This window comes from Magnolia sinica, chromosome 2 (assembly GCF_029962835.1).
Source record: "Magnolia sinica isolate HGM2019 chromosome 2, MsV1, whole genome shotgun sequence".
Lineage (NCBI taxonomy): Eukaryota > Viridiplantae > Streptophyta > Magnoliopsida > Magnoliales > Magnoliaceae > Magnolia > Magnolia sinica.
Window position 1 is genome coordinate 70374477 of NC_080574.1, and position 144179 is coordinate 70518655.

Sequence of the window (144179 nt, forward strand, 5' to 3'; positions counted from 1 at the left end):
TTCTCTTTCATCTCCTTGTCCATTAGTAACCTTCATAAATCCCTCTTCAGTAGTCGAATTTAGACTTTTTTGAGCTATTGGAGTGGTTACTTTATAAGTTTCCACATGGGAACGGAAATGGCTAATTTCGGGACCGTTCGATATCCCAAAAGCACGTTCGAAATCTTCAATAGTCATTTTGTAATTGGGATTGTTAATCTTCCTAAATCGCATGATCTAATGGAGGCACTCATACCCCCCTCATTCGATGTCGGATTGAGTTGATTTTTGGTCATCTAAAAGGTACTTTAGTGCTCTTTCATTCCTAACTAGAATCGTCGTATTCTGAGACCATTTCGGCTTCCGTAAGTGGGTTTGCAGTCATCGGTCCTGAATTTTTCCTTCATCTCCTTGTCCAATAATAACCTTCTTAACTCTCTCTTCAGTGGTAGGATTTAGACTATTTTGAGCTCATTGGAATGGTACCTTGACAAGCTTCCAAATGGGACCGGAATTGGCTAATTTCAAGACCGTTCGATATCCCAAAAGCATGTTGGAACTCTTCGATCACCATTTTGCAAATTAGATTGTTAATCTTTTTAAAGTACGTGATCCAACGTAGAAGCTCAAAACCCCCTCGTTGGATGTCAGATTGGGTCAATTTTTGGTCATCTGAAAGGTACTTTAGTGCTCTTTCATCACTGACTGTAATCGTCGTATTCTGAGACCATTTGGGCATCCGTAAGTTCGATCACAGTCGTCGGTCCTGAATATTTCCTTCATCTATCTGTCTAACAACAACCTTCATAACTCTCTCTTTAGTGGTCGAATTTAGACTATTTTGAGCTCATTGGAATAGTAATTGACAAGCTTCTAAATGGGACTAGAAATGGCTAATCTCAAGACCGTTCCATATCCCAAAATGACATTGGAACTCTTCGATCATGATTTTGCAATTTGAATAGTTAATCTTTCAAAATCGCGTGATCCAAGGGAGTCGCACATAGCTCCCTCGTTTGATGTTGGATTGGGTTATGTTTAGTCATCTAAAATGTACTTTAGTGCTCTTTAACTCCTGACCTGAATCGTCGTATTCCTAGACCGTTTGGGCATCCGTAAGTGGGATCGCAGTCGTTGCGCCTGAATTTTTTCTTCATCTCCTTGTCCAATAGTAGCCTTCATAACTCTCTCTTCAGTGGTCGAATTTAGACTATTTTGAGCTTATTGGAATGGTAACTTGACAAGCTTCCAATTGGGACTGAAAATGGCTTATTTCGAGATTATTCGATATCACAAAAGCACGTTGGAACTCTCGAACATCATTTTGCAATTTGGATTGTTAATCTTTCCAAATCGCGTGATCCAATTAAGACGCTCATAACTCCATCATTTGATGTAGGATTAGGTCAATTTTTGGTCATCTAAAAGGTACTTTTGTGCTCTTTCATTCCTGACTGGAATCGTCGTATTTCGAGATCATTTCGACATCCGTAAGTGGGATCGTAGTCATCAGTCCTGAATTTCTCTTTCATCTCTTTGTCCAGTAGTAACCTTCATAACTCTCTCATCAGTGGTCGAATTTAGACTATTTTGAGCTCATTGGAATCTAATTTAACAAGCTTCCAAATGGGACTAGAATTGGCTAATTTCGAGACCGTTCGATATCCCAAAAGCACGTTGGAACTCTACGATAGTCATTTTAGAATATGGATTGTTAATCTTTTCATATTGTTCGATCCAACGGAGACGCTCATTACTACCTCATTTGATGTCGGATTGGGTCGATTTTTAGTCATCTGAAAGGTACTTTAGTGTTCTTTCATTCCTAACTGGAACCGTCGTATTTCAAGATCATTTTGGCATCCGTAAGTAGGATTACAGTTGTCGGTCCTGAATTTCTCTTTCATCTCCTTGTCCATTAGTAACCTTCATAACTCCCTCTTCAGTAGTCGAATTTAGACTTTTTTAAGCTATTGGGGTGGTTACTTTATAATTTTTCAAATGGGAATGGAAATGTCTAATTTCGAGACCGTTCGATATCCCAAAAGCACGTTTGAAATCTTCGATAGTCATTTTGCAATTTGGATTGTTAATCTTCCTAAATTGTGTGATCTAACAGAGGCACTCATAACTCCCTTGTTCGATGTCGGATTGAGTTAATTTTTGGTCATCTAAAAGGTACTTTAGTGCTCTTTCATTCCTAACTAGAATCGTCATATTTCGAGACCATTTCAGCTTTCGTAAGTGGGTCCGCAGTCGTCGGTCCTGAATTTCTCCTTCATCTCCTTGTCCAATAGTAACCTTCTTAACTCTCTCTTCAATGGTAGGATTTAGACTATTTTGAGCTCATTGGAATGGTACCTTGACAAGCTTCCAAATGGGATCAAAATTGGCTAATTTCAAGACCGTTCGATATCCCAAAAGCACGTTGGAACTCTTCGATCACCATTTTGCAAATTGGATTGTTAATCTTTCCAAAGCACGTGATCCAACATAGAAGCTCATAACTCCCTCATTTGCTGTCGGATTGGGTCAATTTTTGGTCATCTGAAAGGTACTTTAGTGCTCTTTTATCACTGACTAGAATCGTCGTATTCCGAGACCATTTGGGCATCCGTAAGTTCGATCACAGTCGTCGGTCCTAAATATTTCCTTCATCTCTCTGTCTAATAGCAACCTCCATAACTCTCTCTTCAGTGGTCGAATTTAGACTATTTTGAGCTCATTGGAATAGTAACTGACAAGCTTCCAAATGGGACTGGAAATGGCTAATCTTAAGACCGTTCCTTATCCCAAAAAGACATTGGAACTCTTTGATCGTGATTTTGCATTTTAAATTGTTAATCTTTCAAAATCATGTGATCCAAGGGAGACTCACATAGCTCCCTCGTTTGATGTTGGATTGGGTCGATTTTTGGTCATCTAAAAGGTACTTTAGTGCTCTTTCACTCCTGACTGGAATCCTCGCATTCCGAGACCATTTCGGCATCTGTAAGTGGGATCGCATGCATCGCTCCTAAATTTTTTTCTTCATCTCCTTGTCCAATAGTAACCTTCCTAACTCTCTCTTCAGTGGTTAAATTTAGACTATTTTGAGCTAATTGGAATGTTAACTAGACCTGTTTCCAAATGGGACCGAAAATGGCTAATTTCAAGACCATTCGATATCCTAAAAGCACGTTGGAACTCTTCGATAGCCATTTTGCAATTTGGATTGTTAATATTTCCAAAGCACGCGATCCAACGGAGACGCTCATAACTCCCTCGTTTGATGTCCGATTGGGTTGATTTTTGGTCATCTGAAAGGTACTTTAGTGCTCTTTCAATCTTGACTAGAATTGTCATATTCCTAGACCATTTGGGCATCCGTAAGTAGGATCGCAGTCGTCGCTCCTAAATTTTTTCTTCATCTCCTTGTCCAATAGTAACCTTCATAACTCTCTCATCAGTGGTCGTATTTAGACTATTTTGAGCTCATTGGAATGGTAACTTGACAAGTTTCTAATTGGGACAAAAAATGGCTAATTTTGAGAGCGTTCGTTATACCAAAAGCACGTTGGAACTCTTCGATAGTCATTTTGCATTTTGGATTGTTGATCTTTCCAAATCACATGATCCAACGGATACGCTTATAACTCCCTCGTTTGATGTCGGATTGGGTCGATTTTTGGTCATCTAAAAGGTACTTTAGTGCTCTTTCACTCCTAACTGGAATTATCGTATTTCGAGGCCTTTTTGGAATTTGTAAGTGGGATCACAGTCGTCGGTCCTGAATTTTTCCTTCATCTCCTTGTCAAATAGTAACCTTCATAACTCTCTCTTCAGTGGTCAGATTTAGACTATTTTGAGCTCATTGGAATGGTAACTTGACCAGCTTCCAAATGGGGACAGAATTGGCAAATTTCGAGACCGTTCGATATCCCAGAAGCTTGTTGGAACTCTTCGACTGCCATTTTGCAATTTGGATTGTTAATCTTTCTGAAGCGCCCGATCCAATGGAGTCGCTCATAACTCCCTTGTTTGATGTCGGATAGGGTCAATTTTTGGTCATCTGAAAGGTACTTTAGTGCTCTTTCATTCCTGACTAGAATCGTCATATTCCGAGATCATTTCGGCATCCGTAAGTGGGATCATAGTCATCGGTCTTGAATTTCTCTTTCATCTCCTTGCTCAATAAAAACCTTCATAAATCTCTCATCAGTGGTCAAATTTAGACTATTTTGAGCTCATTGGAATGCTAATTTGACAAGCTTCTAAATGGGACTAGAATTCGCTATTTTCGTGACCATTCAATATCCGAAAAGCACGTTGGAATTCTTTGACCGTCATTTTGCAATTTGGATTGTTAATCTTTTTAATTTACGTGATCCAACAGAGATGCTCATAACTCCCATGCTTGATGTCAGATTGGGTCAATTTTTGGTCATCTGAAAGGTACTTTAGTGCTCTTTCATTCCTAACTGGAATCGTCATATTTCGAGATCATTTCGGCATTCGTAAGTGGGTCGTAGTCGTCGGTCTTAAATTTCTCTTTCATATCCTTGTCCAATAGTAACCTTCATAACTCTCTCTTCAGTGGTCAAATTTAGACGAGCTCATTGGAATGCTAATTTCACATGCTTCCAAATGAGACTAGAATTGGCTAATTTCGAGATCGTTCAATATCCCAAAAGCACGTTGGAACACTTGGATAGTCATTTTGTAATTTGGATTGTGAATCTTTCAAATCGCGCGATCCAACGGAGATGCCTATAACTCCCTCATTTGATGTCGGATTGGGTCAATTTCTAGTCATCTGAAGGGTACTTTAATGCTCTTTCATTCCTGACCAGAATCATCGTATTCCGAGATCATTTTAGCATCTGTAAGTGGGATCGCAGTCATCGGTCCTGAATTTCTCTTTCATCTCCTTATCCAATAGTAACCTTTATAAAACTCTCTTCAGATGACGAATTTACACTATTTTGAGCTCATTGGATTGGTTTCTTGATAAGTTTCCAAATGGGACCGAAAATAGATAATTTCAAGATGTTCGATATACGAAAAGCACGTTCGAACTCTTCAATAGTCATTTTGCAATTTGGATTGTTAATCTTCCTAAATCTCATAATCCAACGGAGATGCTCATAACTCCCTCGTTTGATGTCAGATTGGGTCAATTTTTGGTCATATGAAAGGTACTTTAGTGCTCTTTCATTCCTGACTGGAATCGTCGTATTCCGAGGTCATTTCGGCTTCCGTAAGTGGGATCGGAGTCGTCATTCATAAATTTTTCTTTCATCTCATTGTCCAATAGTAACCATCATAACTCTCTCTTCAGTGGTCAAATTTGGACTGAAAACGAAAGAAGGAGGAAAACCATACGAACGGTTTCCGTAAGAAAGCTAAACAGTCCGGGTGCAACCAACCTTCTCTTACACAGCTTGCCAATAACACTCTGGAAGACCCTCGCAAATATAAAAATGATCGGGAGGAGAACAAAAGAAAGGAAAAGGAGAAAAGGAAAGAGGAAGAAGAAAACGAGAGAGGGAGAGAGTGAGTTCGGCTCGAGGGCTACTGCGCGGGCTAACTCTACTGAATCGCTAATCGAGCTGTGAACTGATTCTTGGTCTAGCAACCTTGCTGGGCAAGAAAGAGAGAAAGAGAGAAAATGAAAGAAAGGAAAGAAAGAAGGGAGAAGAAGAAGGAAAGAAAGGAGAGTTGAGCCAATGTGACTCAGTGAGTCGACTCAACTAAGATATTTTGTCAACTTCGGGCTGCACTAATAGAGACTGGCAACTGAATAAGGTAAGTTATTCATCCATATAATGTCCAATCCAAGTCCTCTTAACATGGATTGGTAGTACAAACCAAATCTTAAATCTACATTTATAGTTTAACCCCAGTATTATGACGATCTAACCATGAGGATCACACTAATTATACTAGAATTGGGTACTACAACACATCCATTCAAGTCTAGAAATGTAGAGCATGATTAGATTCAAGAGGTGAGGGTTGTATCCTTTAAGCTTACATTAGTTTAATTTGTTATATTTATCCTGCCTTTTACATGCCTTCCTGTTATTTCATCTTACCTTTACATGCCTTCATGTTATTTTATCTTGCCTTTTACATGCCTTTATGTTACTCTGGATCTTCCCTGCAATTATATGTTTTACCATCACTTAGTTACCTTTGGCTTATAGTATGAAGTTGATTACAAGTGATCTTTCTGAATATTGTGGGGCCATGGATACAAGCCTTGTCCTTGCCTTATCAAATTTATTGAGTTGGCCATTGCCACTCTTCTTATTATTGAATCGGTTGTTGCTGCTATTCTATTTGTTAAGTTAGCCACTACTACTCTTCTTTTATTGAGTTGACCATTGTCACTCTCCTATTTGTTATGTTGGCCATTGCCACTCTTTGAGTTGACCATTGTCACTCTTCTCTTTATTATATTAGCCTTGTGTTATTTATCTTTAAGGCGTGGGCACGTGTCTTGGTATTCCAGAATCCTCATAATTCAGTTTGTATTCTCTATAAGTACAAGTGATGTGTAAGATGTATCACAACTAGTGATTTAAATATCCTCTAAGACCCATATCATAGCCCGTACCGCTCCGTAGGCCTTCGCGGTCCTCCTGGTCCAATTTCGGCGACCCGTGATCTATTATCGGCGTTTGCGTACAATCCTGAGTCGTGTCTCATATATCAGAGTCAGCTCGACTTAAAACTTGTATCCTTGTCTCGCGCGTCGAGGCGATACCTGGGCCAAAAGATGTAAGTCCGCATTTATTCCGAAGAAACACCGTGCGTTGTGAATTCTGAGAGAATCTCTACAACATGTAACATCAATCAATCAATCAAGTACCCACTCTATCTCAAGTACATCACTATAACGACCTTGGAATTTTCTGTACTAATCTTTCCTTAAGTAGTTGTTTTGGGGTAATTAGCGCTTTACTCGATTGCTTATGAAATCCACATCAATCACTTTAAATTATATCTGCATGGCTCTAAACGTGTAGATTAGTGAGCGCTACGTTACTCTGAAATCTAGGATCCATCGCTAAATCCAGTTGTTCTGGGGAATTTTTGGAAGATTTGGATCGGACCTGGACCGCGCGTCGAAAGTCCGATGGCGATGATCTTAGGCTGTTGCGGTCACTGAGTTGGGCTTGACCATCACCTCGAAAATCAAGTCCATGTGATGTTCTGGGTCGATTTGCTTGAGCTCGGAGTGAAGAGTGTGAGAACGGTTGGAATTTATTAAGCTTTTTATGAATCTGAGTCGTGTCGCTTGCGCGACGATTTTAAGCTATCTGACCGTTAGATTCTGACCCAATTTCACCCTCTGATCAGGATAGTTGGCCCAGGCATATCCTAGTGCTTGTGGACCTGATCGAGATTCCGTGACCGTTGAATTGAGTGTGGTCCGCCACGGCTGATCTGAAGAGCCGGTCGGTATGAAAACTCAGCTTAACCTAGATCCATGGTCAATGAGCTTAAGTTCGACCTTTCGTAGTTATAGGCCCACCAAAAGTGCTTCGTTGGATCGAGAAAGGCATGCTTTGGTTATAACCTAAGTATACCTTGACCCTGGGGTTATTTTCATCAAGAATAAGCCTATTTATAGTCCTTAAACCCTAGCTCTCTTTTCCATACGATTTTCTCTAACCCTAGCTTGGAAAGAGAGTGGAAAAGAGAGAGAAAGTGAGAAAGATAAGTTGGTAAATCATCTTGGATTCTTCTTTGTTCTTCTTCATCTTTGAACCTTCACTTTGAATCGTTCTTCTGACGGTTCTGAGTTCTTTTTGGGGTAAGTTAACCTAACCCTAACCTGTGTTAGAGCTTAGATTAGTTTTGGAGTTGTTGTATCTCATTTCTATCCTTGTTTTAGGGTATCCTATCACCGTTGACGAAGACAACTCGTCTAAATCAGTTCGGTGGTTCTTTCTTCGCTTAAGGTGCGGACTTTAAGTGTATAGGTTATGGTTTTCAAGGCTTTCAATCCCAGTTAGTGATTTATTCTTATTATGGATGAGATTTCACATGCTAAATGTTGTGTGTACATTGCTTTCCTGATATGCATGTGCTATATTGAGATTTGTGTATTCTATGTGTATTTATAAAGTACCGTATACGTATAAAATATGCACTTGTGTTTGCCATGATTATTTGTCATGTATGTATGCTAGATGCATGTATGACGACTCCTTGGTAAAAGGAATTGTCTAAGTGCATGTATTCTAACATACGCCATGTATGTTGTTCCATGTATGCTAAGTGTTTGTAGAAATGCATGAATGATCTAAGTGTAACTTATTACACTAATTGTGGGCGTTGAGAAGTGATTCTCAATACTCCTATTGATGCGCATGATTTCCTTTATGCAGTTACATTCCAAGTTATTTAAATTCAAGCATCTCCTATGCTTACATTTATGTTAAGTTGATATTCTTCAGATGAGTATGTACCATGATTTAAGTTGTTGTTCCTTTACTGTTTTACATTCCACATGAGTACCTGTAGTAGTGTAATGTGTTTGGGACTATGCCTTAGTCCAGGAAATCGGTAATTGACCCTATGTTCGTGGTTGAGATCGCTTTCGCCACGTAGGACGTATTAGACGAACCCGAGTCGTATTAGAGTTGGCGGCAGTGGTTTGGCCACGCGGAGTGTTTGCGCACTCTATGTCGTTCAATTCAACGTGCGCTCGTGCAAGTCGAGTTCGTCAAGTAACCCGATTGTCCGATGTATGTTCACCTTGTATTGGACGCTATTGTTTGAATCTAGGGTACCGAACTCACCAGTGAAATCCTATTAACTATGGTACTTGATCCGCTAAGACTCATGAGCCGGACATGGTGGTATGGGACACCGTGGTCGAGCTGTCGGCCTACGCTGGGGTGACGAGCCTCCCCGTAGTGACCAGTGAGCAACTAAACTCGTGAGCCGATTATGGTGGTATGGGACACTATATTCGTGCTGTCGGCCTACATTGATTGGTGACGAGCCCTTTGTAGTGACCTCGAGCATACCTGGATACCGCAATGAGGTGACGAGCCGCACTGTGGTAGGAAGGGCATGAAAGGCGTGCATTGATTGGTGACGAGCCCTTTGCTACGACCTCAAACATATGATCGTATGAGATGTCTAGGATTGACGACCCTAGTATGGATCACTGTTTGGATGGTGATATGAGGAAGGTGTCTTAGCTTCCCAATCCTGCTGTATGAAATGGACTAATAACAACTTGGTAATCATATCCATGCATCGCATTTGCATGTGCTTTGTAGATGTGGCGCACTTTGAGGCGATGTCATGCATAACGTAAGATGAAGACGCTGAGGGTGTACGCGTGAGGGCACGCATCATATTGCATACATCCTTGCATTAACAAGAGTACTTAGGATTTATTTAATTGTTCTGCTTTATCATTACTGTTTGATTGAACTGATAACATGTTAACCAGTGCCTTATTGTTCCACTGAGTTGATCACTCACTCCCACGTTTCTGGGTCGGTGTTAAACACCCACTAGACTCTGTCTTAGGCCCTGATGTTACAGATGTGGATGCGACGTCTGAGGCAGAGCGGGAGGTGGATGACGACGAGGCTGCCTTCTCCTATATGCAGTTTTCAGACGGGTTCTAGTGAGCCTCGGTCTGATGCGCGGGATCATTGGGATTATTTTTTTTGAACTGAAATGATGTAATTTGATACTTATAATTTTGTTAAATAACACTTTCATATGATCTGGCTTGTATATGTACTTCAGGGATTTACACTTGTACACATTTTACTATAAGTCTTCCGCTTGCTTTATTCACTTATCCCTGAATCATATCTACGTTTTGGCTTAATCTATTCCATGTTTTATGCACTAATACAGTCAACATACATCCTTCATTAAATATGTTGCATAAGTGATGTTTTGGAACTCGGGAGCTGAGTTATGCTCGACCCCTGAATTTCAGGGCGTTACAATCACATATACCCCATGCCACCTCACCCCCCTCATAAGTCAACTCTCTCTCACCCCACCCATACCTCCTTTATACAAATTTCAACCCAACCCATGCTTTCCCATATTCTCATCCCTTACAACAACCATTCCATCCATCATTTCTCTCTCTCTCATTTCTATCTTCTCTCTCCAACCCCAAGAGAAACACCCAAACGTCCAAGATCTCCAAGCCTTCCCAAAACAACAAGTGTGGCCCACTTTCCCACCCTCTCATCTCCCATCTCAACCATTCATTCTTCATCAACCTCCATCAAAATTGAAGGCAAGGAGCATAGGAGTCCAATGAGTTAAAGAAGGAGGCCAAATGTGGGTGATCTACCTTCGATTTCTATTTTAAGGGCCCACTTGTTGTGGGACCCACTTGATGTATGCACTGTATAAGAGAGGGCCCAATAGTGGCGAGGTCCCTCCCCTTCACATTTTTCTCTCTCCCTCTCTCTCTCTCTTTCTCTCTCTTCATTATGACGAAGTGGGCCCACCAAATATGTGATATACCTACTCCGTCCATCTGACAGTTTGGCCCATCGTACGCATGTGTTGATCCGCACCGTCCACTTTTAGGACGATGGGAATACCACCTGGACGCTGGCCTACTCAAGGCTTAGGTAAGATAATATATATACATATATATAATATATTAATATAATATCTGGTGGGCCCCACGTGGGACCCATATTTCATATGTATTATAATATATATATATTAATATAATATCTTGTGAGCCCCACGTGGGACCCACCTTTAATCCAGATATCATACAGATGGACGGTGCCATGTAGGATGTTTAATTGGATGTGGGGCCCTCCAGTGTATGTGTTTCATCTGCACCATCCATCTGGACGGTGCCATGTTTGGCCCCACCAGCACCATCCGTGTAGTGGCCCACCTTGATGATGTTTACCTCCCGTCCATCCATCTGTGGAGCACACTGTGATGTATGGGTCTTATCCACACTGTCCAGACCTTAGACGGTGGGACCCACCATGATGCATGTGTTGTATTTATACCATCCAACCATTTGAGAGATTGTTTTATGACATGAGTAAAGGAATGAGTTAGATCTGGAATTCTAGCAGACCCCACCATTTGAAATAGTGGGGACAGTGACATCCACCATTTAAAAAAAATCTTAAGCGCCATGGCAGTTCCAAACAAGCTGATATTTTTATTTTCACCTCATCAATTTTAACTGATGAATAGGTTGGATCTCAAAATACATCACAGCGGGTCCTATAAATGTTTTAATGGTGGGTGTGGCTGCTCCCATGGTTTTCTACCTTTGTATTTTAATGGTGAAAATCATTATCTCCACCCTTATTTGTGGTATGATCTAGATGATCTTTTGATATGATTTATTTGTCTGGATAGTGCTCTAAAATGATCTCTATAGATGGATGAATGGTGTAGCTGGAGTGGCCCATTTGATATGGCCTATTTGATATATTTGGGGCCCATTTAGTGACGATCAATGTGATGTACTTGGGGCCCATTTGATAAGGCCTGATGTGATATATGAGACCCTTGTTGTGGCCCATTGTGATGTATTTTCAGCCCATATGTCGTGGCCCATTGTGATATATTTCTGACCCACACAATTAGGCCCATTTGATAAGGCCTGATGTAATATATGAGACCCTTGTTGTGGCCCATTGTGATGTATTTTCAGCCCATATGTTGCGGCCCATTGTGATATATTTCTGACCCATACAATTAGGCCCATTGTGATGTGATGAGGCTCGATACGATGTATATGAAGCCCATGTGATTCGGCCCATTATGATGTATATGTGGCCCATGGTGATGTATATTAGGCCCTTAGGTGAGGCCATGGGCCCACTATATGTTTGACTCTATGTGGGCCACTCCTTGGGAGCAATGTTGGTTAAATGTCTACATTGATGGGCAATGATGGTTAAATATCCACATTGTGACCTTCCTTCAGGCCCTTTGTTAGGCCGATTCCGATTATCAAGGCTAATTTCGATTATCGAGGCCGATTCTGATTGTCAAAGCCGATTCTAATTGTCGAGGCTGATTACGATTATCGAGGTCGATTCGATTGTTGAGGCTAATTCTGATTATCGTGGCCAATTCTAATTATCGAGGCTGATTCCAATTATCGAGGTCGATTATCAAGGCCGATTCCAATTATCAAGGCAGATTCCAATTATCGATGCTGATTCCAATTGTCGAGGCTGATTCAGATTATTAAGGTCAATTCTAATTGTCGAGGCCGATTCCAATTATCGAGACCAATTTCGATTATCGAGGCCAATTCTGATTGTTAAGGTTGATTCCAATTATCGAGGCCGATTTCAATTATTGACGCCGATTCCGATTGTCAAGGCCAATTTCGATTTTCGAGGCCGATTCCGATTGTCGAGGCCGATTCCGATTATCGAGGCCAATTTCGATTGTCAGGTCGATTCCAATTATCGAGGCCGATTCTGATTATCAAGGTCAATTCTGATTATCGAGGCCGATTCTGATTATCAAGGCTGATTACAATTGTCAAGGTTAATTTCAATTGTCGAGGTCGATTCTGATTGTCGAGGCCAATTCCGATTATCAAGGCTGATTCTGATTGTCGAGGCCGATTCCGATTATCGAGGCTGATTTCGATTGTCGAGGCAAATTATCAATGCCGATTATGAGTATGTGACAGCATAGCATCATGATACATGCCCATATGCATCATCTGCATGTTTGTTATGAGATGTGATTGATCATTGCATATGTCATTGGGCATGTTGTTATGAGACTCCCTGATAGGCAGAGATTGTCTCACATAAGTACATGGTATGGACAGGATTGCTGAATGATTGGATTGTATAACTCATGCATCTTACATTGTGTATTGTGATTACTATACGCCCTAGCGACATCAGGGTTGTAGCCTCCACGGGCATACATGGATGGCTAGATGGGACACCAAAAATCTGTTACTAACATCGGGCCGCCATAGATGGCCCTGGTAAAAATTTCTAAACCCTTTTAGTACTAAAGGATGCTCCAACATCTAGACCGAGTGGATATATATGAGCGCATAAGGGCCGTATACCAGTAGGTCACGTCTCTCACTGTGTCATGGTCGGTTGGGAGGGGGTGTGACCTTACCTGCCTAAGTGAGGGGGCAATATCTAGGTTGAGTTTGACCAGCTTGAGGAATGGGTCCGCTATCGGTGAGCCAGGCCCGATATTAGCAGGCAGATAGTGAGGTCTCTTCCACTTACCCAGTTGTGCGCTCAGATAGGGGCGGCAAACTGGCGTAGAGTGCAATAGACCCCGGTGATGATCCCATAGATACACGGTACTGATATGTGGACTTATTGAGTAGGAGTTGCATACTCATTCACTCATTCATTCATTCATTTACTATCCACTCATGCTGGTGGTGCGCAACTATTTGTTATGTGTACCTTCGTAATGGCTAGGATTTCGGTTGGGACGCGTGACTAACCTAAGATTAGGAGTTTACCACATTGAGTCTGACTATCCAAATTTAGGTATGAGACTGGTTTAGATAAAAGTCCCTTTGGTGGACCCCGTAGCCTGCGATACTATGTACTATCGTCCCGACTTCACACTCTAACTTGGTCATTTCATTTGCATTGCATATTGCATTGCATCCTAAGCACATAGCATTTGGTTGACTGTGCTTCTGTATTGCATTACCTGATTAAGGTTGACTGTATTTGTGAACTCGATATTTGATATTTAACTTACTATGTCTCCGCATTGTATAGCTGACCTACATTGCTTCCTCAGTATATGACATTGGCTTATTATGTTTTTGCATCGCATAGCCTGAATAAGGCTGATGGTATTTATGAACTTGCCAGCATATTTCAATATTACTATGACATTGTATGATTCATGGAATGCCAGTATTTCTACTTACTCTGATATTATATGCTTGGCACATGCATCGCACACACTTACACCACCCTCTAAGCTTTCTATAAGCTTATGCATGATAGATGCGTACAGGTGATGTTAAGTTACAGCAGCATTGAGCTTGAAGTGTGCAGCGGTCTTCTGGAGCCTTGATTTTCGATATATGTATTTCCCTTTCAGCATTGTATTCAAATGTTTATATTAGTGGATATGTGATGATGATGTTGCCTTTGTGATTTGGGTATACTTGTGGTTATGCTTCTTATGAGTTAAATGTACATTAGAAAAATCCTCCTTGTAGGATCCTAGGATCGGAACCTGGCGCATGGACGCTGAGAGCCGAGAATGGGGGTACTACGGAGGCTATCGATACCAAATTAGATGATCAGAAATTTTGTGAGCCCGGTTTCTGAGTTTGGGGTGTGATATATCCTTTCATGGACGTAATGCGCTCTGGGTAGAGACCCTCTTGGTCATCACGTAATTCCATGGGCTTTTGGGTAGCGGTGCACAAATCGATGTGTGTAATTTGCAAATGCAGTTCACATCACTTCTGGAATTGAATGTCACAAATAGTCGCTCCATGATCAAGTCGTGTCACATAATTTACCTAGCTCATGTGTCGTGCGCCTTGAGGAGTTCACATAAATCCACGGTAGCGTTGGCCATGCTGGCGAATATCCATAGTTATGAGATGCAGGTCAAGCTGGGATTTCTATAAATTGTATTTCACATTATGATGATCACTACGTATGATGAGCGCCACACACTTTGCTAGGCATGCATCTCATGTAGGTTATTTGCGGATTTGATATCCTTGTAATAGTGGACTACAGGACATATCAGAACTCTTATATTACTTTTATGAATTTCTTGAATTATTGTTAATCTTAAAGGATAACCATTAATATGAGTAAGGCATTAACCCTCTCTCAACCGTACAGAATATGCAGGTGTCGTACAGATTGAAAATTTAGTGAACAATCTCCCTAAGGAAGATTATGTTGAAAGATAGGAAGACAGTTTTATGATTTAGTTTTATACTTCCGCTGCGAAATCTGACAATGTAATAAACTTCCATAGAGAAGGCATTTAATTATTTAATGAATTCTTTTACTCCAATGAAATAATCAATACAATTAATTTTATTCTTGTGAATGTTACCTTCAGGAATGTAAAGGGATGTGATCTAAATGAAAAAAAAATTTACGATGTGATTTTCAAAGCATCTAAGTTTTATATTATTAACACCCGGTTTCCTCGAGAACGAGTATAAACTCTGGCCGTGAAAATTCAAGATGTTACAATTATCTCCTGGGCATGGTAGGATGATGGAATCCCTTCCAATCAATGCAATGGATCTTCATGTGTGAACTATCTCACTGAAAGTTCATATTGTGCTTGAAAAGTTTATCTTCCATTGGATAGGATAAGACTCCAATTCCAGTTGTATTTCTTGAATCAAGTAAGGTAGCATCTTGATAACTACAAGTAGATCCTTGGCACCCTAGTTCTCACCTTTTAATTGATAGTTTAAGTCAACATTATTCACAATTACTCCAACTATTCCAAATTTTAGATTAGTTTCTGATTCTAGTTCTACTTCTAGTTATTTTTAGAATACGTACAAGTTTAGTCCCTGAATATTTAACCTCGGTCTTACTGAGTTATTGCTACATCGCGACCCTGCACTTGGGGTTTTAAACATTGAGCAAGAAGAGGGCTCTCATACCAACTATATCAAACCAAACATTATCTTTTAATTACTAGTCAATTACATTCCATAGTGTAATACTTTACTTTTCTTGTCAAGTAAATTACATTTCTTAGTGTAATACTTTACTTTCAACTTGCTGTTTACATTCTGTATTGTAATCCATAATGCTAATCAAGTATTTGAAAATTTTAGCTGTAATTTGAGTTTACGCTCTCATGCTGGATTTAGTATTTCACCTGGAAGGTGTTTTACGACCATTCTTCATGACCGACTGTAAGAATTCTTTCATCATTTTCTTTTATCTGTACTGAAAAGTCCTTTTGCATAGAAACCAAAGGTGTAACCCATTATCAGAGGACGAACCCTATCCTCTAAATATCGCCTAATCCTATTTACACATTAAGCGAGTGGTTGAATAGAGGACCGATCCCATCAGATCTCAGTCATATACTATGTGCCTGCCTATCTTGATGCTTGGGGTCATTATTGTTTTGTTTGAATTGAGCTTCAAATCCAATTCTAGCATGCTTACACTCATACAGCTAAAAATAGATCAATAACAACATCAGCACTGAATCATGTTGTCATGCCCCAAACCCAAAAAATCAAATTCACAGGAATCCCGATCACCGAATTCGGTACCGACAACCTCCGTAGTACCCCATTCTCGGCTCCTATCGTCCATACGCCAGATTTCGATCCTGGGATCCTACAAGGAGGATTTTTTTTCAATGTACATTTAACTCGTAATAAGCATAACCACAAGATTACCCAATTCACAAAGGCAACATCATCATCACATATCCACTAATATAATCATTTGAGTACAATGTTGAAAGGGAAATACATAAATCGAAAATCAAGTTCCAGAAGACCGTTGCACGCTCCAAGCTCAACACTACTACAACCTAACATCACCTGCCATCTATCATGCATAAGCTTATAGAAAGCTTAGAAGGTGGTGTAAGTGTGTGCACAAGGTAAGTGCCAAATTTTCAATACAATGCCATCATCATACAATATCGAAAATACTAGTAATCCATAAATCGTACAATATCGGAATAAGCAGAAATACTGACAAGATTATAAATCATATGATAATAGAGTAAGTGAAAATACGGACAAGTCCATGAGTCAATCAATATCAAAATATGCAATATAGAATAGCTATGCAAATGAGGAGTTATAAAGACCCAAATATCAGATGCCGAGGATGTGATGCAATATGCAATTCCTGATGAGTTCACGAATAGCGTCAACCATATCTAGACCATATAAATGCAGAAAAAAAGTAACCTAAAATGCCATATGCCGTGGATGTAATACCATATGCGGTGTGAATGGAATGACCATGCTGGAGTGTGAAGTCGGGATGATAGTACGTAATATCGCAGGCTATGGGGTCCATCATAAGGGACTTCTATCCAAACCAGTCCCATACCTAAATTTGGATAGTCAGACTCGATATGGTAAACTCCTGATCTTAAGTTAGTCGTGCGCCCCAACCGAAATCCTGACCATTGCGAAGGTACACGTAACAAATAGTTGCGCACCACCAGCCCGAGTGGATAGTGAATGAATGAATGAATGAGTATGCAACTCCTGCTCAATAAGTCCACATATCAGTACAGTTCATCTTTGGGATCATCACCGGGGTCTAGTACACTCTACACCATCTTGCCGCCCCATCAAGCGCACAACTGGGTAAGTGGAAGAGACCTCACTATCCGCCTGGCCAGTAGTCAGCCAATATCTATCCAACACGTCGATAGCGGACCCATTCACTAGCTGGTCAAACTCAGCCTAGCTATGCCTACTCCCTCATGCGGGTAAGGCTACACCCCCTCCCAACCGACCACGACACAGTGGGAGATGCGGCCTACAGGTATACGGCCCTCATGCGCTCATATATATCCACTCGATCTCGATGTTGAAGCACCCTCTGGTACCAAGAGGGTTTAGAGATTTTCACCCAGGGCTATCTATGGCAACCCGATGCTCGAATAAAAAATTTTCGGTGTCTCATCTGGCCATTCATGATATGCTTGTGGAGGCTACGGCCCTGATGTCGCTAGGGCGTACAGTAATCACAACACATAATGTCAAATGCATGAGTCATACAATCCAGTCATGCATCAATCCTGCACATATCGTGCACTCATGTAAGACAATCTCCGCCTATCAGGGAGTCTCATAACAACCTGCTCGATGACATATGCAATGGTCAACCACATCTCATAACAAACATGCAGATGATGCGTATGGGCATGTATCATGATGCTATGCTGTCACATACTCATAATCGGTATCAATAACCGGCATCGACAATCGACCCCGATAATGTGGACATTAAACCAACATTGCCCCTAAGGATGGCCTACATAGAGCCTAACATGTAGTGGACCCATGGCTTCACACAAGGGCCAAATATACAACACTATGGGCTCACTCAAGAGCTTAATATACATCATGATGGGCCTCTCACATGGGCCTAATATATATCACAATGGACTCTATCGCCTGGCCCTCAAATGCATCACAATGGACATCATCACATAGACCTCATATTCATCACATTAGGCCTTAAACACGAGTTAAATACACATCACAATGGGCCTCAAATACGGGCCGCATATACATCACATTAGGCCTCAAACACGAGCCGCATATACATCACACAGGCCGAATACACATCACAATGGGTTTCAATTATGGGTCGCATATACATCATATAGGTCTCGACAATTAGCCTCGATAATTGAAATCGGCCTCGACAAATCGAAATCCGCCTCGAACTTGCCCTCGATACTCAGAATCAGCCTATACAATCAGCCTCAACAAATCAGAATTGGTTTTGATACTCGGCCTCAACACTCAGAATGGGCCTATACAATCGGCATCGACAAATCAAAATCGACCTTGATACTCGACCTCGACACTCTTTATCGGCATATACAATCGGTCACGACAATCGGAATCAATCGATAATCAGAATCGGCAAATCGGTCACGTCAATCGGAATCGGCAAATCAGTCACAATAATCAGCCTCGATTGCTAATCGGTCAATTGGCCATGACAATCAGAATCAGCAATCGACCACGTCAATCGACAATCGACAATCAGTCACGACAATCGAAATTGATCGATAAGCAGAATCGGCAAATCGGTCACGTCAATCGGAATCGGCAATTGGTCATGATATTCAGAATCGGCAAATTGGTCACGTCAATCGGAATCGGCAATCGATCATGATAATCGGAATCAATCGATAATCAGAATCGACAAATCGGTCACAATAATCGGCCTCGATTGATATCGGTCAATCGACCACGACAATCAGAATCGGCAATCGGCCACATCAATCGACAATTGGCAATTGGTCACGATAATTGGCCTCGATCGATAATCGGTCAATCGGCCATGACAATCAGAATCGGCAATCGGCCACGTCAATCGACAATCGGCCACGATAATTGGCCTCGATTGATAGTCAGTCCATTGGCCATGATAATCGGCCTCGATTGATAGTCAATCCATCAGCCACGACAATCAGCACATAAACAAGGCGGGGTTCATAGATGAATAGACGATCAACCATAATATAAAGATCAGCCATCGGCCGTGGTTATATCAAATCCAATAACACGGAGCCATCCGTCTATGATGAATGAGGCCCACTAATTAGGGTTAACCCACAAGTGAATGATGAGAATGGGACTTTCAAGGCTTAAGGGAAGGTCACAATGTGGACATTCAACCATCATTGCCCATCAATGTGGTTATTTAACCAACATCGCTTCTAAGGAATGGCGCTCATAGGACGAATCAGGTAGGGGCTCATGGCCTAGCACAAAGGGCCTAATATACATCGTCATGGGCCTTAATTACATCAAATGGGCCGAATCGAATGGACCAAATCAAATGGGCCGATTCAAATAGGCCGAATTAAATGGGCCGAATTAAATGGGCCGGATTAATTGGGCCGATCAAATAGGTCGAATCAATTGGGCCGAATCAATTAGGCCGAATTAATTAGGCCTAATACACATCACTATGGACCTCTACCCATGGCTCCAAAGACATCACAATGGGCCTCAACCCATGGGCTCCAAATACATCATATTAGGCCTCACAAATATAACAAGTAGGCCACACTACTTGGGCCGCACCATTCATTCATCTATAGAGATCCTTTTAGAGCATTATCCAAATAATGAATCAGATCAAAAGATCATCTGGACCATACCACGAATAATAGTGGTGATAATGATTTCCACTGTTAAAATTTAGAGGGGCCCACCATCGCATTTACTTTCCATTCAGTCAGTTCATAAGGTCATAAAGACCTGAATTGAGAGGAAAAACAAATATCATATTGGTCAAAAATTTCTGTAACCCAAAAGGGGTTTCAATGGCAGACGTTCAACTCCACTGTTTCTGCAGTGTGGTCCACCTGATAATTGGATCTATCCTATTTTCAGTCTCAAGCCTTGAGACAAACTCACCAGTTAGATGGATGGTTAGGGTGCAACATAAGATTGTGGGGCCCACCATCCAACCATTTGGACGGTGTGGCTAAGACCCAAACATCACGGTGGCCCACAGAGATGGATTGACGGTAGGGATACAACACGTACATCATGGTGGGGTCGTGCTTGGCACGCCAGGTAGGTGGACGGTTGGGATACAACACGTGCATCATGGTGGGGTGTATGTGGCACCATCCAGGTGGACGGTGCAGATTAAACACAGCTGTGGTGGGTCCCACCAGTAAACCATCCAATCAGTTCGTCAGGTGGGTCCTACATGGGAGGGTGGCCCACCATTACATTTGTTTTTAAAATATAATATAATACATTATATAATACAAGATATTATATAAATACGTTTTTTTTTTAAAAAGGCAGAGGGTAGCCCAGAACCCACCGTTCAGATGAATCTGGATGGTGCAGATTCCATAACAAAGGTGGGTTCCACGTGGTGTGGCCCACCCATGATATACATATTTATATAATATTATTATTTATTATTATTATTATTATTTATTTTTTGATCTGCAGGTCAGCAGCATCCAGCGTCCACTGATGGACGGCTGGATAAAATACATACATCAAGATGGGCCGTGGATGCCACACGTGAACTGGGTCCATGTGATGGACGGCATGGATGGAATACAACATTAGTGGGGCCCACGTCCCATGGACGGACGGTGTGAATATAATAAATACATTAGTGGCCCCACTGCAGCAGTCTTGTTGCTAGATGCTGGGCTCGATTTGGATTTAACACATACCTCATGTGGTCCCACGGCTGTTAGACAACTGTCCAGTAGCGTCCACCAGATGGACGGTGTGGATTAAATCCACACATCATGGTGGGTCACACATACAGATACACCACGGTGGCCCTTGCATAGCACCATCCCGCAATGGATGGTGTAGATGTAAAACATAAATCTGGTGGGCTCCACCGTCCTAGCTGGACGGCTGGATGGGACTAGAAAATCAGGTCGGCCACATGGTCATCATAAAAAAAAAGAAGAGAGAGAGAGAGAGAAAGAGAGAGAAAGAGAGAGAGAGACAGATGGAGGGGAGGGACCCTGCCACTATGGGCCCTCCCTATATAATACATACATCAAGATGGGTCCCACATACGTGGACCCTCAAATCATAAAATTAATAATTAAAAGCACCCACCTTTGATCTCCTCGGACTCCTCCTTCCACCGATGCAATCTAAAGCTTCAGGGTTGGATTTTAATGGTTGAGATGGACTTTGGAGGGTGGGGATGAGAGATAGGAAGGTGGGCCACACCAAGGTTCTCCATGGAAGCCATGAACGTTGCAGTTGCTTGTTTTTAGAGAATGAGAGAGAGAATGAGAAAGAGAGGGGTGATGGGAGAGGGATGGAGTGACATGAGAGGTAAGGTGCTTGTTAACTTTTTGGGGTTGCTTTTGTACTCGGGCATGGGGAGAGTAATGGGTTGAGTGATGGGTGTACTTTTGACAAGTGAAGTGATTGATGTGATGGATTTGATAGATTCTCTTAGGATTTGCAACGCGCAGTGTTTTTCTCAAACTGAACGCTGGCCCACATCTCCTGGCCCGGGTGTCGCCTTAACGCATGAGACGCAGCATTGGAACCGCGACGACGGCGCGGTCGCAATGATACAAGTTTCGAATCGAGCCGACTCTGATGTGCAGGACTCGGCTTAGGGTCGCGCGAAAACATCGGATACAGGTCGAGGGTCGTCGAAATTCGATCGGGAGGACCGCGGAAGCCTATTAAACGGTACGGTCTAGAATACGGGCCTTACACATGTTTTGAGCATTTGCAAAGGCAAAACACAATCAAGAAAAGGTAGTTGTTTCTTTATAGTTGGTTACATGCGAAGGGGCCATGTGGACAAACAATTATCTTCATGCTTCATCCAGGAAGGCTATAAATAGCGAAGGAAATTTCGAAGAGCCATCAACCATCACAATGCTTTATCTATCTAGTTTTGCTCGTCATCCACATCATTCATCAGCTATGAGGTGTTTAGTTCCTAAGAGTAGTTCAGTCCGTCCCTGCACTCATGCCCGACTGACCTTAGTTGTAGTAAATAGCTATAATTTTCTTCCATTTGCACCTGCGTGTCGAATCAGAAGGAAGATCTTAACCTTAGGAACTGTCCCCCTACACTCATATGTTGGGCTGACCGTATTTATAATTCTCAGCATTCTTTTACCTCGCTCATCAACACGCTGCTCCACAAAGCACCATATTGCTCTGCTAGGTTGGTGATCCCATTGTAGTGGTAAGTCTAGCTTATTTTTGTGCTCATCTTCCATCTTTCTCTATTTAAATATACAATTACTGCACCTTCGAAAGTCCATAATGCCCAAGGAAAATAAGAACTCACTGGAGAAAGAGCCCCAACTTCCACAAATCACTGATATCTTATGTGACAATTGGCTGAATAGGTGGATGGTCGAACCACGACCAAGCGTCACTCTGTCTCAACGCCAGAAATTAGTGGTCATGGTTTGAATCAGACCTAACCAGTTCTAGCATGCTCATAAACCTCATACGTGTCCGGTGTAGTCGAGTTGGAGCACAACACATCCACATGTGAAAATATTAAACACGTGTATAGAAACTAAGCCTTTTTCAATAAGGTTGAAACAATGCTTAAACTAAGACAATTCAACAACTTATAAATTAAAATTTAGGTTAGAACTCATTTGTTGCCTGCATGTTATGTCAAATAAGGGAAATTGACAGTACTCACCTCGAAGTTTGGGCAAATTACCTCGAACACTACGACACTCCTTATATTCCCTAAAGGGTCTTCTGACATGATTTTAAAAATTACTTGGACCAAAATGCCCTTATCCTTGTTTTAGTAGTTGTACGGTTTTTCAGGGAAGAAGAAGTTACTTCGTATTTAGTGCCAAGAAAGTAATGTGTACGGAACCCTTTTTTGCGTGCAGGCAAGGACCAAGCTCGTGGGGCCCACATTAATGTATGTGTATAATCCATGCCGCCCATCCTTTTTGCCGTGTCATTTTAACGGTTAGGGACCAAATATCAGCCTGATCAAGAGCTCGTGTGGGCCACATAATAAAAAACAATGGGGACAATGGAACCCACTGTTGAAACTTTCTAGGCTCACTAACTATGATGTTTGTTAGAAGAGGACACTGCCCAAGTCAGGACTTTTTTAGGCCCACACCGAGCAGGCCGACAAGGTGGACGGAATGGATATCCCCATTGTGGGCCTTAAGCTATTATATCAATGGTTATCCTTTCATTTGGTAGTAAAGGACGTGAACATGTAACAACTGCTACCCATATAACATGTGAACCACGACCCATATAACATGATAACTACGACTCATGAAACTACGACCCATGACAACTACGACCCTTACCACATTACAACCATGACCCTTACCGCATTACAACCACGACCCGACTATGGGTCGTGGTTGCCATGAGGTAAGGGTCGTGGTTGTCATGAGGTAAGGTTCGTGGTTGTCATGCTACACGAGTCGAAATCTTCATTTTATAGGCCTTGACAAGGACCATCTAGTGGGGCCTACATTATTGTATGTGAATAATCCATGCCACCCATCCTTTTTGTCGTGTCATTTTAGGGCTAGGTGGATGGATTGGATCACCCCATGTTAGATTTTTTTGGGCCCATGATGAGCTGGCTGACAAGGTGGATCTATCGAATCACCCCACTGTGGGTCTTAAGCTATGATACCAATGGTTTAGTAGAAGATGAAGTGAACACGTGGATACCACGATCCATGCAACATGACAACCACGACCCATATAATATGACAACTACGACCCATGCAAACAATGGCCCATATAGGCTCACATTGATGTATGTGTATAATCTATGCCGCCCATCCTTTTTTGTTAGGTCATTTTAGGGGTAGCATCAAATATCAACCACGATCCTTTGTGGATAAAAACCACGATCCACTGTGCATGTGAACCATGACCCTTTATATGGATCATGGTTGTCATGTAGCATGGGTCGAGGTTGTCATATTATATGGGTTGTGGTTGTGAAGTTATATGGCTTGTGGTTGTCATGGGTCGTAGTTGCCAAGTTATATGGGTCGTGGTTGTCATGTTATATGGGTCGTGATTGTCATGGGTTGTAGTTGTCATGTTTTATGGGTCGTGGCTGTCAAGACCAACTAGCGAGGCCTACATTGATGTATGTGAATAATCTATGTCGCCCATCCTTTTTGTCATGTCATTTTAGGGCTAGGTTCCAAATATCAGCCTGATCCGGAGCTCGTACACCCCATCCTTTTTGTCATGTTATATGAGTCGTAGTTGTCATATTATAGGGGTCGTGGTTGTCATCCGGGTCGTGGTTGCCACGGGTCGTAGTTGTCATGTTATATGGGTCGTGGTTGTAATGTGGTAAGGGTCATGGTTGTCATGGATCGTGATTTTCATGGGTTGTAGTTGTCATGGATTATAGTTATCATGTTATCATGGTTGTCATGTTATATGGATTGTAGTTGTATTGTGGTAAGGGTTGTAGTTGTTATGGGTCGTGGTTGTCATCGGTCGTGGTTGTCATGTTATATGGGTCGTGGTTGTTGTGGGTCGTAGTTATCATGTTATATAGGTCGTAGTTCTCATGTGATGCTTGTTAGAAGTGGATAATGCCCGAGTCAGGACTTTTTGGGCCCGCAGCGAGCTAGCCGACAAAGTGGATGGATCAGATCACCCCGTTGTAGGCCTTAAGCTATGGTACCAATGGTTTGGTAGAAAATGAAGTGAACACATTGCAAACTGCGAACCATGCAATATGACAACCACGACCCATATAACATGGCAACTACGACCCAAATGGGCCCACATTGATGTATGTGAATAATCCATCACGCCCATCCTTTTTGTTGTGTCATTTTAGGGGTAGGGTCAAATATCAACCATAACCCTTTGTGGATGAAAACCAAGATCCATTGTGCATGTGAACCTTGACCCTTCAAATGGATTGTGTTTGTTATGTAGCAAGGGTTGAGGTTGTCATATTATATGGGTCGTGGTTGTCATGTTATATGGGTCGTAGTTGCCAGGTTATAGGTCGTGGTTGTAGGTCATAGTTGTCATGTTATATGGGTCGTGGTTGTCATGTTTTATGGTTCGTGGTTGTCACAGGTTGTAGTTATCACATTATATGAGTTGTGGTTGTCATGTAGGCCGTGGTTGATATAGGTCGTGGTTATCATGCCCCAAAAGGTTTTCAATTTCACTACTTTCTATGGTGTGGTCCACATGAGCCTTTGATATACCTCATTTTTTGGCTCATTCCTTAAAATGATTTTTCAAAATGAATGGACGGCATGGATAAAATATATACATCACAATGGGCCCAATAAGACCATTCATCTCTACATATATTGGGATGTGTAAGTCGAGTAACGTGACTTACTAAAATACCCTTTGGTCTCGAGAATCTGGACTCCTTGAAGACTCCTACAACTACACCTAAGTCGAGTAACTTTTAATCCACGATAAAAGCGGATTGGCTGGTGTACCACTGTAAATGTATGTGGTCTATCCACGCCGCCGTCCGTTTTTCCATCTTATTTTAGCGATTGAACCCAATATTTAATCATACCCAAAGATCAAGTGGACATCGCCATAGGAAACAGTTGGAATAATGATCTCCACCATTGAAACCTGTTTATATGATCACAAGGACATGGATGAAGGGAAAAAAATTAAATATAAGCTTGATCCAACACTTCTATAATGTGGTCCAGTTTATCTTTAGATTTGTCATATTTTTTGGTTCAAATCTGACAACGAGCTCGTAAAATGGATGGATGTTTGGATATAACAAATACATCATGGGACCCACAGAACTTGCTGACGTGAATACACCAGCCAATTCGCTTCCCAATCTCATCCTCTAGATGAGGGATTTCTTGTGGAAGCCTTCAGCAGGAAGTTCCTGCACTGGGAACCCAGGTGGGGTCCACTGTGATGTTTGTGAGAAATCCTCCCCTTCCATTTGTTTTGTGAGTTCATTTCAGGACACCATGCCAAAAATGATCCGTAACCAAACCTCAAGTGGGGCGTACTAAAGGAAAATATTATTAGGGAAATTCCTACCGTTGAAACATTTATAGGGCCCACCGTGATGTATTTTTGAGATCTGACCTACTAATAAGTTAACACGGAGATAGAAGAAGTGAAAATAAAAATATCAGCTTGATCAGAAACTACTGTGGCCCTAAGAAGTTTTGAACAATGGATGTCACTGTCACCACTATTTTCTATGGTGGGGTACACTTGAACTTTAGATCTATCTCATTCTCTTTTTAACGCCATAAAACGACCTCTACAAATGGTTGGACCATATGGATATAACACATGCATCATGGTGGGGTCCACAGAGCTTGGCGACGTCACTTCAGTAGCGATTTGGCTACTGCTGTGGTAGAGGATTGCGTAGTGAGTAACTCAGTACGGTAAGCATACTGAGTAAACTCCGTGGGCCCCTGCAGCATTCATGCATTGTATCCACTCTGTCCATCTCTTTTAACACATAATTTTAGGGCTTTATCTAAAAAATGAAGTATATCCAATCCTCAAATGGACCACACTACCGGAAACTATGTGAACTGAACACCTAGTGTTGAAAAATTCTTGGGGACAACAGAGGTTTTAGATCAAGCTGATATTTGTGTTTTCCCTTCATCCATGTCCTTCTGATCTTATGAACAAGTTGGATAACAAATAAACATCACTGGGGGCCTTAGAAAATTTTCAACGAATGAAATCAATACTTCCACTTTTTCCACTGGTATGGCCCACTTGAGCTTTATATATGCATCGATTTTGGATTGAACCCATAAAATGATCTGGAAAAACGAATGGATGGCGTGGATAAACCACATGCATTCATAGTGGGCCCAACTGAGTTTACTCAATACAATTAGAGCATATTGAGTAACTCAGTACACAATCCGATTTCTACTGCTATAGGTACGTGTTAAGATGGGCCACGCATAAGATATATAACTGCAGTAGGTACATGTTGTGCGGGACTTCTACAGGTACATGTAGGTACGTGTCAAGATGGGCCACACACCAGATATATAGCTGCAGTAGGTCCATGTCGTGCAGGACTTCTACAGGTACATGTCATGCGAGGATGAGCACTGACGCTCCTTGAGCTCTGAGTTCTACAAACGATTCAAAGTAGATCAAAGTTACATGGCCCCACAATAATTTATTTGTTATATCCGCACAATTCATTTAATTTTAGAGATCATTTTAGACCAATATCCAAAAAATGAATAATATCAAAAGATCATTTGTACCACACCACAAATAGCAGCATAGATAATGGTATTCATAGTTAAACAATTCATAGGGCCACCATAACGTTTATTTTCCATCAAATCTGTTCACAATGTCACAATAACTGGAATCAAGAGGAAAAACAAATTTCATATTAATCCAAAACTTCTGTGACCCCAAAAAGGGTTTGAATGGTAGATGTTCAATCGCAGTGTGGTCCACTTGATAGTTAGATCTATCTTATTTTTCATATCAAGCCTTAAGATGATCTCGCCAAATGGATGGATGGTTTGGATATAACATATACCTCATGATCAGACCCACCTAAATTACGTCAATACAGCGGCTATATAGCTGATGTGAGGTACACCAGTCCGCCTTCGTATCATGGAAATGGATCGGCTACTCCTGCTGCTACCAGCCCTCTGGCTGAAGGTCGGTGCTATGTGGGCCCACTATGATGTATGTGTTACATCTATTCCGTTTATCCATTTTTACATATTATTTTAGAGTTTTATACCAAAAATGAAAGGGATATAAATCTCAAGTGAACCACACCACAGGAAAACAATGGTGATTGGATAAACACTACTAATGACACTACAACCCACATAATAGGACAACTGCGACCCATATAACATGACAACTGCAATCCATACAACTACGACCCATATAGCAGGACAACCGCGACCCAAATAACAAGACAACTGCTACCGCGACCCATATAACAGGATAACTGTGACCCATATAACATGACAACTGCGATCCATATAACTACGACCCATATAACAGGACAACTGCAACCCAAATAACAGGACAACTGCGACCGTGACCCATATAAAAGGATAACTGTGACCCGTATAACATGACAACTGCGATCCATATAACTGCGACCCATATAATAGGACCACTGCGACCCAAATAACAAGACAACCGCGATCGCAACCCATATAACAGGATAATTGCAACCCATATAACAGGACAACTGCGATCCATACAACTGCGAACCATATAACAAGACAACTACGATCCATACAACTATGACCCAACCATACAACTGAGACCTATATAACAAGACAGCTAAGACCCATATAACATGAAAACTACGATCCATACAACTGCGGCCCATTTGGGTCGTGGTTTGCATGGGTCGTAGTTGCCATGTTATATGGGTCGTGGTTGTCGTGTTGCATGGTTCGTGGTTTGCAACGTGTTCACTTTGTTTGCTACCAAACCATTGGTACTATAGCTTAAGGCCCACAATGGGGTGATCCGATCCAACCACCTTGTCGGCCAGCTCGGCGTGAGACCAAAAAGTCCTAACTTAGGCAATGTCCATTTCTAATAAACATCACAGTGAGCCTAGAAACTTTCAATAGTCACCATTATTTTTTATTATGTGGGCTACACGAGCACTGGATCAAGCTGATATTTGGGCCCTAGCCCTAAAATGACATAGCAAGAAGGATGTGCGGCATGGATGAAACACATACATGGTGGTAGGTCATGGTTGTCATAAGGTATGGGTTGTGGTTGTCATGCAATTTGGGAGCAGGAAATGAGAACCACGATCCATATCACACGAAACCACGATCCATTTAACATAAGAACCACGACCCATATAACACGAGAACCACGAACCATATAATATGTGTTCCACCGTAGATTTTTATCCACGACCCTCACTTCATGGAAACCATGACCTATACCCTTCCGTACTAGTCTGACGTTTTTCAAATATGATATGACTATTGATAGACCACAGGAGTAGGAAATGCAGACTATATAGGTCGTGGTTCTCATGACATAAAGGTCGTAGTAGTCATGTTATATGGGTCTTGGTTGTCATATTATATGGGTCATGGTTGTAATGAGTCGTCACTGGGTGCCGTTGAAGAGAACTGTTATTTAACTCTATAGCTCAATGACAGAAATGGTACGCCCCTGTCATCATTGAGAAATCCCATGGGTCGTGGTTGTCATGGATCGTAGTTGTCATATGAGGTCATAGTTCTCATGTGATATGAGTTGTGATTGTAATGGATCGTCGTTTCCATGGGTCATGGTTGCCATTATATATGGGTCGTGGTTGTAATGTTAAATGAGTCGCAACCCTTTCCTCATGAAAACCATGACCCATATAACATGGCAACCACGACTCACACCTGGGTCGTGGTTGTAATGTGGCAACGGTCGTGATTGTAATGTAGTAAGGGTTGTAGTTCTCATGTTATATGGGTCGTGGTTGTCAGGGGTCGTAGTTGTCATGGGTCATAGTTATAATGTTATATGGGTCGCGATTGTTACATGTTCACTTCATTTATTGCCAAATGAAAGGATAGTCATTGGTACAAAATCCTGAGGCCAACAATACGGAGATCCGTTCCGTCCACCCTGTCGGCCAGCTCGGCGTGGGCCCAAAAAATCCTGACTTAGGCAATGTCCACTTCTAACAAACATCACTGTGAGCCTGTAAAGTTTGAACAGTGGGTTCTATTGTCACCATTAATTTTCTATTATGTGACCCATGCGAGCTTTGGATTAGGCTGATATTTGGGCCTTAGCCCTAAAATAACACGGTAAAAAGGATGGACGGCATGAATTATACACATACATCAATATGGGCCCCATGAGTTTAGTCCTTGCCCACGCGCAAAAAGGGTTTCGTACACATCACTTTACTAGCATTAAATAATTAGTAACTTCTTGGTCCCTAGAAAACCATGCAACTACTGTACCAAGGTCAGGGGCATTTTCGTTTGAAACAAACTCCGAAAGCTGTCAGACTTTTTAGAAAATATATGGAGTGTCATAGCAATCGAGGGAATTGACCCAGACTTCGAGGTGAGTACGGTCAATTTCCCGTCAAAAAACTATGATTTTTTTTATTTTTATTTTTATTTTTATTTTTATTTTTTAAAAAAGAAAACTAACATAATAAGAAAGCTCAGATCAGACAAATATATCACATTGCAATGCGTGTCACGTAATAAACGTCTGTGCATATATAACAAACACATTGTCTGAAAAGAAATGATGTGATCACAAGGAAAGAGAAATGACAAACAGAGCGTCACATGCAATGCGGGTCCTCGTCCTCGGGGAATCCAAGTGGTTAAGATATCTAAACCGACTCACCATAATATATTTTGATACACAAGTCCACTCTATATCTACGTTGGAGAGGATGTCATCAAACGGCCCAAGTCGTGCGACTTATAGTTCACGGCAAGCGTCGGCTACAACCATACGCGTGCGTGCAAAACACGTGTTAAAAGTAGTGGACTAAAGAGCTGCGGTGCATCGTGCAAATACCTAGGGCAAAGATTCCTTCTCAATCCTCCTCTCCACTGAACAACGGGTGCGCATCGTCTAAAGCGGTCGCTCAATACTTCGGGCCGCTTTGGGAGTGGAAATCACCAAAGGCTTAAAATTTATTTTCTTTTAGTAAAAAGAAAAAAAAAATCTTTTTCGGATTTTACTTTTTAAAGGAAAATGAAAAACAAACAATAAATAGGAGATACAAGCCCCCCATTTCTGCCCTCAGCCAATAATAACATAGCCCCTTTCTATCTCTCTGTCAGAATGGGGGCTCTCTTTTCTCCATCTTCTTCGACAGGAAAATGGCTAGGGTTTGTAACAGCCGTTTGGGTGCAAGCAATATCAGGCAACAACTACACCTTCTCAAACTACTCAGATGCGCTGAAATCCCTCATGGGTCTGACTCAGCTCCAGCTCAACAACCTATCCGTTGCCAAAGACATTGGCAAGGCCTTTGGCATCTTCGCCGGTCTTGCGTCGGACCGTCTCCCCACTCCTTTCATATTACTCATAGGTTCCATTGAAGGCTTTATAGGCTATGGAGTTCAATGGCTCATTGTCAGTCAGAAGATCAAGCCCCTCCCTTATTGGCAGGTAATAAACTTGAATTGTTTTTCTTCTTCTTCTTGATTGAGTTCATAAATGACAGGCAGAAACATGCACCCATTTTGATTTTGATTTTGATTTTGATTTTGATTTTGATTTTGATTTGGCAGATGTGCATCTTCTTGTGCATGGGAGGCAACAGTACCACCTGGATGAACACGGCCGTTCTCGTCACTTGCATCCGTAACTTCAGCAAGAACCGTGGCCCCGTCTCCGGTATTTTGAAGGGCTACGTCGGTCTCAGCACTGCAATCTTCACCGACGTTTGCTCTGCCCTCTTCTCTGACAGCCCTTCCTCTTTCCTCCTCATGCTCGCCGTCATCCCCTTCCTTGTCTGCCTCACCTCCATGATCTTCCTCCGCGAGGTGGACCCCGCGGCCAACGCGGCCGACGAAAAGGAAGAAGCTCGCTACTTCAGCATCTTCAATGCCGTTGCTGTGATCATAGCCGTCTACCTCTTGGTGTTCGATGTATCGGGAAAGCACGGACCGGCCGTGTCAAAGGCGTTTGCCATAGTCCTCCTCCTCATGTTGGCCGCCCCTCTGGGGGTGCCCATTTACATCTATCTCAAAATGAAATCAGTCAACAACTGCAATTCTGACATAGAAGGGATACAAGGGCAGATTTCCCAACCTTTGCTCATTCAAGAAAATCCAATCCAAGAAGAAGAAGAACAACAACAACAACAACAACAAGTGGTTATTGAAAGAGAAATCAAGAAGAAGAGGAGGCCCACCATAGGAGAAGATCACACGATTGTGGAGGCGTTGTGGACATTGGATTTCTGGATATTGTTCGTATCGTTTCTTTGTGGAGTGGGGACGGGTTTGGCAGTAATGAATAACATGGGACAGATGGGGCTTGCGCTGGGATACGTGGATGTTTCCATCTTCGTGTCTTTGATGAGTATCTGGGGATTTTTCGGGCGTATCGGATCGGGCTCCGTATCGGAGTACTTCATCAAGTAAGCTTCTTTTCTTTAAACCCTTTGTTTTTTTTTCCTCTCTTTTTATTCTTTTTCTCCCATGGGCCACCATAGCTGAGGATATCGCCGTTTTTTTTGACCCGTTTGCATCCCCTGCTTCCGCAACTATCCAACCCGAGCACATATCAAGGTACACGTGGCATACTATTATTACTTGAGAGTAGAAAACTCTTCCAAACCATCTGATTGGACTCTTGAGAATGTTAACAGCAGCGATAATGGGCAAATGCCTTCCATTTAATGTCTAGGATCGTCTTTATCAGCAGTGCTAATCTCGTACGTGTGCCAAGATTTAGGGGCTGTTTGGTTTTCTAATTACACGGTAATTCTACATAAATGGATAATAATTATTTACTTTTATGTTTTTGGCTTGATTTCTAAGCTGATATTGACAGCCACCTTTTATTTATTATAGCAATCTTCACGTCAGAGTAGAAAAACGTTAAATCCTGGGCCCACCATGATGTCCGTCTTATCCACACCGTACACTTAGCTTTTAGCTTTTGATTTTGCTCATTTTTGAGTTAATGCGTTAAAATGTCCTCTTAGAAAGGATGGATGGTACGAATGAGGCTACATATTTAAATCAATAACAACAGGGTTTTTATGGACCTGGTTTGCAAAACGTAATTCAAGGTGAATTTCGAAGGGGTGGAGTAAGTAATAATTACTTATTTCCATGCATTCACTACGGAAATTAAAAATCAAACAGCCCCTTGGTGTGTCGGTAGATATCATTGACATGGCTTGTTGGTTTGCGGGTCTCTCCGTCTATTTTCTTACCGTGCGGGCATGTCAGAATGGATACAGTAGTTCGATCCAAATTGATCAATTTTGACAAAATAAGCCAATAAGATCATACTACTAAGAACCTATATAACCATATTTTAAGTAGGTCAGCCATTTATTCAGCCACTTGCAAAAGTTTAAGTTTATAATAATGAGGTGATAATCAAGGGATATGTTTTTTTCTCCAAATATGGATTACTTTATGCCTTTCACAAAAAATAATTTTCAAAATGCTAATGCAAAAAAAAGAAAAAGAAAAAAAGAAACTCACAATCGCCACTAAAAGCAAATGTGAGAATGCATCTATTGAAAGAACTTGTTGATATTGAATAAAGAACAAATCCAGCATATGTGCGTAGACTTGAATTACGACTAAAGATTATGGCTAAGAGTTATCGCTTCTCTTAGGTTAAGCTGAGATAAAAAATAAATTGATAGATTTGATTGATTGTTGTTTTGAATTGGTTGGGTGTCTTGCTTTGTTGAGTTCTTCTGCTATTTATAGATTTCTACTGTAGCTTATTCTTTCAGATTATTTCTTATTCTTTCAGATTATTTCTCCGTTACTACAATTACAATAGTTGAAAAGTTATTCTAGATTCTTATCTTCTCTATATTCTTCTTTTAGTACGTTTCTCTTTACGACGGTTTCACTTTTGTCGGCCACGACTTTGTTGCCCTCGGTTGCCTTTTATATCTTAAATAACTCGACCACGTTTCTTGTGTATTGACTGCAATACTCCGTCCACCATCCACTGACGTGTAGAACTAAATTTACGCTAGTTGTAATCCCATAAAAAAGCGCTTTAAATATTTGAAGATATTTTTATCCACTTCCTATTCATCATGCAATGCCATATGTTGTCCTCATATTAGATTTCTCAGATAGCCAGAAATAGGGTACAACATTGTCCCCTACGTCGCTTTGTCTTTGGGAAAAATTTGACAATGACATTGTTCCGTTGCCCAATATCATAAATGTAATTGGTCATTAATCCATGTATTGTTTCCCCATTGATTCTACTCGACCAATGCCATATTAAGAGATATCTTTGTCCCGCTCTTTTAGTTATCCATGTGACACATCGCATAAAATCGTATCGTACGAGGAGTTATTATTACTTTTTCATTAATGCGCATATATCATGGCTGGTACACAGCCAACTTTTAAGTCGATGATTCTCCACTTTCACTCCTCTCTCGTATCAAATTCTTCCCAATTTCCTCTTCTCAATTCATTATGGTTGCATCTTCTTCCTTGTTGTTCTAACTTTCCACTTGGAATCCTTCATAAAAAATCTTGATGTCCTATCGTCTGGAGTTATTAATGATCTCCTATTTAACACTCCAACCGAACTAGACATTGCATTGTTGAAACTTGGTCCTACTTTTCATCAGCAATCACATATAAACAACTTCGTGAATTGAGCCCAGCTTTTCGAAGTGCCATGATGAAGTTTTTCTTGTCCAATCGAACAATCTTCTGGACCCCTCCAATGCATTCAAGTCTTCACGAGCATGGCCAAAATCGATGAATCGCTGGGTTGAATGATCTACTCGCTTTGAAGCACAACATCAAGATACATGGAAGAAAGTAAGAATTTATGAATGCATGAAAATTTATCTGCATGAATATCCAGCCAATTCCTACATTCTTATAGTAACATCAACTTTCTAGAGTCAATCGACTAATGTATTCTGTTGATGTAGAAATCTGGTCGATCCTTCCTTTACTCCTATTCATCGGAGCACCTGTGATTTATTATGAAACAAGAGAAGACATTGGGGGTGCCGGTGTTCACAACCCCAAGTGTAGGGTTACGATGTAGTAATAATCTCGATAAGACTAATGTTGAATCCACAGGGACTGAAACTTGTACGTTTCTGAAATTAACTAGAAAAAGATGTGAAACTAATTCTGAAGTATTTGAGAGAATAATTGTAAATAGAGTAATTAAAACTAAGAATTTAAAGGTGAGAACTAGGGTGCCAACGATCCACTTGTAGTGATCAGGGAGCCGTTTTGCTTGATTCAAGTAGCACAATTAGAATTGGAGTCTTGTCCTATCTAATTGGAAAATATATCAATAAAACTAAATCTGAATTTTCATTAACCTAATTCTCAATGAAGGAGAACTATGATAGTTGACAAGGATTCCATCACCAAACCATGCCTAGGAGACAATGGCAAACAACAATATTTATCAATCTCATAATCTCAAAGCAGGAGAATTGTGAAGATTAGGAAAGATTCCATCACCCTACCATGCCCAAGCGACGATGGTGAATAACAAGACTTACTAATTTCGCAATATCAATTAAGGAAAAGAAGATACTCAAAGCTATTGCAGATCTACTGTAATTTGAGTCACAATAAACTATTAAAAACTGAAAGTATTCATTAAAATATCAAATTAGAATCCATGGAATTCAACATAAATATGAATCAAAGTAATAGAAACATCCTATCATGCTACAAGCTTCACCTCTTAACTAAGAGGTTTAGCTAACCATAGACATGATTGGACCAAAGTCTCTTAAGAAAAACATGAAAATAACTAAGGAAGAAGAAGAAAAACTCTTTGTGATGGCTTCTCCACTCTTTTGCTCCACTCCTTAAATCCTAAAAGATGCTTAGGAACATCCTAGGGGGTCCTATTTATAGTTGTGGAACTCCAACTTTCGCACCTAGTTGGAAAACTCTAGAAATCGCCTCAAATTTACGCAATTTGCTAAAATAGAATTCACTCAACGCAATTTTTCAAAATAGACTTCACTCTGTGCAATTTCATAAAATGACCCAGAGTTTCAGAATATGCTTTTTCAGGACGATTTCAGAATTTCTTTTCTTCACTTCAAATCTTTGTTTTTCTTCATTCCTCACTTGATTTTCTTGGATCTTTGGCATATGAATTCTTCAATCTTGGTCTCCTAAGATCCATCCCTTGCCTTGGTGATTCTTGAGTATCAAATCCATGCTTTTAGCACCCTTTTCAATCCAAGCTCTTAAATTCACCTTGCAACACAAACATGAGTAAAATAGAACATTAAGCATTATCATGTTCATAAAACCAAGATATAAATGGGGGATAATATGTAATATTTGACCCTCAACAGCCGGTTAAGGCTGGGGACCCTACGATGCCTAAGTCATGATATGAACTTGCAAGAGTGGTAGAAGAATCGGGTGTTGTATGTGTACCTTTTACTGTAGGCGGAGTCCTTATTTATAGCCTTTTGGGTCGGTGTCATATATGGCAATGCCTCTCTATGGTGGATGTGTATTGTAGAAGAGATCTTCCTCCGGAGGTATCGTGATTGATTTCCATATATCCTGCAAATATCTCGATGGATAATCCCATCTTTATAGCGAATATCTCAAGAGATAATTCTATCTTTATATATTGCAAGTGTATTTCTATCCAGAGGTCGTGGTCGGTATCTGAGGCCGAGGTTGTTATCCGAGACCGACCTCCAAAGTTGGTAATTAATGTCGATGCCGGTTTCCGAGGTCGAGGTATTTATTCGAGGCTGACCTCTGAGGTCGATGTTGGTACCCGAGGGCGAGGTCGGGGTGATTTTTCAGCCCTCAAGCAATCCGTAGCCTTCAAGTTTGTTCATCTAGTCAGTCCATTTTTACCCATAACAGTAGCCCCTCTACTTCCGAGCATTCTTTAGGAGCTTAGGAAGTAAGTTAGTGTGGAATGATATCATGTGATGACTTACGCCGAAATGGTCAGGAGGTCGAGAGGTCGGACGAAGTACGGCTAAGATCGATAAATCGATTGTTTAGTGGTAGATCGCCTACAGTAGAATTAATAGGAGGGACTTTTCTTCCCTTCAACTGAGAGAAGTCTCAGTCATTTCCATAGTAGTAGGCTGAGCACTCAGTAGAAGGACTTTCTTCCCTTATACTAAGGGAAGTCATCATAGTCGATCGTAAGGTTGGTTGGTAGGGAATTGAAAGAAATTCTCCTCCCCTAACCTGGGGAGGTTCTTTTATAGTAAAATTCATAGTGGAAGACCTTCTTCCCTTGCATTAAGGGAAGCCCTCATAGTCAGTCGTGTAGTCTGAGTAGTGTTGCCAATTAGTGGTCCAACTTCTTCTATAAGGGTCAGATGATTGGTTAATGACTATTTTTTTCCTTGTACTAAAGAAAGTCCTCAGCATATAGTATAGTTCGAATAGTCGAGAAATCATTTAAAAGAATTTTCTTCCCCTAACCTGGGAAAGTTCTTTTATTGTAGAAGCCCATAAAGCAGTAGAAAACATAATAGTAAAACCATGAGCACATTTTTCCCTTTTGAAAAGGGAGGTCACTCTTAGTCGAGTAGGTCGATCAATTGACGCGCTCCTCAGTATCTGATGTCAAGGTATGCTGGCCTTGGTCTTAGTCATTCTCTTTCTTTCTTTTGGCATTAACGGTAAAGGGCTCCCCTTCTTCCCTTCGCTTCCTATCCTTAGTTGAATCATTACCTTCTCGAGTAGCTCTTCATGAATTAAAGAACTCTTTGGCATTAGAATATTTTTTTAGCTTGGTTAAGTAAGTCGGCGAGGGTAGTCGGAGGGTTCTTACTAATAGAGAAAATGAACTTTTCTCGTTTAAGGCCGGCCACCATAGCGGCCAAAGCTATTTGGTCGGAATAACTATCGACCTAGACAACTTTAGCATTGAAACAGATGACATAATCTTTTAACAACTCGTCCTCCCTCTAAGCGATCGTAAGGAGGTGTGTCGATGGATTTCTTCTATTTTTCCCACCGATGAACTGAGTGATGAAAGCTTTACTGAGCTATGTGAATGAGTTAATGGATCTCAGCTTCAGCTGCTTATACCACTTTTGTGCAGTCCCTGACAAAGTTAGGGAGAAGGGTGGACACATAACCAAGCTCGATGCATTGTGGAGCTCTATCCATGTCCTGAACGATTCCAAATGCTTGGTTGAGTCGCCAGACCCAGAGTAAGAGACGATTTGCGGTATTCGAAATTTCGGTGAGAGTTGGGCTCCCATAATGTCATCAGCAAACGGCGGCTCAGTCTCCTCTAGCATAGCCTCGACGAAGATCGGTATTTGGGCATGGTAGGCTTGGCGGATATTTCCGACCTGACCTCGCAGTTCCTTGAGTTTTGCCTTCTAGGTGCCCTCACTCTTAGCTACCGCCTTGAGAGCCTTTCCACACCTCTTTTTCTCTAACGCATGATGCAAGTTGGAGTCGATGGGTATGACAGTTCCTGAGATGTGGGAGGGCACATGGCTTGGCTGCTTAGGATGTTGCTTGGTTTTCTGCGAGTTGATTGGTGCTTGAGGTGGTGCAAAGACTTCACATGCTGCCCGTGCATCTATCCCCTAGTCGGGAGGTAGGTTTTGTCTCTCCAAAATCTGCATTATCCAGTTAATATTACTGGTCAATGCTTCGACTTAATGTTCTGGAGAGACGAGCGGACCTCCTCGATTTCGAAACCGCTGCGCAGGGCCTGCAGGCGTAGAATCATCCTGGAGTTGGGAAGGTAGATCTCCTTAGCTTGCGGACTGTTCCGTTGGTGCAGGAGCAGTTACAGCAATGGTGGCCAGAGCTCTCTTTCTACCTTTCGGCATTGTGGTTTTTTGGTAAATTAGGAATGACTTTGATGTCATTCTTATAGACGGCGCCAAACTGTTGATGCAGAAATTTGGTCAATCCTTCCTCAACTCCTATTTGCCAGAGCACGTGTGATTTATTATGAAACAAGAGAAGACATTGAGGCACCGGTTAAGGCCGAGGACCCTCCGATGCCTAAGTCATGATATGGACTTGCAGGAGTAGTAGAAGAATCAGGTGTTGTATGTGTACCTTTCACCATATGTATAGTCCTTATTTGTAGCCTTTTGGGGGTGGGGTCGTATATGGCAATGCCTCTCTATGGGGGATGCGTATTGCGGAATAGATCTTCTTCCAGACGTGTCGTGATTGATTTCCTTATATCCTGCGAATATCTCGGAGGATAATCCTATCTTTGTAGCGAATATCCCGGAAGATAATCATATCTTTATATATTGTAAGATAATCCTATCTTTATCTCGGAGGATAGGGACGCCCTTTACGGCCTTGGGAACGAAAAATGCCTGGAGGACATTAAGGGGGCATATCCTGAGCTCGACCTTTCTACTTTCAAAGTCAATCCTTTTGAACATTTCGAGGTGCTTCCCAAGGACTCACCTTCTGATCAGCCTCCTCCGACGTCGTGATTCTTTCTATAAATTTTTTGTAATCTCTGTCGTTATCAATGAAAGAGGTTTTTTTTTTTTTTTTTTTGTAATGGTTGTTTGCATGGATGTTCTAAGTAGACTAATCGGTTTTATTATTGTTGATGGGCATGTCAATGTTTTTAGGCTGCGCTGAGGCTAGCCCCTTAGCCCTTTATTTTACGAACTGTGTCACTTGGTCAAACACTTTCGCTTTTAGAAGCATCATTCTCTCCTATCACGGGTCGTGTTGTTCATGTAGTAGCTATAACTTGTGGTCTGAATTGTTCTAGCGGTGCGAGGTCGGGTGCAACAGTGGAGGCTTGAGCTTTCTTTTTCCCCATTGCCATTGTTGAGTTGTTATAGACAAAGTGAACGACTTTGAAGTCGTTTCCACAGACGATGCCAAACTGTTGATGCAGAAAAGTAGTTAGCCTTTACTGGACCTTCGAGTGCATGCACAATAAACAGACAAAGGAGACCTAGCTTGCACAATAAACAGACAAAGGATACCCTGGCTTAAGTAGGGGACCTACCGATGCCAAAGTCAGGCCAAGGAATCTGGGTCTCATCAAAGATTGGGTTTAAGGCTTGGAATTGTTCGTACCTTTCACCTTTCGAGGCACTCCTATTTAAAGGTGAGGAAGGGCAGTGGCGTAGGAGGGATCTCCCTATTTAACAGGGATGTATTATAGAGGGATTTGAATCCCGAGTATGTCGTAGGTATTCCCTGAGATCTTCGGCTGAGATCCTGGAGAGACCCGTGATGTGGTGGTCTTCCGAGATCTTTGGCTGAGATCTCGGGTAAGGTTGACTGGGGTCAAGTCGGAACTAACGAAGGTGCGTGGTAGAGGGCTGAGGTGGAGAGTTCGAGGTGGCTTTACATGCTTGCTTCCGAGAATGATTGCCGACCTGGATTTCCTAGTGAACTGTGGTCGGTCTTTCCTTTGGTATCGAGCGGATGATCGACCTGCCCTCACTCAAACATGTTCGAGGCCGAGGCCTTTTCCTTAGTGAAAATGTAAATGGAATCTGGGATGGCCATCCTCTTCGTCCTATTGCACGGGGTAAAAGCTATTATTGAGAAACGACCCGAGCGGCAGCTCAGAAATGTATGAGGCCATGGAAGAGCTCGATGTTTGATGGAAGCGAAGGCACTTTATTTTCTGACGGTCGAGCTCAAGGAGTAGACCGTTTCCTTACTGGTGTGTTGTTGATCTCTGGCTGTTAAGGAGCTCCTTCGTCATAACTGGTGTTGGCCGTTTGATCGAGCTCGCTTAGTCTTTCCTACCTGACCTATTATTAGCTAACCATTTTTCCCATAATAATCATGATTTTGCGAACTCTCCTCAAGCTGTTGCACTCTGGCCATGAACTCGGCCTTAACTGACAATTGTTCAATCATGGAATTTCTTCAATTGTACACCTCATAGTCGCACAAAAGGAAAATTATAGTCTTCGACAAGCCCTCGCTTAATTGAATCATGGTAGCAATATCATGTAAGATATTATTAGGATGGAGTCCAGCATTAATCCCGGTTGGTTTACCATTCTTGTCTCACCCTGTAAATTGTATAGGTCCAATCTCATCTCCATAGAAATAAGCCTCAACCGCATTAGACATAGCTAAGAACGGTTTATTATAAACCAAAACCAGTTCAACTCTGTCTTAATTTTAGAAAATCACGAATTGGTGTAATGACAATGAGATGCATAAGAATGAATGAATCCAATCTCGTTCAAGCAAAGCATTGTATTTTGATGAAGTATCGACCACAAAGAAAGTGGCTAGCACTTTCTTGGTTCCCATCATTAATTCAATTGATAAAATGTCTTATGTTTGTGTTATTCCTCTGACGAATTACTTATTATGACATAAGTCGGGATAAAGCCATCTTAAGTATTTTTCAGTTTAGACATCATTCTGGGTGGTAGAATGTTAACAGCAGCTCCATTGTCAACCGGAATTCGATTGGTCAGACATCCTTCCAAGTGAACGGAGATATACAATGGCTTCAAATGTTAGCTCATTGTAAGAGTCAGCCTTTCAATAACATATTTTTTTAGAAAGGGGCTTTGGTTCGACCGTCACAGTTGAGATACCTTTTTGGCTTCCTCCTTAGAGTCAAAAGATCCATGTTGTATAACTATTGGCGGGCCTAATTCTTCCACATCTCCTTCTGTTATGCTTGGTTGAGATGATTTAGCCTGGAAACATAATAGCATAGTTAACACCATATTATAATCCAATATAATCAATGGAAATGAGCCAAATTGTTTGACCGAATTCAGACACTACCTCCCAGGTGCTTTCAAATTTTGCTGAGTATCCACTTCATGTACGGCTTCATTCATGCTTCCTCCATTCAATTTAGAAGATTCTAATGGTCTTACCTTAATAAGCAACTCTTTAATTAGAAGATCATCTGAGAATTTTTTATCACTGTAGTATTCGGTCGATCATTCCATATTCATTCTTGCCTTATCATAATTAGGATTTTTGACTGAGTCAGCATTCACGCCAAAATTCAATCAATTCTTCCATACAAGTCAGTATATGTTCTTCTCATCTTTTATATCTTAAACAACTTGACCGTGCTTCTTGTACATAGATGACAACACTCCGTCCACCATCCACTAATTTGTAGAACTTAATTTAAGCTGGGTATAACGCAGCAAGCTCAAATATTTGAACATCTTTTATCCACTTCCTTATTCTTCACAGGATGCCACGTGTTAGTCTTATTTACTTTCTCATGATAGCCAAAAATAGGGTAGAACAGGGCCCTGTTGATATGATGGACTAATAAGTGTGGGTGAGTGCCGCATCACATGGTTTGAACGGGTACACACGGAGGTCCACTAGTAAACGGTCCATATCTCATATCCTTGTGCACATGCCCACTTGTGTGAAAGAGAGACGTAGGTCGGGCATCGTATACGGAGTATTTTTAATCTTTTCTATCGCGGTTACTTGAAGCGGAAGTTTGGTTTTTATCGGGGAATGCGCCCCAATGGGAGCAGCCATGCAATTTATCGTGTAATTTTTAGATTTTGACACCTTTCTCGTGATAATATCAATGAAAGTCATAAACTGTTAAAACATTTTATTATATATGTTGATGCAAAAAACTGGTGAGTCTTCCCCAACTTGTCACCTGCACAGGAATGAAACAAAGGAGACCCTGGCTAGAGCCGGGGACCCTCCGATGCTAAAGTCAAGAATCAGATAGTATAGGAAGGATTTTGAGAAGAGTTTTCTGCATACCTCCTTAGCTTGGAGTTCTCTGTATTTATAGGAATGAGAGGGTCCCATCGTGCAGGGATTCTTCCCCTGATATATTGGAGATTTGATTTCATCTGTTTTTTGGTCTCTATCCGATCCCGAGATCCTCGGGATCGGGGATCCTTTTACGGAATTCTTAGGACAACTTTTTTGTTCACGTCATCTTTTCCTTACTCGACCCAGTACTGACCGACTCTAATAATGAGTTAGTCTGGGCCAAATTTATGGATCAAGTATCTCGCCATCTGTCGGGCGAGATGGAGTCGATCCGTAATCGACATCCTCTCTTACTCCGACAGCCAACCTTATAACCGACCCAATTAGGTCGGTTTTACGGTTGGTCAAGTGGCTTCTAAACTTTATGCTTTAATCAGCCTTTTAGATGTTACTGCCTCGTCCTCCGAGTCAACTTCATGCATCTTATGTACTTTGCCTTTGGCTCGTGACTTTATAAGTCTCGGTCAGGATTTCTATTCCCTGCAATCTGAGCTAAGTCTCTCCTTGAGGCGTTTAGTTCTTTTGACTCGGTCAGGCTTATTGCCTCGGAATCTCGGGCCGTGTCAGTAGAGTTGGTCCATTCCATAACCGGGTTTCCGGACTTGTCGTATTTTTCCCCAACAGTAAGCCCCCTTACTCCTTGGGTCAACTGTGTTGACGCCAAGGAGTAAAGAGTTTCAGGTCGGCTTGGACCGGAGACCGATATTATGATGGAGCATATAATGTTCATGTATTGTCCTGAACATGCGTCGATTCGTTAGTCGAGGCCGCACGTGCAAGAAGCCGTCGGAGCATTTCTTCGGCTAATGAGCTTAAGACGTGTGGCGGGAGCGACGTCTCCGTCAGTCGGCGTGCGCCACGTGTCGAGCAGGGGAGTCGAAACGACCATCGATATGACTCCTTAAATGCCCTTGCCACGTGGCCAGGCTATATAAGGAGGAGCGGACGCTTCTCTCCCATTTTCGCGTGACTTCTTCCCTTCTCATTTTCACTTTCACCGCTCTCCCGCCTCCCATCGCTTTCATCTTTCCTCTTGGTTTTTCACATTTGCGTCCTTTCCACCATCTCCGGTGAGTTCTAGCTCTCTCCCTCCCTTTTGTTTTTAATTTTCATAATAATGCATAGTTCCTAGAGCCCCCGGGAGGGAGCTTCCGGTGATGAGGGCGAAGCGAGACATTTCTAAAATGTCTCGGAATCGCCCTCGTTGCTGGTGGATATGGTCGTTGGTACCAATGAGGCCTTTTAATATTCAGAAAGGGTAACTGGATCTTTAGCGGAGCGCCCTACTTCTATGGCCCCCTTGCGTGGAGAGGCATCATTGTCAACTGCCCCTGGCACACCTAATCCTCCTGGGGAGGAAATGGAAGAAGAGGATGAGGAGATTGAAAGGGTCAGTGAGTGGGTCCCCACACGGAGATCGGTAAGAACTGCTAAGTAAACAGCTGAAGGGAGAGAGGCAGGAGATGAGCAAAAGGGTCCGGTTCCCTCAGTTTTAACCGAGGCGGATCTGGATAGGATCATGGCCGGGTACCATGTCCCGGACTTGGTCGTCCTTCGCCTCCCCCTTCCGAGTGAGTTACCCGACCGTCCGCCTGCTGGGATGGTCGCAATCTTCCAGGTCGCTTTACAATGCGGCTTGCGTCTGCCTGTTCAAGGCATTGCTCGGGATTTGCTTTCCCTACTCTAGATTGCGCCTAGGCAGATAGTTCTGAATGGGTGGAGGAACTTATTCGGATGCTTGGTGTTGTGGGCTGAGACAAAGCAGCCCTCACTGACTATCGACTAGTTTCTCCATCTGTATCAAGTATGGCCAAATCTGCAGCAGCCCGGTTGGTACTTTTTGTGTGCTTGGCGGAACAAGGGTGGACCTTTGATAACCGACCATTCTACCTCCAACAAGCATATTGGAGAGATAGATAGTTCTGGGTGTGTGGCCACTGGGAGACTGCCGAACCAGAACTCTTTGAACCTCGCGTTCCTCGGGCGTTCTCCCAAGCAGGTGATTTGGCTTGCACTTTTTCCTTTATCTCCTTGCACTGTTGTGTCTTCTGAGTATAACTGAATGCATTTCGCAGATATCCCTGCTCGTAGGCCGAAACTCGGAGTCGGCACCCTAGCACGGATCAAGGATCTGAAGGCGTTGGATCTGGAGGAACGATCTTGGAAGACACTTCTCCAATAGGAGCGTCTTCTTCTCTCGGCTTTAGACTCGGCCGTAACAGGTAACTTGACTTCTTGATGTCTGGTTGCATTTTCTTTTGAATTTTACTTGACTCGTCTTGCTTTTCCTGATGCAGATATGGCTGAGGCAAGGCCTATTCTTCGTCCGGCTTCTAAGATGAAAGCCCCTCCACCGTCAGAGACTCGGTCCGAGACTCGTCCTCCAAAGAGGTCGAAGACGGTCTCGAAGGCTAAAGGGCAAGCCACACTGGCCGTCCCAACCGTGATCCTGACCTTAATAATCCCCAACTTGGAGGAAGAGGCGGGAGTGGTGGACGCGGTGGCTTCCGAGCCTTAGGCGGCTCCCAAGCCCCATGTGGCCCCTGAGCCTGGACTCGTTGCAAAGCGGGTCCCGGAACAGAGGGAGGAGTAGAGGGGGGAGCTCTCAGGAGGGGAGATGACTCAACAGGAGGCGTTCTTCCAACGGGCTGTGTCAAACATGGTCCCTTGGGCGCTTTCCCATGGGAGCGGGAAAGAGTTCGTCGTCCTCTTCGAAGCTCCCCGGAAGTAAACTCTCTCTCATGCTGCAAAGATTCTCCTCGAGGTAAGACTCGGACTCCTCACTCATCTTGTTGATCCCTTCGATTTTAATCTGACTTTGCCTCTTTCTTTTGCAGTTCGCCCCTTGTTTGCTCAAGGCTAGCGTGGATCTAGCCGAGGCTCAAAATCAAGCGGCGGATGCTGAAGCAGCTCAGAAACGGGCAGCGGAGGCGGAAGCACAACTTGTAGCTACTATGGCTCGGGTTGGCCTACTGTCTGGCGAATTAGGGCTCGCCCAGAAGGCCACCGAGGATGTCAAGGCTGAGTGTGCTCATGTGGCCTTGCTATTGAAAGAGGCCCAAGAGGAGAGTCAGCGAATTCGTCAGGCTCATGCCTCTTCAGAGGACAAGTTGGCTCGGCTTAAGGCTAAGACTCGGGCTGCCGTTGAGAAGGCTAAAGACGAGGCTAGGGATCAGGTCGTAAAGGCCTTTCTTGAGTCCCAAGAGTATCTGGAGGAGCGGGATCGCTTGTATCAGGGCGGTTACACTAAGTGTGTTGGACTGATGAAGGAAGCCTTCCTCGATCTTGATCTCTCGACATTTGACGAAAGTGCCTCTAGGTCCGAAGGTCTAGAAGCCGAGGTAGCTAGGTCTGCTGATGCTGTGGCTGGTATCGAGGTCGATTCTGAGGCTGCTCTTGAAGCAGCGTCAGAGGTTGCTCCGAGTGGCAGTAGCAGCTGAGTCTGATTCACCTCCTGTGTTAGCTCCTGATGAACCTTGAAGCTGGTTTGAAGATGTTAAGCACTTTAAGCACACCAAGCTTTAAACACTTCAAGCACACTAGACGAGCTCGAGAGCATCTGCAATCGAGAGAGGATATCGAGTGTCGTGGCCGACTCTTTTTGTCTTTTGTTATTCCATCAATGTAATTCCAAAGTAAAAGCTAATGTAATCCGATGTAATATGCACATTGATGAATGAATATACTCGGCTTTCTTATTCATTTGACTCAGCTTACATTTTTTTTTTAAATTCTTTGCTTGATTGGATCTGCCTAATTGCTCAACAACCAACTTAAGGATAATAGATCTATAGATGATTGGCATTCCAAGGATGAGGAAGTAATTGCCCGGTTAGATCTTCCAACCGATACGCTTCGGGTCGGATGGTGCTTAAGACTACGTAGGGTCCTTCCCAATTGGGTCCCAATGTGCCCACACCAACCTCCTTAGTGTTTAGGAACGTTTTTCGGAGGACCATGTCTCCCACTCGAAAGCGCCTAATTTTGACTCGGGCATTGTAGAACCGAACTACTTGGCGTTGCCGAACCATCATCCGTAGCCGAGCTTTTTCCTTATGTTCTTCCACGAGGTCGAGTCCGAGAGCTAGTAATTCTTCGTTGTCTTTATCATTAAACGAGCTAACTTGGGTTGAAGGCAATCCGATTTCTACTAGGGTGACGACTTCCGAGCCATAAGCAAGGGAGAAAGAAGTTTCTCTTGTGGCTGTTCGAGTGGTGGTTCGGTATGCCCAGAGTATTTTATGAAGCTCTTCGGCCCATGCTCCTTTAGCTCAGTTGAGTTTGGTTTGAAAATGTTGTTTAATGATCTTGTTGATTGCCTCGACCTGTCCGTTTGTCTGAGGATGATGAGAGGATGCATAAACGTTTCTGATCCCGAGATTACTGCACATTTCTCGGTATTGTCTATTGTCGAACTGCTTCTCATTATTGGTGATAATTGTTCGAGGTATCCCAAATCGACAGATAATGTTCTTCCAAACAAAATCTGTGATTTTCTATTCGGTTATCCTAGCCAATGGCTCAACCTCGACCCATTTTGTGGAATAGTCTACTGCAACAACTGCAAACTTGGTTTGTCCCTTCCTCAAAGGGAGTGGTCTGATGATGTCAATTCCCCATTGTGCGAATGGCCAAGGGTCGGTCATAGGAGTCAGTTCCTCAGGAGGCTGTCGAGGAATGGCGGCGAATCACTGGCACTTGTCGCAGCTTTGGACGGGCTTCTGAGCGTCATGTTGTATAGTCGGCCAGTAGTGCCCTTGACGCAATACCTTATATGCGAGTGATCATCCTCCTGAGTGATTTCCGTAAATCCCTTCGTGGATCTCTCGCAGCACATAGTCGGCTTCGTCGGGATTTAGGCATCGCAGCAGAGGAGCGAAGAATCCTTTCTTGTACAGTATCCCATTGAGTATAGTGTAACGAGAGGCTCGGATCTTCAATCGTTGGGCCTCGGCACGATCCTCGGGCAACTTTCCACTACCAAGATATTGGACGATCGGGTCAAGCCAAGTGGGTTCCGAATCGATTGAATGTACAGTCGAGCTAACCGGGTCATCGATACTCAGCTTAACAATGTACTCGATTGGAACGGACCTGGGTATGTCATTTTCGTCGGTAGAGGCAAGTTTCGCCAGTAGATCGGCCTTGGCATTTTCGGTTCGAGGGATCTGAGTCACAATACATAGTTGAAAACCATCGATCAACTCTTTGACTTTCTTCATGTACGCTTTCAGTTGCTCTTTTCGTGTTTGATACACACTGGTAACCTAATTGACCACTAACTGCGAGCCGCTAAATACGTTGAGATGAGTAACACCCAGACTGGCTGCGAGTCGGAGGCCGAGTAACAAGGCTTCATATTTTGTTGTATTGTTCGAGGCTTGGAATCCAAGTCTTAAGGCATATTGCATGTAGGTTTGATCGGGAGTTTCCAAGATGACTCTTGCCCCGCTTACCTTAAAGTTGGATGAGCCGTCGACATAAAGCTTCCAGGGGATTGGGTCAGGCGATGACTCTGGAGAAGCAATCGTCGATTGTTCGGTTCCAAGCTCGGTAAACGAATCGGCTTGTGGAGTGACTTCAGCGATGAAGTCGGCCACAACTTGTCCTTTTATCGCCATTCTCGGCTTATACTGAATGTTGAATTCACTAAGCTCGATTGCCCACTTCGTTAATTGATCGGATGCTTCTGGTTTCTTAAGGATCTGATGTAGTGGGAGATTGGTCATGACGATGATAGTATGAGCTTGAAAGTATGGCCGAAGTTATCGCGAGAAGACGACTAGGACTAGGGCCACCTTCTTCAGATGCGAATATCTCGTTTCTGCTGGCAATAATGCTTTGCTGACGTAATATACTGGCAATTGTTTTTCTTTATGCTCACGCATTAAAGCCGAGCTTACAGTTGCGTCGGAAACTGCCAAGTACAATAGTAAAGCTTCCACTGGCTCTAGTTTCGATAAGACAGGTGGAGATCTGAGGTATGACTTCAGCTGTTGGAACGCTGTTTCACATTCTTCCATCCATTTTATTGTTTGCCGACCCTTAAGTTGTTTGAAGAATGTGATACATTTATCGGTAGCTCGGGAGAGGAAGCGGTTGAGTGCGGCTACTCATCCAGTCAGTCTTTGTATATCCTTGATCGTTTTTGGGGATTCCATGTCGAGTAGTGCTTTGATTTTCTCTGGATTCGCCTCAATTCTTCGCTGGCTGACCAGAAATTCGAGAAATTTACTCGAGTCGACCCTAAAGGCACACTTGTTCGGGTTTAACTTCATCTGGTATTTGTGAAGAATGTGAAACATCTCCTCTAGGTTGGTAATATGATCAGCCGTGTGTATACTTTTGACGAGCATGTCATCAATGTATACTTCCATGGTTCGGCCAATCTGCCGAGCAAACATTTTATTTACCAACTGTTGATACATTGCTCCTGCATTCTTTAGACCAAATGACATCACATGGTAACAGTAAAGTCCTTTGTCGGTGACAAAGGTAGTCTTAGATTTATCTAATTGATGTATTACAATTTGATTGTACCCAGAATAGACATCCATAAAACTAAGAAGTTCGTGTCTTGTCATGCTATCCACCAGCTAATCGATCCTTGGGAGAAGGAAGTTATCCTTTGGGCAAGGATTGTTTAAGTCGGTATAATCAATACAGACTCGCCACTTTCCATTAGCTTTCTTCACGAGGACGACGTTGGCTACCCATTCCAGATAGTAGATCTCCTCGATAAATTTAGCCTTGAGGAGCTTGCTGACATCTTCTTCAATGATGGCGTACCTTTCAGGGTCGAGCGGACGTTACTTCTATCGGATCGGTCGGTAAGTCGGATCAATGTTGAGTTGGTGCTTCATCACTGAGGGATCGATTCTGGGCATATCTTTATGACTCTATGCAAATACATTAATGTATCGTCAGAATAGTGATATCAGATTGTCTTTTAGAGGCGACTGCAAAGACGAGCTGATCTGTATTATCTTAGACTCGTCTGTCCCGAACAAGGGTACTGGAATAAGATCTTCTACCGGCTGACCTCGCTCGTATGTCTCGGCCCGAGGGTCCAACGATTTAATCGTGGTTACCTCGGCCGGAGCTTTCACAGCAGTTGCGTAGCAGCGCCGTGAATCCTGTTGATCGCCTTTTACGACTCCTACTCCCGACTTAGTCGGGAATTGCATAGAGAGATGGTACGTTGATACCACTGCTTGGAGAAGGCTCAGAGAGGGTCAGCCGAGTATAGCATTGTAGACCGATGGTTGGTCGACTATCAAGAAGTCGATCATTACTGTTGCCTAGTGTGGAGAGTTACTAGTAGTGAGCGGCAATGAGATGACTCCCTCGGGGAGTGTTCGTCCACCAGAGAAACCGATCAAGGGGGTGTAAACCGGCCGTAACGCTGATTGTCCGACACCCATTTTATCAAACGCCTGAGTGAATAATACATCGGCAGATAACCCTGTATCAACGAGAATACGAAATACCTTGTGGTTTGCTATAGTGAGGGTGATGACCAATGCATCATCGTGCGAATGATAAATGCATCGAGCGTCTTCATCGGTGAACGATATGCAATATTTCTCCCTTTTCTTTTCTTTTGAAGGCCGAGTCAAGATTAGGATTTCGGACTCGGGCCGACAGATGCTCCTGACATGGTTTTTCCGAGCACTGTTTGAGTCGCCTCTGCCTCGGGGACCACCAACAGTGGTTCAGATTTCCTCCATGGGTCGGTTGTCACCCGGGCGTTCTTCCATTGTCCCGGTTCTCTCGATGTGCTCTCTGAGACGACCTTCTCGGATGAGCTATTCAATTTCTTCTTTCAAGTGATAGCAATCACTTGTATTATGCCTATGATCACGATGGTAATGACAGTACTCGTTTTTGCTCCGTCGGTTCGGATTGCTTCGGAGTCTATTTGGCCAATTGACGAATCCTTCACCCTTGATTTCCATCAACACTTGTTCTTGTGGCTTGTTGAGCGAGGTATATGTTGAAAACTTGCGGTCTGGCCTTTTACCCGACTTACGATTATCACGCGTTCGATCATCTTTACGCTTATTTCCACTGGCCGAGTCAACTTATTTCTTTGCTGACTCTTTGGTTGGGACTTTAGGGTTTTGAGTGGCTTCGCGCATGATCTGGGTTTCCTCGGCATCCGCGTACTTATCTGACCGGGCCATGAACTCAGCCAAAGTAGTAGGCAGGTTCTTGTCTAAGGATGCCAGAAACGGTTTATCTCTAACGCCTTGCATGATCGAGTTGAGTGCTGTTTCGTCTGAATGCTTCCGGACTTAGAGCGACTCGAAATTGAAGCGCTTGTTATAGTCTTTTAACAACTCTCCCTCTTTTTGCATTATGTTGTTCAGGTGCTCAGGTGGCTTCAGTTTTTTCTTTCCACCAATGAAATTGGTGAGGAAGGCATCACTGAGCTCTGTGAACGAGCTAAGGAACTTTGGTTTTAACTGCTTGAACTAAAGTCGGGCTATGTCGGCCAAAGTGAGGGAGAAGGCTCGACACATCATGGCATCCGAGGCATCGTGCAGTTCCATATACGTTTAGAAGAACTCGATGTGCTCGGTAGGATCGGTCTTGCTAGTGAAAGGAGTGATCTGCGGAAGACGGAATCGTTCTGGTGACCAAGCTTGCATTATCTCTTCTATGAATGAAGACGCTTTTACCTCGGGCCTTGTCTGATGTGTATCATGACCTTGCTTCATATTTGCAATTTCTTCCCGCACTTCTCTCCTGAAGTCCTGAAGGTCGGCTTTCCAGGGTTCGTCACTATCGGTCGTGCCCTCAACCGGAGGCCTGCTGCGCCTCCTCCGATCAAAGGCTGGCAGCAGGGTGGTCATGGAATGAGCGGGTGTAGGCTCGACCGGCTGAGGGACGGATCGCAGAGCGACAGGCTGAGGGTTAGCGAATTGTTGCAGAGCATTCGCCCGGCCACTATCACATTAGGGCGGAACTTGCTGGCGATGGATCTGCTACAATATCTGCTTCATGTAGTTCAGATCAGTCCTGAGCTCTTAGACTTCCCTATCTAGCTGACCGTTTCCTCTGTTTTGTTAGTTTTGCCTGGTTGAAACGGAGGATGTTGGACGGGGGGCAAGGTCTTATCGGTTGTCGGGTTGGTTCTGAGCTCCCTGGGCCCAGTTCGTACCCGATGGACTTTCAAGTGCTGGTGGTCCAATAACGACCGCAACAGGCTCGTTTTAAGCAGTTTTTCTGGTCCTTGCTATTGGAACTCGTTTGAAGCTACTGGATAGAGCCTGGAAAATGACTTTTCGTATCGTTTCCCTCAGATGACGCCAATCTGTTGATGCAAAAAACAGGTAAGTCTTCCCCGACCTGTCACCTACACAGGAATGAAACAAAGGAGACCCTGGCTAGAGCCGGGAACCCTCCGATGCTAAAGTCAGGAATCGAACAGTATAGGAAGGGTTTTGAGAAGAGTTTTCTGCGTACCTATTTAGCTTGGAGTTCTCCGTATTTATAGGAATGGGAGGGTCCCATCGTGAAGGGATTCTTCCCCTGATATCTTGGAGATTTGATTTCATCCGTTTTTGGTTTCTATCCGATCCCGAGATCCTTAGGATTGGGGATCCTTTTACGGAATTCTCGGGACAATGTTTTCGTTCATGCTGTCTTTTCCTTACTTGGCCCAGTTCTGACCGACTCTAATAACAAGTTAGTCTGGGCCGACTTTATGGATCAAGTATCTCGCCATCTGTCAGGCGAGATGTAGTCGATCCGTAATCGACATCCTCTCTTACTCCGATAGTCAATCTTATAACCGACCCAATTAGGTCGGTTTTATGGTCGGTCAAGTGGCTTCTAAACTTTAGGCTTTAATCAGCCTTTTAGATGTTGTTGCCTCATCCTCCGAATTAACTTCATGTATCTTATTTACTTTGCCTTTGGATCGTGACTTTATAAGTCTCGGTCGGGATTTCTATTCCCTGCAATCCGAGCTAAGTCTCTCTTTGAGGCATTTAGTTCTTTTGACTCGGTCAGGCTTATTGCTTCGGAATCCTGGGCCGTGTCAGTAGAGTTGGTCCATTCCATAATCGGGTCTTTGGACTTGTTGTATTTTTCTCCAACAATATATAATCTTAAAAATCAATTTATTTAAATTTATACATATATTTATTTCATAAAATTCAGTGATAAATTTATGATAAAACCGCCTCCGCAAATTTTCAAAATCTCAGCTATACTTATCTAATGAAATCCATCTAAAGGTCGGGTGCAGAGCTGGGCGAGGTTCAACCAGCAACCTTACCATCCGTAACCCTCAAGTCCTCCGTATACTCAACCCTATTCCAAAAGTTGCAGCCCCAGTTGCATATGTGAAATCCACTCACTCACCGTACATACAAAAATATCAGCCTCATAAATAACTTACTTAGATGGGCCACACCGATTGCATGCAAAATAATAGAAATTTGCGCCTGAAAAATTAAGTTCGCGCATTGTGGATGCGATGATCTTTCCGTCTTCTTCCCTTCATCACGATGAATAAATGGGCTTGATGAAAGATACGCACTCACCGTGTTGGCTCTACACACATGGCTGCCTATGGTGGGCGTCCCATCCCTAAATTGTGGATCTAGCTAACTTTTGGGCTGACCTCATGGCTCAGCATCATCGCGGAGCACATCGTAACAACACTGTGAGAGCCAAAGAGCGTAGTGGGGGTTTTAGGCGCTGATTTAAAGAGAGGTCCCCAATCTGGTAGGCGGGCACCGTGGCAGGTAAGTTGAATAAATGTGAGCCCAATCTGATCTAATTTTGGTGGCTGCAGTTCGTGTAGTCGGTGGATCCTAACTGTCGGGCCCACTGTGATGTATGTTCCATTTGGACAGCTCATTTTAGGGCATGATCCAAATCTTAGGTGGACCATACCACAGATAACAGTCGTGAATCCCCACCATTAAAAACTTCATGGTGACCACCGTAATGTTTATTTGTCATCCAACCTGTTAATAGGTCACAAAGACCTGGATGAAGATGCTATACAAATATCAGCTTGATAGAAATTTTTAATGGTCTATTACCACTGTTTCCTTTATTATGGTCCACCTGAGATTTGATTCTGCTTCACATTTTGGGATCATGCTCTTAAATGATTTTCCAGAACGGATGGACGGCCTGGATATAAGGGGCATACATCACGGTGGGCCCCACCTCCCGGATCCACCGAAGCCACGTGCAATTTTGGTTATTCCCACGCACCAGGATGGACGGGAAATTTCCAATCTCTTTCAAATTTCAATTTGTTGGATAATAATAGCCCTCTTTTTTCTAATTTTCTTTTTGAGAATGGTACTCTTAACTGAAACAAGTTAAATTCTTAAGAATCAATGGGACAGAGCGAAAACGACCTCACCTTTAAAAGTTGTCCAAAATTGTGAAAGGTAAAAGCTTAAAGAAAAAAAATAGAAGGGAAAGAACGTCCTGCAATAGGGTGCTGATATCCACCCACCGGGAGCCGATTAGGTTCGTGATGTAAGTACTATATATCCATGCCTTGGATCAATTTTGCCGGATCATTTTAGGCCATGAGCCGAAATGAAACAGATCCAAATCCCAGGTGGAACATACCATAGGAAATAGTGGTAATTGACCATTAATGCTTCTTATGGGCGACAATGTTTTGGATCAAGTTGATATTTTTTCCCCCTCTATTTACACTCATTTTTGGCACCCTAAAATTGTTCAATAGAAAACTACCAAGAGGTGACATTGTGTGTTTGGCATACATCGAAGTTGTACTCGCGCTTGAGGAGATCTTCTCTTTATATTCATTCAACGTTACGCATTGTGTTATTAATGTGACGGCGCAAACCCTTACATATGTCTTTAAGGAGATGAATCGTCGCATGCCACGTGGCTACAATTAATGTGCCAATTAATGAGGAAGCCGTGCCCATCACAATTATAAAAGACCCGCCAAGAGAACATATCTAATCACGTAGCTGACTATGATATTCTCAATGTGGTCATCTCTTACAATTCTTCCAAAATGGGATATCTTCCCATAGACGTTTGGTGAGCCAGCAACCTTAAAAAGGTTCTGAATATTTAGAGATCAACTGATGTCCAAGCCAATCAAGCTTTGGTTCAGACCCAAGTCGGGAGAGAGACACATCGGCTCGATCAGGATCCCCTCTATGTACATTAATCGGAATAAAAGAATGGGTGAAATCGAAGATCCCATTAAGGCATCATCGTCCAATCAAGATCAAGAGTTTGAGAGGTTAGGATGTAATGGGTCATGTCCATCTATTTCCTCCAACACTCCAAATCATCTTACAATGAATGGTGATAATGAAAGAGTTGGTTTGACAGGACCGTCCAACGCCTTGAAGTAGAATAGCAAGAGGTGTGCCACCAGATAAGTGGTCATGATCGATTTGAGATCTGGGATCGACCATTGTAGCCTAATTCCGAATCCATTTAGTGGGCTATGAAAATCTCTAGAGTAGGACCAACTACAAGAAGAAGATCTAATAAGCTAGCAAGTCTGGATCTACGTAGAGTCCTTTCTTTCCAATGCAAGCCGGCAGTTCTAGATTAATTAAAGAGATTCTCATATCCAGAATTGCGACGTGAGTGGGAAGGATCCAGAAGCAGTAAGGAAGCCCAGTGAGGGCTTTCATAGCCTCGACAAACTATAAAAGGAGCATACAAAGAAGAGCTTGAGGCCTAGCCTAGTTCTAGCATAGATAGTTACTGCATAGCGACTCCTGCTATAGTACCTTAGGAGTGGAGTAAATATCTCCAACCTTACATTGTAGGATCATGATTAATTAACTATCGATTTGGTTAATCATACCAATCCAGTCATATCATACTGACCACCTGCCTTGATTGTCTATTCCGATAGACATATCATGTTTTTATCTTTCCTTTTCATTTATTTCTTTAGTTAATTGTCACTCGGTTGATTGTAATGAGCCATGCGTTTAAATGTTAATAAAATCGGCATTGTTTAGCCTTTTTTATTTAACTGTAAATTCTTGTTCATTTGAGAAACATACAAACTTGAAGACTGGTGGAAGAAAAAGTCATTAAGTTTGTAGACTTTACATCTATTGTCCCAAGGCAGAAAGAACTCATTCAAAAGGACTAACCCCTACCCTTTCACAAATTGCCTAAATGGAGTGGCAAACTGGTGGTTGAGAGGATAACTGTATCATATGTATAGTCTTTAATCAGTCCATCCCGACGCGGAGGAACACCAACGATTCAATGAAACCTTTGAGTCGAGTGGACTCTGGCACGCCCTCACATCTTACCTACACACAAAAAATCAATCCAAGCCCTCGTTTACACGTGTGGCCTAGTTTGATTGAATTGGTAACATCGTCTTAGGTGAGGTTGGGTCACACCTAATCGGCTCCCCCGCCAAGGAAGAGGAGAGATTTGGGATAATTGGTGTAAAATGGCGTTTTTAGTTCCCCTGGAGAGTGACACAAGTAAACAAATGTGTTGTTGTGCTCCTAATCCGTTGTACACATGGCACGTTGATGATACTTTAAGACAATCCAATTACTGATTGCATCACTAAAATATCACCAATGGAATGATCTAAACCGTCCAAACGTTGACCATTTAAATCGACGGTTAAAAAAATATTAGCAAGTTGCTTGTTTGTGATTCTTACATTTGTGGTCCACTAATGCTTGAAATTTCCTCAATTTTAACCAAAAGTATATATTTCAACAGGCTTATTACAATTATTCTACCAAATATTATATATGTATTCTAATTTGGGATATTAAAGCCGATTTGGATATCACATGAGTTCATGTGAATATATTAAAGAATTTCAATACATCCCAATTTCTCACATTTATTCCTATCCAGAAAGAATATTTGGATTCCAGTGCATTTCCTTTACATACTATCAAACAAAGTGATGATTCCATTTACACTTGATTTGGGCGTAATTATGAAATGGATTTCATTTACTTTCATTTACAAGCTCCAAGAGAGCCCCATGCAATCCAAATAGCCACCAAACCCAAACAAGGGGTTATTAAAAATCACATTAGTCAATTGGGACATAAATTGTATAGATGCTAACCGGACTTTGTGGGGCCCACCATGATGTGTGTTTTATCCACACCGTCCATCCGTTTTTCATATCATTGTAGGGCATGATCCAAAAATAGATAGCTTCAAAGCTCAAGTGCACCACAACATAGGAGATGGTGGGGACAACGACACCGACTGTTGAAACCTTCTTAATGCCTACCATGATGTTTATTTTCCATCCAACATGTTCGTAAGGTCCCACAGACTTCGATGCAGGGAAAACACAAACATCAGCTCCATCCTCACTTTTTCCCATGGTGTGGTCCACTTGAGCTTTGGAACTACTTCATTTTTATTTTTTATTTTTTTTATTCTGACTCATGCCATAAATGTTGCCTCCTCTAGGCAATCTGCGTCTAGTGTCAGTTAACCCTTGTCGTAGAATTGGTGACAAGTAAATGGACAGTCCAAAAGGACATTTCTCAGTTGTACTGATTCAACAAGTGAAAATCAAATGGTCTTGAGAAGTCTATTAGTTCTGAAAGGCTAATAGCCCATTCGTTGGGCCAGACGAAAAAAAAAAAAAGGCCTTCACGTCGGGTATGTTGTAACGCCCTGAAATTCAGGGGTCGAGCATAACTCAGCTCCCGAGTTCCAAAACATCACTTATGCAATATATTTAATGATGGATGTATGTTGTCTGTATTAGTGCAGAAAACATGGAATAGATTAAGCCAAATAGCAAATATAATTCAGGGATAAGTGAAGAAAGCAAGCGGAAGACTTATAGAAATATATGTGTACAAGTGCAAATCCCTGAAGTACATATACATACCAGGTCGAAATATAAGTGTTGCTATCAAAATTACAAGTATTAGGTTACATCATTTAATTTTCCAAAAGAAATCCCAGCATCCCGCGCATCAGAACGAGGCTCACTAAAACCCGTTTGAAAACTGCATAAAAGAGAAAGCAGCCTCATCATCATCAATCTCGCGCTCTGCCTCAGAAGTCGCATCAACATCTGCAACATCAGCAACTAAGACAGAGTCTGGTGGGTGTTTAACACCGCCCCCAAAATGTGAGAATGAGTGATTAACTCAGTGGAACAATAAAGCACAGATTAACATGTTATCAGTTCAATCAAGCAGTAATGGTAAAGCAGAACAATTAAACATGTCCTAGGTACTTTTGTTAATGCAAGGATGTATGCAGAATGATGCGTGCCCTCACGCGTACACCCTCAGCGTCTTCATCTTACGTTACGCATGACACCACCTCAAACTGTGCCACGTCTACAAAGCACATGCAAATGCGGTGCATGAACATGATTACCAAGTTGATATTAATCCTTTTCATACAGCAGGATTGAGAAACTAAGATACCTTCCTCATATCACCATCCAAACAGTGATCCATTCTAGGGTCGTCAGTCCTAGATATCTCATACGATCATATTGTTTGAGGTCGTTGCAAAGGGCTCGTCACCAATCAATGCACGCCTATCATACCATCGTTACTATACTAAGGCTCGTTACCTCGATGCGATATCCAGGTATGCTCGAGGTCACTATAAAGGGCTCATCACCAATCAATGTAGGCCGACAACACGAATATAGTGTCCCATACCACCATAATCACCTCACGAGTTTAGTTGCTCACTGGTCACTACGGGGAGGCTCGTCACCCCAGCGTAGGCCGACAGCTCGACCATGGTGTCCCATACCACCATGTCCGGCTCATGAGTTTTAGCGGATCAAGGTACCATGGTTAATAGGATTTCATTGGTAAGTTTGGTACCCTAGATTCAAGCAGTAGCGTCCATACATGGTGAACATACATCGGACAATCGGGTTACTTGATGAACTTGACTAGCACGAGCGCACGTTGGGTTGAACGACATAGAGTGCGCAAACACTCCACGTGGCCAAACCACTGCCGACAACTCTAATACGACTCGGGTTCGTCTAATACGTCCTACATGGCGAAAGCAACCTCAGCCACGAACTTAGGGTCAATTACCGATTTTCTGGACTAATGCATAGTCCCACACACATTCCACTACAACAGATATTCATCTCTACAATTTAGAATAATAATGGAACAACAACCCAAATCATATGGTACTCAAGCATTTGAAGAATATCAACTTAACATGAATGTAAGCATAAGTAATGCTTGAAATTAAACAACAAGGAATGTAACTTACATGAAGGAAATCATACACACTAATGGGAGAGTTGAGAATCGCTTCTCAACGCCCATACTAGGTTGAAATATCACACTTTAGATCATTCAAACATTTCTACAAACACTTAGAATACATAATACAGCATACATGACGTATTTTGAAATACACACATTTGGACAATTCCTTTTGCTAAGGAGTTGCCGCACATACCATTAGCATACATACATGACAAATAATCATGGCAAACACAAGTGCATATTTTATACGTATACGGTACTTTATACATACATATAGAATACATAAATCTCAATATAACACATACATATCAGGAACGCAATATAAACATAACATTTGGCATGTGAAATCTCATCCATAGCAAGAATAAACCATTAACTGGCATTGAAAGCCTTGAAAATCATAACCTATACACTTAAAGTCCGCACCTTAAGCTAGAAAAGAACACCGAACTGATTTCAGATGATATGTCTTCGTCAACGGCGACAAGATAACATAAAGCAAGGATAGAAATGAGATACAACAACACCAAGACTATTCTAAGCTCTAACACAGATTAGGGTTAGGTTAACTTACCTAAAGATGAACTCAAAATCGTCAGAATAACGATTCAAAGTGAAGGTTCAAGGATGTAGAAGAACAGGAAAGAATCTAAGATGATTCACCAACTTCTCTCTCACTTTCTCTCTCTTTTCCTTTCTCTTTCCAAGTTAGGGTTAGGAAATTCGTATGGAAAAGAGAGCTAGCGTTTTAAGGACTATAAATAGGCCTAATATTGATGAAAATAACTCCAGGGCCAAGGTATACTTAGGGTATAACCAAAACCGGCCTCTCACGATCCAACGAAGCACTTCCGGTGGGCCTATTACCACGAAAGGTCGGACTTAAGCTCACTGACCATGGATCTAGGTCAAGCTGAGTTTTCGTACCGACCGGATCTTCAGATCAGCCGTGGCAGACCACACTCAATTCAACGGTCACTGAATCTTGATCAGGTCTACAAGCACAAGGACATGCCTGGGCCACCTTCCCTGATTAGAGGGTGAAATTGGGTCAGAATCCAACGGTCAGATTGCTTAAAATCGTCGCGCAAGCGACACAACTCAGATTTCATAAAATCTTAATTAATTTCCAACCGTTCTCACACTCTTCACTCTGAACTCAATCAAATCGACCCAGAACATCATCTAGACTTGATTTTTGAGGTGATGGTCAAGTCCAACATGGTGACCGCAACAGCCTAAGATCATCGCCATTGGACTTTCGACGCGCGGTCCAGGTCCCATCCAGAACTTCCAAAAATTCCCAAGAACAACTGGATTTAGCGATGAATCCCAGATTTCAGAGTAACATAGCGCTAACTAATCTACAGGTTTTGAGTCATGCAGATCAAATTTAAAGTGATTGATGCAGATTTCACAAGCAATCGAGTATAGCTCTAATTACCCCAAAAGCAACTACTAGGGAAAGAATAGCACAAAATTTTCCGGGTCATTACATATTTTAGGGAAGTAGAAAGGAAATTCCACGGGTCGGAACAAGGACATAAAAGAAATCACATCACATATTTAGTGCCTAAAAAAGAAAAGAAAAGAAGAGGGCAAACAATCTTAATCCAGCTTAAACTCAACAAGAGAAGCACAGATGAAAAAAAGTGCCATTATAAGCAGGGATATAAGCAGCAAGCCCGGTTGAAGGGATAATGCGGGGATGCCTACCAAAAGAAGTGCCAAATAACCTAGAGGTAAGAACCCGCTTTCTATGGCAGATGCTGTGAACGTGGTTACACCTGGCTACAATAACGGTTCAAAGAAAGATGCCCTAAATGCTCATAAAGCAGCTTTGACTAGGATAAATTCTCAGGGATAGGAGACAAGTTGGGGAGTAGGCACGTGCTAATACTGGCCTACCTCAAGCAAGGTACCCTACTAGGTAAGGTTGACCTATTCTTTCTTATGTGAACCAACCCAATGCACGGTTGCTTGGATGATAATAGTTTTATTCCGTATGGTTGAATTACAAAGTGTGCTTAATGGGAGATGTCATTAGGGTCTGTTTGGATTGGTGGATACGTCTTAAAAAGGCGGCAAATGAATTTGATTTCCATATATCCGACATTTTCCCGTAGTAGTGTTGTTGCTATTTCAATCTTGGTCACACGTTTATCGCAGGCATGTTACAATTGAATGCGTGGCTCAATTCAAAGCGAACAACTATGACGTCAATCGCCAAGATAGACAGATATATTGAAAATCGACCATATATGACTGAGTTCTAATAAGATCAATTGTCTATTCAGCCACTTGCACAGTGTTGCTTAAGATTATATCGATAATCAGAATATAGGATTCGTCATTTGAAAATGAGTCATACCTCTGCCTTCCGTATGAAAGAACTTTTTCTCTTTAGTACAAGTAAAATAAAAAGAAAATTCTTACAATCAACCGCAGAAAACAACTACAAAACACCCATCTGGATAAAGAAGTTCGCTTGATATTAAAATTGAATCCAGCATATGAGCATAGACTTGAATTATAACTATGGTTAACAACTACTTGATTACCACTACAGATTATACTAAGGAATGTAAAAAGTAGGTAAATGTAAGGATTACACTAAGAAATGTAAATGATTGATAATTGAAAGATAGATTTAGTTTTGTTTGGTTGGAATGAGACGAGTTCTTGTACTGAATTCCTTTGCTATTTATAGCCTTAACCATCTGTGTACTTGTCATGTTCTGACAGTTGCTATAATCATTTCAATACTACTTTCTTTCCTTACTTCTAAACCTGTCATCTATCCTAGAAACCGCTTAAGCACGACCACTCTTTGCTCGACCACTTTCTCTTAATGGATGACTTGGCGCTTCTCGATAAACACCAACTGTATTGCTGCAAAATCTTCTCCGCATATCTTTGAAGATCTTTAATTACACCACACAACTCCCTCTTGATTACACGCTACCTTTCTTGATTGGCTCTTATAGGAATTGGTAGAAATAAGGATGAACATTGCTCCCCACGTCGCTTCACCTTTGGGTAAATGGTGAAAGCAATGTATGACCCCTTATATATGTATTCATCCTTTAAACCACGTGGCAACACACTTCAGCTACCTTTTTTTACTGAGATAATTTCGAATGTTGATTCTAATTTTCCTTTTTTAATAAAGAGTTATTCCCATGGAGATACGTGTACAAGCATCCTCACAAATGAGAAAATAATGATACCCTAATTAATGCACTAGATTTTCGACCAATATATACCTTATTTTCAAAACATTCTTCCACTTCTCACACTTTCTTCCTTATTCCTTCATCTCCAAAACTCAAGCTAACCTTCTCGTTCTAGCAATGACGACTTGTCTTTTACTCCTCCAACCTTCAAACAAGGCGATCTGATAGATGTCTTGGATGACCTCTCCGAGAAGTTTCCCAATGAAATTATCTTCAAATCACCAATCGGAGATCACCACTGCTTAGGACCATCTTTCTTTCCTGGAATCGAACTTAATGAAATCCACTTACTGGATCCCTTCTTCCCGAACTGCCTTGGTGAAATAATATAAATTCAATTTGAATCAATCTTAAAACCCTCCAACGCTCTAAAGAATCCACGATCTTGGCCAAACCCTTTTTAGGATGGGAAGATTGGTTTGACCGCATCGTTGCTCAACATGAAACTTCTTTAAGAGAGTTCGGTATTTATGAATGCATCAAACCGTCACTGTATGACTATCCATCGGATCCTCATCTTCTTATTGTAGCGTCGACGTTTTGGAGGCCATCCACCAACATATTCTTATTTGAATGTGGTCCTATGAGTCATATGATTTTGGACATCTCCTCTCACCTAACTTCTTCCCTTTGGTGATGCAGTCTTCGCAGGCTTCACTCAAAAGGAACTAAGACATTTCACCAATAAGGCTGGCAAAGCCCATTCACACTTCATGTAAGTGTACCATGAAATGCATCAAGTACGTGCATAGTGACTAGCTTACACAAATTTGGTCGATTATTGGTGGTCTCTAAGCTAGCGAAACATACCGCGACAAATGATACATGCTACAACATTTATAATTAGCCTGCCGTTATCGCTCATATGCCATGAATGCATGATTAGGCTAACCATTATTATTTCAATTGCAAACAACTAATTTAAGAAAGCTCAAAGGTTACTATAGGGGTTCGTCATCCAGCATAAGCTAACAGATCGGGGATAGTATCTCATATCACTACCCCAGCTCATGAGACTCCAATACTAGGATGTTTAATGGTAACCTCCTTGGATAATCATAGTTTAACAAGTAGAACTTACCATTGCAGGGTTATACGAAAATAATCCATCGAAGCCACATAGGGCAAATATTCCATCAAAGCTACAAAGGGCAATACTCAATCAAAGCCATATAATGAAAATATTCAATCAAAGCCACATATGGCAAATAGTCCATCAAAGAATACGATAAAAATGTATTATCCCTAAAAGCCACATAGGCACAAATGATCCACAAAATGGTAAGTCCACAACAAAATTTTATTTAATCCATTAGATAATATGGCTACTAATTCTATAGTCCATTGTAATCACAATCAATCAAGTTACATCCCAATTATATATATATATATATATATATATATATATATATATATATATATATATATATATATAAGTGGAGTTTTTCACTAATTGATATGGCAATTCAAGATTTATAAACAATCCACAAGTAGGAGAAGATATTCATGTGCAACATAAAAGTGTTTATACTAGATAAATGTTGAGCATATGATTTAAAGATCAATTACAATAACTAACACAAGTAATCATAAAATAAGACTACCAATTATCAATTCAAATTAAAAGGAAAACAATCACTTAAGCTAACATGAAAACGAAAAGTCCAAGGGAAAAATTCATCACCTTATGAGTCGAATCATCTACCAATGTTGATAGGGAATACATTAACCCTTAGAGTTAAATCCTCAAGCTTGCATGATTGGTAGATTAGGTGGAATTCGATGTCGACACGATCATGACCTGATATACTCAATTGGCTCGGTCCACACATAATCACAATCCAATAAGAACTACCAAGAATGATCACTTAGTTAATTTCAAAAACAATAAAGGAGACCTACAAAGTATACTCACCTAGCCTAACTGAACCAACTTGACTAGGTCGACTAGCTTCGACTCGGCTAGGTCAACCCAACTAAACTTCAACTCGAAAGGTGCCTTGTTTAACTGAGTTAACTTGACTCAGCTTAACTTGATGCGATGCTAAGACAAGACCCACTTGATTCAGCCTAAGTCCACTTTCTGAAATAGTTGGCTATGATCAGACCTAAACCCAATCAACTAGGTTTGGTTGCAAGAGGTAGACTTTAATTTGAAGGAAATATATTTCCCTACAATTAATTTCTTAAGAAATTAAGAATAACTCTAAACTAATCCATCACCAAACTTTAATTAAATCAAATGAGCGGTTGAGCCTCAACTCACCTTAAAAATCTGAATCTCTCTTGGCTAGAGAGAAGCACGACCTGGTTATAGCTACCGATTTGGATTAATCCTTGAAAACATAAATCAAACATTAATTCAGTGACTCAGTGACCCGTTGGTGCAAGTAAAGAATCCGACTCAACTCAGTTGCCCCAAAACAAGCTTATGAGTGACCTTAGGCTGATTCAATGGGGTCCAACAACTTGGAGAAATCCAACCTCCACAACCGGTTGAACTTGGTAGGATGAATGACTGAGTCATTCTAGCTGCTATCGAGTGACACTATTACAAATTGATGATTAAACAAGGAAAAGATGATACCTACGAAGTATCAGCTGCCATCAAGTGAATGGAGCAAATCTCGAACCCGTAACTTAGCAAGAGTCACACCCAGACCGACTTGGATCGTTAGGGCTTAACAAGCCAACTCAGACGTCGGCTTGATTTGCCCATTTTGAACCACTCTCTCGAACTAACTTGGTTCCAAACCAAGTCTTCTTTCGAAATCAACCACTAACTTGGCTTACTGCTGCAGCTGAATTTAACAACCCTTACACAACCATCCAACTGCTAGACTTAGTGAACTTTATTGAGTCAACTTGGCCATGGATAACGTAACCTAAGCTAACTCAATTTTTGATCTCGAGCTGACCCGACTGACTTAAACACATCGACGATGTAACTGGACCAACACAACCTCCACTTGCTGCCTGTAGTAATGGAGCGCCCTAAAACCAAATCTAACCCTCTGCCACCTTAGTTTTCTACCGAGTTAACTCGACAGTCCACCACACAATTCATTCCACTTACCCATAAACCGGATCACAATCCATTAACACTCTAACTCGAACCACTAGTTCCGTAAAAGTCCAATCTAACCTACCTGACTCATTTGGAATTATGGTCAAACTAGCCCTGCTTGAACCTGACTGTTGAGGGCTGAGTCACTTGGTAGCAACCGCATGCCGAACTCCACTCCGATTCGGCACTGGTTCAAACAGCAACAAGGTCTCAAGCTCGACTCGATGCTGTAGGATAACCAGTCAGAGATGACTCGGTTTAGCAACTCAATTGGTAATCTGACATGGTGCGACACTACAACTCGAACTCTCCCTTACTCTCTCTCTTTCTCCCTCTCTCTCTTTTATGATTCTCATCATTTGGATGGTGATCATGTGGGCCACACATTGGCGGGTTTAGATTTGAAATCCGCCACGTTACAAGCACCAACGATGGTGCAAGTTTCACGAGGAAGACGATCGACTGTTCGTGGCATCTATGAATCCAGGGCCCCTTTCTCGATATTGTCTCTTCTAGATGATTTGGATCAGTCCCTAAGAGCTCGTGGAAGCTTTGAATCGAAGCTCTAATGAGATTTTCTCAATGGGTTGGAAGCTTGATGGTTTCGGCTGATTTTCTTGAGCTGTCGTAATAACATGAGAGAAACTCGTTGCCATTCGACTCTCTTATCTTATATGATGCCCTAAACTCTCTCAGAGTTGTCAGATTGAGATTTAATGACCTGGATTCATTTCATTGTTGGGAGATGATTGCAAACAACTCGCACAGCAAAACCAGTCGTTGTTTGTTTTATGGTATAGAGGGAACCCTAAATCACACCGCTATGAATGGAGGGTTGAGAATACTTGAAATGGATGGCTGGGATTGAGGGAGATGAGCACATGTGGATTGCCAGCGAGGCAATAGAAAGGAGGAACGAAAAAAAAATTCCCATTTTTGGAAACCGCTGCACGCAGTTTGATTATGCACGTGTTTGTGCACATGATGGATAACTCAGATCATGATGGCGGTCCTTATAGTGGGCCACTGATCGCACACAATAACAGCCCATTTAAAATGGTTTCGAGCGAGAAACAAAAGAGGAAGGGAATTTCTTTTCGTTATCGGGTTGGGTCGGGTCAAAGCCGATTTGACTGGGGTCTGGGTTTGGTGCACAACGGGTGTACATGCACTGGTGCACACTCATGTAAAAAAGTGAGGTCAACAGCGATGCTCTGTACAATCCACAATGAGCGGTTGGCATCTCCCTGCCAAATTCGAGATGAAGCGCCGAATATATGCCAATTTTACCTGCAAAATTTTTAGTTCTCTTAATATCTTTGGCGGCAACATTTCTTAAATTGCCTTGATTTTTCCAGGATTAACTTCAATTAATCGATGCCTGACAACAAATCCAAGGAACTTTCTTAACGATACTCCGAACGTGCACTTCATCAGTTTCATCTTCAACTGTTTCTTCCTGAGCCGATGAAAGACCGATGAAAGATGTTCACGATGCTCTTCATAATCGCGAGACCGAACTACTAAATCGTCTACGTAGCATTCAACATGTTTGTGCACCATGTCCTGGAAAATATTTTGCATAGCTCTCTGATATGTAGCCCTAGTATTCTTGAGCCCGAATGGCATGACCTTGTAACAATATTCCTTCGTCTTCGGGTGCCATGCATATCTGATTATACCCAGTGTATCTGTTCATGAAGGACATAACTACATACTTTGTTGTACTGTCGATCAACAACTCAGTTATAGGCAGCGAGAAGTCACTTTTTGGGCATGCTTCGTTTAGGTCTTTAAAATCGACGTAGACCTTGATTTGTCTGCTCTTTTTCTTTACAAGGACAATATTAGAGATCCATTGGGAGTACTTTACTTGCCTTATGAAACCGACTTTAATCAGTTTACTTACCTCTTCCTCTATTGAAGGTATCAAGTCGGGGTGGAAGCGTCTCTGTGCCTGCTTGACTGACTTTTCATCTTTAGAGATGTTAAACCGGTGCATTGCCATTGTCGGTTCTAGGCCAGACATTTCTCCGTATGTCTAGGCGAACACATCTTTATTTCTTTTTAATAAATCAACATACTATTCTGTCTCTTCTTTTGGCAAACCAACACTTGTATATGTATTCCGCGACTCATCCTCTGTCCCTAAATTTATTTCTCGCAATGCATCAATAGTCAGTTGTCTTCCATCTTCTATTTGTTCGGGCGCTGTTTCGGGGTGCTTCATTTCTTCATTGCTACTTTTAACTATCTTGGGATTCGTCTCTCTATTGAATATCTACCATGCGTGAATCATATTCACTTGCGTGTATGTAGGGGATGCCCCCAGTTCACGAGATTTTTCCTGTTTCTTTTCATGCACATCAATGGGTACTTGGATACCCTTGCCATTATTCAACCCTGTCGATTTATCACAGTTAAACCCCATACTTTGCATAATCTTTTTGCTTGTTGGACTATATCTTTTAAGATCTTCTAACAAGAGCCTATCGTGGATCATCGATTCACATATTTCTCCTTCTGCTTCCTTTTCTAGCGGTTTATAAAATACGATCGGCTTTGGATTAGTGGAGCTGGTTTGTACACAAAATCTGTTTGGCATAATAGAGAATGGTTTACTCATTTCTGCTCATGTGGCTAGCACTGTATAATTTGATTGCAGAATCTTCATTTGTTCTAGCAATAACAACATTAGGGAGGCTGTCCCGATTGCCTCAAATGCTTTGGAACGAAGTAAAATTTCCTTTTCTTGCCCGCTGTCATGCTTGGCTCTTGATTTTTCGGCTGCCCCCTGCCTTTTTCCTTGGACAGCTTTACCTGTGCGACTTTCCTTTCTATTGTTAGGGCTTCATCACCTCTTAACGACATGTTGTCTTTGTTTATTGTTTCATCTTTCTCTGTCATGAATTTGTTGTAGTAACTTGCATCTGCGAAGAAGGATTTTGCCACTATATATGGCTTCGTGTCGGCCATCACTTTATACTGAAAAACGTTTCTACAATATTTAAATCACTGATGCAATGTAGATGGCACGATGCCATACTAGTGGGGCATCACCGAGCAATACCCCATTTCTTTGATTCTCTTCGTTGCATAAGGGATTCGTGGCATTCCCAGAGTCTTCCCTTGTGCTATTGCAGAGTCTTGCCTTCGTAAGGGGCTGGTTATTTTTCTCCCTGAGTGCACCGTGATCACCACTGCTTTATGTGCGTTTTCTGCTGGGGATCTAGCTGACTCTGTTGATGACTTGTAACAATTATATTGCAACTCTTGCTTCTTCACTTAATCTATGTGCAAGGCCTATACTGCTTTTGTTTGACCCCTTCGCATTTGGCCTCTTCATGAACTATGTGTGAGCAACTTGTGTCTCATGCAGACACCATATTTGTCGTCACTTTCCAACTACGTTCTTCGTCTTTCTCTATCATGATCTCACCCCGATTCATCATTTTCTGAAGTATATTTTTTATCGTGAAACAATTTTCAGTCGGATGTCCAAGCATGCGGTGATAGTGACAGTAATTCTTTTCTTTTGTCTTCCTCACTTCTTTCAGTCATTTCGGTTGTGGCAATTCGATCGTTCCTGCCACTAATAATTGATTCATCATGGGGAGCGTGTCTTCTTTTTCAAACGCATACCCTTCATCGTCGTTATATCGTCTGGGCCGTTTACTAGTCGTCCGACCCATGTAACAATCTCTGTCCTCTCTTATGTCATTTTTTTCCTGCAACAGGGGTCTTCCCTTTTCCTTTCGCTGTTAGTCACATTCGCTGCCACTCGACTCAAACCTCGACGCGTTATTTTTGTCTGAAAAGCGAGCATTTTTCTAGTCATGGCTTCGAGCGCGTGGGCCTTGTTGGTGAGATGACGACTGAGTTTGGCTCATCCTTACCATGAACACTACCGCTTCTCCATTTCCTGATTGTCTCGTCGTCGAAGGGGAAAGAGGATAGGTTGTTCAGGGGGAATTCAGAGGAAAAAAAAGAGAGCCTTTGTTGGACCCCTTAATAAGTCTCGGTGATTTTAATAACTAACAGGAGCATGTCGGGTGTCGGTACTCATGACGAAGTTGTCGCGATAAATCCCAGGGGTGATGGCTGCTTATTAAGGGAGACTTCCCTTTTTCTTTCCGAGTCCATTTCGAAACTATGGTTAGAAGGGCGGGAAAATCCCTTGAAGTATAGGGAATAGTCTCAACCTATTTAGGATAAAGTGGGCAGAACCAACGCAGGATTTCGTTTTGCTGCGTTGCGCATAACTGGCCCTCGGATAGCCCGCAGCGGGATTGGACTTCTCGTTGGAGAGACCGGGCCTTTGCTCTCTTAGCACCATTGTCCATCCTTTGTCACTATTATGTGTTATTGGCAAAGTAGAAATCACTCCGAACATTATCTGTTGCTTTTCGCTTCCAGTCACAGTTGACTGGACTTGCTTCTCGAGCTCCTTAGGTAGTGATCGCATGTTGTTGGTGTACTTAACGACAAATCCATTGGACGTGAAGTAGAAAACCATGTTAACTGGGAAGAAGTCATTGTGATGACGAAAAGAAAAGTACTCGTAAACAAAACAATTCCTCAATCATTCGCATTAAATTGGAACGTACTTTGTTTTGGAGATGAAGGGGGGATGTTCCTGTTGAAAGTTGACATTTTGGCTCCATTATAGCACTAATTGATGATAAATGTTCTTTCGGTTATCCCATTTGTTGATATTAAACATAGATATTCCAACTGGAGATTTTGAGTTCGATCCCCAATAGAGTCATCATTTTGTTTCGCCAAGAAACAAAGTATTGCGGATTGGAACTTCTACATTCAATAATAACAATGGAAATTGAAGAACAAGCATCATCATTCATTTTATTAATTCTGAATTTGTATTACATCTCTCGTGTTTCCCTTGATTCCAAGGTAAAGTACATTTCATCAATGTAATGAAAGAAAAGAAAGTAGTTCAATATTGATTTCGACAGCATTTCAGCTTGCGAAGCATCATCGTAATGATAGAAGAGTTGTGCGGGTTCAAGACTCCCTTGTTCCGTGCTGATATGCTTGGAATACAAATGTGACCGACCAACTCGTGGGATATTCCAAATCTCGCAGGAGAATATCATAGAAATACTCAAATATGTGAATATGTCTGTTGCGCAGGTCTCTGCCCTGCACCACTTTTTGCATCTCTTTATTCTTCTTCTATGCTTCTCCTGTATCGCATCGCGGGATACCCTAAGAAGATCTCAAAGAATCTCTGGAACTCCTCACTTGTGAATGAATCAAATGATAGGTGGAGGGGGGTATTTATAGGCCTCCACATGTGTAAACTGCAAAATCGCACAATTCACTTTTGTTGCGCGACACTTCTGTTGTGCAGTCGCACAACTAATCTTTCTGCACTTTCTGACCATTTTGCACCCAATTCAACATTCTGGCCATTTTCTTTTCATTGCACCGCCGCATAACCCACCTCATTTACGCGGTCGTGCAACAGAATCACATTTTGCATTATAACAACTTTTTGTGCTCCAACAGTGAGAACCATGTTGCAATCATACACCATGGGTGACAATGATCTGAAAACAATTTCTGAACCTGGACATTGGCCCACAAGTGTTTCCAAGCGATGCTCATCAGAACCTATACCGAATGTTCGAAACCCTCATCAGCCATTGAAGTTGCCTTTACTTGTTTGAAAATGGGTGACGATATTTCCAATGCTTCAGTTGTCGCCATTAGTTCCTCAATCAGCATATCGTCCCTTACAAACCACTCATCACTGAGATAATCGGATAAGTCATCATGATTGCCAATATTGCTAAATTATACGGTACTATTAGACTAGGTACCATCTTCTGTGACCTGATCATGCACAATAGGTTTCATAATTGCTTCGACCATGTTTACGGTTAGCTATTCCTCTGAATGATGAATTCTCTAGAATAGTCATGATTGCCCAGCTCTTGACTGAAATGCATTCTCAGTTTCTACTAATTCTCTTCTCATGGCTGTTTGGTGTCACTGTCAACGACGTTTTCTGCGTTCGAATCATTGCTTCGGGGGCAGTTGGGAATTTAGGATGCATGACCCTTTTCCAGACTCCTTTCTGAGTCGATGGAGACGTGGCGATCCTCTGACTCAGAATTCTTAGCCGGCAATCAGGGAGTGGGAACGCTTTCCGCGGTCGATAGGTCTCTCTATTGTTGGTCCTTTTTGGAGTTGTGTGTTCAACCTGCCTTGCTGGCCGAGGTGGAAATTCCACGTCTTAGGCCATTTTGGCACATCAGTTGCATAATGGTGAGACTCGATCGCCATGTTGTGTTGCTCTCGATTGTTCTGCAAAACTTGTGGTTGTTGTATTAGACTGGCATCATCCCGGTCTCGGCTATCACGGCACACCGTGGTAATGACTAGGACTATTCAATCTCTGTAGGTTCACTATAGCCATCTTGATGTCCAGATTAGGCAGGAATGGGTTAGTATCTATTAACATTGCTTCTTTGCATTTTTTCCGAAAATTTCAACAATACGCGATCAATGTTATACTGGATGATGTTCTTAAACAGAACACACTTGTTAGTACAGTGAGAATGCATTCCATGCCATTTACAATATTCGACCTTTTTTAATTCATCGGCTGTGGGTATTTTGTGAGTAGTTGGAAGTTTAATAAACTTTCTTACTAAAAGTATCTCAAATATCTCATATGCTCAGGTGATATTAAAGGTATATATTTTTTTAGCCTTTTACGTTGTTGGTGCAGTTGTTTTTGCTTGACCAACGCTGAGCAAGTGAGTGACTTTTTTACTATTAACTCAGCAATCACAACCTCATAGTTGGGGTCATGATAATATGTTCTGATCAACGAATTCTTTTGCCTAGCTCCTTCATGTAGGAATTCCTCATACCCGGTAACTTTTCTGATTAAATCATACAAATCTGCAAACTCCGTTCAAATGAATTTCTTCAAGAGTTTGTATTCTAGGTTGTCTTGCTCAAGTTATGCAAATTTATCCTCGGTCGTGACGACCTTACACCGTCTTTTCACTCTTTTAAACTGGGTGATGTAACTCTCATGAGATTCCTCAGTCAATTGTCGGAAATGTGCGAGATCGGCCATGGTCATCTCCCTATCATTGGAAAATAACTGGGCATGGAACTTCTCCTCCATCTCTTGCCAAGTATGGACTAAATTTGGCAATAAGTTGAAGTACCAAGTAAAGGTTGCTGTCATTAATGAATGACAGAATAGTTGCAATTAGTGATATTCATTGTTAGCCAGTTCACCACACTGCATAGTAAATCAACCTACGTGGTCGATGGTCGATTTACTAGAATCGTAAGAGAATAGGGAAAAATCCGATCGATGATTCCTTGGAAATGGGTGTTATCGGTCAATCCATTCGGGATAAGGCTTATGGTAAACCGGGATGGTATTGTGGCCGGTGACTTGGCCTACAGCCCCTCGGACTATTTGCATGATCTGGTCATGATCTATCCGCTGTGGTTCAACCATGAGTGGCAAATCAGGACCTACCCGGTTTTGTTTCTCATGAAACAACAATTTCTGAAAAAATGCTAGAAGGGTTCTCCTCCTGACATACGTTGATTTCAAACTTCAGGAACAAAATTCCTGACCTCACGCACTGGTTGCCTGAACTCGATGTGCGATGGAGCATTCTACCCCTCCTGGATTGGGACGAGAGGCGAGCTCCGCTGTAGGGGAGGTATCAGTGGCGAATGAACCATGTTACCAATAGAACTTTCTTCGGTACTATATTGCTTGTCGTAGGTGCTCTTTTGGTGATAATGGCCATGAATCGGTGCATGGCTTCGGTACGGTTAGTCATTCATCCGTTCATAGTCTCAGTTTGAACATGCAATTGCTCTGCCTGAGCATGTACCAAATTTGCCTGAGCTTTCCCAAATTCTTAAACGTGTTGAATACTCATTTGGATATCTCATAATCCAGCCGTTATCTTTTCAAGAGATGTGGTCTGAGAGGTTGATGCCCCCTTCTGGTTCACAGGACTGACTGTCGGACTATTGTTCAGATTCAATGATTCAGGGGCAGCTAGAACCGGCACATCATCAGTTGGAGGTGGTGCGGTTGGTGTTGAGGGTTCAGCCCCAACAATTCAATTGTTTCTTCTATTCATATTTTTGATTGGTCAATTAGCAATGTCGCATCGATAAGTAAAGTAAGACGAGTGTCCCACCGAGCGTGCCAAGAGATGTTGTTGCTATTTCTCTCTCGGCCACGTGATTAGTGCGGCGTGCTAGAATTGAATGTGCAGCTCAATTCAAAGTAAACAACTACAACCCCAAGTGCCAAGATAGGCAGATACATTGGAAATCGACTATATATGACCAAGTTCTAATAAGATCGATCGCCTATTCATCTACTTGCACAATATTATTTAAGATGATCAGGCGATAGTCAAAGATTGGGTTGCGTCTTCTGAAAATGGGTCACACCTTGCCTTTGGTATGAAAGGACTTTTTCTCTTCAGTACAAATAAAACAAAAAAGAAATTCTTACAGTCAGCTGTAGAGAACAACTATAGAATGCTTATCTACATGGAGAACTTCGCTTGATATTCGAACTGAATCCAGCATATTAGCATAGACTTGAATTGCAGCTAAGGTTAATAGCTACTTGATTACCGCTACGGATTACACTAAGGAATGTAAATAGTTAGTAATGGTAAATATTATACTGAGGAATGTAAATGACTGATAAAGATAAAGATTACACTAAGGAATGTAAATGACTGATAATTGAAAGATATATTTGGTTTGGTTTGGTTGGTATGAGACAATTTCTTCACTGAATTCATTTGTTATTTATAGCCTTAACCTGACTATCTATATACTTCCCACATTTTGACGGTTGCTATAACCATTTCAACATTACTTTCTTTCCTTGCTTCTAAACCTGTCATCTGTCCTAGTAACCGCTTCAACACGACCACTCTTTGTTTGACCAGTTTCTCTTAATGGATGACGTGGTAATGATCGATAAACACCAGCTATATTGCTGCTAAATCATCTCCATGTATCTTTGGAGATCTTCAAATATACCATGCAACTCCCTACTGATTTATTTTTTTTTACACACGCACACATACCCCTACACACTCACGCTAGTGGTTCACCACCTATGGGTACTCGAACCCTTGTCCGGGTGTTGAAACTCCCTACTGATTACATGCCATCTTTTCTAACTGGCTCTTGTAGGAATTGACAGAAATAGGGATAAACAAGTAGCAAAAATAAAAGTAGATATGCAAAATCAATTTCCATATTCTCTAAGAACAAGTAAACAGTTTCCAAAAATAAAAATAAAAAATTCTTAAATGAATCTTGTTTGGGCCTTGTGCCCCAACTCTCTATTATTGGCACTCAGTTATTATGTACTAGGTAACGGTAAGTATTCTGGCTGCGTACAACATCAGATCTTGATGCAAAAGGCGATGCCTGGTGCTGTGATTTAAGTATGGATCCAAAAACCAATCTGGTTTTATCGGACCTTGATGGGAACTGGGCCCCAATTTATTGCAATGTTGTCTTGAGTGCCTATTTTCAAATGAAAATGGTGTGTCATCTCACTTGTAATTTTTTTTTTAATTTGCAGAAAATCTGCGACACCAAGGCCTTTATGGAATGCTGCTTCGCAGATTCTAATGACCGTTGGGTACATTGTCATGGCCCTGGCATTGCCAGGATCTTTATACATCGGCTCTATTGTTGTTGGCATCTGCTACGGCGTTCGCATAGCTGTCAGTGTACCAATGGCATCCGAACTATTTGGTCTCAAATACTATGGTCTCATCTACAACATTCTCATCCTGAATCTCCCTCTTGGTTCGTTCCTCTTCTCCGGACTGCTTGCTGGATTATTGTATGATTCACAGGCAACAAAGACAGCCGGAGGAGGCAACACATGTATAGGGGCCCACTGTTACCGGCTCGTGTTCGTGATGATGGCATTTGCATGCATAGTTGGATTTGGATTAGACATTCTGCTAGTGTTTCGGACCAAGGGCGTGTATTCCAGGATTCAAATGAGCAAGAAGTTGAGAAAAGTAGCAAAGGAGCCAGAAGCCATTTAAAGCTGAAGTGTACCGTCTCCAAGTATTATTTTTGTTTCTCAGTATAGCTACGTAATGGTAAATTTCTTTCCTATCAACCGAATGAGAATTACTGGCAGCTTTGGCGTGGTTGTTTGAATGGCTGACTTAGGGTATGGGGGTCTTTCCCTCGCCGGGACATAATATTTCCTTTTTTATTCTCTTTTTTCTTTTTCTTTTATTGAGGCTTGGATTCTTTGTCTTGTTAGATTCCAACAGGTGCATACGCCTGGCCTGTTTGGATACAATCAGATAAGTTACTTTTTAACTTATTTTAAGTCATTAAGTTACTTTTTACACTTAAGTTAGTTTGTTACGCATCATCATAAAAATAATTTAACTTTGAAAACTACTTATTTTATTATTTTTTTTTCATAGATTTTTGACTTATCATTTTTATAGTTTTCTTTCTCTCCGCGGTCCATGTCAAAGGAGTCTCTCTCCCGGTCATTATCCTAGGAGGCCTCACATGATGGATTGTCCCCATCAAAGGTGGGGCCCACATGATGGACCTATTAGAAAAAGTATATTGGAAAATCAAAAATAAATTTATTTAAATTAACACCAGGCTGAATCACGTATAAATACATTGTCCTTAAAGCTTAGTTTGCCCACTTCTCAATTGTTAATGGGTTATAGGTGAATTGCTTTCAGGATAAGACAAGTATTTTCTCTACGATTCTGCATGAAACAATCACGAAGGGATCTTCCTAGGAACTCGATTAATGTAGTTGATCATCTAACAAATTTGAAGAATGGTTGAACCCAGTGACTCAAACAATGTTTGGGCTACTCAACAATTTTCTTAAAAGGAAAATGTTTGGAGAGATCAAATTAGATCTGTTGGACTTGAATTATTCTGGATTAGGATGGTTTAGTTTATATAGCATCTGAGGAGTGGACCGTTGTTACGTGTCATTAATGGTTTAGAATGTTTCTAAAACATTTCTATTAGTTGGCACTAATTTTCGAGCATTTTAGATCATTGGATCATCAAGGCCCGTCCGTTTTGGCTATTAAGGCTACTAGCCGTTCTTAAAACGGTTGACAATTTTGGATTAATGGATCCAACTGTTTCTAGCAGCCTATAAAACCCAGGCTAACTCACACTTCTCTTCTCGCATCATCTCGCAACGGTTCGTGTAAGGTTACAAAGGAGGGACGACTTTGCGACATGATACACATGTGCGAAGTGCAAAGCGTGTCATCTACTGCCACACTGCCCATGCCCACGAGCTCGCGCGCGTGCGCACTCGAATGTGCAAACTAAGCATCTCAGCCTTCATTTCTCCAAGTAAGAATACTACCCACTCAACCACTTATAAACCACAACTTTTCTCCCACTCTTTCTGATGTAGGACTAAAGAAAACATACTGTTTTTTTTTTCAAAATTATTTTGGAGGGAAATTGAAAATTTTAAAATATTTTATTTATTTTTAAACCAAGATTTCAACAATCTCCCACTTGGGTTTTAACATAAATAGTAGAAATTTCTGCCAAAGATGGCTCTTATGCATAGAGAAAGATATCTTATGATTTGAATATTTCCTTAGTGTAAGTATTTTAAAGTTTTGTCGAAATCTCTAATAATCGCAACTTTGAACCAGTTATTCCTAAATGACACAACTGAAGATACCACACACATAATAATATCTACATTATGTAAGTTCATTTACATTACTCGCTTATTACTTTAATGGCCATGTGCTTATCTTATTTCATGAATGATCTTAAAGCCATGTTTGGCTGTCACACCTTAAATTTGGAAACCAGGCTCACAAAATTCCCGATCGTCAAATCTGGCGTCGACAATCTTCATAGTATCCCATTCTCGGCTCGCGGCACCTATATACCAGGTTCCGATCTTGGGATCTTATAAGGAGAATTTTTAATATAAATTCATTTCATAATGAGCATAACCATAAGCATAGCCCACGAACAAGAACAAGAACATCATTACAAAATCCACTATAATCAAAATCTTTAAAGTATAATGCATAAGGGCACTGGGATCTTACAAGGAGAATTTTCAATATAAATTTGTTTCATAATAAGCATAACCATAAGCATAACCCACGAACAATAACAAGAACATCATCACAAAATCCACTATAATCAAAATCTTTAAAGTATAATGCATAAGGGCAATACAATGATAATATCGGGACTCTAAAAGCTCGGCTGCACGCTCTTGCTGTTGCTCAGCTATGTCATAGCGTCACCTGCATGCAACGGTCGTGCATAAGCTTATAGAAAGCTTATAGGGTGGTGAAAGTTTGTGCGCAAGGTAGAAATGCAAGTATGCAATATCAGAGTAATGCGGAATGATGGTAAGTCCATAAATGATATCAGCCATACCAAGGCTATGCGATACAAGGCATGAATGCTATCGGCCACACCAAGGCCATGTGATGCAAGGCCTACATGGCCACTGTCATATGCGAGATGCAGCTCAAGCAAGCCAGTCCTCATCTGAATCCACATATCAATATAGCTCATCTCTGAGATACCACCGGAGTCTAATACACTCTACACCAGATCGCCGCCCCAACTGGACGCGCAATCATGCAAGTGAAAGAGACCTCACTACCCACCTGACTAGTAGTCTTCCAATATCTGCCTAACACGTCGGTAGTGGACCCATTTACGAGCTAGTCAGACTCAGCCTAGCATTGCCCCTACTCTCGGGCAGGTAAGGCCACACCCCCTTCCAACCGACTACGACACAGTAGGAGACACGGCCTAATGGTATTCGGCACTCGTGCGCTCTTACCTCCACTCGGTCTCGACGTTGGAGCATCCTCTTGGTATTATAAGGGTTTGGAGACTTTTACCCTTGGACATCTATGGTGCCCCCGTGCTTTGACAAGTATTTCCGGTATCTAATCCTACCGTCCACGCTATACCTACGGAGGTTACAGCCCTGATGTATTTAGGGCGTATAGTAATCATAACACACAGTGCAAGATGCATGAGTCACATAATCCAGTCATGCATCAATCCTGCACATACCGTGTGCTCATGTGGGACAACTCCGCCTATCAGGGAGTCCCATAAACAACCTACCCAATGGCATAATGCTATGATTAGTCACTCCTCGTAACAAGCATGTAAATGATGCATATGTGTAAGCCTCGTATCTTAGACCGTACCGTTCCATAGGCTTCCGCGGTCTTTCCGGTCGAATTCCGGCAACCTTCGACCTTTACCCGGTATTTGCGCGCGACCTGGATTCTCATGCCATCAACCCGAGTCGACTCAACCCAGGGCTTATACCTTAGCGACCGCGTCGTCGCCGCGATTCTGATGCCGCGACTCGCGCGCTGATGCTATGCTCTGGTCGGGAGTTGTGGGCCAGCGTTCGGTGCGAGGAAACGCCGCTCGTGCGAATCCCGAGAGAATCTCTACGAGGTGTCACATCAATCCCATCAATCCCATCATATCAAGTACACATCACTTTTCACCCTTTCCCAAGCAAGCCCCAAAGTCAAAAGTTCTTACACAAACCCATACCTCTCTTACAACTTTTGCCAAAAAAGTCAAAAATCTCTTACACCCCCATCCCTCTCTCCCATCCATCACTCCATCACCCATCACTCCCCCTCTCTCTCTCCCTTACAAGTCTCTCTCATTTTCAAGCTCTCCCTTAAGCAAGAATTCATACGTATGAGCCTCTCCCATTTCCTCCCAAGCTACATGTGTGGCCCACCTTTCCATCCTTAGATCTCTCATCTCAACTATCCATTTCTCATCTTCCTCCATCAAAGAGAAGCACAAGGAGCTAAGGAAGCCAAGGGAGCAAGAAGATCAAGCGGTGGGTGCCTTGATAGGGTAGATTTTGATATTTTTAAGATGGGCCAAGTGAGGCCAACCGATTAATGGTTGGATCTCACTTTGGACCCTAAGATGTGGCCGATGGCCCACTTGGATCACCATGATCATTCCATAATGGGGCCATTCTCCATGGACCCCATCATGATGTTTGTTTTCTTGCATATTTAGGGTCATCTAGACCGTTTAATTTGGTGGAGATGGGATCTCCACCGTTGGATTTAATTTTAATGGGCCACATGTAATGGGACCCACTTGATGTATGATTTAGTGCAAGGGAGGGCCCATAGTGCCGGGGTCCCTCCATCACGCGGATCTCATCCTCTATCTCTCTCTCTCCCTCTCTATTTCTCTTTTTATGCTTGATGATAAGAAGGTTGTGTGGCCCACTTGAATGGACCCCACCACAAGGTATGTGTTCCATCCAAATCACCTACAAGTGGGGCCCACTGTGCATGTATTGCACCACACCATCCATCAGTGGTGGCCCACATGAGGAGGCCCACCTAGCTCGGCAGAGAGTCCAACGTCCAGGGACGCTGGACGTTTTTTTTTTTTGGAAAACACAAATAGTTTGTTTTCAAGCCAAGGAGGGTGGTCAGGTCCCACCTTGATGTATGTATTAAATCCATGCCGTCCATTCCTTTTCCATGCTTATTTTAAGCGTTAAACCAAAAGATGGGACCAATCAAACTTTCATGCGGGCCATGGTACGGCAAACGACGGGTTTACCATTGAATTTTCCCTGATTGTTTCTATACGCCGAAACAGGCCCAATATTGGGCTTGTTTTGCTTGTCAGGAGCTATGGAGGGCTATTGGACGGAGTGGATCGCCTAGATGTGGACCCCTCCTGCGAAAACCACTGAAAAATAAAAATAAAAAAATAATAATAATAATCAAGCACACAGCAACTGCTACTGCTGTGTCAGGCGGCAGCAGGTGCTGCCTGCGCCAGCGTGGGCCTCACCTTGATGTTTATAAACCATCTAAACCGTTCATAGGGTGGGCCACCCCCTGACATGGGCCCACCCCAAAAATCAGCGTGATCCAAGACTCAGGTGGCCCATACCATATGGAACAGTGGGATTGAACCTCTACCTTTGAAATCGTTTTTGGGTCCACAGAAGTTTTGGATCAGGGTGAAATTTGTTTTCACCCTTCATCTAGGCCCACGTGGCCTTATCAACGGCTTGGATGGCAAATCAACATTTCGGTGGGCCCCACATGGAGCCCACACAGTTGTATGTGTTTCATGTCCACCGTCCGCCTGGACGGTGGAGCCCACTGTGATGGCATGTGTGCTGTGTGCGTGTGTGCTGTGTGCGTGTGTGTATAGTTATATATATTTATATATATATATATATATAATATCATATTATATATAATATTATATGTATTATATATATATATTATATATTATATCTTATTTAATATAATGATGATGGGAGGCCCACCTCAATTACTTGTGGCCCATGATTGAGGCCCACTTTGATGTATATGCAAGGCCCATGGGTCGAGGCCCATTAAAAATGTTTTGGGGCCCATGGGTCGAGGCCCATTAAAAATCTTTTGGGGCCCATGGGTTGAGGCCCTTTTAATGTACATTTGGGGTCCCATTGGGGTGGCCCATTTGCTACTCATAAGGCCCATAAGATCAGGCCCATTTGATGCACTCTAAGGCCCACGGGTTATAGCCCATTGCAATGCACATAAGGCCCATTGGTGCGGCCCATTGATGTGGCTCACTTGATGAACACGAGGCCCATATGATACGGCCTATTTGAAATATTGAAGGCCCAATGAGATATACCTGAGGTTCATTGCAATGTGCAGACCCAACGTGATTTATGTAATGATGTTTACATCAGGGCTATGCCTTGGGAGCAATGTTGGTTTGACGTCCACATTGTAAGTATAGTGTTGGTTCAATGTCCGCATTATGCCTTTCCCGAGGGCCCATTGTTAGGCCCATATGTGTAATGTGTAGGCCGTCTAGGCCCATCTTCATTATGAACATCATCCACCCCATATAACATGTTTAATTCCATGATTCATGATCATATGCATCATATGTATGCTTGATATGAGAAATGACTGATCATAGCATATGCCTTCGGGCAGATTGTCTAGGGGCCCCGTACAGGGGGTGTTGCCCTACATGAGCGCACGATACGCGCAGGATTGTTATATGACTGGATAGTGTGATTCATGCATTCGCATTGTGTGATATGGTTACTGTACGCCCTAGCGACATCAGGGTCATAGCCTCTACAGACGTATCGTGGTTGGCAGGATTGGATACCGGAAATACTGTTCTACATGGGGTGCGATAGATATCCCTGGGTGAAAGTCCCTAAACCCTTATGGTACCAGGAGGTTGCTTCAACGTCTAGACCGAGTGGATGCATGAGCGCTGAGTGCCGATTACCAGACGGTTGCGCTTTCCACTGTGTCGTGGTCGATTGGAAGGGGGTGCGGCCTTACCCGCCCGAGAGTAGGGGGCAATGCTAGGCTGAGTCTGACCAGCTCGAGGAATGGGTCCGCTATTGACGAGCCGAGCCCGATATTGGCAGGCAGATAGTGAGGTTTTTTCCACTCACCTTATTGCGCTCGATGGGGCGGCAATCTGGCTTGGAGTGTACTAGACCCCGGTGATATTCCAGATTTGAGCCGTATTGACATGTGGACTTAGATGAGGATTTGTATGCTTGACTTGCATTTCGCATTACATGGCCTTGGTATGGCCGACATCATTCTTTGCACCGCATGGCCTTGGTACGGCTAATGGGATTCTTAGCATTCATCAGCATGTTCCGCATTACTCTGATACTGCATAACTACATTACCACCTTGAGCATACACTTTCACCACCCTCTAAGCTTTCTATAAGCTTATGCACGACCGTTGCGTGCAGGTGACGTTGGATCGCAGCAGCGCTGAGGCTTGGGCGCTGGCTGATCTTTTTGGAGCTTTTGGTCTATCATCATTGTATTTCCCTTATGCTCATTGTACTTGTAAAGTTTTTTATTATAGTGGAAATGTAATGGAGTTTTTGGTTGTTGTTTGTGGGTTATGCTTTTGGTTATGCTTGTTACGAATCAAACTGATGTTGAAAATCCTCCTTGTAGCATTCTAGGATCGGAACCTGGCGAATGGGCGCTGGGAGCCGAGAATGGGATTCTACGGAGGCTGTCGGCGCCGGATTCGGCAATCGGGAATTTTGTGAGCCCGGTTTTCGAGTTTGGGGCGTGACAATATGGGCATGTATCATGATGCTATGCTATCACATACTCATAGTCGGAATCGATAATCGGCCTATCGACAAGGCGGGGTCCATGGAAGGACAGCGGATCTGATCTATAATGTGAAGATCAGTCCTCAATAGTAGATATACCAACTCTGATACCACATATTCATCCATCTTCAGCAAGGGTGAATCACGCAATAAGTGGGCTTCCTTACCCACCCTATTATAAAGCTGGCTGGGCTATCAATGGGGCCCAAAAGGTATAAATGGGTTACCATTAGTGGGGGCCCAATAATTTGGGATAGCCCAAAAAGGTGAGATGGATCATACTTGTACTAGTGGGGGCCTATCAATTTGGGTTAGCCCACAATAAGGGGAGATAAGAGCAGGCCTAACAATGGGCCCTAGGGAAGATTACAAGGTGGGCATTTAATCGCCATTGCTTTTATAATGTGGACATTTAACCATCATTGCTCCCAGAGCCTTAGCAAGGCTCGTAGAATCTATCTCATGATTGGGGCCCAAGGCCTTATACTAGATAGGACAATATTTGGGTATCATAAACATTACTATATACATCATGGTGGGTTTACACATCATAATGGCCTCACCACATAGGCCTCTCATATATCATATTGGGCCTCACCATATGGGCCTCTCATACATTACATTGGGTCTCATATACATCACAATGGGCCTCACTTAAGGGCCTCATATACATCTCACTAGGCCTCACACAAAGGGCCTCATATACATCACAATGGGCCTCATCAAAGGCCTCATATACATCCCATTGGGCCTCACACAAAGGCCTCATATACATCACAATAGGCATCACCAAATGGGCTACATATACATTATATTGGGCCTCGCACAAGGGCATCATATACATCACATTGAGCCTCACTCAAGGGCCACATATACATCATATTGGGCCTCACACAAGGGCCTCATATACATCACATTGGGCCTCACATAAAAGGCCTCATAAGGCAGCCCATGGTTCAACCAAAGTAGATGGGCAACAATGTAAATACATCAAAGTGGCTCTGCATAATGGGCCTTAACCGGATGGCTTGGATACACTATACACATCATGATGAGCCTGCACATGTAGCAGGTGGGCCTACACAGTCCAGATCGACCCCATCAAGTGGGCAACATGGATATACAAAGCATACATCATTGTGGGGGTCCACGTCCCAAGGACGTCCGGATGACATGGATGAAACACCCACATCAGGTGGGGTCCATGGGCGGACGGAGTGGATACAACACTAACATCATGTGGGTCCCACCGTCCGGGGACTGATGGTGTGGATACACACATATCATCAAGGTAGGCCCCACATATCATCGTCCAGGGATGGACTCTGTGAATTTACAACACATACATCAAGGTGGGCCCACCCCCACACATGCAGCACATGTGGTGTCACCCCCAAAATCGGAAACTGGGCTCACAAAATTTTTGATCATCGAATCCGGTGCCGACAGCCTCCATAGTACCCTATTCTCGGCTCTCAGCGCTCATACGCCAGATTCCAATCCTAGGATCCTACAAGGAGGATTTTGATGTACATTTATCTCGAAAGAAGCATAACCATAGGCATAACCCATAAACAACAACAACAACCAGAAACATCACCACATATCCACTATAATCAAAACTTTAAGTACAATGTGCATAAAGGGAAATACAAAGATAATAATGATAGAAACTCTAGAAGCTCTGCGGCACGCTCCTGCTCCTGCTTAGCTATGACCTAGCGTCACCTGCACGCATCAATCGAGCATAAGCTTATAGAAAGCTTAGAGGGTGGTGAAAGTGTGTGTGCAAGGTAGCAATGCAAGTATGCAATATCAGAGTAATGCGAAATATGCTAGCGAGTCCATGAATACTATCAACTCTACTAAGCCTATGCGATGCAAAACATGAATGCTATCGGCCATACCAAGGCTATGCGATGCAAAACATGAATGCTACTGGCCATACCAAGGCCATGCGATGGGAGACCTACGTAGCCAAATGTCATATGTGAGATGCAATACAAGCATGTCAGTCCTCATCTGAATCCACATAATAATACAACTCATCTCTAAAATATCACCGGGGTCTAGTACACTCTAAACCATATTTCCGCCTCATCGCGCGCAACAAGGTGAGTAGAAGAGACCTCACTATCCGCCTGCCAATATCGGGCCTGACTCGTCGATAGCGGACCCACTCCTCAAGCTGGTCAAACTCAGCCTAGCTTTGCCCCCTCTTCTAGGGCAGGTAAGGCCGCACCCCCTTCCAACCGACCACGATATAGTGAGAGACGTGGCCTATGGTATACGACCCTCGTGTGCTCATACATCCACTCTGTTTAGACGTTGGAGCGTCCTCTTGGTACCATAAGGGTTTAGGGAATTTCACACAGGGGCATCTATAGCACCCCATGTAGAGAAAAGATTTTCGATATCCAATCCTGCCATCCGTACTATACCTGTGGAGGCTATAGCCCTGATGTCGTTAGGGTGTACAACAATCATAAAACACAATGCAAGATGCATGAGTCACACAATCCAGTTATGCATCAATCCTGCACGTACTGTGCACTCATGTGGGACAACTCTACTTATCAGGGAGTCCCAATAAATAATCTGCCCAATGACATGTGCAATTATCAGCCACATCTCATAACAAGCATGCAAATGATGTGTATGGGCATGTATCATGAAGGTATACTATCGCATACTCATAGTCGGCATTAATAATCGGCCTATACACAAGGCGGGGTCCATGGAAGGACAATAGATCTTATAACACGAGGGTCAGTCCTCAAGTGTGGACATACCAAATTTGATAGCACAGATCCTTTTGTTTACGGTGAGGATGAATTCTCCTCATAACTAGGTTGAGCCTAGGTGGCCTACCTATAAACATAAGGATCCGGAACGGGCTTCGTTCACCATACTATCATATGGCCCACTAGATGCTCTAAGGGGCCTAAATAAGTCCTAGATGGACTCTAAGATTAACATAATTCTATTAACCACTAATGGGGGCCCAACTCATTTGAGTTAGCCCAATGCGAATGGATGGATCATGCAAAATATCAATGGGGCCCAATGATTAAGGTTAACCCACTTAGAGAAGGACGAGAATGGGCTTAACAAAGGCTTAAGGGAAGGTCACAATGTGGACATTTAACCATCATTGCCCATTAATGTGGACATCTAACCAACATTGCTCCCATGGAATGGCCCACATAGAGCCAAATGTATAGTGGGGCCCATGGCCTCACTCAAGGGCATAATCTACATTGTATTGAGCCTCACTCGTGGGCCTCACATACATTACATTTGAGCCCCATACATCGGCCTCATGCACATCACAGTGGGCCACATCCCATGGGCCGTATATACCTCCTGATGGGCGACATTCCATGGGCCATATACATCATAATGGGCCACATTCCATGGGCCTCATAGACATCAAGTGGGCCGCAACAATGGGCCTCATATAAAATTGGGCCTCACACATGGGCCTCATATACATCAAGTGGGCCCATCGTCCTGGCGGCACTATCTACACCACTCATCTATTTATAAAGATTATTTTAGAGCATTACCCTAAAAAAATGTATCATATCGGGAGATCATTTGGACCGAACCACAAATAGCAGTGGAGATAATGATTTTCACTGTTTAGAACTTCCAAGGCCCACCATAACGTTTATTTTCCATTCTGTTCATAAGGTTACAAAGACTTGAATTGAGAGGAAACAAATTTCATATAGATCCAAAACTTTTATGATCCCTAAAGGATTTCAATGGTAGGCGTTCAATTCTTCACTGTTTTCTACAGTGTGGTCCACCTGATAGATCTGCCTCGTTTTTAGTCTCAAGCCGTAAGATGAGCTCGCTGGTTGGATGGACGGTTTGGATGTAACACATACATCATGGTGTGGCCCATGGGACTTGCTAATGTCAGTCAGCAGTGGGACCCACCATCCTTAAAAACGGATGGACGGCAGGGTATAATACGCACATCAATGTGGCCCCGCCTGTCCAGACACAAACGGATGGCTAGGATATAGAATACGTACATCAAAGTGGGTCTCATCTGTCCCCCGTGGGAAATAGATGGACGACTCGGATTAACAGATACATCTTGGTGACATACATCGTCCAGACAGTTGGACAGTGTGGATGTAAGGTAAATACATCATGGTGGGGTCCATTGTCCCTGTTGGATGGTGCTGGACTCCACACATGTGGGTCCCACCATCTAGCCAGGTGGACGGTGTAGATACAACACATACGGGGTGGGTCCCACCCGTCCAGAATGTTGGATGGTGTGGATAAGACCCATACATCTGGTGGGTTCCACTGTCCCATCTGCTGGACGGTGTGGACACCATACGTGCCAGGTGGGTCCCACCGTCCCAAACAGTGGACGGTGTGGCTACACAAAGCATACATTATGGTAGGGTCCACTTGGGTGGACGGTCCAGCTGAAAGATTGATTGACGGCATGGAATGAGACCCACAGAACTTGCTGACCTCACAATAGCTGCTAGCTGCGTGGGTCGCATAGAACTTGCTAACGTCTCCAACAACTGTTGGGTCCCACAGAACTTGCTGACGAATATACAACAGTTATATAGCTGTGTAGGTACTCCAGCCAATCGGCTTAACAGCATGGTGGGTTCCACGTGTGGCCCACCAGCTCGGATAAGGCTAATATTTGTGCTTTCCTGTCTAAGCCCACCATCTGGATGGTCAGGGTGAACTTCTTCAGCAGTTGGGGTCCATACAGGTGGATGGCATGGATAAAATACATACATCATAGTGGGATTTCCACCGTCCACACCGTAGATCTAATCCGTTCTTCTAGATGGGCCATTAAACAGGGAGAGAGAGAGAGAGAGAGAGAGAGAGAGAGAGAGAGAGAGAGAGAGAGAGAGAGAGAGAGACGCGTGTGATGGAGGGACCTCGGCACTATGGGCCCTCCCTTCCATGCATTACAACATACATCAAGTGGGTCCCATTACATGTGGGCCCACCAATCAAAATCAATGGTGGAGATCCCTTCTCCACCAAAATGCAAGGTCTAGATGACCCTTTTCATATAAGGAAATTAAACATCATGATGGGGTCCATGGAGAATGGCCCCATCATGGGATGGATATATGAATCATGGTGGGCCATCAGCCACACCTAGGGTCCAAAGTGAGATCCATACCATCAATCGGTAAGCCCCACTTGGCCCATCATCAAAACATAAAATATAAGCCTATAAAACACCCACCATTGGATCTTCTTGGTTCGATGGAATGCCAAACTTCTTGGCTCTCTCTTTGATGGAGGTTGATGAAGGTTGGAGGGTTAAGATGGGAGATGAGAGGGGTAGGAAGTGGGCCACACACAAAGCTCTCTCTCCTTGGAAGTGCTTGGACATCCACCTCTCTTAGTTGCTTGGGAGAATGGGTGGAGAATGAGAGAGAGAGAGAGGATGTAAGAGAGGTGATGGGTGTGATTGATAAGTGTACTTGACTTGAGAGTTAACTTAGGTAGGTTGCTTGCCTTGGGGAGAAAGAAAGCATGGGCTAGAGATGGGATGTGTACTTGACTTGACTTGATTAATTGATGGGATGAGTCGTAGAGATTCTCTCGGGATTACAAATGCACGACATTTCTTCAAGATAAACGCAGGCCGACATCTCTTGGCCTGGGTATTGCATCAGTGTGCAAGACGCGACGTTGGAACCGCGGTGATGGCATAGTCGCAATGGTACAAGTCTCAGGTCGAGCCGACTCCGATCTACGGGATACGACTTAGGGTCATGCGCAAACGTTGCCTACAGATCTCAGGTTGTTGGAGTTCGATGGGGAGGATCGCAAGAGTCTACGGAACGGTACGATCTAGGATACGGGCCTTACATGTGGGGTGGGTCCCATGTCCTGAAAATGGACGGACGACAAGAATAAAACCCATACATCATGTTGGGTCCACGTCCCTGTTGGATGGTGGAGATCCCACACGTGCAGGGTGGGTCCCATCCTCCCAGGGATGGACGGCTTGGATAAAATACATAAATCAGGTGGATCCACATGTGTGGGACCCACCAGCTTTGGATCAGCTGATATTTGTGCTTTTCCCCTCAACCAGGCCTGCATGGTTTGTCCAACCATGCAGGCCCAATCTGGGTAGCAAGATGGGCCCTATTTACTAATGGTGGGTGTCCCACTACTTGGACAATTAGGATAAGATACATACATCATTAGGTGGGCCATCATACAAGGAGAGAGAGAGAGAGAGAGAGAGAGAGAGAGAGAGAGAGAGAGAGAGAGAAGACGGTGGTGGTGTGTAACGTCTCAGAAAAATCTGTATAAAAATTCGAGTATCACCTCAGGCAAAAATCACTAAGGATTGAATTTTATAGAAATTAGGCAAAAATTAATTAAGTACTAAACTGAATTAATCGAGGAATTAGCTCGAGCCACTTTCTATACGAATTGCAAGACCTAAAACCATTAGGATCGCTAACCCGACATTACCTAGAAACCTAGGATCAATCTTAAAACCTAGTTGCTCTCGGGAGCACATCAAAACTCTATATCGGACCTGGACTGCGCGTCGAAAGTCCGATAACCGTGAAATAATAAGGTTATGACCACCTTACTGGGCTTCATAACCACCACGGGAATTGAGTCCAAATAGTATCCAGAAAAGCACAACTTGAGCTTGGAGCGAAGTGTGTGAGAAACGTGAATATCCTCAGAAAATGAACTCAAACTTAAGTGAATTGGGCCATTCGCTTAGCCGAATTTAGGGTTTCAGACAGTCAAATTCTGACCCAACTACACCCTTGGATCAAGGAAATTTCTTTGCACCCATTGGTATACTTAGTGGCCCTGATCGAGAGACGATGACCGTCGAACTGAAACAGGTCCTTCACGATCGAGCTACAAATCCAATTGGACCAAAATCTTAACCTGGCGTAGATCTATTGTCAGGGAACTTTCTTCAGACCGTATGCGAGCAATGGACCTCCAGATGAGCTCCGTTGGCCCGAAACAACCATCCTTTCACTATGCCCTAAGTATACCATGGCCATGGGGCTATTGACATCACTTCTGGGCCTATATAAGGACCTAAACCCACCCCTCTCTCATTCCATACGAATTTTCCTAACGCTAGGAGAGATAAGAGAGAAAAGAGGAGGAAAGAGTGAGGAGAAGAGAGAGAGTTCAGGAGATCATTATTGGGATTCATTCCCACTGCTCCTTGTGTTGAATCACCACCCCACCATCGCTACACCGTCGATTCTAGCTTCGATTTGGGTAAGGAATCCTAACCCTAATCTCGTTCTTGGAATCCAAATAAAGGAATTAGGGAAATAGATAACTTATTTCAATGTTTAGGTAGCCGTTATGCCGTAAACAAGGACGTGGTGTACGAACCGAGTTCGTATCGAGCGTGCCGATGAAAGGTGCGGACTATAAATGTTTAGGTTATGGTTTTCTAGGCCTTCAATGTCAGCAATGATTTATGTCTGACTTGATTGCTACCATATGATCTTAGTTACGACGTTTTCGATATATCGTGTATGTGTAAACTAGGTTGTATACTAAAATGCATTCCATGTGTTTGTTGAAATGTTTGAATGAATAGGAATTATGATTTATACTTCCCATGACTATTAATCTAGAATTTATGTTTTTTGTATGTATGACAACTCCTTGGTGAAAGGACTTGCCTGATATATGTTATAACTAATTTATTAGATGTATGTTAAAATGTATAGTCTAAGTGTCTGATAAAATGCCTGAATGAGAAATTATTTGTGGAAATGTATTTAATGAGGGTGTTGAGATAGGTTTCTCAGTTACCTTATCTATAGTTACAGTTTCCTTCATGCAACCTATCTTGCTACTATGTGATTTATGGATGAAATGCCTATGTATGTTAACATGTACAATATGATTGTTAAAATGCCCGAATGGAAATTGTATTTGAATTAGTTGTTAAATGCTGTTCTGACTATCAAATATGAATGCGTATTATATTTGAGTATGATTGAGACTAATGCGTAGTCCAGGCAATCAGTAACGACTTCCGATCGAGTGGCGGAACTAACCTCACCACAACGGACATGTTTGATGAATCCGGTCGTATGGTGATTATCGACAGTGGTTAGGCCACGAGGAGTGTATATGCGCTCCATGTTGATTAATTTAGTGTGCGCTCGTACCAATCGAATTTGTGAAGTAACCTGATTGTCCTAATGCGTGTTTACCATGTATGGACCCTACTGCTTGAATCTAAGGTACAACTTACCAATGTCAAGCCCGTTTCAACCATGGTATCAATCTGCTAAGACTCATGAGCTAGGCATGGTGGTATGGGACACCGTGGTCGAGCTGTCGGCCTACGCTGGGGTGACGAGCCTCCCCATAGTGACCAGTGAGCAACCCATATTTGTGAGCCGAATACGGTGGTATGGGACACTGTATTTGAGCTGTCGGCCTACGCTAAGCTTCCCGTAGTGACCTTGAGTATAAACCAGGCTTATGTCGAGGTGACGAGCCTCCCATAGTGACCTGAACTTACCTATTCACTGCTTTTCAAATCAGGGGTGATGTTGCCCTATAACTTGCCTATCGTATGTGATTAACTAAGATTGACGACCCTAGATGGATCATTGTTTGGGTAAATGATATAAAGGGAGGTACCTTAGCTTCCCGAGTCTACTGTATAAATAGGCCTAATCAAGAACTCAGCTAACATGTGTATGCACCGCATTGCATATGCCTTGGTGATGAAGGCACAGTGGGAGTAGCATGTGCGACCGTGAGATGGTATCACTGAGGGAGTGCAGGTGAGGGCATGCATCATCATAACATATCATTCCTGCATTAGCAAGAGTACTTAGGACATGATTGTTGTACTGCTTTATCATTACTGCTTGACCGAATTGATAACATGTTAACCTTTGCATTATAGCTCCACTGAGTTGATCACTCACTCCCACTCTGGGATGGTGTTTTCAAACACCAACCAGACTCTGATTTGGATGCAGGTAGCGATGTGGCTTACATGACGGAGTCGGACTTCATGGATGAGGAGGAAGAATTCTCTTATATGCAGCTATCAAGCGGGTCTCAGTAGACCTTGTTCTAACCGACGGGATTACAGGGATACGAACTAGTTGGACATTACACTTTGTTATTCTATATATTTTGGAATAAACATGTATATACTCAGCCTGGTGACATGATCATACTCTAGGGTTTATAACCACTTATATACTTTATATATCTATCATAGTCTTCCGCTTGCCAAATGTAATCATCTCTGGAGTATGACATGCTAATTTAGTGTAATCTCATTCATGTTTAATGCACTAATACGGACAACTTTTAATCATCATTATTTGTATTGCATAAGTGATGCGTTGGAACTTGGGAGTTGCGCTTCTGCTCGACCTCCGATTTTTGGGGCGTTACAAATTGGTATCAGAGGATGATTTGGATTAAATTGGGCCTGCGTTATGGTAACACAATGCATGCTGACGTACTTGACAGAGGAGGGGGCGATAAAATGTAAAAATAATTGTAAGATTCCAAGTTTTGCCGATGGGCAAAACTGACCATTGAAATATGACTCATATACATCTATAATCATGTGAGATGATCCTAGTTCCTTTCTAGACCGTCAATCGACAGGTTTAGACGATAATTCGGCGTATTCCACACTCAGGTAACCCGAAAAGCACGAATATGCATGAGATGGAACCCGAAACCACCTCAAATGGACTCGGGGGCCCAAACGACACAAAACGGTGGACCCAGGGGGTCCCTCGTACATTTTCAGCACCCCGGGAGGGGGATGCCATCGCCATGGGTCCAGTGGACCACAATAACATCGCACCTACTGCGAGGCCTCGCAGTCTAGACTAGCGGGCCGCGACAGGGTCGCAGGTTCGGTGGCCCGCCTACCCTTTACACGCGTGTGGGCCCACGAAAAACATGTGGGACACTCTATATGTGCCTTTTTACTCATTTCAACCCCCACCTAGCTTTTAAACCCTTCTAACCCCTCCAAAAACCTAATTTTTCACCTCAAATCCCCCCTCCATTCTCATATCTCTTTCTTCTTCTTCATTACATACCCACCTCCACCATTTTCATCAAAACCCATCTCCTATCTCCCTTATTTCCTCCCATTTGAGCACACAAACTCTTCCTTGTGTCTCATAAACCTCAAAATCCACCAACCCATCTTATCCTTCAATCTTACTTCACTCTCATGGCTATTTTTGAGCTAGTGGCTGCTATCTTTTCCCTTTCCATGGGAAAGAAGAGGGCGCCCATGGACAAAGCCGGGCCTAGCCGCCCTACCCGTCCAAGGAAGCAGAGAAGCGTCGAGGCTAGCACTAACGTTTAGCGGGAGCGAAGGACGAAGTGGGATCTCGATCCCCAAATTCCTATCGAAAGAGCTCTGCCAGTGGACATGGCGTATGGTAGGTTTCAAGGCCGTATAGTTATCTTTGAAGCACATGTGGATGAAAGGCTGTTTAGGCTTTATCCCGTGATGGACTTCCTGTTGGACGCCGAGTGGGGTCCCATATTTGAGGGCAAGTCACGTGGGTGTGCGAGCACTGTTCGAGCCTTATACGCCCACATTCAAGATCCACTGCTGGAGCCTTTACAGTTCAATATCCCTGTAGGAAGGCGGGAAGCCATTGTCAATGTTGGTGTGATATCCTGGATCATGGGAATTCCACGTGGAGGTGTGTATGCTAGCGAGAAGAATCTTAAGAGTATTCGAGAAAGAGATCACCGCACGCGGTTTCTTTACGGCCGACTGGTTCCTTGGAAGCGAGGCAATTGCCTTCCAGTGTCTCAGATGACTCCTGACTTCCGCCTACTCCACTACATATTTACTAACAATGTGTATCCTAGGTGGAGCAATCGCAGCGAATGCATGCGTTTGATGGTGGACTTTCTATACAGAGCTGGACAGGGAGACAAGCTATGTTTGCCTACGTACATACTATTACAGATAGTCCAGACCGCAAGCGCTGCTAGGACGGATATTTCACTCCCATTTGGCTGACTCATATGCAAGATTGCTAATGAGTTCGGTTACTGACTTAACGACGATGAGCTTGCGCCGATCCATTTCATCAATGACATCACACTTAACAACATGGGCATTGGGCCATGACAACGCCAGGGCCATCTTGATGAGTATGGTGATGAGATAGAGGAAGAAAGTGAAGAGGATGAGGGGAGTGAAGATGAAGAGGGCGAAGAAGGAAGTGTGGGAGAAGGCAGTGAAGATGAAGGGGGAAGTGATGATGAGGAAGAGCATAAAGAAGGAGAAGAGGAGGCCCAAGACTCTGATGGGGGCCCTCCTCCTGCTACACATGATCGACACCGTGATCGGGCTGCCTTAGAAGCCCGCTTGGCTCAGCTTGAGGAGAGCTAAGTCGCCTTGAGACAGGAGGTCAGAGAGACCCGAGTCGAAGTGAGTCAAAAGCTTGACGAGAGTCAGGCTTACATGAAACAAATGTTTAAGAAGGTTTCTCATACCTTGAAGGCTCTCCTGTGCTGTATGCAAGACAAGGGTCTCCTCCACCATCGCAAGATTCGGACGACTAGTCACATGTTGTAGCCATCTTTGGGTTTTTTTTCTTTTTCGTTTTCTTGCTTCCTATGTCACAGCCTTTATAGGCTTAGTAGTAGGGTAAAGTTGTTGGTGTGTTTTAGCATTTAAAGCTTTGTTAGATTAGCTCACATGCATCTTCTTTCATGATCCATATAAGACTACATCTCATGTATTGTGACAATTTTGGTTAAATGAAATGCATGAAGCTCCTTTTGTTATGAAATGTGTAGAATGCTTGAGAAACTGAGTGTTGTTATGCCAAATCTTACACATGTTGCACCTTATGTTGTATATAGGGAATGCCACTTAAGGCCACTCGAAGTACGGCACGTTTTACGCTTGGTGAATCGAGTGACGGGGCACCTCCCCTAAGCAATAGCCACATGAGCCCCAGTTTGGGCCTGAATCACGAGATCATGCTGGATTCTCTACCCGCTACTGGCCCCATGAATGGGCCAACACCTAAGGCACCACTGGTTCCGAAACAGAACCGTGCGTCCTTGTCGACGCCACACATGCATCAGGCGGCTTCTCCTTCTAATAGGTTGGAGCAGATGATACTCCTGATGTAGCAGCAGTAACAGATTTGGACCACTATTGTGAGGGCTTTTGCCTAGAACATGAACATGGCCCCGCCTGCACCACCTGTGTACCCTGCTGGAGACATGAATGCCAGCGGCTAATTTGAGCGATTCTAGCACTTTCGACCTTCCACTTTTGTGGGTACTCAGAGACCCGAGGAGGCCGAGTACTGGCTTAACCGCATCTCTAAGATGCTGAAACCGTTGTACTGCACTAAGGCAGAGCTGGTTGAGTTGGTTATGTACATGTTCGAGAAGGAGGCTAGTCTATGGTGGGACAGCATCCTACGGATAATGGCTGTTGGGTATGTATGGACGTGGGAAGCTTTTGAGACCCGCTTCCATGAGAAGTACTCCCCCCTCACTTACCACAATGAAAAGGAGTGAGAGTTTCTTCGCCTCTGACAGGGAGGGATGACCGTAGTAGAGTATGAGAACCGCTTTACGGAGCTAGTCAGATACGCTCCCTTGATACTAGCAGACGAGCCGATGCGAATGCAACGATTTTCTGACGGTCTGCGACCTGAAATACGTATGAAGATGTGTTGTGTTAGCATTACTAACTATGTTGAGTTAGTGAACATGTCCCTGTGAGCTGATCAGGATAGGGATAAACTATCCCGTACACGTGTATCCATGGGTCCGAGGCCTTGACTTGAGTTGCCAAGCAGATCGTTCCTCGATAAGAGGCCACGTGTAGATTCGCCTCCCAGACTCTTGACTCCACCGACATAGCCTTGGCAATTAGATGTGTTGTGCACCTACTGCAAGAGGTTGGGCCACATCGACACTTACTGCTTTACCAGGATGAGGGACAACAGCTTTGCGCTGCCTCAGAAGATCAACCGTCAGTTACCTTGGGCTATTTCAGCTCCACCTCTACGATCAGTGCCACCTGCACCTCGATTTAGGCCGCCTTAACGACCTACGCCACCACAACTAAACCGTTCTCAGCAGGCGCGGGTGCATGCGCTTGCAGCTGAAGCGTCTGAGTTAGCAGCTACAGTGCCTTTAGCTTTCAAAGTCATTGCCCACATCCAAGGTACACCCATATTTCTGTTAGTGGACACCAGGTTACTATTTCAATAATATCATGTGCAGCAGTCAAGTGACTAGCGATGGAAACTACTCCTATGGTTGGGGTGAGACTCCTTACCGCCACAGGGACCTTCTCAGACACTACCAAGATTTGTAAGGGTTGCTCGATAAACGTAGGGAGTAGGATAGTACTCGTTGACCTGATTATCGCCCCGCTATGTCATTACGATGTCATCCTCGGTATGGATTGACTCACCGAGATGAAGGCAGAGATCGATTGCGATACTAGAGTGGTGATAGCCCATGGACCTAAGGGCATGACCTTTACTTTTCCAATTCAGGTTAGTTGGTACTACCGTATTAGTTGTTATGCTACCTTGCTAGAGAATGTTGATGGTCCGACACTTGGGAACACGCCTGTAGTTCGAGATTTTACGGACGTGTTCAGGACGATACCTGGACTACCTCCTCGGCGCGAGATCGACTTTACTATCGACCTTGTGCCTGGTGCGACACCCATTTCGCTACCGATGTATCGCATGCCTCCATGTGAGATAGGGGAATTGAGGAAACATATCAACGGTCTATTGGACTCAAGTTTCATACGACCGAGTGTATCTCCTTGGGGAGCACCTGTGTTATTTGTGCAGAAGAAGGATGGATCACTGCGATTGTGTATTAATTATCGCAGGTTGAACCAAATGACAGTGAAGAACAAGTATCCTCTGCCCAGGATTGATGACTTGTTTGACCAGTTGAAAGGGGCACAATATTTTTCAAAGGTCGACTTACAGTCAATGTATCATCAGTTGCGTGTCAGAGATGAGAACGTGCAGAGAACAACGTTCAGAACCAGCTTTGGGCACTACGAGTTCCTTATGATGTCGTTTGGACTCACAAACGCACCGGTCGTATTCATGGACCTTATGAACCGGGTGTTTCGGTCGTATCTGTACCAATTCGTCATCGTATTTATAGATGACATCCTGATATACTCTAAGAGTCAGAAAGATCACGAGGAGCACCTTTGAGCAGTCTTTGATACTCTCAGGAAGAACCGGTTGTTTATTCAGTACAAGAAATGTGACTTTTGGAAAGAAGAAGTCAAGTTCCTTGAACATGTGGTGTCCAAGGGAGGGATAGTTGTGGACCTTGCTAAGGTGACTGCAGTTCAAGACTGGGAGCAGCCTGGTTCGGTTACTGAAGTGAGGAGTTTCCTCGGCCTGGCAGGTTACTATCGTCGATTCATTAGGGACTTTTCCAAGATAGCCAGACCATTGTCTCAGCTCACTCAGAAAGATCTTAAGTTTGCCTAGAACGAGAAGGTAGAAGAGCCTTTCAGGGACTGAAGGACAAGTTGATGTCTGCACCCGTGCTAGTATTGCCAGAGCAGGGAGTCAGATATACCATATACACCAATGCCTCTCGTGTTGGGTTGGGTTGTGTTCTTATGCAGAAGGACAGAGTGATTGCCTATGCATCGCGACAGTTGAGGAAACACGAGGAGAACTACCCTACGCACGACCTGGAGTTGGCGGCCGTCATCTTTGCATTAAAGCTCTAGAGACATTACTTCAAGAGTTTGAGCTCTTTTGCAACCATAAGAGCCTCAAATACATATTCACATAGGGAGACTTGAATATGAGGCAACGACGATGGATGGAAACCTTGAAAGACTTCAAGTTTGAGGTCTCCTACCATCTTGGCAAGGCCAACCTTATGGCAGACGCATTGAGCTGCAAGAAGATGATATAACATTTATAGCTCTGCTAATGATACAAGAATGGAATATGGTCGAGTTTGTGCGAGACTTCGAACAGAAGCTTATGATAGAGGAGCCGTTCGAGAGCGTTGCACATATCCGCTTGCAGCCACTTATCGATGACCGAATCATTGTGGCTCAGAGAGAAGATGAATGGTTGATGAAGATGAGAAAGTAAGCAGCAGACAACGAAGAGTCTGAATGGAGAGTTGGTTTGGATGGGGGCTTACGTTATTGTGGCCGCCTGTGCGCCCCGAATCTTCGTGACTTGAGAAAGGAAGTTCTAGAGTCACTTAGAATTTGAGGATGAAAATGCATCCTAGTAGTACGAAGATGTACCTAGACATGAAGCGTTCGTACTGGTGGGACAACATGAAGGCCCACATAGTATAGAGTGTGTGTCCCGCTATCTCATGTGCCAGCAGGTCAAGGTCGAGCATCGCCGACCTCCTGGTTTACTTCAGCCTATGCCTATAGTTGAATGGAAATGTGTAACGCCCTAAAATTCGGGGGTCGAGCATAACTCAGCTCCTGAGTTTCAAAACATCACTTATGCAATATATTTAATGATGGATGTATGTTGTCTGTAAGAGTACATAAAACATGGAATAGATTAAGCCAAACTGCAAACATAATTCAGGGATAAGTGAAAGACGCAAGTGGAAGACTTAAAGAAATATATGTGTACATGTGCAAGTCCCTGAAATACATATACATGCCAGGTCATACTTATAAGTGTTGCTATCAAAAGTACAAGTATCAAATGACATCATCTAGTACAATTACAAAGAAAACCCAAAATCTCCTCATATCAGGACATGGCTCACATGAACCCGCCTGAGAACTGCATAAAAGAAAACGCGGCCTCATCATCCTCGAACTCCTGCTCTGCCTCAGGGGTCGCGTCATCATCTGCATCTAAGACAGAGTTTAGTTGGTGTTGAAACACCACCCCAGAACGTGGGAGTGAGTGATCAACTCAGTGGAACCATACAGTAAATGTTAACATGATATCAAGTCAATCAAGCAGTAATGATAAGGCAATACAATTAAACAAGTCTAAAGTACTCTTGTTAATGCAAGGATGTATGTATAAATGATACATGCTCTTGCCTGCACTCCCTCAGCGTCTTCATCTTACGTTACGCATGACAACCTCCCGCAGTGCCAACGACTTCTACGCACATGCAATGCGGTGCATGAACATGATTACCAAGTTGTTATTAGTCCTTTTCATACAGCAGGATTGAGAAGCTAAGGTACCTTCCTCATATCAATTTCTACATAGTGATCCATTCTAGGGTCGTCAGTCCTAGGCCATCTCATACGATCATATGGTTTTAGGTCGCTGCAAAGGGCTCGTCACCAATCAAAGCACGCCTATCATACCTTCGTTACTACTCTAAGGCTCGTCGCCTTAATGCAGTATCAAGGTATGCTCGAGGTCACTATAAAGGTCTCGTCACCAATCAATGTAGGCCCACAACACGAATATAGTGTCCCATACCATCATAATCGGCTCACGAGTCTGGTGTGCTCACTGGTCACTACGGGGAGGCTCGTCACCCCAGCGTAGGATGACAGCTCGACCACGGTGTCTCATATCACCATGTCCGGCTCATGAGTCTTAGCGGATCAAGGTACAATGGTTAACGAAATTTTTTCGATAAGTTTGGTACCCTAGATTCAAACAATAGCGTCCATACATGGTGAACATACATCGAACAATCGGGTTACTTGACGAACTCGACTAGCACGAGTGCACGTTGGGTTGAACGACATAGAGTGCGCAAACACTTCGTGTGGCCAAACCACTGTCAACAACTCTAATACGACTCGGGTTCATCAAATCACGTCTTTCGTGGCGAAAGCAACCTCAGCCACGAACTCAAGGCCGATTACTGAATTCCTGAACTATTTCATAGTCCCAAACACATTCCATTATAACAGATATTCATATCAACAATCTAGGACAGTAATGGAACAACAATTTAAATCATACAGTATGTGAGAGTTGAAGAATATCAACTTAACATGGATTTACAAATAAGTAATACTTGAAGTTAAACAACAAAGAACGTGACTTGCATGTAGGAAATCATACACACCAATAAGAGAGTTGAGAATCGCTTCTCAACGCCCGTAAATAGGATAATATATTGCACTTTAGACCATTCAGACATTTCTACAAACACTTAGACTACATAGTTCAACATACATGACGTATGTTGGAATACACGCATTTGGACAATTCCTTTTGCCAAGGAGTTGACACACATACAACTAGCACAAATACACGATAGTTAATGATGGCAAACACATGTTCATATTTTAAATGTATACGATACTTCCTACATATACATAGAATACACAAATCTCAATATAACACATACATATCAGGAACGCAAAATAAACATAACATTTGGCATGTGAAATTGCATCCATAACAATAATAAACCATTATCTGACATTGAAAGCCTTGAAAACCATAACCTATACGAATATAGTCCACACCTTAAACCAGAAAAAGCACACCGAACTGATTCAGACGATATGTCTTCATCAACGGTGACTAGATAACCTAAGGCAAGAATAGAAATGAGCTACATCAACACATAGACTATTCTAAGCTCTAAACAGATTAAGGATAGATTAACTTACCCAAGGATGAACTTAGAATCGCTGGAACAATGATTCAGAATTGATAGTTTAAGGATGCAGGGAAACAAGAAAGAATCTCCAATGATTCACCAACTTCTCTCTTACTTTCTCTCTCTTTTCCTCTCTCTTTCTTAGCTAGGGTTAGGAAATTCGTATGGGAAAGAGAGTGAGGGTTTTAAGGTCTTTATATAGGCCTAACATTGATAAAAATAGCCCCAGGGCCAAGGTATACTTAGGTTATAACCAAATCAGGCCTCTCTCGATCCAACGGAGCACTTCCGGTGGTCCTTTCTCCATGTGCGGTCGGACTTAAGCTTAATGACCATGGATCTAGGTCAGGCTGAGTTTTCATACCGATCGAATTTACAGATCAGCCGTGGCGGACCACTCTCAATTCAACGGTTACCGAAACTCGATCAGGTCCACAAGCACTATGACATGCCTGGGCCATCTTCCCTGATCCAATGGTGAAATTGGGTCAGAATCCAACGGTCAGATTGCTTAAAATCGTCGCGCAAGCAACACGACTCAGATTTCATAAAATCATATTTAATTTCTCACTGTTCTCACACTCTTCACTCTGGACTCAATCAAATCGACCTGGGACATCATCTGGGCTTGATTTTTGAAGTGATGGTGAAGTCCAACATGGTGACCATAACTGTCTAAGATCATCGCTATCGGACTTTCGACGCGCGGTCCAGGTCTGATCCAAAGCTTTTAAAAATTCCCAAGAGCAACTAGATTTAGCGTTGAATCCCAGATTTCAGAGTAACATAGCGCTAACGATTCTACTGGTTTTGAGTCCTGCAGATCAAATTTAAAGTGATTGATGCTAATTTCACAAGCAATCGAGTTTAGCGCTAAATTAATCCACAAATAACTTCTAAGGAAAATAGAGGCAATACTCAGGTCTTAGCATGAAATTTTTCGGGTCATTACAAAATGGGATTTCATCTCTATGGATTTCATTTCGGGGTTGCTGAAGACGAGGAAGGGACATGACTCCATTTGGGTGATTGTGGACCGATTGACAAAATCGGCTCATTTTCTCCCGATTAGAGTCTCTAACTCAGCAGACGATTTGGCCAGGCTGTACATCAAGGAGATCTTGTCGGATCGAGACACACAATTCATGTCTATCTTCTGGACTCATATCCAAGAAGAAATGGGGGTGAAACTGAAGTTTAGTACCGTGTTCCACCCATAGACTAACAGGCAGACGGAACGGGTAAATCAGGTGTTAGAAGACATGTTGCGGGCATGTGTGCTTGACTTCAAAGACAGTTGGGATGACTGTCTTCCTTATGCTGAGTTCGCTTATAACAACAGCTTTCAAGCGAGCATTGACATGGCTCCTTATGAAGCACTGTATGGGCGTCCATGTCGAGCACCGCATTGTTGGGTAGAAGTTGGTGAGAAGAGTCTGATTGGCCCAGATTTAGCTCAGGCAACCTTAGAGAAGATCGATATTATTAGGCGTCAACTTCTTTCAGCACAGAGCAGACAGAAGAGTTACGCCAATATAAGACGGCGACCGCTAGAGTTTGAGGTTGGTGACCATGTGTTTCTTAAGGTTTCCCTCATGAAGGGAGTCCTTCGATTTGACAAGAAGGAAAAATTCACGCCACGATTTATTAGTCCATTTTAGATTCTAAACCGAGTGGGTGTGGTAGCATATCGCCTCGCTTTGCCCACACCACCCGCAGGCGTGCACAATGTATTTCACGTATCGATGCTGAAGAAATACGTTCCTAATCCTTCCCATATTATCAAGTGGGAGCGGGTACAGTTGAGTGAGGATACTACCTATGTACTGCCACCGGCATGTATCCTAGACAGGAAGGAACAGGTGCTACGCAGTAAAGTTATCCCGCTTGTGAAAGTACTGTGGACGCATCACACTGAGGAAGAGGCTACTTGGAAAATAGAAGCCGAGGTTCGTAAGAACTACCCTCAGATTCTCGAGGAGTACGAAAAGGTAATAATTTCGAGGATGCAATTTTTCTTTAAGGGGGTAGATTGTAACGTTTCGAAAAAATCCATACAAAAACCCGAGTATCACCTCAAGTAGAAATCACTGAAGATTAAATTCTGTAAAAATTAGGCAAAAATTAATTAAGTACTAAACTAAATTAATCGGGAAATTAGCTCAAACCACTTTCTATACGAACCGCAAGACTCAAAACCATTAGGTTCGCTAACCCGACATTACCTAGAAACCTAGTATCAATCTCAAAACCCAGTTGCTCTCAGGAGCACATCGAAACTTCGTATCGGACCTGAACCGAGCGTCGAAAGTCCGATAACCGCGAAACTATAAGGTTATGACCACCTTACTGGGCTTGACAACCATCGGGGGAATCGAGTCCAAATAGTATCCAGAAATGCACAACTTGAGCCTGGAGCGAAGTGTGTGAGAAACGTGAATATCCTCAGAAAATGAACTCAAACTTAAGTGAATTGGGCCATTCGCTTGCATGCCAAATTTAGGGTTTCATACCGTTAGATTCTGACCCAACTACACCCTTGGATCAGGGAAATTTCTCTGCACCTATTGGTATACTTAGTGGCCCTGATCGAGAGACGATGACCGTCGAACTAAAACAGGTTCTGCACGGTCGATCTACAAATTTGATTGGACCAAAATCTTAACCTGGCGCAGATCCATTGTCAGGGAACTTTCTTCAGACTGTATGTAAGCAATGGACCTCCATGTGAGCTTCGTTGGCCCGAAACAGCTATCTTTTGGCTATACCCTAAGTATACCATGGCCTTGGGGCCATTGACATCACTTTTGGGCCTATATAAGGACCTAAACCCACCCCTCTCTCATTCCATACGAATTTTCCTAACCCTAAGAGAGATAAGAGAGAAAAGAGGAAAGAGTGAGGAGAAGAGAGAGAGTTCAGGAGATCGTTACTGGGATTCATTCTCACTGCTCCTTGTGTTGAATTACCACCCCACCGTCACTACACCGTCGATTCTAGCTTCAATTTGGATAAGGAATCTTAACCCTAATCTCGTTCTTGGAATCCAAATGAAGGACTTAGCGAAATAGCTAACCTATTTCAATGTTTAGGTAGTCGTTGTGCCGTAGACAAGGACGTGGTGTACGAACCGAGTTCGTATCAAGCATACCGACGAAAGGTGCGGACTATAAATGTTTAGGTTATGGTTTTCAAGGCTTTCAATGTCAGCAATGATTTATGTCTAACTTGATTGCTGCCATATGATCGTAGTTACGACGTTTTCGATATATCGTGTATGTGTAAACTAGGTTGTATACTAAAATGCATTCCATGTGTTTGTTGAATTGTTTAAATGAATAGGAAATTATGATATATACTTTCCATGACTATTAATCTAGAATTTATGTTTGTTGTACGTATGACAACTCCTTGGCGAAAGGACTTGCCTGATATATGTTATAACTAATTTATTACATATATGTTAAAATGTGTAGTCTAAATGTCTGAATAAATGCTTGAATGAGAAATTGTTGGTGGAAATGTATTTAATGAGAGTGTTGAGATAGGATTCTCAGTTACCTTATCATAATTACAGTTTCCTTCATGTAATCTATCTTGCTACTACTTGATTTATGGATGAAATGCCTATATATGTTAACATGTAAAATATGGTTGTTAAAATGCCCAAATGGGAATTATATTTGAATTGATTGTTAAATGCTGTTCTGACTATCAAATATGAATGCATATTATATTTGAGTATGATTGAGACTAATGCGTAGTCCAGGCAATCGGTAACAGCTTCCGATCGAGTGGCAGTACTAACCTCGCCACAACGGACACGTTCGATGAATCCGAGTCATACGGTGATTATCGACAGCGGTTAGGCCACAAGGAGTGCGTATGCGCTCTATGTAGATTAATTTAGTGTGCGCTCGTACCAATCGAATTTGTCAAGTAACTCGATTGGCCTAATGTGTGTTTACCATGTATGGACACTACTGCTTGAATCTAAGGTACACTTACCAATGTAAAGCCTGTTTCAACCTTGGTATCGATCCGCTAAGACTCATGAGCCGGGCATGGTGGTATGGGACACCGTGGTCGAGCTGTTGGCCTACGCTAGTGTGTCGAACCTCCCTGTAGTGACCAATGAACAACCCAGACTCGTGAGCCGAATACGGTAGTATGGGACACTGTATTCGAGCTGTCGGCCAACGTTAAGCTTCCCGTAGTGACCTCGAGTAAAAACTAGGCCTGCGCCAAGGTGACGAGCCTCCCGTAGTTACCTGAACTTGCCTATCCACTGCTTTTCAAATCAGGGGTGATGTTGCCTTATAACTCGCCTATCGTATGTGATTAACTAGGATTGACGACCCTAGATGGATCATTATTTGTGTAAATGATATAAAGGGAGATACCTTAGCTTCCCGAATCTGCTGTATGAATAGGCCTAATCAAGAACTCGGCTAACACGTGCATGTACCGCATTGCATGTGCTTTAGCGAAGTGGGAGTAGCATGTGCGACTATGAGATGGTGTCGCTAAGGGAGTGCAGGCAAGGGCATGCATCATTATAGCATATTATTCCTGCATTAACAAGAGTACTTAGGACATGATTGTTGTACTGCTTGACTGAATTGATAACATGTTAACCTTTACATTATAGCTCCACTGAGTTGATCACTCACTCCCACTTTATGACGGTGTTTTAAAACACCAACCAAACTCTGATTTAGATGGAGGTAGCGATGTGGCTTACATGATGGAGCCGGACTTCATGGATGAGGAGGAGGAATTCTCCTCTATGCAGCTATCAGGCGGGTCTCATTAGACCTTGTTCTAACTGACAGGATTACGGGGATACGAACTAGTTGGACCTTACACTTTGTTATTCTGTATATTTTGGAACAAACATGTATATACTCAACCTGGTGACATGATCATACTCTGGGGTTTATAACCACTTATATCCTTTATATATCTATCATAGTCTTCCGCTTACCAAATGTAATCATCTCTAGAATATGACATGCTGATTTATTGTGATACTATTCATGTTTAATGCATTAATACAGACAACATTTAATCACCATTATTTATGTTGCATGTCACGTCCCAAACCCGGAGATCGGACTTACAAGAACCCCGATTGCCGAATCCGGTACCGACAGCCTTTGCAGTACCCCATTCTCGTCTCCCAGCGCCTATACGCCAGATTCCGATCCTGGGATCCTACAAGGAAGATTTTTTTATGTACATTTATCTCATAATAAATGTAACCACAAGTATACCCAAATCATAAAGGCAACATCATCATCGCATATCCACTAATATAAACAGTTGAATACAATGCTGAAAGCGAAAATACATATGTCAAAATAAAATCAAAGCTCTAGAAGTACACTGCACACTCCAAGCTCAATGCTGCTAGAACCTAATACCACCTGCACGCATCTATCGTGCATAAGCTTATAGAAAGCTTAGAGGGTGGTGAAACTGTGTGCACCAAGTAAGTGTCTAAGTATGCAATACAATGCCATGAATCATACAATGGAATAAACAGAAATACTGACAAGATACGATATTAGAGTACGCAATACAGATCAGTTATACAAATGAGGAGTCAAAGAGAGCCAAATATCAGATGACGAGGGTGCAAATGCAATATGTAAATCCTGCTAATTTCGTCTAGGCCATATAAGTGCAGAACCTAATAACCCAAAATGTTAAGTACTGCGGATGCAATATAATATACGGTGCGAATGAAATGACCATGCTGGAGTGTGAAGTCGGGATGATAGTACGTAGTATCACAGGCTACGGGGTCCACCACAAGGGACTTCTATCCAAACCAGTCCCATACCTAAATTTGGATAGTCAAACTCAATGTGGTAAACTCCTGATCTTAGGTTAGTCGCACGCCCAACCGAAATTCTGGTCATACGAAGGTACACTTAATAAATAGTTACGCACCACCAGCCCAAGTGGATAGTGAATGAATGAATAAATATGCAATTCCTACTCAATAAGTCCACATATCAGTACGGTTACTCTCTAAAAAAATCACCGGGGTTTATTACACTCCAAACCAGATTGCCGCCTCATCGCGCGCAACAAGGTGAGTGGAAGAAACCTCACTATCCGCCTGCCAATATCGGGCCTGGCTCGTCGATAGTGGACCCATTCCTCGAGCTGGTCAGACTCAGCCTAGCATTGCCCCCTCCTCTCAGGTAGGTAAGGCCATACCCCCTTCCAACCGACCACGACACAGTGGGAGACACGGCCTAACGGTATACGGCCCTCATGCGCTCATGCATCCATTTGGTCTAGATGTTGGAGCAACCTTTGAAACCAAGATGGTTTAGGGACTTTTACCCAGGGATATCTATAGCACCCCATGTAGAACAGATTTTCAGTGTCCCATTTGGCCATCCACGAAATACCTGTGGAGGCTACGACCCTGATGTCGTAGAGCGTACAGTAATCACAACACATAATGTAAGATACATGAGTCATACAATCCAGTCATGCATCAATCCTGCGCATACCGTGTACTCATGTGAGACAATCTCCGCCTATTAGGGAGTCTTATAACAACATGCCCAATGACATATGCAATGGTCAACCACATCCCGTAACAAACATGTAGATGATGCGTATGGGTATGTATCGTGATGCTATGCTGTCACATACTCATAATCAGTATTAATAACCAGCACCGACAATCGGCATCTACAATAGGCCTCGACAATGTAGACATCTAACCAACATTGTCCCCAAGGAGTGGCCCACATAGAGCCTAACATATAGTGGACCCATGGCCTCACACAAGGGTCTGATACACATCACGATGGGCCTCAAATACGGGCCGTATATACATTATATTGGGCCTCGAACACGGGTCACATATACATCATATAGGTCTCGACAATCGGCCTTAGCAATCAGAATCAGCCTCAATGCTCGGAATCGGTAATTGGCCACGATAATCGGCCTTGATTGTTAATCGGTTAATCAGCCATGACAATCAGAATCGACAATCGGCCACGACAATCAGAATCGATAGATAATCGGCCTTGATAATCAGAATTGGCAATCAGTCACGATAATCAGCCTCGATCGCTAATCGGTCAATCGGCCACGACAATCAGAATTGGTAATCGGCCACGACAATCAGAATCGGTAATCGGCCACGATAATCAGAATCGGCAATCGGAATCGATCGATAATCAGAATCGACAATCGGTCACGACAATCGGAACCGATCGATAATCAGAATCGGTAAATCGATCATGACAATCGGAATCGGCAATCGGTCACGACAATTGGAATCGGTAATTAGCCACCGGAATCGATCGATAATCGGAATCGGCAATCGGTCACGACAATCAGAATCGATCGATAATCAGAATCGGTAAATCGGTCACGATAATCGGAATCGGCAATCGGTCACGACAATCGGAATCGGTCGATAATCAGAATCAGTAAATCGGTCACGACAATCGGAATCGGCAATCGGTCACGACAATCAGAATCGGCAATCGATCACGACAATCGAAATCGGTAATCGGCCACAACAATCAGAATCGGTAATCGGAATCGATCGATAATCGAAATCGGCAATCGGTCACGACAATCGAAATCGATCGATAATCAGAATCGATAAATCGGTCACGACAATCAGAATCGACAATCGGTCACAACAATCGGAATCAGTCGATAATCAGAATCGGTAAATCGGTCACGACAATCCGAATCGGCAATCGGTCACGACAATCAGAATCGGTCGATTATCAGAATCGATAAATCGGTCACGACAATCAGAATCGGTCGATTATTAGAATCGATAAATCGGTCACGACAATCGGAATCGGCAATCAGTCACGACAATCAGAATCGGCCTTGATAGTCGGCACTAATAATCGGTATCGACAATCGGCACCGATAATCTTCATCGATAATTGGCACCGACAATCAGAATCAATAATTGACACCGACAATTGACACATATACAAGGCAGGGTCCATAGATGAACAGCCGATCAACCCTAATATAAAGATCGGCCCTCGGCCGTGGTTATATCAAATCCGGTAGCACGGAGCCATCCGTCCATGGTGAATGAGGCCCACTAATTAGGGTTAACCCACAAGTGAATGGTAAAAATGGGACTATCAAGGCCTAAGGAAAGATCACAATGTGGGCATTCAACCATCATTGCTCCCAACGAGTGGCCCACATAGCGTTAAACATATAGTGGGCCCATAGCCTCACACGAAGGCCTAATACACATCACAATGGGCCTTATACAAGGGCTACATACACATCACTATGGGCCGCATCACATGGACCTCGAATACATCATAATGGGCCTCACTTATGGCCTCGAATACATCACAATGGGCCTCGCCCATGGGCCTCAAATACATCACGTTGGGCCTCGCCCATGTGCTAAATACACATCATAATGGGCCTCTCATACATCAAGTGAGCCGCATCAATGGGCCGCACCAATGGGCCTTGGGTTACATCAAAAATCATTTCAAAAATTTACAGGTGTAGCATGTGTATTACTATATACTATCATTTTATAGAGCACACGACTCACTAATGATGAACACTGTCCAAACATAGTCCATGTAAATCAGTACTGTCCAAACATAGGACAACATCGTCCAAACATTGTCTAGCACTGTCCAAATATTCTGCACGGTATAGATTAAACAGATACTTCACGGTGCCGGTTAGATAAAACAGATACACCACACGTGGGCTCCACATGCCGAACAACATGTGTGGACAATGCATACATCAAGGTGGGGCCCAGTAGATGGAGGGCGTGGACATACAATACATGCATCAACGGTGGGTTACCACTGTCCACGTGGACGGTAGGGATATACAATACATTTTTAAGGTAGGCCCCACCCTCATACATGCATCACATGTGGGGTGGGCCCCACACCCTGCAACTAGATGGACGACATGTATATATATCATACATCACGGCGGGCCTTACACCACACCATCCATATGGATGGTGTGAAGGTAGAATACATACATCAAGGTGGCCCCCACACGTGTGGAGTGGGTCCCACGGTCCAATGAAGATGAGAATGAAATACATGAGGTGGGTCCCACGTGATGGGCCACCCTTCCCAATAACATAATACTATAATATTACATATTATAATAATATTATATATATATATATATATATTTTGCTTTCTTTGATTGCAGGTGGCTAGTACACCCCCACTGTCAGTTCACACTTCATTGCTGGCCATGTCCAGCGTCCAACACGGTGTGGATATGTACGCATCAAGGTGGGTCCCACCATCCTACTGTGTGGATGGTGAGGATGAAACATATGCAGTTGGGTCCTACGTGGTGGGCCATCCCATGGATGGACAGTGTGGAGAAAACACGTACATCACGGTGGAGTCCCACTGTCAATGGATGATGTGGATATCCCATGTATAGCAGCCCAGTTGCTGACACCGTGGGTGGGTCCCACGTGGTGCCCACCATCCTAAATATATATATTGGGTATATATAATATGCATATTTATTATTATATATTATTATTTATATTATTATTATTAAACAGCAACCAGCGTCCACATAGATGGACGCTGGATGAAACACATACATTAATGTGGTCCACCGTCCAAGCCATGGACGGTGAGGATCCACACGTGCATCACAGTGAGGTCCACCATGATATGGGTGATGTGGATGAATGCCACACATGCCGGGTGGGTCCACACGTGTGGGACCCACTAGCAATGAATGGGCAGTGGGATATCATACATTCTGCATGACAGTGCCCACCTCTCTTAATGACGCCAGTACAACAGCTATTTAGCTATGCAAGTACGTCAGCCAATTCACTTCCAAAAAGGTGGGTCCCCCGTGGGGACCACCATAATGTTTATTCTCCATCCGATCCGTTCATAATGTCATAGAGACCTGAATCAAGGGGAAAAACAAATTCCATGTAGATCCAAAACTTTTGTTACCTAAAAAAAAAGGGTTTCAATGGGAGACATTCAATTACACTGTTTCCTGTGATGTGGGCCACCTGAGTTGCAAATATGGCTGATTTTTGGGAGGGCCCACTGTCCCAAAGGGGGCCGAACAAATTCATGGTGTTGATGAACAACACACATCACGGTGGGGCCTACAAGTGGGACCCATGTCCCTGGCATTCAAGCCCAATGCAGGAGCGCAGCAGGATGCTGTGCAGTGTCCTCTGGCGCCAGCAGTAGCATCTGCTGCCTCTTGGTCATTTTTTTGAAAAACAAAATTTTTTCTGAGGTTTTTCCCCTGTGGGACACGCATCAGGTGAATCCACTCCATCCGTTGGATTCCATGGCTCGATATCGTCTAAAAGAGTCCAATATCTAGTATGTTTTGGCGAGTAGCACATCAAGGTGGGTTTTCAACAACAACAATATTGTTTTCTATGGTATGACTCGTCAGGAAATCGGATTGGGCTCATATTTTGACTCGATGCCTAAAATGAGCTGGGGAATGGAATGGACAGCATGGATTACACACATACTTCAAGGTGGGGCCTGCACGAGCAGCCCACCCAAAAGCTTCAAACCAAACTGATATCTTGTCTTCACATGGCACGTCCAGACGTGCATCGGTCACCCCTCACTACACGTCTAGCATCCAGGGACGCTGGACGGTGTGAATAAAACTCATTCTAGGTGGGTCCCACATGGACAACGTGGATCACCATCAAGGTGGGCCACACCGCATCAGCAACATAAAGAAAATGATAAAAAATAAAATAAAAGAAAGAGAGAGAAGGAGAAGCACCCACCTTCCTTATTCCTCCCTAATGCTCCAAAGCTCCAATGGGGCTCCTTCAACGGTGGAGATGAGTTTTTCTGATGGCAGGATATGGGGGATCTAAGGTGAGAAAGGGCTGGGAATCTTGGAGAGCTTGGGACGTCCAAGGTCTTGCTACAATGGTGGAAATGGAGAATGAAAAAGGGAAGAGAGAGATGAAGGAGAGAGAGTAATGATGATAGCTCTCTCTCTCTCTCTTAGCTAGGTAATAAGTGTTTTGGGGAAAACGGAGTAATTATGGGCTAGGGTCATTATTGCTTTGATTAGAAATTATGGATGGCTTAGGGTGATGTCACCCTAGCCTTGGAAAAAGTGCCATTGTGATAGGTGGGCCCCACCAAAACACAATCAATGGTCCAAATAGAGCGCGACGTATATCCTTTGATGTACAATTCGGATTGCCGTATGAGATGCAGCGTTGGAACCGCAGAGACGATGCGGTCGTAATGACATAGGTCTTAGGTCAAGCTGACTCGGAATTACAGGATGGCACTCAAGGTCGCTCGCGTAAATACTATCTACGGGTCGCAGGTCGCCGGAATTCGACTGGGATGACCGTGGAAGCCTATGGAACGGTACGGGCTAGGATACGAGCCTCACATTACATAAGTGATGCGTTGGAACTCGGGCGTTGAGCTTTTGCTCGACCTCCAATTTTCGGGGCCTTACATGGTGGGAGGAGCTCCGCCACTATGAGCTCCTCTCATGCATGCACATGTACATCAAGTGGGCCTTACATAGATGGCCATACATCAGAAATTCTGATGGGAAAATGCCATTTCCTCCACATAAATCAGGTCCTAGGTGGCCATACCCTATTGCATAACATAGAAACTTCATGGTGGGATACATGGAGAATGGTCCCACCATGGGTAGATACATGCATGATGTGATGGACCTTAGGCCACATCTAGGGACCAGGATGGGATCCCCACCATTAATTGGTGGGTCCTTCTTACCCCAAGCTAAAAAAAATAAAGATCCATAGAGAATATGAAAGAAATAGATTCTAGGAAGAACCCACCTTGGATCTTGAACTTCTTCTTTCCTAGTGCTTCAATGCTCCTGATGATCTTTTAATGGTGGAGATTGACTTTTAATGGTTGGATTGGTGGGGAATATAGGTGAAAGGGGTTGGATTTTCTCCAAAGAGTGGGACGTCCAAGCCCTTGCAAGAATGGAGAAAATGAAGAAGAAAATGGAGGGAGAGGATAAGAGAGAGAGTGAGAGAGAGAGAGAGAGAGAGAGAGAGAGAGAGAGAGAGAGAGAGAGAGAGAGCTAGCTTCTCTAGCTAGGCAATGATGGCATGAAAGAAGCATGGAAGAGAAAAGCATCATTACTTGTAAGGTAATAATGGATTTGTAAGAGGCATGGAATAGGTTAGAAATCATAACTTGCTTGGGTAGGGTGGCTATAGCTAGGGTGATGTTATCACCCTCATGATTACCTAGGGAATGGTGCCTATGGGATAGATGGTTCCCACAACGTGCGATTTATGACCATTATAATGCGCGGTCCACATTTTATAATCTAAGTGTCAGATTGGTGCATGAGATGCAGCGTCGAAACCGCGGTAATGGTGCGGTCGCAATGGCATAGGTCTTGGGTTGAGTCGGCTCGGGTTTACAGGATGGGACTTAAGGTCGCGCACAAATGATATCTACAGGTCGCGGGTCATTAGAATTCGATTGGGAGGACTGCGGGATCCTATGGAACGACGAGATGCTCGGACACAGGCTTAGCATTAGCCCATCAAATTCCGTGGGAATTGAAGGGATGGGATGAGAAACTGGCATTTATTGATGCCCATAGGAGATTTGTTTGGGACTGGTGTAAACTAGCCAATTCAGCAAGTGTGTTTGGATTACATGGACATTCCACCTAACATCCCACCTAATATTGGGTGACCCTGTTTAGATTGCAATAGAGATGAAAGACCTCTACGGGATTCCCTTGGACGGATGTTTGACATGTGATTTGTGGGATTGTCATGTGTGTAAATCATACTTGGCTACGTCAACGGACCGGCCAGTCCATCTGCATTGACGACTATTGCAGTCGGTGATCAGTGGGCCCCATAGTGATGTATGTGTTTCATCCAGTCCGTTCAGATCATTGTAACAGATCATTACATGCTTTGTGGCTGCATGGTTTGTTGATAGAAATCTCTACTGTAATCAAATAACTGGAAAATAATATATATTGACTATCCGGCGTTCAAATCTGGCTTAAGGCACATTGTCCTCTTCATTTGACAGCCAATTTCAATCCGTTGAACGGACCGGCCAGTCCATCTGCATTGACTGACTATTACAGTCGGTCCTCAGTGAGCCCCATACTGATGTATGTGTTTCATCCAGCCCGTTCAGATCATCATAACAGATTAATATAGGGTATGTGACTGCATCATTTGTTGATAGAAATCTCAATTGCAGTCAAATAACAGGAAAACAATATATATTGACAGCCAATCTCTATCCATGAAATGCATCATAGGCAGATCTATCTAAGACCCAAGAAAGGACAAATTCTGCTGTATATGAGGAACAAATGGTCTGTTCACAGGTGTATATGTGGGTGTGTACCTTACATATACAGAAATTTAGCCTATACATATATTAAGAAAAAGATAATAAACTGGTAGAGAAATGACGAAACCACAAGGACACAGACAATCAAATCTGAAAGAGCCATCATCAACATGGGGATTAACTTTGACACCAGTTTAGATGTACACCACAAATAATGCATGGCAAAGAATCAACACAAGCAAAGCTTCTCGGTAGAATGCGTGCCAACAAAGCTGAATCTTCTTTGTCTGTCAATACCAGCTTCATTACAAGCCTATAACCACTTTCCTTCCTCTCTATCATAACTATCTTACCTTTCAAAAAGAAAAAAAAATTCAAAAATGAACAAAAGAAAAGAAAATAAGCAGCGAATGAAGTAAGAACCATGAGCCCCATGTGCAGGAAACTAGAGCCTGCATTAACAGCAATATAACGAAGGAGAGTGCCAGCTACACTGTTGTAATACATGTTCTGTTCCATTGATAAGCTTAATAATGGAAACAAGGACATGGACCTACTTTTGGACCAGTTGTAACACAAGACATTGGTGTCATTTTGAAAAGACGTGGAAGCAAACCTAAGTTATCACTCCACTGTGTTTCTGCATAGAGTCCAATGAAGTCAATATTGGCCGAAATCCAATATTTGTGTAGCCTGGAAAGCCATGCATCTCAAAATTACCCATCATCAATAGTTAAAAGCAAAAGACATGATGAAAAGAACAACGATAAAAACCCCTCGGTGCATATTATCTTATGTCCATTAAAACACCTGCATCCAGATCCTTCAAAGTCTCTTTTTTCACACCTGTAATAAAATCTTGGTGGAGGAACATCATCAGTAAGCTCTTAAAACAATACTTGTCAGTATGTATTAGCCGAACTATGCCCAGGTGTGTAGGTTGACAGTTGGCTGGATTCGTCGTCTCCTCTGCAAATCATTAGCACGCATTAGATGGACAAGCCTAGATAATCGTATAGGTTACAGGGCCATACCTACCTTTGGTGAAATGGCCATATGATATTCAGAGTGTTGCCTCCATCATGTGGTAGAATACGGAGCCGGCTCCTTTAGATAATGAATTAGAACAAATGGATATAAACATAATTTTATGAATGGTGAAAAACTTACATCATCTACAAAATACCCAACATGATTACCACAAAATCATGTGGGAATAGTTATACATTTCATAAAATTGACAAGTAGTCAAGATAATTAGACAAGCAATTAAAAGTAGTTAGATAAAATCGTCGTCAAGCACCATATGTGAGTTCATTGAAGCAGACAATAAACTAAAACAAGGAGTCAGTATATGTAATTACATGTGCAAGCTACAACTTAATTATAATTTACAAAGCCATGAATATAACCAGCATGGCAGTTATTACTGCAGCCACTCTTTCCCCAATATACATAGGGGTATCGTCCGTTTGTGTACTCCTGCATACCAACGATCCGTGAATATGTTGGGTCGAGTTAGTAGATGAAGTGAATGTAGCAACATCACCACAACACTGGGGTATGTACCCATGTACGATATGCTGTGCAGGGGATTGTCCACTCGTTAAAAACTCTTGTTAAGAATTCCACCATGCACTTGCATCTTCATTTGATTTGAAGGCTCAGTGTTTAGCACTGCTGAATCCTTCTACATGTAACCGTGCCTCGTCCCAAGATAAGTATATGCCTGGACGACGAATCACAAGAACGACGCAGTATTTGTTGGAACCCATCTGCATTCAAATAATAGACAGAAAATTGAAACAACCTAATTGTATACAAACCACTTACGTGTATCTATTTAGAATTGACTATAGGTTGAGAATGTCAGTAGAAGTATTTCCTATATTAGGACTAGACTTGATCTTTGCTTCTGTCTATATGAAGATGAGTAGAAGTTTTCAACATGCATCATCAATAGGGTGGTTTACAACCACAGTGTATCCAGCTCCCCTGCCTATTAAAATATAAGTGGCACCATATGAGGTGGATCATATACCTGTCATGCAATCTAAATAGATCCAATCGTAGAAGCATAATGAAACACATAATCATTTAGTTATTACAGGTCTGTTAAAGTATTTGTAGTAAATCTTCTCCCCTAACCAAAATATTATCCAAACTGTAATGAAAATATAAAAGTTTCAAAATCCATATAATCCGCTTCCATCAACTAGAAGCACCCCCATCTTTATCCTTCAAATCAGAGAGAATTTTTTCAGCCAATCAACACGACGTTCCGGTCCTAGACTAATAAAAAAGGATACAAGCTTGTCATCCCTACTCAGGAGCTGACCAACCTCAATAAACTCGGAGTTGGTCAGTCCCTGGACCTCTTCAAGGATGTCTAAAACCCTACTTGTTCGGTTGACATCCTTCCCAAGTCCAAAGTTACGCATTGCCTCTGCTACAGTGTTGAGAGACATTCCTAGGATGTCACAGGGACGAGTAGGTCGCATCCGTTTTGTTTTCGTACTCCCACCACGTGTACTTTTGGAATCAATTCCGAAGGTGGGACTGTTTTGGAATGGTTTGGTTCCTCTTGATTGACTTTCAGTTGAATGACCATAGTTTCTTGCTGATTCCCCAAGATTTTCATCCGAGAGGTCCACTGTAGCATCAGCATCATCATCCAGTTCTGTCCAAGCTTCGTTCAAATCTCCATGGACATGACGAAGACGTGGCCAGGTTCCTACACTACGCAAAAAACAGTGAAAAAAGGACAGCTAAAAACTGTCTCAAATCTTAATAAAGGATGGTTTTGAACCGTCGCATGGGCTGTCCTATTTTGCTGCGTCGTATTACTTAAAGGATGGTCATGAACCGTCATTATCGATGGACATTAATAGGACGGTTACGGACCGTCTGTAAAGGACGGTCATGGACTGTCATTAAAAATGGACAATAAAAGGACGGTTATGGACCGTCTCTGATGTTAGATGGTTACAAACCATCTAAAACAATGATGGTTTGTGGCCATTGTTAGTGTGCATTTAACGTCTTTAAAAAAGGACGGTTATGGAACGTCTGTAAAAAAGGAAGGTCATGGACCGTCATTAAAGACAGACGTTAAAAGGACAATTATGGACTGTGTCGGATTTTAATATTTTATTGAAATATGGATGGCCTAAAGCCATTGGAAAATTTCTTGCATTAAAAAAAAATCAGCAACATTTTTCTTTTTGTGTTTCTTTCATCTAATAAAAAAATATTCAACCAACAAAACATTCAGAATTAGAAGAATTGTTAAGCTTAAATAGAAACTTCATTTGCTTTTTTTTTTCCCCCAAAAAGTAAGCACACTTTTTAAAAATAAAACTGATTATTAAAATAAAACTAATTGCAAGCAAATAATAAAAGTGGACAAGGAAATAATACAGAAAAGTGCTTCAATTGAAGTTAATAGAAACAACAAAAATTAAAGCTTCATAAAAAAGGGGCATGTGTTAAAGGGATACATCCTTGATTCCCTTGCATGAGAGTCCAATGATGATGAGAACAAGAATTACAGCACAAGGGCCCATAAATACGGCAATGTTATCCTACAAAGAAATTGGTAGTATTAGATGTTAATGCACTAGATCAGATTGCACATAAAGTTCCGATTAGAGTTACAGTTTAGTAAATGTTTGCACTGCCATGCATGGATGATAAAGAAGCTTAAAAGAACTCAAAAACTAATCAAGCCCTTTTCTTTTACTGTGTAACAGATTATGTACAATCTTATTAAAACTAATCAATGGATTAAAAGAGGGTTTGAAAAAAAAAATAGAAACAACAATATTCATTTAATGAGATGACTTTCATGGTCTATAAACTTCTAGTATAATGACATTATAAAATCTAGTAGCATACAACAAAACGCCATTAAATTCATGGGTTCTATAGTTTACGTGAATTTGTAACCATGAAGTGTTTATGAAGTTAAGAAATTTTATTTTCACGATATTGACAAACTATTTTTATCAGTAAGTGTTTAGCCAAATCAACTTTTAGCCAAAGTCAACTCCATAGCAACTTCCATAATCCATTATAGACCTCTAAATCACTAGCCACAATATGTCTTATTCCCAACCTCATGTATTAAGAACACCACACAACGCCTTTGGTACAAGCAAGGTTCTCCAACAAAGCTGGCTTCTTAACAACCTTCCACAAAATTATCTCCTATTTATAATGTTGCATTTAGTGCAAGAATAAAATTCATATACAAGCTTCTTAACTTGGTGCAAGTCAACTCACCTTTGTTTAATGTCAATAAAGATGCATTTAACAAGGCTAAATATGCATGTTAAGATTTTCACCACAGATAGGATCGGATCCAATATTTCCCCACCAGAAACCTAAAAATCAGAAATTTTTGTCATGATTATAGAGATTTATCATTGTCATCTAAGCCTTACTGAATTCTATTTATAAATTTTGTAAGACTACTTATAATTATCATTGGCTCTTAATCTATTTATTATGAAAATCTTAATTATCATCTGATAATGCTCCTTTGATAAAGCTTGATTGCAACGAATAATTTGGTGAAGATCAGTGTCCAAGAGCTCATAACAATGTACACATCATTAAATGTTTCCCTATAAGGAGGTGATATTATATCTTTGATAGCCACAACCTGTATGACAGAGAAAAATGCCACCAATACAATCTGTTACAATTTAAGAAGGAGAAGAAAGATTTGTGGCTGCACCGATATTCTAGTACATTACGAATGGCTGGCTACGTACCCAAAAAGTCAGACTGGGATCAAGTCACCACATAGTTCTTTTTAATTAACCAAGTTACGAAAGGTCACAAATTTCGTATTTAACAAAGTATCATTGAACATCGTCTCAAATTGCTTGCAGGTGGTGCATTTAAAAAAAATAATCAAATATGCAATCCATTATATTCATCTTACATCTCGTACTGCAACTAGAGACAACGTTCTGTTAATACTTCAGTTACATTTGAAATTGAAATCCTTTATTGACTTGGTTAATAAAAAATAAATGACAATAAGCAATAATTAATAAAAAGGATGCTAAAGATTAAATATATAAAAAAGGCAACTTGATCAAATAAGGATTTCAGTGAATAATCAAGTTTTCATCATACAAATTACCAAAGCATGTCCTAGAAGTTTAAAAAGTTAAACAAAACTACTGAATATTCAAATTCTCATCAGGAATTTGGGCCAAACAGCAATTTTACCCAATTGAATATCTTCAAATGTCCTGTCATCATTAAACAACTCTGTTGTGCAAATGTTGATATGATCTATTACAACTCTGATGCATTCTGGAGGGATGCGTGTATTATCTGATACCATCCGCCCACTAGCAACAGTCCGACCACGGATATCTCTCAATTGGCAAATTTGTTCCATCCATGGAGTTGTTGTAGAGTTTTCTCGAAACTTGAGGGCTCACTAGATCAGTGGTGGGCCTACAAATAAAATTATGGTTTCAAGTAAATAATAATATTACGTTTATCTTTAAAAATAATAATTATGTCATTTGATTGTGACAAATGTAGTACCTAAGATGCAGCTGTATCAGGGGAGTGGTGAACTAGTTGGCTTTGATGAGTAACTTGTTGCCTAAGTTCAGCAAACTGTTACTCAACAATCATACGAAATTCTTGCATTTAAGTCATTGATGCTTCAAATTTAGCCTCAATGGACATATGTGCATTCCTCTCCGATCGAGCTTCTATGATGTAAGAGGTGGAAACCTTCATAGTAGTCTTAGAAATACCAAAACCCATCCCCCTAACCTGGCCTCTGATATCACGACCACAAACCTATACAATAAATTTTAAGATTAGTGATGTGTATATATTATTATTTAAAATAAAAACAACGACAATATATGTAAAGTGAGTAGAATTGATGGAAAACCTGTGAAACTGGGTCGTGGTCTAAATCCTTGTGCTTACTGGAAGGATCACTGCTAGCTATCAATAATATTCTTTCTTGTTGGAAGATAATTGTTACAATAAATCCTTCATTGTACTTAAATGTAAAAAAATAAAAATAAAAATAAAAAATAAAAAATTGTTCTCACCACTGTTTCATAATGCATTTGTGTTGGGTAAGACCCATCAGGTCTGCTATGGGTGGCAACAAACAAGTCGGTCCTGGTAATGATAGTATTTGAATTTTCTTTTCGCTATAATTATATAAGCAAATTAGTTGACAAGAATTTATATTCATTAATTAAATTGTCAAAAAAATGTAGTACAAATTACCATTTTTCTCTAATGTCCTAGCAGCACCTCGTCTTCCAGTCGTGTGAGGGTATTTCACCTTTACTCTGGAAGTCTTCCCTTCTTGCGAAGACTGATTAATAATTCTATGAATTGTAGATTAATGAAAATGTCCCAATCTCTTGCTTCACACCAATGGGACAATTTCTTCTTCTTTCTACATCATTATCAAATTTATCATATTCCTTTCGCAGATTGTATGTCCATACCTTCCACGCTTTGCTTACTTTCGAAAATACATATTTTTTTAGCTCATCATCGATGTCGTACGTGGCTTATTTCATTAAATTAATAATCAAACAAAAATTACTGAGTAAGAATTGGAAATAAAATTAGGAATAAACATGCTCACCAAAACCATAGACCAAATATTATCTTTAATTGCACCAGGCACTTTGCACCAATCATTGCATGAAATTGGACAGTGTGTCCTACCAAGCTGCCCTAAAAATGTGTTGAAAGGTGCTGATGTTTCTCCAACTGGTTGTTTATATTCATTTAATTCAAGTCTCTTCCTTGTATTGCTTCCTTGGGCTGAAGCTGATGAACCGCAAAAATGCGACATAATTCCTGCAATTTTATAAAACAAAATAATATCTCATTATTATGTAATTGACATTCTATTAAGATTTTGATAGCTACAAAATTATAACAATCATTACTAAATAGAATTCAACTCACTTTCAAACTGATTTGAATCTTATTAGTTTCTTTTCCGTTTGCTATGACGTGAAGTACTCGGCTCACTCTCTACCCATGATTTTTCTTATACATCTTCATCTTCTTCATTTAAATCATCTATTAATGAAAGTTACAAAGAACCTGCATTCATCCTGGCCTCAAACTCAAGTGGATCTTCAAATGCATATGCATCTTCTGTTAATCTCTTAGGAGCATCCAGTACAACATGCCAGTCATATCTAGTTGGATCCTTATAGTAGAAGACCTGAGCTGCCTGAGATGCAAAAATAAATGGCTCATTGTCTTCCTTTAAGTTCCATCTAAACCTTCCTAGATTGAAAAATGTCAAATTTGTTTTGGGATCTATGAAACATCTATTCGATTTATCTTCAATATGCACCCAATCACAGTAAAAGAGTGCTACTCTTAAGTTGAAGTAGTTCAATTTGAGAATTTGTCTAATGATGCCATAATAAGTGACTTCTTCTTCTATAAGATTCCTATCCCTGGCACTTGCCCTGCAGCTAGTTAGCACTTTCATTGAGACTTCGCTGTTTTGTTTTGTTATGTTTATTTCGAAATTCGTAGTATTAAAAACATATCCATTTACTGAGTAAGTATTATATGATATGCATTTGAAGTCAGGACCATCAGTAATTCTCTTAAATTGAGACATTTCTTAATTATTTAGTTGATGTCTTAACCAAGGAATGTATTCCATTGGTTTTCCTACTAATAGATTAACCTTGTGATTTTGTCCCGCACGTGTTTGGCCCTGGATGTATGTTTGGTAGTTCCTACAAATTCCAAATCATAGCAATTTATTTTATGCACATAACAATGTTTATTATCATAAGCCATTTAAAAATATAAGAAAAGAATAATTACTTCATTAAATTACTCCTCCCATTGATGATTTTCAACGTGATGTTGTAAAACCCATCTGCGTGCTTGTTGGTATTGCACTGTAGTAAGATCATAAACTTTCCCTTTCTTATCGTTCTGGGAATCACCAGCATTTTCACCACCACCATCATCATCATCATTAAATATTTTTAGTCCTCGCTTATGACCTCCTACCATATTATTAGGATAGTATTTCATGCTGTTAAAAATTCATCATATTATCATAGATTCCTCTATAATGTAGCGTTCTGGAATACAACCCTTTGGGTAAGCTTGATTCATCTAAAGCTTCTTGTATGTTCTCATCATCCTGTTAAATATTAAAATCAGGTATTGATGAAAAAATTTAAGCTATTTTGAAAAAATAAATAAATTAAAATAGTTAAAGTTACCTCTCAAAAGGATACATTCATCGATATCTGACAGGTCCGCAAAATTGTGCCTCCTCCGCCAAGTGCACAACAAGGTGTGTCATAAAAATAAAAAACGCTGGTGGAAAATACCTTTCGAAAACACATAATGTTTCCACTATTTTATTTTTCATTTCTTGAAGTTCCATACGATGAATTTCTTTGAAACATATGACGTTAAATGAGTGCATCAATAATACGGGTAGTAACTGCTGCATCAGAATGTGATAATTATGTGACTTAAGGACCTTGAGTTGATAGTCATCCATACTGATATGATGTTTCCAGTTTGCACTCTACCCTCTCGGAACTTTCAAATCACTCAAGATTCGACAAATGAGTTCTCTTTCAAATCTGGATAATGTGAAAGGAGCTTTAGGCAATAACAACTTACCATTCTTTTTCTCTAGCCAATATTTTGGTCTTATCTTCATAGCCATAAGATCCTTACAGGCTTGTAAACCATCCTTAGACTTGTCCTTTATGTCCATGATTGTTGCAATAAGGTTCTCATCAACATTTTTCTCAACATGCATCACATCCAAATTATGATGAATGGCCATATGCTCCCAGTATGACAATGCAAAGAAGATTAATCTCTTCGACCAAGCAGTAAGTTTAGACTCCTCATCCGTGGTCTTCTTCCTCTTATTTCCTATATGCTTTTCGAACTTAGTTTGTATATTATTCATTTTAACCAAGACCTATTCTCCAGACAAATGCTTTAGAGCCTGCCGATTTTCATCATTCCCATTGAATCAAGATCTTTGGCTCTTAAAGATATGAACTCTTGGGAGGAATCTTCTGTGCCCCATATAAGCAAACTTCTTTCCATGTTTTAGCCAAATAGAGTCAGTCTCCTCACTACAAACAGGACATCCATACTTTCTTCCTATCCTACACCTAGAAAGATGTCCATATGCTGGAAAATCATGTATTGCCCATAATAAAATTGCCTTCATTGTAAACTTGTTCTTCTCGATTGAGTCATATGTTATAGACCCTTTCCACAATTCATTTAATTCTTCACTTAATAGTTGTAAATACACATCGATGTCATGCCCTGGACCATTTTTTTCAGGAATCAAAAGTGTTAACATAATAAATTCCTTCCGCATGCATAAATGAGGTGGAAGATTGTATGGAACAAGCATAATAGGCCAGCAACTATATGAGATGCTCATATGCCCAAAGCGGTTGAATCCGTCTGTTGCAAGTCCCAACCGAATGTTACATGGATCCACAGCAAAATCACTAAACTTTCTATCTACAGATTTTCACATAGAAGAATCCACGGGATGACGCATGTAGGAATCATTTTAGCCCCCTTTGAATGCCACAACATATTCTCTGCAATCTATGATACACTATAAAGTCTTTGTAACCTTGGTGTTAATGGGAAGTATCTTAGCACCTTCCATGGTACATGTGAGACTCTTGATCTTACAACACGATTCACTTTCCATCTGCTTGCTTTACATGTAGGACAACTTTTCCTATTAGCATGCTCCTTCCAGTACAGAATACAATCATTACGGCATGCATGTATCACCTCATAGTTCATACCCAATGAATTGATCAATCTCTTTGCATTATAGATACTATCCGGCAAAGAGTTCTCGCTTGGGTAAAATCTTCTTGAACAGTTGTAACAAACTCGTAAAGCTATTATCCAACCATTGATATCTAGCCTTCATGCTCATCAACTCAACTGTCACTGGCAACGTTGTATAGTCGCATTTACATAATGGATATAGGGGTTGTACCGCATCCTCCCTTAATTTATTGTACCGAGTATCATTGTTTATGTCATCTTAAGGTTGACTACCATGTTTTTCATTGACCTCATTCATACATGCACCTAAGTCATCGGGTTAAACACGACCAAAAGTATCACTAACAAAATCAACCATTCTGGACAACAACTCTTCATTACAATTAGTGGCAGATGTACTAGGAGCCTTGGCATTGATGCCTATAATGGGAAGTTGTTCTCCATAAAAAAACCAAGTTGTGTATGTCTGATCTATACAATTCATAATCAAATGCTAAAAAATCATACTTAGTATTTTCTTCCCACACACATTACGACATTTAGCACAAGGACAACTATACCAATCAACACTTCCCAAATTCCTTTTGGCAAAAATAATAAACGATTTAATGCCTTTAGTGTATTCATCACTCAATATATCTTTCATCATCTAGTTCTTGTTTGGGGGCATCAAATCCATTTTTAATACCATGTGCATGCAGCGTATAAAAAGTGAGATATAATAAAAAAGAGGCTTTTCATGAACAGTCAAAAGATGCCACACATGTGGTCACCAATCACAAAAAAATAAAGATCTATGTCTATCCACAAGTATATGCACATGATCATCCATACCACATGAATTAATTAATTACAATTTCCCAAGAAAAGTGCAAATCATTGAATCATTGAATTTAATCCAGTCATCAATTATTTATAAAGAATTATTCAATTAAAACTAACATTTATCATCATTTCCATATGATTCAATGATGATAAGGAAAACAAGTATGACCTATTTGATAAGGAAACACTTGTGCATCTCACGAGCGGATCTTTTACGCCAGGTATATGGTTTTGGTTTTTAAAAGTAAACCCAGTGAGTACCTAATGCAAATTACCCATGAGCGGATCTTTTACGCTAGCTTTCAACTTTTATAGACAAATTCTTTAATAATCGCTTCCCAAGCTACTTTGATACTTGGGACGTTGTCCATATGTTTTGGTTACGTAGGCCAATCTACATAACTCCAGCTTCTTCCTTCCTCACATGAGCCCACCGCGTAAAGTCGGTTGAATCGCAACATGGTAGTAGAGCCATCTCATCAAAAGTACACAAGACTGTCCATATAACAATCAAGACTGTCCACATAGTGGGCCCTATCATGGATGGTCACCTTTTCAAAATCACCTTCTATACCATCTAGGTAGGACGCATCTTTAGTTGATCCCTCATTATGGGGCCCACCATGATGCATGTGTTTACATCCACACAGCTCATCCAGAAAATGAAGCACCTACAAATCTCAGGTGGACCATAACACAGGAAATAGGGGTGACGTCACCAAGTCCCGTGAGCCTCACCATGATGTATGTTTTGTATCCACACCTTCCATCCATTTGGAGAGATCATTTTGGGGTAATATCCAAAGAATGAGTTAAATCCAAAGCTCCAATGGACCCCAACATAGAAAACAGTGGCGACAGTGACGCCCACCATTAAAAACTTCTAAAGGCCACAAAAGTTTTAGATCAAACTGATATTTGTGTTTTCCCTTATTTCATGTCTTTTTTAACTTTTAAATAGGTTGGATTTCAAATAAACATTATGGTGGGCCTTAGGATAGTTTCAACGATGGGAATCACTCTCCCAACTGTTTTCTATGGTGGGGTCCACTACAGCTTTTTATATGCATCATTCTTTGTCTCATGCCCCAGAATGATATCTCAAAATGGATGGACGGTGTGGATACAACACATACATTATAGTGGGGCCCACAGAACTTGGTGACGTCACTTCAGTAGCCGACTCGCTACTCAACTTGTCAGTATCTAATCTGATTCCCAGGTTGGATGGCAAATAAACATTCCAGTGGCTGACTGTTTTAAATGACCACTATAAGACTGCTAATGACCATCTCTAATGTAGACAGTCTTTGACCATCTTAGATGACCACTATAAGACCGCTAATAACTGTCTTTAATGCAGACGGTCTGTGACTGTCTCAGATAACTGCATATAAGACAGTTAAGGACCGTCTTTAATTCTAGACGGTCAATAGCCGTCTTTTCTCCAAAGTTACCAACGAATTTTGACCGTCTTAAATGATTTTTGGATGTTCAACATTTATAAGATGATTTTGCTTCATATTAAGGACGGTTAAGAGCCATCTCAAATTTTAGATACGGTTAATAGCCGTCTTTAAACCAAGGGATTTTGTGAAATTCATCTTATTTTTCCCTTTTTCACGTAGTGCTACTTCCTTGAGCGTAGCGTCCCATAGCTTGGTTAGAACCTACAATCACCACTAAATCATCCATCCGTTCGATTCGCTTGCCACCCAACCTTTCGGCTCTCGGATGAGACTACAAACAATGAAGGGAGTTTGACAATTAGATTGGACACCGTGATATTTAAAAGGAAAGTCTCAAAGGTATATTATTTGATATTCAACGTTATTAAACAATAGTTTGAGGGATCATTACCTTCAGATACTCCCAAACTTTATCCGGTGCCATGACGACCATGTGCTCATTGTCTCAACCAAAGTCGCTCACATCTAGCATGTCCCTAACATTATTGTACTCTCTCTTATAATATCTCAATTTGTTTTGGACATTTTTTCACTTGACAAGGATTTGAGTACATTTATACACCTCATCGGCGGCCGCTTGATAGGCTTCTCTTTTGAAACCATTATCAGCCTTTTGGCCCAACGCAATTTGGTTAATCAAGGTGTCGAACAATACTTGATCCATTGTCCTGGTCCATTTGATTTTGACAGCTTAAGAGGAAGGCTCTGCAAGGGATTTCACAGACTTCTCATGTGGAGAACAACACGTCGGTAGTATCGGGGTTCTCACCGGTGACTGCGTCGGAGTCGGTGTAGAACCTCTCCAAATGTCTGACATCTCACTTATGTATACATGGGAAGCAGTTACAAAAGCAAACGGAGGTGAGTTGTGTATCATGTGTTAGTAACTATCTTAATGAAAAGTGTTTTAAAGGCCAACTAATGTTTCATAGTACACTATAAAACTCGATTATAAATACTAAATAGTAAAATGTAGAGCTTATATAAAAAAAGGAGTATCCATTCTATCTATCTTGAGAGTGAAAGTACATAAGCAAGTGAGTAGGCCTATCGTATGCTACTGTTGATTTGGGCGTCTGCCCACATGCACTTTGCAATCCGGTCACGGGTTCTGATCCATTCATCTCTCTCGTTGAGTGACTTGGACTAGTCATTACATCTCATCAATTGTTGATACATCATTCGGGGTAGGATTACCCTCAACGTCACCCACAGGTATACTACCATCATGCAAATCTTCGTCTGATCCATCTTCTTTTCATATGAAATTATGGAGCACACATCAAGCAATAACAATTTTGACCTACGTATCAAAAGGATATCGCACAGTCATCTTCAGTATTGGAAAGCTGCCCTTCATCACATCGAAACATCGCTCAATTGCATTTTGCAATTGTGCATGTCGGTAGTTGAATAATTCCTTCAGATTCATGGGCGCTCTCCCTGTATGATACTCTTGCAGATGGTATCGAACCCCACGGTAAGGGGCCATGAAGCCTGGTGAATGTGCATAACCTGCGTTGACGACGAAGTATTTTCCTACATAATTGCAGGAATTATTCTGTCTTTTAGCAACACGATTTTACGCAGCGAATGATGAGCAAATGATGGTGGCGATTCATTACCAGGTGGCACAATTAGAGGATCATCATTTCATGTCAATGCATTATGTAAGACCCTTGCATCCAATGTTAAACCCTCCCATCTGGCTAACACGTATGATATTGACACATCAAACTGACAAGCAATAAAAACATTCTGAGATAATATACCCTTTTGGTTGCGGAAGCTTCCGTGTTGTGCTGCTTGTATATGTGCCGAAATATGTGTCCCTTCAATTACACCAACACAATCCTATATGAGTTTTCAAGCCCATAAGATTAGCATGAATGATGCAAAATTAAGCTTTTAACTTCACAAAGGAAGTATGTGACCCAATGTGGATTTGATTGAATCTCATTTGGGGTTTCTGCGCCGACCTACTTAACATATTCAGGGTATAGGGAGACTATTGCATCCAGAACTCGGTGAAAGTGACGGCTTATAATTTCACCTGAATGACAGAACCTGCGTCCTATCACGTGATTATGCACATTATGCCCGAGTGTATGTAGGAACACGACTAGTTGTTCCTCCAAACTAACATTTCGTGTATTGCGTAGGGTTGTTGGTTCGCCAACTACTTTTTTTTTGGGTTAGCTTATTAGTACACACCCATGTTAGTACACACACTCCATGTTAGCCACCCCCACTAGGGATCGATACTATGACCTCAAGTGTTGAAATGAGGTTTCTCCACTTAGTTCGCGAACTACTTGACATAGATGGAAAAATGCATCCTGCTTCATTATAAGTTGACTAATACAGTCCCTGTCACTTGTCTGAATAATAGAATTGATAAATTTGGCCCACGCATCATCCCCTTGACAAGCCAGTTCTCGTAACATGTAGTGCTGACAGTATTCCCCAACAGCTGCAACGCATGCTACCATTGCAAGAACAACGATGGATTCGGTCATCTCTTCCTCATCCTGGTCTTCCATCATCTAGTTATCTCCTATGCATCATTTGTGGAAGTAGAAGACTTCAAAGCTGCTTCTATGCTTATTAAGGCGTATATATGTCCAACTAGCACATGCAGAAAAAATTTAGAAGTATTCCTCTTTTCTATTATACTGTTATTTTTCATATTAATAAAAGCCAATCGTAGATAATCTATCCTACTGTTGTGGTCAATCGACAACAACCAGGGCCTCACCTACTACTAACCCTATTTGCAAGGCTTAGAATATTGTCTGTGTGCATTTTACGTGAACCTGTCAAAACTTGGGAAGTTACGAGAGATGCTTGGGGATAGATTGGGTATGCATTGTCCCAATATTTCTATGAGTGAATATGAGAGAATAATTATACTAAGTTAATAGCAATATTGAGTGAATTGAGTGTTGAGTGAGTTATGATAGTTGTGTCCTTCCTTCATGAGTTTGGAGTGGGAGATTATTTCGTATGGTCCATCCTCATGTCTAACCTACTTACCTTTAGATGGTTTGAGTACTTTAATCATGTGTGTTTTTCTACCAGCTTCACATATGTGCATGTCTACATGTGTAGAAGGTTCCAAGTTTAGATGATTAAGAGAATTATAGAGAGGTGTGTGTGAGAAGAAAAAAATAACCTAGGAAGATATGTTTTTCCATTTGCATCAAGAGAAACTCTAGAAAAGCATTTTGACACATGGGAAGAAAATTCTCCAACTAGACTTGAGAGAAAACAATGCATTCTATGTAATTGTAGAAATTCATAAGCATAATACATAGAACATTTTGCAAGAAGGCTAGGATCACCTCAAACAATTGCGTTAGTATGATTTAGCTAGGTAGTCTTTACTCATGGCATGAAGCCCAACCAAAAGGGTAGCCCAACCACAAATGTTGGACATAAAAAAATCAGTTTCAGAAATCCCATCATCATGGTGTAGCTCAGTTCATTAGATTATAGAAAAACATTAATGTAGATAACAAAATAATAAATAATAAGCAACTACCCAAATAAACACCAATTCAAGTAGTTCCACAATAATGGTTGGATGCACCCGATTTTGTGTGAGTCCCAAATACATGTTGGATTACCCTTTTGGACTAGTTAGATGCCATGAAAACATCATGGTGGCCCCACTGACAACGTCTGTAATGTTGCAAGGGGTACCGTTTCCTCTCAAGGACCAAATGCCCACCTTTCTCGTCTAAGTCAACTAACAAGCATTTGTAGTGGATCGGAAAGTGCATGCACATTTCCTTACTTTTTTTAAAAGAAAACAAAGGGAAGGAAACAAAGTGTAACTTATTCACATGTTTCCGATGACGAGTCCCATTCCCTTTGATTGAGTAGTACTATCCAAAGTGAAATGATCAGAAGCACATCCGATTTTTGTGCCTAACATATCACATGTGTAGAATATCAATCCTTTTAAAAGGTTGGGCACACCATGATTTTCAGCTGATTTGAAAATCAGGCTGATCCACTTATAAATGTTTCATAGTGAAGATTAGCAAATTTAGAACATACCTGGACAGGACCTGCAAATTTATGGAAGATCAAAATTCTAACGGTGAATGTATATGAGGAATCTGCATAACCACAAAAATCCACTTTAAAAAAGAGAGAATATAACAACCCCTCATTCGGACATGTTATGTTCAAACATCTTATTTAAAAGTACAAGCACAATATTCCCTACTAATGTAGAATAAGATAGTTAGAGATGACCTTCAGTTATTAAGTTGTTGTATATAACCATATATGATTTAGATAGAGTAGAAAGCAACAGAACCATACATCAATAGGGCTCATAGTTGGTTAATAATACAAAACACCATTACGAAAATAGTATATATATATATATATATATATATATATATATATATAAATATATATATATATATATATATATATATATATATATATATATATATATATATATATATATATCGATATATACATACAAACATACATTTCTAATAGCTGTAATACTAATAATCATTACAAAAATACTCACAAATAAGGCTTGTTTTTAAGGCATACTTAGCAATCTACCACAAAAAGGTAGCAGACCACCTAATGGTTGAAAAACAAACATCATGCTTCATCCCATAAATTTGCATAGAAGTCATTGTAACGCTACAGGGATGATATCGGTGCTTGTATATTAGACCATTGACCCGGTAGCACCTACTATGGTCTCTAGTTAGAACCTCTCCTAATGTCCAGCCTCATATTCTTTATCTAGCAGACCATGACAACACATCTATTAGGTCCTACTTCCTATGTGCTTCATATAGCAATCTTCATGTTCTTGAGAATGCCCAGGTACATAATCCTATACCCCAAACGAACAAGTAGGACCGGCAGCGAGTCTAGCCATTCTGAGTCTCATTGTTGTACAACAAGGAGACCCAAGAAGCCCATTAGGCGAGAGGTGCTTAAAATAATCATCTTGGACAGATTTCTAATACAAACAGAACCACTTATGTCATTCTCCTTTACCAACTGTGAGTTATTTACTAATAATCTTTCTTCTCAAATATAGTCCCTGTTACCTGTTGATCATTGTTATGACATCTGTAAATAAAATAAATCGTCATCCTATTAACATTACTCTTGGTAACCTATTTGATTAACAATATAATCTTCACTAGATTGACTATCCAAAATCATTGTTTTAATATGACACAACATGCAATCATGTCAGTTTCAATAATACCAGATGTGAGCACACAACAAGCAATCATCTCAGTTTCAATTGTAAATAAAATAAAAAAATCATTGAATAATATTCTCATGCTGAAAGAAAATAAGAATTGACAATAGTTAGAAAATGCTTTATTAAATCTCACCCACACATGGATCCTCAAGAAAAGAAACTGGGTTCCCACAAAAATAGAATATTGGAAAAGGTCCAATTCCAAATTCCCATCATTACATGGCACTAATTTAGGGATTATGATGAGGCAGAAACCCATAAAGGAAATGTAAGCAGAACTTCATTACCACAAGAAAAATCTAGCCAATGAACCACAGAGGCCCATGTGCTTTGATAAGTGCACCGACTGCTACTACAGTCACCATGCACAAATGGGATTACTAGATCCATTGATTACTGCTATAGATAGCAAACACCTGAGGTAAGTTGGCTTTAAAACCATCATTAAGAGAGATGGCGCTTTCGCCATCCCACTACAAAATCGCCTCTACAACACTTTGTTAATCTAATGGTAAGAAAAGGATCCCAACATGGTAAATCAGTGATGAAGCTGTACATGCAGTTACGATCATGATTCCGGTTCTCATCATCGATGAATCTTCAACAAAAATGGTATGAAGATGATAAACCTTGTTTCGATACCCCAATATGCTACCCTAACACTCAAATCCCTATGCCGGCAAAGTCACATGAATCTCCTGGGAAATAGCGCTCGGGTATCGATTGTATCATAGGCAGATCTACAAGTTCGCCAGAGGTCTCAAAGAATCGAAAAAAATTAAAGAATCAACATAGAAGGAAGCACATACCTAGACTAGCAAAACCCTCTAAATATATAGCGAACCCCTTACCTTATCCAGTGCACATACACGTCCCACAAGAAGGAGGTTCACTATCTCTATATAGGCAAGCATCCGCACTTACCTGGAGATGATGGAGCAACTGTAGACGACCGGATTGGTCGATATGCGTCTTCATCAGGTATGGAGGGCACCGACTATGAGACCTGGATGACAGGATTTGAGAATCGCTTCAAATCCCTCCTTGGATTGCAGGGATGGGCTCGAGGTTTGGGTTGGGACGCAGGTTTCATCTAGTCTCTCGCCTGTCAAACCCTCTTTAACCCATGGGTTATGATGGTTCGTCCAATACACCTATGTCCAAACACGTGCGTGGTATTAGAAGACGAGATTGCATGATCTCGTCCCACCTACCACGACCTAATCCATCCAGCCAAATAGGCCTTAAGAGAACTCTAACTATCATGAGAAGCGACACCACTTCTATTTTCATATAGGTGAAATCCTTCAAGTGTTTCTGTTACAACTTAAAAACACTTGTCTTATAGATTAAATTTCATTACGAGTTCCAATACTCAGCCCTCTAGTTATAACGGCCAGTACTCTTCATCCTACATGCGGTTATTTATAATTTTAGTGCTGAAGCTTTCCACATATTAGTGATTTGGTTTTACCCATTAAACCTAAACTTTAGAGATTTTGTAACTTTGGGTTGGGTTTCTATCAATGGCGGAACTTTGATTAAAGAGTTTCAACCCCATTCATTTAGATGTTATCCTTACTACCTCTCTTGTTAGATGTTTAGTAAAAGGATCAACCAAGTTATTACTTGACATCACAAATGAGATCGCAATGATTCCATCTTGAATCAATTATCTTATATAATCATGTCTCAAACTTATGTGTTTGGACTTTCCATTATATGTACCACTATAGGCTCTCGCTAAAGTGGCTTCACTGTCACAATAAAGTGAAATATCTGGTATAGGCTTTGCCTAGAATGAGATTTCTAATAGAAGTTCTCTTAACCACTCAACCTCTTTGACAGTTACAGTGAATGCTATGAACTCAAACTCTATTGTTGAGTGTGTTATGCAAGTTTATTTATTGGATCTCCAAGAGATAGATGCACCTGTTAAGGTGAATATCCATCTTATTGTGAACTTGTTATCCCCTACACTCGATATCTAACTCGCATCAGTATATCCTTTCAACATGGTCAGAAATTCTAAATAGAATAGCCCTTGTTCTTTGGTTTCTTTTAGATAACCTAGAACTTTGCTTATAGTTTTCCAATATTCTATACTAGGATTACTAGTAAACCTGCTTAGTTTACTCATAGAGTATGCTATCCAGTCTTGTGCATTGCATATCATACATAAGACTGCCTATAGCATTGGCATACTCTAGTAATGCAAATGCTCTTCAATTATTTTATTTTAATTTGATACTTGGATCAAATGAGGTTTTTTCCTCTTTGATTTTTAAATGGTTAAACTTGTTTAATATCTTCTCAATGTAATGAGACTGACACAACGCATAACCCCCACTATACTTTTTAATTTTGATACATAATATAATATTCACTTATCTAAATCCTTCGTTTTGAAAATGGAGGAGAGAAACCTCTTTGTTTCAATTACACCTTTCATTTTATTGATGATAATTAACACATCATCCACATATAGATATATGATCATAATATAATTATTACAAGCTTTAAAGTATTTGCATTTATCAACAATGTTATGTACGAAATCATAAGATAACACCTTAGAATCAAAGTTATCATACCACTGTTTGGGTGCTTGTTTTAATCCATACAAAGATTTAATGAGCTTACATAATTTTTTTTTCCATTTCTTGGTAAAACAAATCCCTCCAGTTGCTCCATAGATACCTTTTCATCGAGGTCATCATTCAAGAATGTTGTCTTCATGCCCATTTAATAGAAATGAAGATGCTGTATGGATGTTAAAGTGAATAAAATCCTAATCGATGTTATTCTAGCCATTGTCGAATATGTGTCAAAACAATTGATTCCTTTTTTCTAATGGAAACCTTTGGCTACTAACATGCCTTAAAGGTTTGTATTATACCATCATGTAATATTTCTTCTTAAATACCCGCTTACAACAGCCTGGAGGTAAGTCCACCAGTTCCCATGTTTGGTTTGACACAATCGAGTCCATGTCATCATTAATAGCCTCTTTCCAAAAAGCGAAGTCTCTTGAAGACATAACTTTACTAAAGGTTTTAGGTTCATTTTTTACAGAAAAAACATCGGTATTTTCCTAATGACCTTCTCTTTATCACTCTCCACTAGATGAAAGAGAGACACTAAGAGTCTATTTGATCATAATCAAGACTCTTTTTTACTCTTGTTCTTTGACTCCTACAAGGTTCGCTGGAAGTTTCAACTTCTTATTAAGTTTTCTCTATAGTTTATTAGGAGATTGAATCTCTATATCATTCTTCTCTATGGATAAAGAGTTCTCGAAGAACTCTACATTTCTAGATTTTATGATCACATTGGATTCTAAGTCTAAAAGTGTATACTGCTTCGCGTCTTTATGGATGGTTGACCAGTACTATCCTTGTCGGATCACTTTATGGGCTAGGGCCCTTCCACCCGAATGGTTTCCGCATATGCCTTTATGGGCATCCCTTACAACATATTTAGCTTCATCAGGTAGCAAGCGTCTTAGATATGATAATAAGAACCCTCTTTTGTACAAGACGTGTGGGGTCTCGGTCTTTTACAACATCACTTGTGTGCACACATGTCCCAACTCGCACTATTGATAGGCCATACACTGCACCCTAGTGCACCTCGAAAACTCACCCAAGTGATTTGTTCCGGATGATCTTGAGACCTTTATCATGTGGACCGTTTTGTCGTTGCAATCACAATGGTGAAAACCATGCATCAATCCGACGCTCTGTTAGTGAGATATGACCCATTGAATGTAAGGCCCAAATTATGTATCCAGTAACACAAGCAATCTTTATTATGCTAAGCTCATTGGACTTGAGCCCATGTGGGCCTAAAGCCCACTTTTAGAATGTGGATATTACCAACAAATAGAACAATTGCTACATGACAAAATAAGAAGCTAGCACATGTAAGACAAACACTATAAGACAAAATTGGATTCTATCCCAAAAATCATCATTAGTTCTCTCCCCATGCCTTAGAAACTAATCATGGCCCATGTCCACCTCATCATATACATGCATCTAATGCATGTCTTGATTTGTGCCACATCACTTCAAACAACCAATTACAACACTCCACTTCATCATCCACCATGCATCACCTACAACCCATAACCCTTATCCATCCATTAGCCAATGCATGTCTAGATTTCTTCCACCTTGGCCAATGCTTGCTTAGCACCATCCACCTCATCCATTTACTACCCATACCATATATCACATTCCACCTCACTTTTAGCACCAATGAGATCCCATGAACTTGCCACATTATTTTGCCACCTCAACCTCCAATTCCCTATATAAAAGTAGGAGCTCTCTTGTACTTATTCTTTTCCTATACTTAGAAAAATTCTGACATTTTAAGAGAGTGAGAGAGAGTGGGGCCAAGGTGTGGCCTACCATTGATCAAGAGGGAGTGGACCACACATCATCATCCAACCATCCATCCATTGAGGTGAGTCTACACCCCTCCTTCCATCTTCCTCATCCTCCTCTTTCTTCCTCTTTTTATTTTCTTGATATATGTGGGCCCCACTGGTGTAAAGTTCTTGTGTGCATGTATTTATGGCTATGGTGGCCAGCAAAGTGGCCCATGTTGTTAGTGCTATGGTTTCTTGCTCCTTTGATTATTAAATTTTGTAGTGCCAAAACCACAATCTGTGTCTTGTGTAGCACATTGATATATCTATTCAAGGCAATGCATCACATGTACAAGGACAATGCTTTAAGTCAAGAATAAAGATCTACTTCAAGAAATGCAAGATCAAGTACATTGTTCACTACTTTAAGCTTCAAAGTTCAATGTTTTAAAGCGACATCGAAAGATAGGTCAACTGTTCATAATCAAGACTCAACGTGAAGTACAACTCATGTATTACAAATTTAAGCTTCAAAAGATCTCAAGTACAAGCTTCATCATGTGTCGAGATCTCAAGCTTCATGAACTTCAAAGATCATCTATCATCTGAAGAAAAGAAGGTTCAATGTTTATATGTCATGGTTAAGGTATGAAAGATCTTAGATTGACCTTAGGGTAGGTCATTTTGAATACATAATTCAATTAGATCATTTTATAGGTGAACAGCCTGTTTCTAGACTAGTCTTGGACTCTGTTCGACTAGTCCTAGCACTGCCTCGACCAGTCCAAGAAATTCCAAGACCAGTCCTAAGTTTGTTGCAAATTTTTAAAATTTTTTGTTAAGCCTCGACCAGTCCTGGAGACTGATCAACCAGTCATGTGAAAAGTGCACAACATGTTCATGACCAGTCCTGCAGCTATGACTTAAATTCCAACAACTGTTTCTGGTTCCACATGACCAGTCATGGAGAGGTCATGACCAATCGTGAAGAGCTTACCACCAGTCGTGGAATAGCTTTATCCAATTGCGCTCAAAATTTTAAAAATTCGTTGGTACGACCAGTTATGAACATGATTTCTTCACCTATAAATAAAGCATGATTTTTAGAGTATTTCATTCAATTCAAGTATAATAAAGACATCAATCTGAGAGATAAGTTTGTAAACTTCTTAAGCTATATTGTGCATATTTAATATTCTCTTTTATTAGCTTTTTATATTTGATTTTGTATTCTGCATTCCAATCTGATTGGAAAGAGGGATTGAAGTATTCTCACTTCTTGGAATCAAAATCAAATAGATCTAGCCCAGCTTGATTTAATTTAAAATCAATTTAGAACGTAGAACCATTTCATAAGTGAGTGTGGTCAAGCTTTTACTCTGATTTGGTTCTTCTGGGCTGCAACAAAAGGAGAATATCTAGGTATTTTACATTATTGTAATTTCCTTTGTTTTGGTTTCTTTTGAGATTGAGCTAGAAAAATCTCATTCTTTTGGTTATCTGAGGAGATCCAGAAAACTCAGAGTGTAGGGTTTTTTGAATTGTGTAAGCCCACTTGAAAGACACAATTGTGAGGGTTTTAGGTGAACCTGGAAAAACCTATTTTCATAGTGAATGCTAATATCCACTATGTGAGGATATTAGGAGTGGAGTAGTTGTGTGGCTGTTTTTTAACAGTTGGTGTACACACAGGCGAACCACTATAATTCTTTGTATTTTGTGGATGTGTAGTTTATTTTCTATATCTTTTATCATTCAAGATTGTGGGATGTATTTGTGGATGTGAATGTTGTAATCTTTACATTTCAGCATTGTGGGGAATGTTGTAATAGCTTAGATTTCCTTTCTTGCTATTTCCTTTTTATTCCTCTTCAGTTTGAGTTTTTGATACACAAATCGTTCTAGTAAGGTTGTCCTGCCATAAACCCTTAGTTTTTATGTTGTAAGGTTGTCCTTAGAACAACAATTGTATCAACCTGTCAATACTAGAATTTTTGAGGTTGCTTTTCATTTCCGTATTATGGATTGTTTATAGTACTATCGTTCCTTTAATTGTTTTATTCCACTATTATTATTTTAATTTGGCATAAACCTATCACCCCCGGTCTAAGACATATAGCTCGCCCTTTTCAAGTGGTATCAGAGCCTAATAGCTCATTTTTAATTATTCTATTTGGATTTATTTCCTGAGTTATTTAAGATGTTAAATTTTGATAGCCTTTCAGTCACTAAGCCTCCACCATTTGATGGCTCCAATTATGCCTATTGGAAAGCCAGAATGAGGATTTTTCTAAAATCCATGAATGAGAGCATGTGGCAAGCCACAGTGACTGAATGGATCCCTCCTACCACTGAAGCAACTGGTATCGATGGATCCAAATCTATGAGAATTACACCTTATTTCTCTTGGACCACTCTTCAGAAAAATGAGAGTAGTGCCAATGCAAATGCTTTAAACGCCATAACTTACGCACTATCATTGGATGAATTCAAAAGAATTATATCCTGTGATACTGCAAAGCAAGCCTGAGATATTTTAGAAATGACACATAAGGGAACAACAATTGTCAAAAAATCTAAAGTCCAAATCCTCACAACTAAATTTGAGGAAATACGTATGGAAGAAAGTGAAATGTTCATGGACTTCTATACAAGATTAAATGACATTGTGAAGAACTATATGTGGGGTCTTGGTGATAAAATCCCAGAAAGTAAAGTCTGTGTAAAGATACTATGCTCACTTCCTAAACGGTTCTATTCTAAGGTAACTGCGATCTAGGAACTTCATGATACGGATAATATGAGGGTAGAAGACTTAGTTGGTTCTTTACAAACTTATGAGTTAACATTTAAAGCTCCTAAAAGTAAATTTATTGCTCTTAAATCTTCTAAAAGTGTTTCTCAAGAAAACAGTAGTAATTCTAATTTAGAAAATTCTGAAGATGATATGGCTCTTTTAGCTAAAAAGTTTTAAAAAATTTTCAAAAGTAAAAAGAGAGTTGATTTTCAAAAATCTAATGATAAGAAAAGATATAAATCTAAAACTCGAAAGTCGTTAAACGATAGTCAGTGTTACAACTGTCATGAATATGGGCATTTAACAAACAAGTGTCCTAAAAAGGACAAACCTAAAAAGAAAGGAATGTTGGCTACTTAGGATGAATCCTCTGACTCTGAAGCCTCTTTTGAATTAGAAGACTTTGAAACCGAGTTGGGCAGTGAAGTTAAAGCCCTTATGACTCTAGCCAAGTTCACTTTTTTAGATAATGATGATTCAACTAGTGAAGAAAATCTGAATAGTGATCATAAAAATGAAGATGATCTTCAAGATGCTTATAATGCCCTTTACAAGGAAAGTTGTAAAATTGCTGTTAAATTAAAACTTTAGAAAGAAAAGTTTTTGAAACTTTTAAAAAAATTTGATGCTCTTGTTTTAGAAAAATTCCACATTTCAGATTGTTTTGAAAAATCTAAACGCGATTTAGATTTCAAAACTTCCCTTATTGAAAATCTTAAATCTGAAAATGAAAAACTTAAACTTGAAGTCTCTTCGCTAAAACTTTTCAATCTTTAAAACCTAAATACAACCATATCAACTATAAAACTTAGAACTAAAATCCTTTAGCTGAGAAAATAGTTGATTTACTTAAGGAGCTCCTAAAATCTAACTTAGTAGGTCATTCTTATTACAAGTACAATCATAAGAAGACCAACTATCCTCCTAAACCCAAAACAGTTATGAAATGGGTTCCTAAAGTTACTTGTTTGGTTGCTCACACGGCTTTCAAAGCATCAAACCATTCAAAGTGGTACCTAGACAGTGGATGCTCCAGGCACATGACTGGTGACAAAGGTCTATTCACCACTCTTAAAGACATGACTGATGGTTCAGTCACATTTGGTGATGGTAGCAACTGAAGGATTATTGGCCAAGGTACGGTTCAACTTTCTAACCTCCCTTTATTTGAGAATATCTTATATGTAGAAGGTGAAAAGGCCAAGCTATATGTCCTAGAGGGGGGGTGAATAGGACAATGCCAAATAAAAACTTATAACAGCGGAATAATAAAGAAAATGATAGCCAAATTAAATAATAATGCAGGAAAGAAAAACAACCTCAAAATTCAGATCTTGAGAAGTTGATACAAACGTTATTCTAAGGACAACCTTACACCAAAAACAGAGTTTATGGTAGGACAACCTTATTTCTAGAAAGGTCTTTGTATCAAGTCTCAAATCGAAGAGGAATACGAAAATAAATAAAAAACTGAAATGAAATAACTTGTAATTAAAGATGTATTGTTCTAGGGACAGCCATACACCATAAAAATGGCAGGGCAACCTTGCTGGAACAACTTTCAAAATGAAATTGAAAATCAAGCTTATAAAGGAATAGCAGAAAGTAAATTCTAAGCTATTACAACATTCTCACAAAGCTTGAAATAATTACAACATTCACCACCATACATACATCCCACAAAAAGAATAAAAATTAGAAGAGTAAAACAATCAACCACAACACAAGGGTTTATAGTGGTTCGCCTGTGTGTTCACCAACTGTTATCCAACAGCCACACAAAAAGCTACTCCACTCCTAATATCCTCACACAGGGGATATTAGCGTTCACTAAAGATAGGTTTTCCCAGGTTCACCCAAAACCCTTACAATTGTGTCTTTGTATGTGGGCTTACACAATTAAAAAAACCCCACTTCTGAGTTTTCCTGGCTTTCCTCAGATAACCAATATAACAAGATTTTTCTGGCAAATCTTGAAAGAAACCAAAATAATAGAAAGGAATTTACAATATGTAAAATACCTGAATATCTTCTTCGTTGTAGCAGCCCGGTAGAACCAAGTCAGAGTAGATGATTGAATGTCCAAGTTCAATGTCCAGTACTCGATTACAATGGTTCTAATTCTAATAGATTTTAAATTAAACCAAATAGGGCTTGCCTTAATTGATTTTGATTCCAAAGAAAGGGAATAACAATTCCTCTTTATCAAATCAGATTGGAATATAAGAAACAAAATCAATTAAAATAAAGCTAAGGAAAGAAGATATTAAATAAGCACACTTAGCTTAGATGGAGCGCAGAATTATCTCTCAGAAGTTCGACGAAGATTGGCTTGAATACTATAATTAAATCGATGATTTCTTCTGAGATTCGTGCTCTATTTATAGGTGAGAAGATCAGGTCTTCGACTGGTCTAGAGTGCTCTTCGACTAGTCGAAGCCATAACAGATATTTGAAAGATTAGGCGGGATAAGCGCAGACCGTTCTACGACTGGTCGTAGCCCTCCTACGACTGGTCGTAGGTCACCTACGACTGGTCGTAGGTTTCCTTCGACTGGTCGTAGGTCCTGCAAAAGTTCACTGGACTTCGAGTCGTAGATTCTACGACTGGTCGAAGATGCAGAAACACTGTTCCTACGACTGGTCGAACAGATTCCAGGACTAGTCGAAGGCTAACAGATTTTATCCTAATTTGTAACAAACTTACGATCGATCCAGGAAATTCTTAGACTGGTCGAAGCAAGTCTAGGACTAGTCGAAGCAGACCTAAGACTGGTCGAAGAACAGACCAATCACATGTAAAATAACATTCGGCTTATGTATCCGAAATGACCTACTTCTAAGGTCATCCTATGGTCAAACAAACCTCAATCATGAAGTATGGACATTGAAACAAGAGACCATGAAGAATGAGCCTTGAAGTCTTGATGTAGACTAAACCTTGAAGTAGCTCAATCATGAAAGTGGCTTGAGTTTCAGCTTGAGTCTTGAGTTCAGCTTGAGTCTTGCCTTGTACTTTCTTTTTCTTTTCAGCTTTAGTCTTGTGAGCAGTTCTTGCATTCTGAGCTTAGCTTGTTCATGTATGTTGATCCTTGAGAGAGCTTCACTTATGCAAGTTATATATAACAAAGTATAATAGTGATTTTGGCACTACAAATTTGACAACAAACAGGGATATAAACTATAGCACTTACAGAAGGTTTAAAACATAACTTATTAAGCATTTCTTAAATATGCGATAAAAATCATAGCGTAAAATTTTCTAACCTAGGGTGTGAAATATTAAATAAAAATCGTTCTGTAATATTAACTAGTCGCAGAACTTCTGAAAACTGCTATATTATAAGTGACTTTAGCTCATCTAACTTATCATGTTACATGGTCTATACCGATGAGACCGAATTATGACATAAACGCATTAGACATGTATACTACCGCAATTTGTATAGATTAAGCAAAAGAGAACTGATAAGAGGTCTACCTAAATTATAGAAAGTATACAAAATATGTGGCGATGCCAGATTGGTAAGCAAACTAGGAGTACTCACAAAAATTAGACTCTAATGCCATATCCAAACCGCTCGAACTTCTCCACATGGATCTTATAGGACCAACCAGAACGGAGAGTCAAGGTGACAAAAAATACATACTGATAATTGTGGATGATTTTACCAGATTCACTTGGGTAGCCTTCTTAAGGGATAAATCAGAAACCCTTGATGAAGTAAAAAGGATTCTCAAACGGATCCAAATGGAAAAAAGTTCTCAAGTCAATAAGATCTGTAGTGATCATGGATTAGAATTTGAGAATAGTAGTTTTGAGAAATTTTGTAACAATCAGGGAATATCACATGAATTCTCTGTGCCAAAAACACCACAACAAAATGGAATTGTTGAAAGAAAAAATAGAGTGCTTCAAGAAATGGCAAATGTAATGTTGAATAGTATGAAGCTCCCTAGAAATCTTTTGGCTAAAGCCGTAAATACTGCCTGCTATATAATCAACCGGGTTTATACAAGTAAGTTAAACAATAAAACGGCTTATGAAAGTAGTTTGATAAGAAGCCTACTGTCAAATACTTTCGAGTTTTTGGTAGTAAGTGCTATATTTTACATGACCGTGAAAATCTGTGTAAGTTTGACACCAAAAGTGATGAAGGGATCTTTTCAGGATATGATTTGAACAGTCAAGCATATCATATACTAAATAAGAGGACCGGTGTAATTCAAGAGTCCATTAATGTTGTCATTGACGATCACTTGAATACACCCGCCTCAAGTTCAGATAATGATGAAGTTCTTCTAATTGACAAACCAGATACTTCATCAAGTCAAAATAACTCTGAACTGAGGACTGTTAAAGATCATCCAACGACTCAGATTCTTGGAAACCCTCTCACTAGTGTGCGCACTCGTAAACAACTAGAAGATATATGTAATTACGTGTGCTTTACTTCTCAGATTAAACTGGCTAACATAAAATAAGCTCTTGCTGACGAAAACTGGATAGTAGCGATGCAAGAAGAGCTTAATCAATTTATTAGAAATGATGTTTGGTATCTTGCTCCTAGACCTAAAGATAAACATATTATCGAAACTAAGTGAATTTTCAAAAATAAGTTTGATAAACTTGGTAATATAATTAGAAACAAGGCTAGATTGGTTGTACAAGGGTACACTCAAATTGAAGGAATCGATAATGATGAAACCTTTGCCCCAGTAGCTCGTCTTGAATCAATCAGACTATTTATATCTATTGCATATTTTAGAAAGATTAAAATATATCATATGGATGTAAAGAGTGCTTTCTGAAATGGCGATACGCATGAAGAAGTGTATGTTGAATAACCAACGGGTTTTGAAGACCCTAATAATGCTGATCATGTCTATCGCCTAAAAAAGGCTCTCTACAGGTTGAAACAAGCTCCCATGGCATGGTACGAAAAATTGACTAAGTTTTTACTAAGTCATAATTTTATAATAGGAAGTGTTGATAGGACTCTTTTTGTTAAGAAACATAACGATCATATCTTAATAGTGCAGATCTATGTTGATGATATTATTTATGGATCTACCTATACTAATTTGATTGTTAAATTTGCAGATCTTATGAAATCTAAGTTCGAAATGAGCATGGTCGGGGAATTGAATTGTTTCTTAGGGTTGTAAGTTAAACAGCAACCTGATGGGATCTTTCTTTCTCAAACCAAATATGCTTTGAACTTAGTTAAAAAGTTCAGATTTGAGAATGAGAAAAATTTTGATACTCCTATGAGTACTACATTAAGACTCTCAAAGGACTCTACAGGTAAAAGTGTGGATCCTAAATTATATCGTAGTATGATTAACAGTCTACTTTATTTAACTACAAGTCAACCTGATATTGCTTTTAGCATAGGAATTTGCGCTAGATATCAATTTGACCCTAAAGAGTCACATTTAACTACTGTTAAGCGGATTATGCGATATGTCGCAAGCTCAGCTAATCTGGGTCTTTGATATCCACATGATACTAATGTTCAATTGGCTGGTTACACAGATGCTGATTGGGCTGGTAATATCGATGATAGGAAATCAACCAGTGGTGGTTGTTTATATATTGGAAACTATTTAGTTTCTTGGCTTAGCAAGAAACAAAGTTCCATATCGCTCTCCATTGCTGAGGCTGAATATATTATAGCGGGTAATGCATGTACTCAGCTTGTATGGATGAATAGAATGTTAAGTGATTACGAAATTACATAGGATTCAATGGTTTTATATTGTGATAATTCCAGTGCAATTAATATATTTAAAAATTCAACCCAGTATTCATGAACCAAGCACATTGACATTAGATATCACTACATTCGTGAATTAGTGGAAGAAAAGACAATTTCATTGGAATACATTCCGACAGAGACTCAACTTGCTGACATTTTCACTAAATCACTTGACAAAAGCAGGTTTAATAAATTGAAATTTGATCTTGATATGTGCAATTTGAATTGATTATTCATGCTTGTATGTATCATAGTATGTATATTTGTTAAATTAATTGGTTAAATTTCAAATTTATGTGCAAAATGCATATTTTTGCCTGTGCATGACCAGTCGAG

At 41.4% G+C, this 144179-nt stretch overlaps 1 protein-coding gene across 1 annotated transcript; it reads left to right on the forward strand.

Moving 5' to 3' along the window:
- Window positions 1–30965: 30965 nt before the first annotated feature.
- LOC131237190 (protein NUCLEAR FUSION DEFECTIVE 4-like) lies at window positions 30966–75644 on the forward strand. The gene is made up of 3 exons (XM_058234861.1): window positions 30966–31357; window positions 31480–32333; window positions 74845–75644. Exons 1-3 carry the CDS (start codon window positions 31028–31030, stop codon window positions 75320–75322), a joined length of 1662 nt encoding a protein of 553 aa, XP_058090844.1. The 5' UTR covers window positions 30966–31027; the 3' UTR covers window positions 75323–75644.
- Window positions 75645–144179: the final 68535 nt, after the last annotated feature.

Coding starts and splice junctions, on each gene's coding strand:
- LOC131237190 (XM_058234861.1), top strand. CDS start 31,028: ATGGGGGCTCTCTTTTCTCCATCTTCTTCGACAGGAAAATGGCTAGGG. Junction 31,358..31,479: donor AGCCCCTCCCTTATTGGCAG/GTAATAAACTTG, acceptor TTGATTTGGCAG/ATGTGCATCTTCTTGTGCAT. Junction 32,334..74,844: donor GTATCGGAGTACTTCATCAA/GTAAGCTTCTTT, acceptor TTTAATTTGCAG/AAAATCTGCGACACCAAGGC.